Here is a 144179-nt window from a genome sequence, read left to right as displayed (position 1 = left end):
TTAAACTCTGTTGCGATAAGACCAGGTGAAGGCTGAAAGAGAACCCGAGACCTCTTTCTCACCTGGTCATAACAGAAATTTGGGTGCCAGCGTCTGGGATTTTACCAACAGACGAATGAGAAAAGTTGGAAGTGGGAAATCAAATTGTCCCCAATCAAAAAGTGCAAGTTTTCAATACAGGTTTTCTTGTGGTTATGTGAGCTTGAATACAAACATGTCTGCAACTGAAGCGAGTAGCTCCCCAAGCCAGGGTGAAATACTTGGGATAAGTTAAAAGTACTGTCTGTGAAGGAGTTGAGGAAAATGGCTGAGCAGTGTGGGATCACTGTATGTGGCAAGGCTAGGAAGTCTGAACTCTTATGGCTAGTGGCCAACCGTTTTTCCCTTAAATCTGAAGAAGTAGAAACAGGGTTAGAAGCAGACGGTGACAGGGTATTGTTAGCAAAGATACAACTGGAACAGAGAAAACTTGAATTTGAGGAAAGAGAAAGGGAGAAAAAAAGAGCCTTCCAGAAGGACCATGAAGAAAGTCAAAGGCAGGAGAGAGAGAAAGAAAGAATATTCCAGAAAGAATGCGAAGAAAGAGAGTTGAGGCGGCTTTAGTTAACTGGGAGGTGACAGAGTAACCCCCGTGAAAGCATGGTCAATATGGAGGAGCATAATTCAGGGCTGGGTACAAAATTGTTAGAAATAGCTCAACTAACTCCAAAATTCAATGAGGAAGATGTGGAGGCATTGTTTTTGTCCTTTGAGAAACTATCAAGACAGCTAAAATGGCCAGCTGAGATCTGACCTCTGATATTGCAAAGCAAACTAACTGAAAATGCCCATGAGGTCTTCTCCCTGTTGCCAGATGGGAGTTCATCAAATTATGAATGGACCAAAAATGCTATCCTCGTGCCATATGAATTAGTACCCGAAGCCTATCGCCAAAAGTTTAGAACCCTCAAGAAGCAAGCTAATCAAACTTATCTAGAGTTTGAAAGAAGTAAATAGCTGGCTTTTGACCAGTGGCTGAGGGCTCTTAAATTACAGCTCAGCGATGAGAATCTCAGGGAAGTAGTTCTGTAGAGGAATTTAAACACTCTCTCCCACTCTTCATAAAGACTCATGTAGAGGAGCAGCGGGTCCAGAGAGCCTGACAAGTGGCTGTTCTGGCCAATGAGTTTGCTTTGATTTATAAGTCAGTTTCTCAGGGGAGAACCTTTCCTAATCACCCCCATAAATCCGAAAAGGACAAAGGGTGGGAAGGTGATAGGAGCCCAGGCAGTCCTGAGGGAGAAAGAAAAGCAAGAGACACAGGGGGCTCTCCTCCAGCCAAAAAGGAAGGTGTGAGCAAGAGTGAGACCCGGAGATCTATGTGCTTCCATTGTAATAAAGTGGGGCATTTAAAAGCTGACTGCTGGAAACTAAAGGGATAACTGGTAGGGTTATTCAGGGCACACCCACTCAGTGGAAAAGCAAAGCAGAACAAGCTGTGACTTTAACTGCAGTAAGAGTCAGACCCAGGAAGCTTACGGCTGCAAGTGGAGGAAAATTTAATAAGATTCCTGAGTGTTATAAGATTTTGTGTCTAATCTTTCTCTCTAATCTTTGGCCTCCTTGTCTCGAGAGACAATGGGTAAGCGCCTGGAGGTGGTCAGTGGTTTGTGAAGCAGCGCCTGGAGTAGCTATAAAGGCCAATTCTAGAGTGACAGACTCTTCCACAGGTGCTGCAGGTAAAACTGGTTGTCGGGGCTGTTACACAGTTGGCTTTCTCCTTGCGCTTCTGTCTTTTTTCCTGCCAACTGCTAAGTCTCTTCGACTCGCCACTCTTTAGCCCCGCCTTTATGGTTGCCCGCCAGCTCTGGCGATCGCTGGCAACTGACTCCCACGACTTGTGATCAATGTCACAGGACTTCATGTTGCGTTTGCAGACATCTTTAAAGCGGAGATATGGACGGCCGGTGGGTCTGGTACCAGTGACAAGCTCGCTGTACAATGTATCCTTGGAGATCCTGCCATCTTCCATGTGGCTCACATAGCCAAGCCATCTCAGGCACCGCTGGCTCAGTAGGGTGTATATGCTGGGGATGTTGGCCGCCTCGAGGACTTCTGTGTTGGAGATACGGTCCTGCCACCTGATACCAAGGATTCTCCGGAGGCAGCGAAGATGGAATGAATTGAGACATCGCTCTTGGCCGACGTACGTTATCCAGGCCTCGCTGCCGTAGAGCAAGGTACTGAGGACACAGGCTTTATATACTTGGGCATTTGTGTTCTGTGTCAGTGTGCCATTTTCCCACACTCTCTTGGCCAGTCTGGACATAGCAGGGGAAGTCTTTCCCAAGCGCTTGTTTAATTCTGCATCGAGAGACAGGTTACTGGTGATAGTTGAGCCTAGGTAGGTGAACTCTTGAACCACTTCCAGAGTGTGGTCGCCGATACTGATGGATGGGCCATTTCTGACGTCCTGTCCCATGATGTTCGTTTTCTTGAGGCTGATGGTTAGGCCAAATTCATTGCAGGCAGCCGCAATCCTGTCAATGAGTCTCTGCAGACACTCTTCAGTGTGAGATGTTAAAGCAGCATCATAAGGTTTTGTGTCTAAAAGGAAAGTAACCCCATACCCCTCGAGTGGGGCAAGCAAGCCCATAGTAATTCTCAGGGACACAGGGGTCACTGGATCACTTTTACTGGGAAAAGGTCCCCAGAGAGTGCAGTGAACACCAAAATGGTGATGAATGGTATTGGGGGACTGTGTACCGGCACGCCTGGAGTGAGACCTAGTTTTGGGACTGGTGACCGCAGGGATTTTCCCTAGTTTGTCTGTGGACGGGGTTGACCTTCTCCTCGGTAATGATCTGGCTGGGATGAAGGTGGTAGCCCCCCCCCCAGTAGTGAAAGAAAGACCGCAGGAGGTCAGAGAGACAGGGCAGTGGCAGGAGACGGACCCCTGCAGTTTCCCTGAATGTGCAGTGGGTCAGGCCATGATCAAACCAGCTCCCCCAGAGGAGACTGCAATGGCACTGCAGGCAGATGATCATGAGGTCTGCCTGTCTGAGACTTTCTTTGGAAAGTTAAGAGACCCGGGGAATGAAAGAAATGGATTTTCCCTAGCTGAGGCTCAGCGAGCCAACTCAGTATTCTAAGAGTTAGCACAGGTTGTCCAGTCTGAAAGTGAAGCAGAGGGAATCCCTGACTGCTACTACTTAAAGAATGAAGTACTGATGAGGAAATGGAGTACTCCTCATAGACCTGAGAGCATGGAGTGGACAGTAGTTCACCTGTTAGTGGTGCCACATGGTACCGGGGAGAAATATTAAGAAAGACTAAAGTCTGCATAAGACAACAGTTTGACCGGCCAAAACTCCACAAAGATGTGGTGGAGTACTGCAGGAGTTACCACATGTGCCAGGTTGAGGGGAAACCCCAATTTACAGTGAAGCCTGCACCCCTAAGTCCTATACTGTGTTAGGATGACCCTCCAGCAAAGGGCTGGTGAACTGTAAAGGACCCTGCCAAGAACAAAAGAGGACAGGCAGGCACATGGCTGGCAAAAGTTTAGAAATGGAAGGGAAAAAAGTGATAATGAGAGCAGGTTAAAGGAAGTCTGGGAGGAATCTCAAATGAAAACCCTCCTGTCCGGTCAGCCAACCCTGAAAAATGTGAAAAGTTAGATCCCACATCCTCCTACATAAATGCAGACACTAGAAGCATCCCACCAGAGTTGCTAACAGCATTTGCAGGAACCTGCAGAGACAAAGAAAGACCTCTAGGGGGCAGAGAAACCATGATGGTGATACCTCACCTAGTCGAAGTGTTGCAGGGGAGTGCAGTAGAGTTTGCACAAATACCTGCAGGCAAGAGTGTTCCAAAGATCAAAGAGGAGATTAACAAAGATTCCTCCCCCACAGTCAGAGAAAAAGCGAACCACCCATCCCCTGAAATCAAAAGCCTTTGCATGACTCAGCAAAGCACTGAAAGAGAGTTCAGGATAGACCCACCCATACTGACTGTCTTGGAAAAAAATTCCAATTTATGGCAAATTAAATCTAACTCCCCCCCACCCCCCACCCCCGCTTGGCAGACCTCAACAGGAACAAAGACCCTAGCAGTCATGACAATGGGCGAACTAAAGAAAAACTTCCCCAAAGTACCACATATTTACTGGAACAAAAACAAGAAATGCTGGAACTACTCAGCAGGTCCAGCAGCATCTGTGGAGAGAGAAGCAGAGTTAACGTTTCAGGTCAGTGACCCTTCATCAGAACTCATCACATATTTACTGGGATGCCAAAAAGGAGGCAATTAAAGCAGCACTGGCACCAAGAAAAGACAGGCAATTCTAATAAGCTTTAGGATTTATGAATGGGAGAAATGCATGTTTTTTTCTGTATCTTACTTTATCTCAACACTTTTAATGAAATGCAATTTTCTCAAATTTTCTCAAAGAAACCAGCACAAACAGGTCTTCTTAGCTTTAAAGAAGAAAGATTGCAATGTTATTAAGTTTAAATTTAAACTCTGATTCGGTTAACATCTATGGATACATGATGTGCCCACGCCAGCATGCATACGTGATACACACATACAAATAGAGACAGAAAAGAGCAGAAGAAAAATAAAATGGAAAGGTTTGAGGCAATATCTGAAGAGTTATTGTTACGGTTAGATCTTTCTTTTCATTGGGGCCCAATATTCTTCTTAAATCTTGTTCACTGTAGGAGACTTTGTTCTCTTGGGGTTTATGTGTTTTCAGTGGGTTTTGGAGTTCTGTGAGAAAGAGATTGGAGCAAACAGACAGGAGAGGAGGTCTGCTTCAGTCCAGGAGCATTCTGCATTATGCAGATTCTCAGTTCAAACTCTACAATTCAGAAAAAAACCCAGACTGCCAAGCAGGTTAGTCATGTTACTAATTGGTTTGATCACATTTGTTTGTGGATTTGCGGATTGTATTGGAGCAGGGGATAGCTCCTTTGTTCCAAGCACTATCTGTTAAATGCAAAAATGTCTTTCCAGCCAGTGGCCCAGCAATCCCTTATCATCGGCCTTCTCTTCTTCCCAGCAACAATTTGAAATTTAATGTCCATGTGGCAAAATTAATGTGCCTCATTCTTGACAGGTGGGGTTGGGTGGGGCGGGTTGCTGCATGACACCTCCAAGCCCAGGGGAATTAAATGCAATTTGAGAAAATTGCATTTCATTCCCCTGGGTTTGGAGGTGTCATGCAGCAATGCCACCCCCCACCCCCCCCACCCAACCTCACCTGTCAAGAATGAGGCACATTAATTTTGCCACATGGACATTAAATTTCAAATTGTTGCTGGGAAGAAGAGAAGGCCGATGATAAGGGATTGCCGGGCCCCTGGCTGGAAAGACATTTTTGCATTTAACAGATAGTGCTTGGAACAAAGGAGCTATTCCCTGCTCCAATACAATCTGTAAATCCACAAACAAATGTGGTCAAACCAATTAGTAACATGACTAACCTGCTTGGCAGTCTGGGTTTTTTTCTGAATTGTAGAGTTTGAACTGAGAATCTGCATAATGCAGAATGCTCCTGGACTGAAGCAGACCTCCTCTCCTGTCTGTTTGCTCCAATCTCTTTCTCACAGAACTCCAAAACCCACTGAAAACACATAAACCCCAAGAGAAAAAAGTCTCCTACAGTGAACAAGATTTAAGAAGAATATTGGGCCCCAATGAAAAGAAAGATCTAACCGTAACAATAACTCTTCAGATATTGCCTCAAACCTTTCCATTTTATTTTTCTTCTGCTCTTTTCTGTCTCTATTTGCATGTGTGTATCGCGTATGCATGCTGGCGTGGGCACGTCATGTATCCATAGATGTTAACCGAATCAGAGTTTAAGTTTAAATTTAATAAAATTGCAATCTTTCTTCTTTAAACCTAAGAAGACCTGTCTGTGCTGGTTTCTTTGCCTTATAATTGTAAAGCAGTGAACAAGGATTCACCAAGGGAGAGCTAAAACAAAAATTAAACCCTGTTACAGTAAGACCAGGTGAAGGCTGAATGGGTACCCTAGACCTCTTTCTCACCTGGTCATTACAATACCCTTTAAACCTAGAGTTATATATCCCTGGGATCCCACCTGATACACCAACCCATCCATCACTAGCCCCAGAGATACAAATTTATATCTCCCTGAATAAGTTCCGTTGGCATGTTCTTGAGGCATATTCATTCGAAACTTGATTGTGTTCTCCACTCCCCCGTTATAGGTTGTGTAACTACCAGTTCCTGTCTTTCCTCAAGTAAATTAATAAGATCCAATCCTTTCACAGCCTAATGTATGTGTCGGGGGGCCGTACCAAATCTTATATCTTCAATATCTGAAACAACGTTATCCATCAGGTCCCAAGCCAACATGTCACAGGCCCTTCCCTTTGAGATTGCAAACAAATAGGGGCAGATTAGTCCATTCTGCCATGATGTTCACGCCTGTTTTGGATGCCCCTGAGATGCTCCCTCCTTTAGGTAGTTGCACGTGGTGTCTTGGATGCAGGCATGTGGTTCTGCTGATATTTATGGTGGGCACCTCCCATATTGCCACCATTATCAGGAGGGTGATCACCATTATTACTACCCATCGGGCTGCCATTGCTCTAGTGGTTTACAGAATGTCAGTCATGTAGCTTGACTTGGGACCGTTGGGAGTGGTGGCACCTCGTGTGACATTCCTGGAAAGAAAAATACCATTCCCTCACTTTAGGATGTTTCCTTTTACAACCTATCTGTACAGGATATACCTGGACCAAACCTCTGAGCTGACACACAGTGTTGTTGTTTTCATATTTCGTCCAAGATTTACTGTTGTCTGGTTTTTACCGTTTGCTGTTCACAAACAGAAACCACCAAAACCGTGTGTGTGGTTTTATTGTTGTTACGAGAATCTCTTTAAATTTCAGGCAAGAATACCAACTCAAATTCATTTAATTTAATTCATCAAATTTATTTCATTGTAGATGTCTGATCAAATTCTTGAAGCTGTCGGCAATCTTGTTGAGCTTGCATGGGTTAATGCATCCAGATATATCTGACAATTCACAAACTTAGAAGTTTTTACAATGCCCATTATAAATACATTTTGAAAGTTGTATGGTCAGCTTAAACTGCTAGCGGAAAGGGTTAACTTTCAGCTCGTCTGAAAGGGCAAGGGGCGAACGTTCTCAGATGGACTAGTGATGATGTCACCAGTCCTTTTCCTATGAAGACAGAACAAACCACGCACTACCGAATAGTCTAAACAGGTATTTTGCAAACAAATTAGAAATTTGTATTTCAGAATGCTTTCCTCTGACAATGTTCCAAAATTCCAAGCTTTTCTCTGTAGATTCCTGTGTCAAATTCTCTTCCTTTTAACAATTTGTACTAAAAACAGAGAGGGCTGAATTTTACCGGCCCCTTGACGCCGCAGGTTGCGGTGCGGGGAGAGGCCCGCCTCGACCCGCGACATCGAGATGGGCTGGCCGCATTATATGGCGGTGGCGGGACCTCGGTGGGGCCCCCGCCGCACGGCGGCACCACAATTAGCATATGGTAATGCTTACTTACCTATGCTGATTATGCAGCCCACTGCCTCTCCACCGACACTGCTCGATTTTTTGTTGAACTGGCGGCCGTCACGTGCCGTCCCGTTCACGATCTAAAAAGCCAGCGGGTCCTCACTCTGCATTACGGAAGGGAGGAGGGAGGGGGTGATACACAGGGGTCTAATTCTGCATTCTTAAAGGGGGGATACGCAGGGGTCTAACTCTGCATTCTTCAAGGGAGGAGGGGGGATACACAGGGGTCTAAACTCTGCATCCTTAAAGGGAGGGTGGGGGGATACATAAGGGTCTAACTCTGCATTCTGGAAGGGAGGGGGGATATGCTGTATTCTCAGCCGGAATTCTGAAAGGAAGTGGGTCTGGGATTACTGGAGGGAAAGCTGTGCTGGCATGAAGGGAGGTACTGTGTACCATCCCTCCGTTAATCGTGTGTGCTCTGTGTTTGTGAGGGGGAAATGGCACACAAGGCACCCTGTGTGTGGAGAGGGTGCCAGAAAGGGCAGGAGCATTAAGGTGTTATGGATGGTGGGGGCAATCGATTCAGCTGGTAGGATCTCGAAGTGGTCATGTTGTGCCACTGAGTGTTGGCTAAGATGGGCAATGCCATGGCATGCCACATAGTTGATCCAGGAAAGCAGCTGATGTACCTGTCAACACCAATCCCTGACCTGTTAGGAATCTTCGAATACAAGCAGGGTTCAACTTTATTTATCACATGGAAATAGGTGTGGCTCATCCTACATTGTGTGATCCTCTGCATGTGAGGATCCATATGCACCAGAGGCAAAATCAACAGGCAGGTGCGATCCACGTAGAGGCCCCAGTTGTGAGCAGCAGCCCCCAAGGGGAGCCCACCATTACAGTTGTCGTGCGTCTACAGGTCCCAAATGACATGCCATCGGATGTCGGAGTACCTGTGTTAGAGGAGATTACGCATATAGAGAGAGTGGTGACACGTCTCTGTGCCCTGCTCAAGGATGACCTGCCGCCCATGGGCTCCGGTGGACATCCCATACCTTTGCTCCTCATAGTGGCAGTGGTTCTTATGCCTGATGCCTCTGCAGCCTTTTAGGGGCCCACCAGGGACCTTTGTGGGGTAACGCAGTCAGCTGTGCACCACTGCATCAGGGAGGTCACCAATGCACTGCACCAGAGGGCCAGTGAGGATGTCCGCTTCAGGACAGACTCTCTCAGCCAGGCCCAGAGGGCCAGTGATTCTGGCACCATTGCCGGAGAACCATAGGTTATAATGTTCATACACTGCACTCGTGGCCATCAGGCCTACTGCCAGGCTACCACCTGCAGACATCACCATTAAAGGAGCCCTCTCAATCTAGGTGAAGCTGGTATGTGAACAACGCAGATACTTGCAGCAAATGTGTGACCGCTTCTCAGGCAACTGCCATGACACCTGGGTCTTGTGCCAGTCCCTGCTGCCACCGCTGTTCACTGAACTTGCTCAGATGGAGGGGTGGCTTCTTGGAGATAAGGGCTCTTCTTTGCAGACATGGCTCCTGACACCAGTGAGAGAATCCACCACTGCTGCAGAGGAGGGATACAATGCCAGCCACTGAGCTACATGAGCCACCATTGAGCAGGAGACTGGCATGCTGAAAGAGCGCCTCTAATGCCTGGATGGATAGGGTGATGCCCTGTACGATGGACCGAAAAGGCCAGCTCCTTTCTTTGCTGCTCTGCACATCTACGCACCCAATAGGGGCAGGCCTGGCATGATGAGGAGAGACGTCAACAGGATTTCTCCTCGGACTATGAGGACACTGAAGACCTACAATCTGATAGCTGCATGAGGGCAGATGGCACCCAGGCTCTGCATGTAGGGCCAGCAGTGAGCTCGGGATGTACGGCAGTGGCTCATCAGACAAAGGCTGTCTGCTCCATAGGAACCGACGTGAACTCTGCAAGCCACACATCACCCTCACTCACCTCCTGTGCAGCAGTCTACATCTATTGCATCCCTCTGTAACCCATTAGAGGTAGCAGCTGGCTGAGCCAATGTCCATGTCACTGAGTCCGTGGAGACGCTCATGAGTAATAGTGGCATGGCAATGCTGTTATTGCATACGTTGGCTCTCCTGAAGGGCCAACAGTGCAAAGGGATGTGACATTGGCGCTATATGCTGGCACACATCATTCACACCGAGAAAAGGACACACATGTTGGTGAGGGACATTTAGTGAAAGACATGTTTACATTGCTGTGACACCCTTGCATTCCCATTTGTGTCAGTGTGTTCTCTGTAAACCTCTGTAATACCTTTTATGGTCTATTTAAGTCTCGTGTCCTGCAATGTGCAAAATTAAGATGATTCATCCAGGTGCGGCACGCCTACAAGAAGGAATGTTGCACTTCAGTGAGAGGAGAGGATCGCAACTGCACAGGACACAGCAGGGTAAGTATGTGGCAGCAAAGTGGAAAGTGCTGGGGTCGCTCAGCAGGTCAGGCAACATCTGTGGAGAGAGAAGCAGAGTTAACTTTCTGATCTGTGAACTTGGTCAAGTTAACTTGAGCTCGGCGGCAGCTGGCGAATGTGGGCACCCTGCCTAGTAAAATTCAGCCCACAAATTGTTTCAGACCCAAACTATTTTCCAAGTCCCAATTAGGAGTATCCAACATTAAAAATTGCCCTGTTCTCATATACGGATTAAAATTCCTACATGTTTATCAAAATACAGTCGGATTGTGACTCTAGGCCAGAAATCGCAACTCGAATCTTATAACTTTAAACATTTAGTTTGTTTAATTACACTTTCCTTTTAATCCAGCTCATATTCCACATTGTGAAATTCCTTGTTTTTAAATGTGCTGACATTGCGCAACTGCCCTTTAGGGAAGAAAGTACATTAAAACTTATACACATACAATATCCATACAATTTCTGCAACACACATTCAACTTAACAACTTAAGATGAGAGAAAGAAAACAAAGGAAATAAAATGTGTCAGTGGTCTTGGTCCTTCATTCAAATCTGATAAACTTCAAACAGCAGCCTCTCACAGGCATTGGGGGGGCGGGGGGGGGGGGGGTGGGTGGGGTGGGGGTGGTGGTTGGGAAGGAAAGGGTAGTCTTCGAGTTTTTCACCTACAGGAACAATTGAACTGACAGTGCTGAGTGTCATGACCCATCATCCCCCTTAAAGGAACCCTTCTATCTTTTCCCTTGCCAAAACAAAGTGGGTGCTTTATTAGATTCGCATCAATTTTACACAGCTATCAAAATTTTAAAAACATCATGCAGGACCAGGCAACTGAGGCTTAATAAACCTTTAGTTCAGTGGCACAGAGCTAACACAGACAGCCAACAAAAACACAGGACACTAATGTAATACACAAACAGAAACTTAGGCACACACAAGTTTTCTTCCTTTTTTATCTTTTCCAACAGCATTTTAATTTAATATGGTGCTTCCAACTTAATTTCTTAGACAGGAGTCAGAGAAGGGTTCAATGTCTGTTCAGGATAGTGTCATGAAAGTGCTTCTATTTTTTAATATTTTTTGACAACTCGTGGTTGAAGATTGTAAAGAGGGATTCCTTTGGAGGACTGAAGTGATTTCACACATGCTAGACTTTGTTTTTTTTTTAAAAAAGACGTCACCGGAAGGACTTTGGGACTTGAGCTTTCTGTTTAAAAACAACACTTACTGGAAGTCCCATGTCTTCAGCTAAGTAAACAGCAGGTGTCTTCTGACTATGGAAGTTGTTTACAGAGAAGTGACATGTCACGATTTATGGTGATCAAGGGTCAATTTCATTTTGAATACTGTTTTGAGTCAGTTGGGGGTCAGCCTGCTAAGAGAGAAGACATCAGTTCATCTTTTCTCCACCTCTGAGTAACCTTGCAAATCCAATGGAGTGGCTGAAACCTCTGATGCCACATTTTTCCTGGAAAGCCTGCTTAACTAATCCTTAACATTGTCTGAAGAGAACTGCTCCAATAAGATCTCAGTGACAGCCGTTGATGTGTATTTGGAGTATTTGATATCATTCCATATCTTCTCCTTTTCCTTCAAGAATTAACAAGTAGTTGGCTAAAGTATTTTTTGTCCTTTTCTAAAAAGATCTCTGCAGAGGAAACCTCTATTTTTCTTTAACCGGTTTGTATGTGTGTGTGGTGCTAAGGTAGAAGGAAACTTTTATATTTCAATCTGTGTGTTACTGCTTTGCAACTTTACTGAATATGTCTTGTTTTATAATAAATTGATAATTTTGTTGTTTATTAAAGAAACCTGGTTGGTGGATTTTATTCTGAAATAAAAATAGAGTATATAATTGGCCATATCAGTAACTGGGTAAAGATTTAAATATATGTTGTAACCAGTGGAAAAGTGGAACTAGAGAAAGACCACTTCTCCCACCATGGTCATAAACAATAGTTCCCTAAAATTGTAAAACAACCCCAAATTATTTACTGTCAACCGTTTTAGATCCTTTATCTTTCCTCATGACTGCTGTGCACCACATACCCATTTTCTTGGCCTAAAGTGCTCATGACACAGAACTACACCACTTTTCGATTTTTTTGTTTGTTCTTTATCTTAAAAGTAACTTGCTAAATTACACTGGACTTTTTGCATCTTAAAATTATCCCAAATTCAAACAGTGTTCCTGGAGTGATGAGTTTGGTTAATGTTCCATGGATTTCTTCTCAAAAGAAACTTATTTCTCTATATTCATAGAAACCACCTCGACTGCTTTTTTTCCCAGTTTTTCTAAATTTGATTATCCCCTTAAATGTCAAAATACTTCCATCAGGGAACGCAGCATTTTATATTGAACTCCCAACTGTTTCCAAACTTTTAACATTTTTGTAAGAGGGTTTTTTTATACAATCAGGATGACTCAAGTCCAATTCACAGCAATCATTTATAATTCAAAATTGCCAATGTTATATGAGTGAGAGTTATATCTGGAATTAAAGACTCCCTCATACCATGAGATGATAACTTGGAAGTTCATTGAGGTCACAAATGAAATTCCAGTTTTCCAAACTTCACAGGTCAGTTAGCATTAATAATTTAGACGTAATTCTGACCAATGCTTTATTAATTACACAGAACATTTTTTCAAAGAAAATATAAATTATTCATTGTTCATGTTCTTTCTTTAGGAGCCTTTTCAAATGACTGCAATAAAACTAAAAATAACTAAAGAAAAAGTTATTTAACATTCTTACAAAGACTTAACGCCAGCCACATAAACTAACTTTAAAATCTTTCCCACATCTCCTTTATTAATTGTTTCTCTCCCTTAAATACATTTTTAATTCCCGACGCTTGCTACTTGAAAACAATCAGTAAGGAATGTCTTTAATTTAAACTGCAAAAGGTAATAGCAGATTTTAAAGCAAAGTGTTTGAAAACTTCAGATTGGATTTCTGCCAGGTATCTTCAAGTCTTCAAGGCTGAAGCTTATCTCTTACAAAATTGTTCATTGCCTTATCACAGTTGAAAAACCAGCTTTTAAAATAAGAATAAACATTACATCAGCTTCTTTAATTTAAAATGTACTTCTGTTTTTATGTCCCATTTCTGGGTGCACAAACTTGAATTGAAATGAACACACTCAATCACATTCACACGTTTTAATTCCAAGCAATTTAGAAATAAGATTCTGTAATGGGTTATGAATTCAAAGGACTAAAAATTTGCATTAAATTCCCAGTCCCAAGGTCAAGGAACACATGCAGGTACAACTAGGTCACAACTGAAACATGACTCAGGCTTCCCATAAAAATACGTATGTGCAAGAATAGAACAAGTAACACTCAAAGGCCGGAATTTTTAATTGTCCGGGAGGCCCCGTCCACCAGCTGAAAAGTTGGTGGCGAGCCCGCCTCCACTGGTCCTGGGGAGCTAGACTGGGATTTTGCGCTCCCCAGGCCCTTAATTGGTCTTGGGTAGGACTTCCACCTCTGAGGCAGAAAGTCCCACCTCATGGTACTCTTAGTCTCAGCAGCACCACCAGGAGCCAGCCATTTTATCCAGCACTTTGTCCACTTTTTAAAGAAAAGTAAATTTTTATAACTCTTCAGTTTAAGTTCTATATTTGCAATCGCTGTAAATAACACTGGGGATATAATTAGTGAGGCAGGTAATCTGCTGTTATCATCCCCCTTGCATCTACAAATGCCACATTGATGCCCTCAAACATCTTTCTCAGCACTAAATCGAGTTGATAGGTATACCAGTCACTGTAGTAGAGACTGACCTGCTGGGGAAGGACCTTGACATTGGCAGCCTTTATGACAATAAGTCTATTGGACTCCTATCCAACAATCATACAGTTGACCTCCGGATGCTCTGGATGTATGGTTCAACTGGGGGTTCCATTGACCAGAGACATAACTGGATCAGCCATATCAATACTGTGGCTACAAGAGCAGGTCAGAGGCTGGGAATTCTGCAACTAGTAACTTATCACCTGACTCCCCAAAAGCTGTCCACCATCTACAAGGGACAAGTCATGATTGAATAGTTTAGTCTGACTTTAAAAAATTCGCAGCCATCAGTTTCATAGCTGGCAGGTGCTTACAGCAGAGACGGTGGGCTGAGTTTTACCAGCCCCTTGACGCTGCGGGTTGCAGTGGGGGTGGTAAAATTCTGGGGAAAGAGGCCCGCCTCGACTCCCGACGTCGAGAAGGGCCCATCGCATATTACCGACGATGGGGGGATCTCGGTGCAGCCCCCTGCTGCCGCCAGGCCGTTGGCTCTTCATCTGCATATTAAAATGAACTTAAATGACACGCAAATAAACTTATCTGCAGGCAGCAGCTGTCCCACACTGATTTTACGGCTGCTGTTTGTCCATACGGAGTTCCAAGGCGAAAACAAGGTGGGGAGGGGGGAGTAATAAAATTTGCAGGGTGGGAGGGATGGATGGCCAATTTTAATTGGCTGTGGGGATGGTGGGAAGGGGTTAGAGGCCAAATGTTAGAAGGTTGGGGGGGAATGTTCGGGTAGGGAATAAAGTCAGTTTTATCAATAAGGACCAATGAAATGACCATTGGGGGTGTTGAGGAAGGGCCTCCATGTCTTTATTATATGTTAATAAAAAAATCCTTAATACTGCACCTTCAAAATGTAAAATGACTTCTAAGGGCTTAAAGCCCTTTAAAAATGGCGCTGGTGCCTGCCTGGTGGGGCCGGACGCTGTTGCTGGTGACATGGCGGCCACCCCCTCTACATCATCGGGGGCGGCTACTCCGCCACCTCCATTTAAATGAGCCACCCTACGTAATATCGCGGGGGATCCTCGGCAGTACATCCGTGTCAGAAAGCCGCCGAGTTCAAATCACGTCACCATGGAGAACGGCACACTAATAAAATTCAGGTCAGTGCTTCCGAACCTCGGACAAGCTTGTGGTTTTCTGGTGGGTTCTGATTTTTTTTTTTTAAAAAAGCCCGCCAGAAAACAACAAACTTGTCCGAAGTTTGGAAGAGCTGCCTCGACTCTCAGATGGTGATGGCAAACACGAGGGGACATAGCTTTAAGTTGAGGGGTGATAGATATAGGACAGATGTCAGAGGTAGTTTCTTTACTCAGAGAGTAGTAGGGGCGTGGAACGCCCTGCCTGCAGCAGTAGTAGACTCGCCAACTTTAAGGGCATTTAAGTGATCATTGGATAGACATATGGATGAAAATGGAATAGTGTAGGTCAGATGGTTTCACAGGTCGGCGCAACATCGAGGGCCGAAGGGCCTGTACTGCGCTGTAATGTTCTAGTTCTAATTTACCTGTCAGCTGTGAAACTGATGGCTGTGATTCTTTTTAAAAAGATGGATCAACCAGTAACTGCTCTGCCGAGAGTTCCCACACTCTGCAACTGTCAGAGAGACAGAAGGGGGCCAGAGAGAGGATGGAGGTAAAGAGAGAGGGAGGGAGCAGAGAGAGAGATGCGGCAGAGAGTGGGGGGACAGGGGAAGAGAAAGAAAGAGAGAGAGAGAGAGAGAGAGAGAAAGGGAGAGAGAAAGGGGGCAGAGTGAGAGAGAAGGCAGTAAGAGGGCAGGCAGAAATTGGAGAGAGAGAGCAGGGGCAAAAGAGAGAGAGAGCAGGGGCAAAAGAGAGAGAGAGCAGGGGCAAAGAGAGAGAGAGCAGGGGCAAAGAGAGAGAGAGCAGGGGCAAAGAGAGAGAGAGCAGGGGAAAAGAGAGAGAGAGCAGGGGAAAAGAGAGAGAGAGGGGGAAAAGAGAGGGGGCAGACAGAGGAGGAAGAGAGAGAGAGAGAATGAGCAGAAATAGAAAGGGGGCAGAGAGAGAGAGAGAGGGAACAGGGAGAGAGAGAGAGAGAGGGGGGGGCTGAGAGAGAGAGGTAACAGAGAGAGAAAGGGCAGAGAGGGAGAAAGAGAGGAGGGAGATAACAGAGTGGAGACAACACAGAATGGTCGAACACAGAGGGGGACACAGAGGGAGGGGGAGGGAGACACACAGAAAGAGAGACAGAGACAGGCAGACAGACAGAAAGCAGGGAGGGAGAGTGATCAAGATCATTCCTGATGGATGGACATCTATTGGAATACATCGCATTGCTACAGCAAGTGTGTGGGCCAACACTACTTGTGCAAGCAGAAACAATGCCAGGTATCTCACTAAATCAGTGTCCAACGCAGTAACAAGAAAGTAAGTCAATAAATTAGTTTTCTCATTGATAGTGTCTTCACAAAAATGCACATTTGCAGTTGTTTTGATTAAGTAAGATAAATTCTTAATGCACTTTTTTCCCGAGATTGTCCCACAGGCCCCCAATATAGGACAAAAATTTGTAATATGGCCACCCATGCAAAAAGGTTAGACATTCCTGCTCCAAGCCTTTAATCTTGTGTTTTAAAATAACCCAGCAGCTAGGTTATTTTAAAATACAAGTTTAAAGGCTTGTGCTTTGTAAACTTCTTTTAAAATGGCAAAAGTCACTTAGGGAATGTCTTTATTTCTGTGCTCTGGCACAGATTACTTTCACCTGGGATACAAGTGGCATGTTGAAAGTTGCTGGACTTTCACTCCTATACAAATGCCACACTTCTAATGTTATCCATTTGGAATTGCATTGTTCCAGAACTTGTATTGAAGGGAAAACAAGGCAGCAAAAATCCAAGGAATCTCCAGAAGTCAGCACTGTAAGTTCCTCATGAATACAAGAGTACAGTGTAATGGGGTTGAGTGACAGGGGCATAAACAGGAAGTTGCTGACCCATATACAATAGCTAGTAAATGCAATGTAATGGATAGCTTTAATAAACCTTAATCTATGATGAACTGTCTGTGATTCCTCAGGAAAATCTATGCTGCATTTGCAGTTTCGAAAACGGTCAGGGAAGACATAGTAAAAAATTATTATGTTTCAATGACCATGTTAGAAACAGTCATTAACTGATTTTTATTTTTTGCAGTGAATTGGATTATAGACAAGTTGTACAATTATATCAAAGATCAATAACTGCAATGTGCATCATTTACTATCCAGTTTGAGGGCAGATAATCTGAGTGGCCAATGTCGTTTGAAAGTTGTATCATATAATTACATTAATTACAGTGCACCTTTCCTAATAGGTAACAGATTTGGCTTCGACAGATTGGTTAGTTTGGAGTACAATCTTACAGATAGTGACTAAACATTTTGTAACAGAATAGTACATGCAGTAACAATGGCTCAACTTTTTGCAGTAAAGCTTTTTGTTAATAATTATCTTGTCAGAGCTGAATCTGAATAATTGCCAAGATCAAAATTTCTGAGGCCTGAAACTAATGCCCCATTGTTAATCATGCTGAGTCATAATTCTGCAGGTAGCAATTAACAGGTATTAAATAAACATATCATTTAGAACCTCAATACATCAAACTAGAGACACATCTCTCATCCTACTCTGCCTGGACCAAATCAGCTTCACAATGAGGATGGGGCTGGGGGTGGTCAGGGGGGCAAGACAGCAGCCAGGTTAGATAATTGGGACAAGCAGGTCAGTAGAGGTCTTGCAAAACACTCAAGGGAAACAGGCAGTTGAACTCGTGGCCTGGTAAGTATTTGAAGTGGGAGGCATCACATAAGTAAGGAAGCACCTAGATATGTGGCTAAAGAGAAGGGCTAAGAGCATTTTTAAGTTGCATTTTTCAGAGTAGCCAAAGAGCACCCCTACACAAGTTTGGGAACATACTTCCTGCCTATTGGCAGAGACAATAACTCAAAGATAACTGGACAAAAAAAAAAGGGGAGAAAACCTGACCCTCATTTAACAAAGGCAAAACATGGGCTTCCCCACTGGAAATATACATGAGTGCACATCGGGTGAGGGTAAGATTGGAATTGGCTATGACACATTCCTTAGTCAGACAGCCTGCCGGCACTTAATGTCAAGCTTCACATAACACATGATTAACAGTCACTTGGCTGAGGAAGTGGAAAACTGCCTGTTGAACCTTATCTCTGGAAGTAAGCCACCACCTCATAGGAGAAGGTGGGGAGGAGGAGAGAAATTTAGAAAGAGAAAAATTGGACAAAAAGGAGCATAATCTACTGTTATAAAAGAAAGACAAAGGCAAACCATAACGATCATACAATTTGGAATGCAGAAATGGCATACACACAAACCACCATATTTTAACTGATATGAGTTACTTTGAAGCAGCTGTACATTCCCAATACCTTTACATAGCCCATGTTTAGAATCAGCACCAAAAATATCATCTGCAAGAAAAGGAACTGGAGAATGGAGATGGTGGGTTGTTCATCCATTTTGGGGGCTCAAGATTGATTTGTATTTTCAAGCAGTTTGGGCAATACTTGCTGCTTCTTAAATCTGAAAGAAAGAAACAGGAAAAATAGGCACCAAATAAATCTGGGAAGTATTCTGCTTATCTTAACTTCTGTACATTTATTTGTATAATCCTTTTACAGCAGCATGATTACAGGCAAACATTCCAGCAGCAATGAATCCTTGACCATCAGGCTATCACAGAGAAAGCAAATGGAACCCTTGGCTTTAGCACAGAATCACAGAATTGGTACAACAAAGGAGGCCATTCGGCCTATTGTGTCTGCACTGGTTCTCCGAAGGAACAATTTCCCTCGTGCCACAACCCCACCATCTCCCTGTGGCCCTGCTCATTCTTCCATTTGAGATAACAATTCAATTCCCTCTTGATTGCTTTGATTGAAGCTGTCTCCACCTCTACCTCTCAGGCAGTGCATTCCAAATCCTTACCACTCACTACGTGAAAAAGTTTTTCCTCATGTGGCCATTGCTTCTTTTGCTGATTACCTTAAATCTGTGCCCTCTTGTTCTCGATCCTTCTACCAATAGGAACAGTTCTTCATTATCTACATTGTCCAAACCCCTCACGATTTTGAATACCTCTATCAAATCTCCTCTCAACCTTCTCTTCTCCAAGGAAAATATTCTCAACTTCTCTAATCTATCTTCATAACTGAAGTTCCTCATCACTGGAACAATTCTTGTGAATCTTTTCTGCACTCTCTCTAAAGTCTTCACATCTTTCCTAAAGTGTGGCACCCAGAACTGGATGCAGTACTCCAGTTGAGGCCGAACCAGTATTCTATACAAGTTCTATGAATAAAGCCTCAGATGCTTTATTAACCATGCTCTCAACCTGTCCTGCCAGCTTCAATGATATATGCACATATACACCCAGGTCCCTCTGCTCCTGCACCCCTTTTAGAATTGTACCCTTTATTTTATATTGTCGCTCCATGTTCCTCCGACCAAAACTTTACCCTTCTCTGCCTTAACCTTCATCTGCCACTAGTCCGCTCATTCCACCAACCTGTCTATGTCCTTTCGAAGTTCTTCACTATTCCCCTCACAGTTCACAATGCTTCCATGTTTCATATCATCTGCACATTTTGAAATGTTTCCTTGTACACCAAGTTCTAGGTCATTAATACATTTCAGCAAGAGCAAAGGTCCTAACAGGGAACAAAAGAGACTCACGGTTGGTATGTTGCCTCCCAGGTGCCAGGGTTCGTGATGTCTCGGATTGTGTTTTTGGGATCCTTAAGGGGGAGGGGGAGCAGCCCCAAGTCGTGGTCCACAAAGGCACCAACGACATAGGTAGGAAGAGAGATGGGGATTTAAGACAGAAATTCAGGGAGCTAGGGTGGAAGCTTAGAGCGAGAACAAACAGAGTTGTTATCTCTGGGTTGTTGCCCGTGCCACGTGATAGCGAAGCGAGGAATAGGGAGAGAGAGGAGTTGAACACGTGGCTGCAGGGATGGTGCAGGAGGGAGGGTTTTGGTTTCCTGGATAATTGGGGCTCTTTCTGGGGTAGGTGGGACCTCTACAAACAGGATGGTCTTCACCTGAACCAGAGGGGTACCAATATCCTGGGGGGGAGATTTGCTAGTGCTCTTCGGGGGGGTTTAAACTAATTCAGCAGGGGAATGGGAACCTAAATTGTAGTGCCAGTGTACAGGATGTTGAGAGTAGTGAGGTCAGGGATATGGTTACAAGGACGCAAGAGGGCACTGGCAAGCAAGAACCTGGTTTAAAGTGTGTCTACTTCAATGCCAGGAGCATCCGGAATAAGGTGGGTGAGCTTGCAGCATGGGTTGGTACCTGGGATCTCGATGTAGTGGCCATTTCGGAGACATGGGTAGAGCAGGGGCAGGAATGGATGTTGCAGATTCCGGGATTTAGGTGTTTCAGTAAGAACAGAGAAGATGGTAAAAGAGGTGGGGGTGTGGCATTGTTAATCAAGGAGAGTATTACAGCGACAGAAAGGACGTTTGAAGACTCGTCTACTGAGGTAGTATGGGCCGAGGTTAGAAACAGGAGAGGTGAGGTTACCCTGTTGGGAGTCTTTTATAGACCTCCAAATAGTTCCAGAGATGTAGAGGAAAGGATAGCGAAGATGATTCTCAACAGGGGCGAGAGTAACAGGGTAGTTGTTATGGGGGACTTTAACTTTCCAAATATCGACTGGAAATACTATAGTTCGAGTACTTTAGATGGGTCAGTTTTTGTCCAGTGTGTGCAGGAGGGTTTTCTGACACAGTATGTAGACAGGCCAACCAGGGGCGATGCCACATTGGATTTGGTACTGGGAAATGAACCCGGCCAGGTGTTAGATTTAGATGTAGGTGTGCACTTTGGTGATAGTGATCACAATTCGGTTAGGTTTACCTTAGCGATGGGCAGGGACAGGTATATACCGCAGGGCAAGAATTATAGCTGGGGGAAAGGAAATTATGATGCGATTAGGCAAGATTTCGGATGCGTAGGATGGGGAAGGAAACTGCAGGGGATGGGAACAATCGAAATGTGGAGCTTATTCAAGGAGCTGCTACTGCGTGTCCTTGATAAGTATGTACCTGTGAGGCAGGGAGGAAGTTGTCGAGCGAGGGAGCCGTGGTTTACTAAAGAAGTTGAAGTGCTTGTCAAGAGGAAGAAGGCGGCTTATGTTAGGATGAGACGTGAAGGCTCAGTTAGGGCGCTTGAGAGCTACAAGCTAGCCAGGAAGGATCTAAAGGGAGAGCCAAGAAGAGCAAGGAGAGGACACGAGAAGTCATTGGTGAATAGGATCAGGGAAAACCCTAAGGCTTTCTATAGGTATATCAGGAATAAAAGAATGACTAGAGTTAGATTAGGGCCAATCAAGGATAGTAGTGGGAAGTTGTGTGTGGAATCAGAGGAGATAGGGGAAGTGTTAAATGAATATTTTTCGTCAGTATTTACAGTAGAGAAAGAAAATGTTGTTGAGAATACTGAGATTCAGGCTACTAGGCTAGATGGGATTGAGGTTCACAAGGAGGAGGTGTTATCAATTTTGGAAAGTGTGAAAATAGATAAGTCCCCTGGGCCAGATGGGATTTATCCTAGGATTCTCTGGGAAGCTAGGGAGGAGATTGCAGAGCCTTTGTCCTTGATCTTTATGTCGTCATTGTCGACAGGAATAGTGCCAGAAGACTAGAGGATAGCAAATGTTGTCCCCTTGTTCAAGAAGGGGAGTAGAGACAGCCCTGGTAATTATAGACCTGTGAGCCTTACTTCGGTTGTGGGTAAAATGTTGGAAAAGGTTATAAGAGACAGGATTTTTAATCATCTTGAAAAGAATAAGTTCATTAGAGATAGTCAGCACGGTTTTGTGACGGGTAGGTCGTGCCTCACAAACCTTATTGAGTTTTTCGAGAAGGTGACCAAACAGGTGGATGAGGGTAAAGCAGTGGATGTGGTGTATATGGATTTCAGTAAGGCGTTTGATAAGGTTCCCCACGGTAGGCTATTGCAGAAAATATGGAAGTATGGGGTTGAAGGTGATTTAGAGCTTTGGATCAGAAATTGGCTAGCTGAAAGAAGACAGAGGGTGGTGGTTGATGGCAAATGTTCATCCTGGAGTTTAGTTACTAGTGGTGTACTGCAAGGATCTGTTTTGGGGCCACTGCTGTTTGTCATTTTTATAAATGACCTGGAAGAGGGTGTAGAAGGGTGGGTTAGTAAATTTGCAGATGACACTAAGGTCGGTGGAGTTGTGGATAGTGCCGAAGGATGTTGTAGGGTACAGAGGGACATAGATAGGCTGCAGAGCTGGGCTGAGAGATGGCAAATGGAGTTTAATGCGGAAAAGTGTGAGGTGATTCACTTTGGAAGGAGTAACAGGAATGCAGAGTACTGGGCTAATGGGAAGATTCTTGGTAGTGTAGATGAACAGAGAGATCTTGGTGTCCAGGTGCATAAATCCCTGAAGGTTGCTACCCAGGTTAATAGGGCTGTTAAGAAGGCATATGGTGTGTGTTAGCTTTTATTAGTAGGGGGATCGAGTTTCGGAGCCACGAGGTTATGCTGCAGCTGTACAAAACTCTGGTGAGACCGCACCTGGAGTATTGCGTGCAGTTCTGGTCACCGCATTATAGGAAGGATGTGGAAGCTATGGAAAGGGTGCAGAGGAGATTTACTAGGATGTTGCCTGGTATGGAGGGAAGGTCTTACGAGGAAAGGCTGAGGGACTTGAGGTTGTTTTCATTGGAGAGAAGGAGAAGGAGAGGTGACTTAATAGAGACAGAAGATAATCAGAGGGTTAGATTGGGTGGATAGTGAGCGTCTTTTTCCTCGGATGGTGATGGCAAACACGAGGGGACATAGCTTCAAGTTGAGGGGTGATAGATATAGGACAGATGTGAGAGGTAGTTTCTTTACTCAGAGAGTAGTAAGGGCGTGGAACGCCCTGCCTGCAGCAGTAGTAGATTCGCCAACTTTAAGGGCATTTAAGTGGTCATTGGATAGACATTTGGATGAAAGTGGAATGGTGTCGGTCAGATGGTTTCACAGGTCGGCACAACATCGAGGGCCGAAGGGCCTGTACTGCGCTGTAATGTTCTAAAAAAAAATGTTCTAATAGTTCTAATAAGTGACCCCTCGGGAACTCCATTGCAAACCATCCTCCAGTCCAAAAAACATCCATTAACCACTACTCTCTGTTTCCTGTCAGTCAATTTTGTATCCATGTTGCTCTTGTGCCTTGTATTCCATGAGCTATAAATTTGTTCACAAGTCTGTTGTGTGACACATTATCAAATACCTAGAGGCATGGAGTACAAAAGTAAAGCTAATGTTTAACTTTGAATAAAACATTAGTCAAGGTTGAAGTTTTATTTTTTCATGGGATTTGGGCATCATTGGCAAGGCTAGCATTTGTTGCCCATCCCTAATTGCCCTTCACAACTGAGTGGCTTGCGAGGCCATTTCAGAGGACAGTTAAGAGCCAACTACATTACTGTGGTTCTGGTGTTACATGTAGGCCATCCAGGTAAGGATGGCAGATTTCCTTCCCGAAAGGACATCAATGAAATAGATAGGTTTTTACAACAATCAATGATAGTTTCATGGCACCAATACTGAAACTAGATTTCAATTCCATATTTTTTTTATTTTATTAATTAAGTGAACTTAAATTCCACCAACTGCCAGGGTAGGATTTGAAACCATGTGCCCTGGGTCTCTGAATTGCTAGCTCAATAACATTACCACTGCACCACCCTGTCCTGCATTGCTCATATGGCTTCTTGTGGGTGTTTGCTATATGCAAATTGGCTGCTGTGTTTCCTACATTACAACAGAGAATACATTTCAAAAGTACTTCATTGGCTGTAAAGTGCTTTGGAATGTCTTGAGGCCATGAAAGGTGCTATATAAATGTAAGTGTTTCCTTTTTTCTCTCAAACACAGGGAGTCGTCTTCCAGCTAGTTGGTTGGGAATGAGGAATTTAACAGTTCCAATTGTTTGGTGATTTGACGGTCAGGTACATAATCAGTGTGGATGTCCTGGGCGTAGCTTCCTCTGGCATACTTGGGAAAAAGACAAGGAAAAGGCATTGAATTAGTGTTAGTTTGAAAAAACTTTACACACAGCTGCCAGTAGATAGAGTGACATGGTAAAATGCCTCAGTATATAGTTTTTTCACTGGTGATTGGATACAAGAATAGCATGAACAGGACAGATGGCAGAGTGGCTATGATTCTCTGGGCTGGATTTTCTGGAGGAAGTGGGGGTCTTGGCACTGGGCCATTAAGGCGGGGGAAACCCTGTCTCAGCTTTTTGTGCGCCCCCCCCCCCTTGCCCCCAGCACGTTCCTCCATTGTTCCAGAGGTGAAGTTTCCAGCACTGGGATATCCATCCCTTTAAAGACAGGGATTTCACCTCCAAGAGCTGCCAGCAAATCAGAAGGCCGGCAGCTCAGCAGTATCAGCAGCGGTACTGCAGAGGCTTCAGACCCAGGCTCAGTGCTGGAACCCTTGACCTCAGATAAGTGAGGCGGGGTTGCTGGGGCCAGTGCGGAAGGCTCCGGTGAGCGGGGGTGGGGGGATGTGTCTGAAGTCCCGGGGAGGGTCTATGAAGTTGTAGGTTTTGTCAGCGGGGTTGTGGGGGTGGTGGGTACTTCATGGGCTACAGATTGCCCATGAAGGAGGGACCCACCCCTAAGTCCACAGGGAGAGCACCTCACTTTACAAGGTGCCCTCCCTGCATGGCAGAGGCAGCCCCACTGTTGGTGAGATCCCAGCAGCAGTGGGAAGAGGCCCTCAAATGGCCATTTATAGGCCACTTAAGGGCCTCAATTGGCCTCGAGGTGGGAAGGCCTTCGTTGGCCTATCAAACCCCAGGAAAATCGCTTGGCGACAGAGCGGCAATGGGCCGTCCGCTCCCTGCCACCCATTTCGATTCTATGGACCCCCCCCTTCCTCTGACCCCATCTTAGGGGGGGACCATAAAATCCAGCCCTGTGATTCTAACATTCTGTCCAGATTCCCAAAATATTGGGTAAATCTTATGCTACTTCCCCATCCCCAGGGCCCCCTATTACTTCCTCAGCCCTCCTGCCTGATTTGGGGCAGGATAACGGAGGGAAATCCAGGGCAGTTCTTTTACATTATTGCCTCATTCTGATCCCCAAGGGCCACCAACAAACAAAAAGAATCGAATCCACCGACTGGCTAAAAACCAAAAGACAAGATTTCACTTTTATAAATTTTACTTTAACATTCAAACCAAAACCAACATAAATTGAACATGAGCCAACAGTTAAATCACAATCGATGTGTATATCTTAAAGGTTACACACTAATTAGCAGATGTATCATGGAAAGTCATTACAGTCTAATGATCAGTATCACCGCACAACAAAACCAGAATCTTCCTCAGGTAGCTTTCAAGTCCAGTCCTCCAAGATGTGGATATGGAAGTAATGATGTCCTTTTGCTAGCGAGTGATGCAATCTTCTGTTTAACAGTTCAATCTGGTCGCCACTCAAGCCAATGTAGCTTTGCCCACTACCGTCCTGACGGTATGGCTCTGCTGATAACTTTCAAAGGTCAGCTGCCAGGGAACAAGTTCTAGTTCAAAGAACCTGTCCTTTTCAGATCCACAGCTCCAAGCTTTTTCCAGTTCAGCAGCCCTGGGAGACTCTTTGAAAACCAAATATCTAGCTCTGTCCCTGGCTTCTTGAGAGCCACACAGGCTTTATCCTGGCTTAACACAATCTCTGGTGTTTTCTTGAAAAACTCACACAGCTTTTCCTTTGCTGACTTAATGCTGAAGAGCTTCTTGACAAATGAAACTAAAAACTGCCATTCACATGAATATGGCTAGAAAATACTTTGTTTCCTCACTCACAAGAATGTTTGTTAATCTAACCTGGATTTAATTTGGCAATCCGTAGCTTGAAATTAGGAACCATTTCTCGAACACAAACACAAACTATGCAGAACTGAGTTTACACATGAAGACTCCATTATACTGTATAAGACACTAGTTCAACCCCAAATGGAATATATTTCCAATTCTAGGCACCACACCTTAGGAAGAACATGAAAGCTTTGAAGATGATACAAAAGGGATTTACTAGAATGGTTTCAGAGATGACAGTTTTTAGAGTAGAGAAACTGGGGTTGTTCTCCATAGAGCAGAGAAGGCCAAGAGGAGATTTGATAGAGATATGCAAAATCATGAAGGGTTTAGATATAGAAAATAAAGACAAACTGTTTCCAATGGCTGATGGGTCAACAATCAAAGGGCACAAATTTAAGGTAATTGTCAGAAGATCCAGAGGCGATATGATATAAAACATTTTTACTCAACAAAATATTGGAATGCACTGCCTGAAAGGGTAGTGGAGACAGATTCAATAGTAGCCTTCAAAAGGGAATTGGAAAGATACATGAAGGAGAAAAGATTGCAGGGATGTGGCAAAAGAGCAGCAAAGTGGAACTAACTGGATTGCTGTTCGAAAGGTGCAGACTCAACGGGGCCGATTTGCTTCCTTCTGTGTCGCACCGTTTGATGATTTTATGATTCTAAAGCAGTCTATCCAAATTCTAAATAGGTGTAGCTCATGCTGGGAGCATGAATTCAGAAAATGCCCCCTTATATCTCTCAATATCTCCTGTCTCCAGAAACTGTATTTATTTGTACACTTTAATCGCCTTTCCCACCAAATTCATGGATAAGCTCCTCACACTTTCGGTAAAATGCTTTTTCCTGACTTCTCAAATTTTCATGATCAGCATCTAAAATTTGACTCATTTGCCATCCTGAATGACCTTGGATCAATGTTGCATATCTTTTCCTAATTCTCATCTAGATATTGCCTCTTGGCGACATCATCTGAAAGCACAGCATTCGTTTTTACATGTGCGCTGATGACACCCAGCTCTACCTCATTGCCACTTCTCTTGACTCCTCTTCAACTGTTGCTAAATTATCAGGCTGCTCCCAATCTCACTCATCTGCTGCTGAAACCCTCATTCATGCCTTTCTTAACTCTAGACTTGATTATTCCAATGTGCTCTAGGCTGGTCTCCCACATTCCACTCTCCACAAACTTGAGGTCATCCAAAACTCTGCTGCCCATGTCTTAACTCGCACCAAGTTCCATTCATCCATCACCCCCTGTGCTCACTGACCTACTTTGGCTCCCGGTTAAGCAACACCTTGACATTAAAATTCTCATCTTTGTTTTCAAATCCCTCCAGGGCCTTGCCCCTTCCTATCTCTGTAATCATCTCTAGTCCCAGAACTCTCCAAGATAACTGTGACCATCTCATTCTGGCCTTTTGAGCATCCCCGATGTTAATTGCTTCACCATTGGTGGCTATGCCTTCAGCTGCCAAGGCCCTACGCTCTGGAATACCCTCCCTAAACCTTTCCGACTCTACCACACTTTCCTTCTTAATCTTCATCTTTGGCCTCCTTGTCTCGGGAGACAATTGGTAAGCACCTGGAGGTGGTCAGTGGTTTGTGAAGCAGTGCCTGGAGTGGCTATTAAGACCAATTCTAGAGTGACAGACTCTTCCACAGGTGCTGCAGATAAAATTGGTTGTCGGGGCTGTTACACAGTTGACAATCCTTGAAACTTACTTTTTTGAGCAAGCTTTTGACCATCCGCCCTAATATCTCCTTATATGGCTTAGTATCTAATTTTGCTTGATAATGCCCCTGTGAAGTGCCTTGGGACATTTTATTGCTTTCAAGGTGTCATATAAGTATAAATTGTTGCTGTCGTCTTTTCATAATTTTGCAACCTTCAAATCCTAACTGTATAACACTGTTTAGTAATTATTTATATTCTGTTAAACATGATTGAGTTTTGAACCACATACAGCTAATTAGCTCATGATTTAGGAAAGTAATTTTTCTTTAACTTTATATACAGGGGAAATTCTACCATGTCTGTAAACTAGAGGAACTGACACCTGTTTTCCCTGTGCTCTCGTCAGGGGTCATTCCATGATCCAGTGCTTGTAGGGAATAAATCTCAATGAATTGCAGACTGTTTGCCATTTCCAGAGATGTGCTCCATGAATATGATCCACAGAATCATCAATGTTCATGAAAACAATGTTACAGATAATCTAGAGATTGGGAAAACAGGTGGAGTAAGGGAAATGAGAGTGATGGGGGGCTTTACTAAACACGAACAGGCTTGTGGTGGCTAATATGAAAATAACATCACCTATTAGTTAAATATTTAACATTGAGATGCTATAAGACTGCTAAGCTTTTGGGTAAATCTATAACTGTAATATTACAGAAGCTGCACTGAATACGTCTTTTAAAACAATCCAGTACATTTGATGTAATGTTCTCACCACATATTCATTCTTCAAACAGAAAATTTGGGTATAATTTTAACAGACGGACCTGCTCATAGCAGGGTGGCCTGCAGCAGGTCAAGAGTCCAAAATTTAGTGAAGCAGGTTTTTCTGTCACTCTTTAACTCAGCCACAGCACTAGCGTCCTGCTTCTGGGTTTCCCAACCAATCAGAGTGAGCAGGTGTGTTTGTGACCCTCACCTGACTGTTAAAGGGTCACTATTTAAAGAGACCCTGGCATGTATTCCAGTGAACTTTCCTAGTCAGTACATAGCAAGTCCAACAAGAGTTGGGGTGGTCCTTGATTTAGTTTTAGAAAGTGAAGTGGGCCACATGGAAGGGGTATCATTTGGAGAGAAATTTTGTGGTAGCAATCATAATTCAATGTAATTGAGCATAGTTCTGGGAAATGTCAAAGATTGACCAAGGGTAAAAGTTTTCAAGTGGGGAAAGGCCAATTTTACTAGACTGAGATGGATTTGTCAAAAGTGGATTGTAAACAGCTACTTGCAGCTATTTAGGACCGAGATTGGGAGAAATTTCTTTACTCAGAGGGTTGTGACAGGCAGAAAACAGCAAGTAGGAATAAATGAGCTGCTCTCACATTGGCAGGCTGTGACTCATGGGGTACTACAAAGATCAGTACTTGGGCATCAGCTGTTCACAATCTATATCAATGATTTGGCTGTGGGGACCAAATGTCATACTTCCAATGATGACACAAAACTAGATGGGAATGTGTGGTGTGAGGATGATGCAAAGCAACTTCAAGGGGATTTGGAAAGACTTAGTGAGTGGGTAAGAGCATGGCAGATGGAATATAAGTGGAAAAATGTGAGATTAATCAAGGACAGTTGGCATGGATTTGTTAAGTGAAGGTTATGTCTGACTAAAACAAAAGCAGAAAGTGCTGGAAATACTCATCAGGTCAAGCAGCATCTGTGAAGAGTAAAACAGAGTTAAAGTCTAAGGTCTGTGACATTTCATCAGAACTAGTAGAAGTTAGAAATGCGATAGGTTCGAGCATGTGAAAGTCGGGAGGAGGAGAACAACAAAAGGAAAGGTCTTTAATAGGGTGGAGGGCAGGAGAGATTAAATGACAAGTACCATGAAATCACAAGCCAAGGGAACTGGTAATGGGACAAGGAAATAAACAAAAGATGGGCGGGATTTTATGGGCCCCTGGAAGGCGTGGGGAGCTCATAAAATAGCGATGGAAGGCAAGAGTGGAGTGCCCGTCGCCCCACGATTAAACTGGGAGCTGTTGTGTTATTGCTTTATTCAGCAATCAGCAAAATGGTACCAAACAATGAGGCTGAATGGTAGCTGAATAATGGGTTCTTTATTGTGAAGTGACAGATTTACAACACACATGTGGATTGGTGACTAACACAATTCCAACTGCTACATCACATGTTGGTAACATCACTTCATGTGATGTATGAAGTACTCAAACTGTTAAAGTGAGATCACAACAGAAGCATGAAAATTTGAAGACAGCCTTCCTACCCAAAGGCCAATTGAAGCCCCTCAGTGGTCAATTAATAGCCTCTTAAGAGCCTTTTTCTGCCACCACTGGAATTAAACCAGCAGTGGGAGGCCTCCTCTACATGGGCAATCTGTGACCCACCGAGGGCCCCTGGTGGCAAAGGTCACCCCTCCATGAAGAGCCCCCTCGCCCTCTATGACCACCTTCCCCTACCCCCTCGCTGGAGCCTGCTGGACTGGCACTCGCAACCCTGCCACACTTACCTGGGGTCCAGGATTCCAGGGCTGGGCCTGGTCCCGGGCCGCTTGTAGTACCGGCAGTGGCCACCGCTACTGCTGGTGCTTCCGAAACTATTGAGCTTTTGGCCCTCTGATTGGCTGGCAGCTCTTGGAGGTGGCATTCCCATCCTTAAAGGGACAGGGACATCAGTACTGGGCAGTTAGGTGCCCGAGCATTGTTAAATTATGCCAGGGCAGCTCCAAAGGGCCGAGGCTGGGTTGCCCTCTCCTTTTTGGCCCAGCACCGGGACCCCTACTGGCTCCACAAAATTCGGCTTGATGTGTGTAAAGTGTTAATGGCAGGATAGCAGCTGTCTGAACACAAAGTAAAGGCATTAAGAAAGAAACAAGAGTAGGGGAAGAAAACAAACTAGCAGAACAAAAATCACAAAAAAAAATTGGGGCAGAGGTTATGATCCAAGATTATTGAACTCAATCGTGAATCAGGAAGGCTGTAATGTACCCAGTCAAAAGATGAGGTGCTGTTCTTCGAGCTTGCCTTGAACTTCATTGGAACACTGTAGCAGGCCAAGGACAGAAAGGTCAGTGTGGGAGCAAAGTGGAGATTTAAAATGACAAACAGGAACCTCAGTCACACTTGTGGAATGAACAGAAGTGTTCTGCAAAGTGGTCATCCAGTCTACGTTTATTCTCCCCAATATAGAGGAGACCACATTGTGAGCAATGCCTCTAGTGGAGGGAGGGCCAAGAGGCAGCTGTGCCTGTCCACGAAGCTCCACATTAAGAGCCAAAGCAGCCAGCCATGCTAAGAAGGACCCATGTATGCCAGAGAGTGTACTAGACCCAGATCAGCTATCCCCAGATTTCCAAGCGCCATTGTCAGTGAAGACTACAGCTCTCCAGGGAGGCCATCAACTCACCCTGCTATAGGACGAGTTGCGACCTCTGGGATTTGGTGGTCCTGAAAATCAGTGGCACTAAACCTCAGTGCATCTAGATATTTCCAGGGATCCACCGGCGACATGTGTGGGGTCTGTCGGGCAGCAGCCCATCACTGCATTAAGGAGGTGACCAATGGCCTATCTGTGCTACCGAATTGACCCCGAGAGCTAGGCCAAGCAGGCCATCGAATTTGGGGCCATAGCTGGATTTCTCCAGGTGCAAGATGTGATAGATTGCAGGCATGTGAACATCAACGCTCCCACAGACCAGCCATCCGCCTTCATCAACAGGAAGGGTTTCCATCAATCAAATTTCAACTGGTCTGCGACTACTGAAAGCTCGTCCTACAGATGTGTGCCCGCTTTCCGCGAAGCAGCCATGATGCCGATATACTTCAACAGCCCCAGGTGCCACATCTTTTCAGCCCCCCTGTTCACCTTCAGGGATGGATTCTCGGGGACAAGGGGTATTCATTGAAGACTTGGCTTCTGCGCCTGTGAGGAACCCTCTCATTGCAGCAGAGGACAGGTACAATTGCCACGGCTCCATTCCAGTGACCATTGAGCAGGCAATTGGGCTACTGAAAATTAGGACCCGCTACCTCGATCGATCTGATGGAGCCCTGCAATATGCCCCGGTGAGGGTCTCACTTATCGTGGTGGTCTGCTGTGCTCTGCACAATCTAGCACTACAGAGAGGGATTCCTTACATGGTGGAGAAATGCCTGAGCGACACTCATCTACCAATGAGGAGGGAGAGGAGCAAGCAGCACTGGATGGTGAAGATACAGAGCTGGAGGCCAGACTGGTTGAGCGATGCACAAAGGAAGCAAGAGACAACCTCATAATCACCCACTTCCAGCCACCCTGATTTCCACTCACTGAGAATCCAATCCTTCATGTCTATTGCCTCCTTTCCATCTGTGTTTCCTGACTGCCAACCAGCTCTAATGTGGGTAGTGCACATGGGAAAACATTTGTTAATGAGGGCTGTGGTCACATTGGCATTGTACTAAGGGGGAAGGGGGAAGTCAACAGCTTACAATTAATGCATAATGGAACATGGATTTCAGACAATGATCACCAATTAATTACTTAAAAGAATGTTTAATTAAATCAATACATTACATATTTCCTTTTGCCATGAGTCCCCAAGTGTGGCTAGGTGGTCTTCTTAATAGGTTTACGAATGCTCCTACATAGTGTGAGCCCAGTCAACAGCAGCTGTGCTGGAGGCAGGTTGCTGATCAGGCTGCCCTTGGCCTGAGATGACTTTCGTGGGTGTCCTTTGGCCTCCTGAGGCCTGGAAGGCCCCAGCTGCCCGAGGGTGTCCTGTACTGGTGTTGGACTCTGCTCGGGTGCCACAGCTGCTGAAGCTGGGCTCACTGGCGGAGGGGCTGAGGAGCTGGTGTCCACAGAGCACCCTGAGGGGAGCCCCAAATGTGGAGGGCAGTCTCTCTTCCTCCCTTTGTACGCTTACTTGATGACCCCCTTCCCCCCCACCACCCAATTCACCATCAAAGGACGAGGAGTGGGAGAAGTCTCCAGGCTCCTGTTCCTTCTGCAGCTGTGGAATCTGGCTCTCCATGAGGGTCGCCGACCTCTCGATGGAGGAAACCATGCACTCATGCTTGAGACATGGCAGCACTCATGTTATAGAGTCAGAGTCGTCCAACGTAGAAACGGGCCCTTCAGCCCACCACGTCCATGTCGACCATAATGTCTATCTATACTAACCCCACCTGCCTGCATTAATTCCACATCCCTCTATGCCTTTCTCATTCAAGTACCTGTCCAGATGCCTCTTAAATGTCGCTACTGTTCCTGCCTCCACCACCTCCTCAGGCAGCTCATTCCAGATACCCACCATTCTTTGTGAAAAATTTACCCCTTTGATCCCCTTTAAACCTCCTCCCTCTCACTTTAAATCTATGCCTTCTAGTTTTAGTCACCCCTACCATGGGAAACAGACTCTGGCTATCTACCCTATCTATGCCTCTCAATTTTATATACCTCTATCATGTCCCCTCAGCCTCCTTCGCTCCAGGGAAAACAGACCCACCCTATCCAATCTCTCTACATAACTTAAGCCCACCAAACCAGTCAACATCCTTATGAATCTTTTATGCACCCTCTCTAGTTTTAAATCACATCTTTCCTGTAGTACGGCGACCAGAACTGCACACAGCACTCCAAATGCGGCCTAACCGACGTCATGTACAACTGTAACATGACGTCCCAACTCTTGTACTCAATGCCTTGGCCGATGAAGGCAAGCCATATGCCTTCTTCATCACCCTGTCTACCTGTGTTGCCACTTTCAGGGAACTATGTACTTGCACCCCAAGGTCTCTCTGCTCTAGAACACTCCCCAGGGCCCTGCCATTCACTGTATATGTCCTGTCCTAGATTAACTTCCCAAAATGCAACACTTCATACTTGTCTGCGTTAAATTCCATTTGCCACTCCCTTGCCCACTTTCCCAGTTGATCTATATCCTGTTGTAACCTTAGACAACCTTCTTCACTGTCCACAATACCACCAATTTTGGTGTCATCTGCAAACTTACTAACCATGCCCCTTACATTCACATCCAAGTCATTAGTACATATGACAAACCAGAGGGCCCAGCACCGATCCTGTGACACACCACTGGTCACTGGCCTCCAATCTGAAAAACAACCCTCCACTACCACCCTCTGCCTCCAATCACCATGCCAATTTTGTATCCAATTTGCTAGCTTACCCTGGATCCCATGTGTTCGAACCTTCTGGACCAGCCTACCATGCGGGACCTTGTCAAAGGCCTTGCTAAAGTCCACGTAGACAACGTCCATTGCCCTGCCCTCATCAATCCTCTTGGTCACCTCCTCGAAAAACTCAAATTTGAGAGACATGATTTCCCACGCACAAAGCCATGCTGACTATCCCTAATCAGACCTTGCCTTTCCAGATGCATATAAATCCTGTCTCTCAGAATCCCTTCCAATAACTTTCCCACCACTGATGTAAGGCTCACCAGCCTTTAGTTTCCTGGCTTATCCCTGCTGCCCTTCGTAAATAAAGGCACAACATTAGCTATCCTCCAGTCTTCCGGTACCTCACCCGTGGCTAACGATGACACAGAAATCTCTGCCAGGGTCCCAGCAATCTCTTCCCTTGCTTGCCAGAGCATCCTAGGATACACCTGGTCAGGCCCTGGGGATTTATCCACCTTAATGCGCATCAAGACCTCCAACACCTCCTCCTTTGTAATGTTGATATGCTCCAGGATCTCGGTGTTCCCTCCCTTGAACTCACTAGCTTCCATGACCTTCCACACGATAAATACAGACGGGAATTATTAATTTAAGACCTCGCCCATTTCCTGTGGTTCCACACAGATTGCCACACTGCTCTTTAAGGGGACCTACTCTCTCCCTAGCTACCCTTTTACTCTTAATAGAATTTTTTAGGATTCTCTTTTATCTTATCTGCCAGGGAAATCTCATGGCCCCTTTTCCCCATCCTAATTTCCTTCTCAAGTGTACTCCTGCATCCCCTATACTCCGAGGGACTCACTTGATCCCAGCTGCCTATACCTGACATATGCCTCCTTCTTTGTCCTGACCAGACCCTCAATATAACCTCGTCAACCAAGGTTCCCTAAATTTGCCAGCCTTGCCCTTCCATTTAACAGGAACATGCCGGCCCTGAACTCTTCCCATCTCACTTTTAAAAGTCTCCCACTTGCCAGATGTCCCTTTGCCTGTAAACAGCCTCTCCCATTCAACTTTTGAGAGTTCCTGTCTGATGCCATCAAAATTAGCCTTCCCCCAACTTAGGACTTCAACCTGAGGACCATTCCTATCCTTTTCCATCCATGTTATGGATGGACTACATCGTCTGCTCATGGCTGTGCATTGCCTCTAGCAGCTCCACCAGATGGTGCCTTATCTCTCTCTGCAACTCCAGCATGCCTTGTGCTATTGACAGAGGGCTCAATCTGGACCTGGCCACCCACAGTCCTCCGGAGGCCTCAGCTGTCTCAGCCTCAGGCAGCTTCTCGGACCTTTGCGTATTTATTTTATTCCTTCATGGGATGTGGGCGTCACTGGCTAGGCCAGCATTTATTGCCTATCCTTAATTGCCCTCAAGAAGGTGGTGGTGAGCTGCCTTCTTGAACCACTGCAGTTCATGGGGTAGGTACACCCACAGTGCTCTTACGAAGGGAGTTGCAGGATTTTGACCCAGCGATAGTAAAGGAACAGCGATGTCGTTCCAAGCCATGTGTGGCTTGGAGGGGAACTTGCAGATGGTGGTGTTCCCATGTATCTACTGCCCTTGTTCTTCTAGGTGGTAGAGGTCACAGGTTTGGAAGGTGCTGTCTAAGGAGCCTTGGTGCGTTGCTGCATTGCATCTTACATATGGTACACACTGCTGCCACTGCTAGTCGGTGGTGGAGTGAGTGAATATTTGTGACTGGGATGCCAATCAAGCAGGCTGCTTTGTCCTGGATGGGTCAAGCTTCTTGAGTGTTATTGGAGCTGCATCCATCCAGGCAAGTGGAGAGTATTCCATCACACTCCTGACTTGTGTGTTGTAGATAGTGGATAGGCTTTGGGGAGTCAGGTGGTGAGTTACTCACAGAATTCCTAGCCTCTGACCTGCTCTTGTAGCCACAACATTTATATGGCTATTGCAGTTCAATTCTGATCAATAGTAACCCCCAGGATGTTGATAGTGGGGGATTCAGCAATTGTAATGCCATTGTATATGGTCTCAAATTTGAACCCTCATCTGAAAATTTGAGAGGTGATGTTGCTGGAAGAGTTTAAAAATAGGATCCCAAGTAGCATATGAACCCACATCAAAGAACAAAGGGTCACAAGAGTGAGGGAAGCTGCAAAAATGGCTGACAGCTATGAATTAATGCATAAATACCTATCTCGGAATAAAATTGGGTCTGGTAACTCGTATAAGCTAGGCACTCTAATTCCCCCAGCTTAATCAACCTCTTTGTTCTCCTTTGCTGAATTCTATACTGCTCCCAATTCTCAGACTTGCTGCTTTTTCTGGCAATTTTATATGCCTCCTCTTTGGATCTAATACTAGCCCTAATTTAGATTGTAAGCCATGGTTGAGCCACCTTTCAAGTTTTATTTTTGCACCAGACAGGAATGAATAATTGTTGTAATTCATGCACATGTTCTTTAAATATTATCCATTGCCTATTCACCGTCAACCTTTTTAGTAAAGTTCCCCAAACTACCATAGCCAACTTGCGCCTCATACCTTCATAGTTTCCTTTATTTAGATTCAGGGCCCCAGTTGCGGTTTGAACTACTTCACTTTCCATCTTAATGAAGAATTCTATCATGTTGTGGTCGCTCCCCCTCAAGGGACCCTGCACAACAAGATTGTTAATTAATCCTTTCTCATTGCACTATACCCAGTCTAGGATAGCCTGTTCTCTAGTTGATTCCTCAATGTATTGGTCTAAAAACTGTCACATACATGCTCCAGGAAATGCTCCTCCACAGTATTATTGCTAATTTGGTTTGACCAATCTATATGCAGATTAAACTCACCCATGATTACAGTTGTACCCTTATTAAATGTGTCTCTAATTTCCTGTTTAATGTCATCCTCTACATCTCCACTGCTGTTTGGGGGCCTATAGACAACCCCCACCAATGTTTTATGCCCCGTGGTGTTTCTTAGCTCCACCCATACAGATTCCACATCATGATTTTCCAAGCCAATATCCTTCCTCACTACGTCATTGATTTTCTCCTTTACTAACAATGCTACCCCACCTCCTTTCCCTTTTTGCCTGTCCTTCCTAAATATTGAATACCTCTGGATCTTCAGTTCCCATCCTTGGTCATCTTGCAGCCATGTCTCCGTAATCACAACTATATCATGACTGCTTATATCTATTTGCACTGTCAATTCATCTACCTTATTGCAAATGCTCTGCACATTAAGATACAATGCCTTTAGACTTGTCTTTTTAACATTGTTAGCCATCTTAGCTTCATTTTGAACTATGGTCCCATTTGTTTCTTGCCCTTGTTTTCTCTGCCTTCCACTTTTGCTTCTTACCTTTCTGTCTTTCATTTCTATCCTTGTTTCCCCCTCCTCTGTCTCCCTGCTCAGATTCCCATCTCCCTGCCATTCTAGTTTAAACCGTCCCTGACAGCACTAGCAAACACCTCCCCGCCACCCCGAGGAAAGTGGTCCTGGTCCTGCCCAGATGCAACCCGTTCAGCTTGTACTGGCCCCACCTTCCCCAGAACGGGTCCCAATATCCCAGGAATCTGAATCCCTCCCCACTATACCATTTCTCCAGCCACATATTCATCGGATATATCCTGCTATTTGTGCTCTCGCTAGCACGTGGCTAATCCTGAGATTACTACCTTTAAGGTCCTACTTTTTAATTTACATCCTAACTTCATATATTCAGCTTGTAGGACCTCATCCTTTTTTTAAACCTATGTCGTTGGTACCGATATGTACCACGACAACTGGCTGCTCACCCTTCCCGCTCAGAATTCACTGCAGCCACTCAGACATCCTTGGCCCTAGCACCAGGGAGGCAGCATACCATCCTGGAGTCTCTTTTGCAGCTGCAGAAAGGCCTGTCTGTTCCCCTTACGACTGAATCCCCTATCACTATAGCCCTGCCACTCTTCTTCCTCCTTTCCTGTGCAGCAGAGGTGCCATGAACTTGGCTTTTGCTGCTTTCCCCTGAGCCATCTCCCCCAACAGTATCGAAAGCGGTATATCAGTTAGAAAGGGGGATGGCCACAGGGGACTCCTGCCCTACCTGCCTTCCTCTACTCTGCCTGGTGGTCACCCATTCCCTTTCTGCCTTTGCAGCATTTGCCTGCGGTGTGACCACCTGGCTAAATGTGCTATCCATGATGATCTCAGCATTACAGATGCTCCACAGTGAATCCACCCACAGCTCCAGCTCCGTAATGCAGGTAGACAGTAGCTGTAGATGGATACACTTCCTGTACACATGGTCGTCAGGGACATGGGAAGCATCCTTGATTTCCCACAAGCATATCACGGGTGCAAGATCTCCTGCTATGACTTACCTTTAGATTACTTAGTTACTCCCTTTAATTAAAAAATACTAATTACGCTAGGGGCCTTGTTCTACTCCAAACACTACCCACTACAATCTAAAGTCCTTACCTTTAATTTTGAAGCTAATGGACTGCATACCTCAAAGCTCTCCTGATTTTTTCTGAAACCTCCACCTTAATAAATGCTCTTCGCCCTGCGTGCATGACCTTCAAATGTTCTGCAAAAACTGAACTAATTGCAGTCCCCTCTAAAGCCGGGGGATGATCCCACATTACTGAAGGTATTTTCGCATTCCTGCCATAAACTAATTGATAGGGGCTGTAGCCCCCAACCATTTGAAGCGTGATTATTGCATGTACTGCCCACGCCAGAGCGGTAGTCAATTTACAATTTAGCTGGTCGGCCAAAGAGTCACGGAGTATTTTGTCAATCACGAAATGATTTCTCACAAATCCCATTACTAAAAGGACTTTCTGCTGTCGTGTGCATTGCTACAATATTCATATTTTCATGCATACTCCTGAACTCATTCGCAAATTCTCCTCCATTGTCACTTAGAAACCTAGCCAGTGCTCCCAGACTCGTTCCAATACACCTTTCCATTATCTTGTCCACTATTACTTTTTTGTCTTTACTATAAATTACTGATTATTGACTGAATCGAGTCGCTATGTCTATAAAGTGTAGAAGAAAAATGTTTTTGTCTTTATCCCATACCTTCAAGTCCATTGCTACAGCTTCATTATAGTCCCTTGCTAATGGGAGACTCACTGGATCGCAATGGCATCTTCCTGTATTGTTTACAGATATCACATTTTTTCACTGACATCCTTGATAAGTTTAGTGTAGTCATCATCCATTACCCCTGCATCATTTAACAGAATCTTCAACCTATGACAAGATGAATATGCAAACTGTCGATGTAGTTTTGAAATATTTTGCCTTTTCTCCTTTAAATCCCTACCCTGGATGCCATTAATATTTCTTCAACGATCCTGCTTAGAGATGTTAGATCATGCTAAAGGAATACAATAATGCCCCAACAATGTAAATCACAAAGCTACAGATTTCCCAAAGACAATCGCCTTATCACGTTCCATATCCAATTTCATCAGAGCCTTTTTCATAGATGGTTTGCTTAACAGCAAAGGTATTTCACCAGATACTACATCCGTACAAATAAAATGGCTTACCCCTGCTATTTTGCACGGAATTACCACTCTTTCGTGATTTCAATGTGTTGTTAGCCACAAACCAGAAACAGGTAGAACTGTCATATTCTTTGACCTTATTTCAGTCTTTCTTCCTTACATGTAACACCTTAACCAGTCCACTCCAGACTGTGGATGTACACCCACTGTCTAGTACTGCACAATTTAACAAATCTGTGCCTAGGACACTCATTACCCAACTGAAGCTTCTCATGACCAGTACAATTCCTTCTGATTCATCAGTAGAGTCATCTCCACCTTCCAAACCTTCCATATCAGGTGCCATCTCAGAAACCCTGTTATTCCTTTTTGGACAATGCAATGCATAATGATACTTTGAGTCACATTGGAAACACCTGTTGGTTATTCCTGGGGTTCATCCTTCTGCCATAATTGCCCCATTTTGCTGCCTCAAAAGGGTCTCTAACCTCATTCGTAGTGTATGATTCTACTTTCGTACCGATATTTGGGTACCATATTTGAATGGCCTTGAAGTGCTGCGAGCATTGCATCCTCCACCTTTGGTGTCACCACTGAGGAGCCCATCTATGCCAATGAAAGCAGCTGGAAAGGGATGTTTTCCCAAAAACTTTTTTAGGGCAACTTTAGGTCAAGACATCTGATCAAAAAGCATATCTCTTCCTTTGAATCTAACTCCAGTTAATAACAAGAGCCTATCTATGTTCATATCCTAGCACAATCCAACAATTTGAAGGCAAGTAAGAAATGCTGGAAATAATCAGCAGGTCTGGCAGCATCTGTGGAGAGAGAAGCAGAGTTAACATTTCAGATCAGTGACCCTTCATCAGAATTGGCAGATATTAAACATGTAAAAGGACACCTATCAACACTTCTTTTGTTATCTCTTGCCCCACTCCTGCTTTATTTGCTTTCCTTTCTTGTTTGTGTTTCAGATTTCCAGAATCTGCAGTATTTTGCTTTTAATTTGAAGGCAAATACTGATCTAGGAATTTCCAAGCAGAATTGCTGCAACCTTGCCTATTGTCAGTTATATATTATGGAGTTTTCTTCCATAGAAGAACCAGCCATTTTTCTAAATTTATCAAAGTCTGACCACACCCCATAGGCACTCAATAAGTCATCTTTCATATAAATTTTATCCATAAATTTCAAGAGATTGTCCAAACCTTCCTTGTTGTCCAAGTGTTGAGCCTCGAGCTCCAAGAATACATTGCTCCTGATCGAGCTTCTGGCAGAAAGTGAAAGAGGTAAAGACGTAACCCATCTCCATAGATCAACTTCATTCTTCCATTGATCATAAGGTTTGGCGTCACATAACAGCAGTGGAAAATCATATCCCAACACCTTACACCTGGTTTCAGTCACCTTTCTTCAAAACAAAAACCCAATTACAGCTTTCTCAAAAAAAACTACAATTCTAATCACCTGTCTGAAAACAAATCTTAGTCTCCAATATTGACTTTCAGGCAACCATTCTCTGCTACCAATGTTCAAGAAACTTCCAAACCTGTTTGTGAAGAAGACACTAAGACTAGGATGCTTTGGTGGAGATTGTTTATTGCTTGCCACAGAACTTACATCTGCACTCTTAACAACAACCAGTGCTGGCTGGCTTTTCTTTATCTATACACATTTGAATACACTTAAATAATTAACACCCAACACCTGTTCACCCTATTATCTTGAACTACCAGGTAGATTTCATCCATTAACAAAACTTCAGACCCTAACAGAGTGTCCCAGTGCATGAATTGCAAAAGGTTAGTATGCAAGTACAGCAAGAAATTAGGAAAGCTAAGAGAATGTTATCATTTACTGCGAGGGGAATTGAATACAAAAGTGGGGAGGATATGCTTCAGTTACACAGGGCATTGATGAGACCACAGCTGGAGAACTGTGTACAGTATTTAGGGGGAAGGCAGTGGTGTAGTGGTAATGTTACTGGACTAGAAACCCAGAGAACCAAGCTATTGCTCTGGTGACATGGGTTTGAATCCCACCATGGCAGATGGTGAAATTTGAATTCAATTAATCTGGGAATTAAAAAGCTGGTCTAATGGTGATCATGAAACCATTATCGATTGGTTTACTAATATTCTTTAGGGAAGGAAATCTGCCATCCTTACCTGGTCTGGCCTACATGTGACTCCAGACCCACAGCAATATGATTGACTCTTAAAGTGCCCGCTGAAATGGCCTAGCAAGCCACTCCGTTCAAGGACAAAAGGGATGGGCAACAAATGTTTGCCAGCGACACCTGCATCCCACAAAAAATGCACTGGTCTCCTTATTTAAGGAAGGATGTAAATGCATTGGAAGCAGTTCAGAGAAGGTTTACTAGACTAATACCTGCAATGGGTGGGTTATCCTATGAGGAAAGGTTGGACAGGCGAGGCTTGTATTTGCTGGAGTTTAGAAGAGTGAGAGGCAACTTGGTTCGAAACATATAGAATCCTGAGGGGTCTTGACAGGGTGGATATGGAAAGGATGTTTCCTCTTGTGGGAGAATCCAGAAGTAGGGGTCACTGTTTAATAATAAGGGGTCACCCATTTAAGACAGAGATGAGGAGAAATTTTTTCTCTCAGAGGGTCGTGAATGTTTGGAACTCTCTTCCTTAAAAGGCGGTGGAAGCAGAGTCTTTGAATATTTTTAAGGCAGAGCTAGATAGATTCTTGATAAGCAAAGGGGTGGAAGGTTATCAGGGGTAGGTGGGAATGTGGAGTTGAGGTTATAATCAGATCAGCCATGATCTTGTGGAACAACAGAGCAGCCCCGAGGGGCCAAGTTGCCTACTTCTGCTCCTAATTTGTAGGTTCGTATGTATGTTCGTAAAGTTGGTGGGGTGAAATAGGTTTAACATGTGGCTGCCAGAGAGGTGCACCAGTGCAACCTAACTGAATCTTGCCATTATCAGGGAAACCTGGTAATCCCAGGCAGCAATGTGCACTGCTGCAAGTGCTCTGACTGAATGGCATTACTCATTCTGGTTTTCCTCCTCCTCTGAAGAAGATCTGTTGTCTTTGCACTTGCTCCTGCTGAAGGTCCAAACCTTGCTGCTGTGCAATGTTGTGCAGAGTGCAGCATACCACAACCATTCTGGAGACCCTGGCTGGTGCGTATCGATGGGCGCCTCTAGATCTTTTGAGACACCTAAAATACCTCTTCAGCATTTCGATTCTTTGCTCAATGACACATCTCATTGCCATATCCATTTCATTGTAGTGCTCCTAGGCCTCATTGTTTGGGTTCCTCATGGGTGTCAGCAATCATGTTTTAATTCTCCAAACAATCAGCAGGAATGTCTGCTTCAAGATGTGGAGAGATGAGGGAAGATATAAGCATCATGCCTGCTGCCTGGGAATCATGCACACATCTGCATAAAAAACTCTTTTTGTGTTTTAACACCAGCTTTACATTGATGGATTTGAAGGCCTAATGATTCACAAACACTCCTGGGTGATCAGGGAAGGGCAGGAGGTCCTTGGTGCCACATGTATGCAGTTAATGATGCCCTACATCTGTGAGAAGCCAAACAGAGCCACTAACCCTAGTGCCTGCTCATTATGTCTGGCATCATCGGTGGCATAGGGTACACAATTCCCTTCCCAGGCAACCAGTCAATTGTGTGATGCATTTTTGGGTGGATAACTGAGAAATCTTGAAAATGTCGTCAGCTTTATCCCTGGAAGGAGCCTGAAGCAAAGAGGTTGAGGGTGGTGGTGACTTTGACAGTTACTGGTAAAGCATGGCCACCAGTTCCACTTGGTATCAGGTCCTTTTCCAGCAAACTGCAAATGTCTGCCATGACTTGGCGCATGACCCGGAGCTTCATGTGACACTGGAATTCAGGCATGTCCAGGAAGCTGATCCTCCGTCTGTACACTCTGTGTTGTGGATATTACCTCCTGTGAACTGCACCTCCCTGCTCATCCCCTCTCTCATATGAAGCAGCAGGTTTGTGAGGAGAGGGCTGCTGCTGCTGCTGCTGCTGCAGCAGCAGGTGATGCTGCTGCTGCTGGTCCCCCTACTTTTGCTGGTGCAGTTGATGCTGTTGGTCATCTTACTCCTCACCTGAGATATAAGCTAAAATAACATAAGCAGCACCCATGCTAATCTGGTACATTACAAATGCAAAATGGAGATTAGATGCACAAATATCCCAAGCAGTGAAACTTGTTTTATTTATTCATCCAGGGGATGTGTGCATCGCTGGCAAAGCCAGCATTTGTTGCCCACCCTAAACTGCCCTTGAAAAGGTTGTAATGTGCCACCTTCTTGAATTGCTGCATTTCTTGTGATGTAGGTCCACCCACTGTGCTGGAATGTAGTTAGTTCCAGGATTTTAATGCAGCGACAATGAAGGAATAGCAAAATATTTCCAATTCAGGATGGTGTGTGATTTGGAGGAGCATTTGCAGCTGGTGGTATTCCCATGTGCCTGCTGTTGTTGTTGCTCTAAGTGAAAGAGGTCGCGGGTTTGGAAGTCACCTCCCAAGTCATGAAAGTGACCACCCACGTAGGGAAAGTCAATTCCAAAGTAGTGCAATGACTCCAAAGCGGTAGAAACAACTGGTAAAGGAGTAAAAGTAAACTCTCAGAATAAGTACTGCAGGAAAAAAGATCTTTCACACAATTAGGTAAAGAAACAGCTGTGACATTTCAGTCGTTATGGGAATTTTGCCTCTCATTTCTTCAGCCCCTTCAATTGCCGCTGTGCTCCAACCACACTTTACTAGCAAGTTCCGTGATGTCTGGGAAAACCGTGCACCCACAGTTAAATCCCAAATCCCCTGTTAAGATATCTCTTAATGAGCTATTAACATATGTAACTAGTCAACCTGCCTTTCCTATGGAGTTTCCTGCATGCAACCTAACTCACTCCAGTTAAATGTGCAAGTCAGTGGTTTGAGCCAGTTTCCCAAAGCTCTGTCATATTTCAGAGGTTTTAGCCTCCTACCCACTCCCTCTTGGAAATTAAAACTCCCTTCATGATATCTATGTTTAAAAATTCACATCAGTTCTCATCAGCTACACAAGCCAAAGAGTTCCAATGGCATTATTTAAATTTTGAGTCACATTATGAATAAAACCTGGTAATACAGCATTTATCTCTTTTCAGAAGGACACACATATGAAAGAAACACATCAATTTCATTCTTTATAATGACTTGCTTGGGGTGTATATCATGTGGCAAGTAATGTGCCAATGTCATTTCCCAGGCATCCGCAAATGCCACGTTAATGCCTGTAAACATCTTTCTCATCACTAAATCAAACTGATAGGAGTACCAGTCACTGTGGTAGAGACTATAATGCTGTGTAAGAGCCCGGACATTGGCAGTCTTTATTACAACCACTGTATCTGGATTCCTGCCAAGCAACTGTACAATTGACCTCCGGATGTTCTGTAGTCTCCGGATATACACTTCTACTGAATAGGTGGTTACATGGGCCCATAAGGTGATACCTATAACTGTGTCTTTTCCTCCTTTAATTTCATCCAGTGCATTTGAAATGTACTTCAGGTGCTGACTCGAAAGAACGTTCAACTGGACTGGAGGGCCATGAGCATGATATTCCACCAAGATGTTATTTTCCAAATCCACAGCAAGGTGAGGGCCCGTATTTGAAGGATTTCCAAGATTAAACATTTTGGGCCCTAGAACAGAAATGTTAACATTATTTAACATACTAAGCCACAATATTGCTGATGTTAACAGATATGAAATTGGGAGGGTATATCATTGCAAACTGCAGAACACTAAAATGAAGCCACAGATTTTCCAGCGTGCTAATGTAATTGCTGAGCTAAGAGACATAAATCATACAGTGGAATCTTGCGGTAAGTACAGACTGACAAACTGGCAAATAAGAGTATATATTTTATAGCATATTAGTTTGCTTCCATATATGTAAATTATTTATTTTCCTTTTTTAAGTTTCTTCACTTAAACTGATGCATCATGATACAATACAAAGCTAGGTGGGAATATAAACTGTGAGGAGGACACAAAGAGCCTGCAAAGAGTTAGACAGGTTAAGTGAATGTGCAACAAAGGGGCAGTTGGAGTATAATGTGCGGAGGTGTGAGATTATTTACTTTGGCAATAAGGATAGAAAAGCAGAATATTTTTAAATGGTGTGAAACTTTTAAATGTTGATTTTCAGAAAGACTTGGGTGTACTCGTAAAAAGCATAGAAAGTTAGCATGCAGGTACAGCAAGCAATTAAGAAGACAAGTGGCATGTTAGCCTTTATTACAAAGAGACTGGAGAACAAGAAGGTCTGGTGAGACCACACCTGGAGTTAGGTGCCAGCAACATGTCCATACATGGACAGCAGTGTCTGTGGTAAAAGCTTTGACGACTGTGTCTGGTAATTTCAGGGATGAGAAAGACAAGACCGACTTTAAAAAATTCACAGCCGTCATTTTCAAAGCTGACAAGAGCAGGAACAACAGCTTCCAAACTCCGGAGAAATTCGGGGTTTTCCAGTGAGCCCCAATGGTTTTTTGTAAAAAAGCTCGCCGAAACCCCGAACTTGTTCTGAGTTTGGAAGCTGCTGTTCCTGCTATTGTCAGCTGTGAAACTGACAGCTGTGATTTTTTTTTAAGAAACTGACCAATCACAAATCAGCTCTAGGGAGCTATCCACTCTCTGCAATTGTCAGGGAGGGACAGAGAGAGAGAGTGGGGGAGAGAGAGGAGGGGGAGAGAGAAAGATGTAGAGAGAGAGGGGGAGAGTGGGTGAGAGAGGGGGAGAGGGAGAGGGTGGAGAGAGGAAGAGAGAGGGGGAGGGAGAGGGAGTTGTAATGACGAGTTGCCACCATGTAATGAGTTCTTTTCATGTTGTCTGATGCAACTCAAAGGGTTGTGAATCTTTGGAATTCTCTACCCCAGAGGGTTGTGGATGCTCCATCATTGAATACATTTATGGCTAGGATAGACAGATGTTTTGGTCTCACAGGCAATCAATGGATATGGGGAGTGGGCAGGAAAGTGGAATTGAAGCCCAAGGTAAGCCATGATCATATTGAATGGTGTAGCGGGCTTGATGGGCCATATGGTCTACCTCTGCTCCTATTTCATGTGTTCTTGTGTTCATGCAACATAAGTCCAATGTGTGGAGTCCAGTTGGTTGAAGATCTCAAATAGGTTTATCAACAGCTAATTATTATATACAGTACAAAGCTAACTATTTCCAGAACCTTCCTCCAGGTTTTACAGTTACTGGCATCGAATCACATGAATCATGCATTCTGGTACTTAGCTCATTCGCATACTAAGATCTTAAAGGGACATCACTCTTAAAGGTAATCATACAACAGGGGGAGAGAGGGGAAATGGGGGGGGGGAGAGAGAGGGAGAGGAGGAGAGAGAATGGGGAGAGAGGAAATGGGAGAGAGAGCAGGCGAGGGGGAGAGGAGAGATAGAGGGAGGGGAGAAAGGGAGAGAGAGGAGACAGGGAGAAGGATGGACACAGAGAAGGGGGGAGAGAGAGGAGGGAGAGAGAGAGAGGGGGAGAGAGAGAGTAGCGAGAGAGGGGAGATGGATAGATAGAGCAAGGGGGAGGGAGAGAGAGAGAGAGGAGAGAGAGATGAACACAGAGAAGGAGAGAGAGAGGAAGAGATGAGAGAGATCAAGATCACACCTAACTGATGGACATCTGTCCGAATTCTCCACATCACTACATCAAGTGTGTGCGCAGACGTTGACTACTTGTGCAAGCAAAAACAATGCCAGGTACTCACTAAATAGGGAGAAATGTGTTTTAAATTGGGCTGTGTTTTGTTGGCATTAGATTGTCTCTAAATCTTATATATAAATTAATTGCCCTCATCTTCGTGGCTGAGTCAATAATTTTTTCAAATGTCCCTGGTGCAACATGTTGGTGCCTATTCCTGCCTGGAGTACTGTGCGCAGTTTTGATCTTTTATCTAAAGAAGGATATACTTGCCTAGGAGGCGGTACAGCAAATGTTCACTAGATTTATTCCTGGAATTAGATGATTGTCCTATAATGAGGGGCTGAGTAAATTGAACCGAAGCGTTCTGGAGTTTAGAAGAATAAGAGGTAATCTCATTTAAATATGTAAGATTCTGAAGGGGCTGGACACTGAGAAATTGTTTCCCCTGGCTGGAGAATATAGAGCACTCAAAAGATGTTCTCACAAAATTTCTATTTTGGATGAGTTAAATCCAAGATATGCGAGAGGCAAGTTGTTCTTGAAGTTGGTTGCAAAACATGGATACTGATCAGTCCACCTTTCTGAAGATTGACAGGAACTAACAACTTTCAGAACACCATTTGGAAGATGTTGCTTTTTATGCTTACCATTTGGTTTGACAGGATGTCAAAACCTGTTCTAACAGCATATGGATCATGTTACTAAAAATGTTCCTGGACGTTTTTGCATAACAGATGACATAGCAGTCATGGGAAGTACAAAAGAAGAGCATGACAAGAATCTTTCATTGAAACAGCCAGAAGAAAAGGTCTCATGCTTAACAGCAAAAAATGTGCTGCTAATGTGAGCCACATCAACTTTTTCGGCTCCATCTACTCCAATATGGGGATAAGACCTAATCCCAGAAGGTTGAGGGCTGTTTGTGATATTTGTTTCAAAAATTTAGTTACATGTAGGGGACATTATTAATGAAGTTTGCAGATGATATGAAAATTTGGCATCTGGTTGATAGTGGGTGAGAAATGAGGGAGACGGTGGCGTATTGGTAATGTTACTGGACTAGCAATCCAGAGGCCCAGGCTAATACATTGGGGACACAGGTTCAATTCCCACCACACCAGCTGGTGGAATATAAATTCAATTAATTCATAAATATCTAGAATTGAAAGCTAGTCTCAGTAATGGTGTCATGAAACTATCATGGATTCTGAAAGAACCCATCTGGTTCAGTTAAGGAAAAGAAATCTGCCATCTGTACCTGGTCTGGCCTACATGTACGACAGATCAACAGTAATGTGGTTGACTCTTAATTGTCTTGTGAAATGGCCGAGCAAGCCATTCAGTTGTCAAGGTCAATTAAGGATGGGCAATAAATGCTGGCTTCACCAACAGTGCCCACATCCCATGAAAGAATCCCATGATAACAAGAGGACACAGATTTAAAGTAATAGGTAACAGAAGCAATAGCGATATGAGTAAAAACTTTTTAACACAGCGAGCAGTTAAGGTCTGGAATGTGCTCCCTGAGAGTATGATGGAGGCAGGTTTAATTGAAGCATTTAAAATGGAATTAGACTGTTGTATGAAAAGGAAGACTGTGCAGGGTTATTGGGAGAAGGCGGGGGAATGGCACTAGGTGAATTGCTCATTTGGAGAGACAGTGCAGACACGATGGGCCAAATGGCCTTCTTCTGTGCTGGAACAATTCTATAATTCTGTGAAAAGCTGTAGACTGCAGGAAGATATTAGTGAACTGGTCAAGTGGGCAGAAAAGTGGCAAATGGAATTAAATCCAGGTCAGTGTGAACCAATGCATTTAGGGAGGGTAAACAAGGCAAGGGATTACACAATAAATGATAGAATTCTGAAAAGTGTTAAGAAACAGAGGGCATAAAAAAAGAAAGGGCTTAAGACATAGAGATAAGGCACTCCACCGCCAGTCTTGGCACACTCTTTCTGAAGGTGGGCTGTCTTCTCCTGCAGACACAATGATGTACAAAGTTTGTCTCCTAGTAGAGACAAGACCAAGTGCTCTGATGGTGATATTCCAGCGGTCCATGAGGGCACACATATGCCTCCCTCTCGAGCTCTTCTCATCAAGATGCAGCTAAGCCCCAGGGAGCATGTCCTGCTTCCCTTCCTCAATGCACATGACTGAGTGGTCACTCCCTTTCCACCAAACGCTCCCTCTCGCTCTGCCACATATAATGCCCAAAGGGTCAAAAGTGTTTGCAGTTCTTACTTTACCAGCCTGGAGTGGTCATTAACCAACTTCCTGCACTGGATCCGAAGAAGGGTCACTAACCTGAAACATTACTTCTGCTTCTCTTTCCACAGATACTGCCAGACCTGCTGAGTGGTTCCAGCATTTTTTGTTTTTATTTCAGATTTCCAGCATCTGCAGTATTTTGCTTTTATTCCTGCACTGGATCCATGTCCTGGTGGTGACCCCATGGCTGCAGATCTCCTCCGCAATCTCCATCCAGTCTTGCTTGGTCAGGCGGGCATGTTTCCTCCTCCATCATTGGGGAAGAGGACCTCCAGCTTCGCCCTTGCAACTTGGAGGAGAACCTGCAGGGAAGCATCGTTAAAGTGCGTCGCCACCCAGTGGCTTCCTTCAGATATGGTTGCCACAAACTCGTGTTCAGTTCCTTGCCTGTCAGAGAGCAGAGATTGTAGAAGGCTTCTTGGGAGTGCAGTGGCAGCAGAATGGTTCTTGGGGGCATTCAGGAAGGCAGTCCATTAAACCAGGCAGCAGTGAAAGCAGGGAAGCCCTGGAAATGCAGGGGTCATTCAGAGGGCCATTGATGGATCAAAACATATTTCTAGTTATTTTCCCAGCTCTTTCTATCCAGGGAAATTGCCATTCCCTTGGGTCAAAGAGCAGAAAATATACTATAATAAAAACAAGAAATGCTGGAACCACTCAGCAGGTCTGGCAGCATCTGTGGAAAGAGAAGCAGAGTTAACGTTTTGGGTCAGTGACCCTTCTTCGGAACCGAACGGTTAACTCTGCTTCTCTTTCCACAGATGCTGCCAGACCTGCTGAGTGGTTCCAGCATTTCTTGTTTTTATTTCAGATTTCCAGCATCCACAGTATTTTGCTTTTACATTAGAAAATCTACCATGTTACTTTCAAACTCAGATAAGACCTTCAGATTAAAGCATTAATAAAGATATTCAAAGACAGAAGAAACTACAATAGTTGAGTTTAAAATGTATTTTGTAAGATGTATTTTCTATATTTAAATTTTATTTTTGAGCCCTTAGTCGGCAGACCAAAGGGGTAAAGATGGCAAAGCAAAACAATTTCAATGAGTATTTTGATATATTTGATTGGTTCACCTTCGTCTCTCCTTTATTGGTAGATGAGTCATTTATGATTGATTATATTTGTAAACTATGGGGTGTTTCTCATCAGGAATTTTCTAACTTGCAGGTGCAGCAAGCAATTAGGAAGGCTAATGCTATGTTAGCCTTTATTGCAAGAGGATTTGAGTACAGCAGTAGCGAAGTCTTGCTTCAGTTGTATAGATCCTTAGTTAGACTGCACCTGGAGTACTGTGTGTAGTTTTGGTCCCCTGACTTTAGGAAGGATATTATTGCCATAAAGGGAGTGCAATAAAGATTCACCAGACCTGTTCCCGGGATGGCGAGTCTGTTCTATGAAGAGAGATTGGGAAATTGGGCCTGTATTCTCTAGAGCTTTAAAGAATGAGAAGTGATCTCACTGAAACATACAAAATACTTAAAAGGGAAAGACAGGGTAGATGTTTTCCCTGGTTGGGGGAGTCCAGAACCAGGGGACACAATTTCAAAATGAGGGGAAGCCACTTAGAACTGAGATGAGGAGAAATTTCTTTACTCAGATGGTTGTGGATCTTTGTAATTCTCTACCCCAGAGGGCTGTGGAAGCTCAGTCATTGAGTATGTTTAAAGCAGAGACTGACAGACTTCTAAATATCAATGACCTAAAGGGATATGGGGATAGTGTGTGAAAAGGCATTGAAGTGGATGATCAGCCATGATGGTACTGAATGTTGAAGCAGGCTCGATGGGCTGAATGGCCTCCTCCTGCTCCTATGTTCCGAACGAGTTTCCTTGGTTCAAGTTCTTACTTGTGCCAATTATAAAAGCATAAATGACCAATTTCAAGTGTTAAATATGCAGTTAATGTATGATCCATGCTACATGCAAGCTGATAAAGATAGATACATACAAACATACATGCATACGATTTAAACAAATATAGAGAAATAGACAGACAAAACAAACCAACCTGGCACAAAGTTAGACAAATATGCGAACCATTGACGTATAGTGGAATCTCCAAACAGATAAATTTTTTTTTGCCGAAGACAATCTGTAATTTTTGCAGGAGTGTCAAAGCGCCGAATATTGCAGGTCTTTGACATCCACTGGTCCTTATAATAAAAGCCAGATGGTGATACCAAAGGCTTTCCCCGGATACATTCTCCAAGAACTGCAGCTGAAAATAAACAGAAACAAGATAGAGGAATCGTGATGCATTATACCTTAGGTCATCAATACATTTTTAATTGGTTAATCCAAGTTTCCATGGAAATGACAAATCCGAGCAGGACCATTAGCTGTTGCCATTGAAAGTACACATACACAATCAGAAAAATGATCCAAGCAGTTTTCAGTGGTTAAATGCAGCACCTAGTGAGGGGGTCCCATTTTTAATCGTTGGACTATGCTGGGTTAGCTGGTCTCAGCTCGATTGTAGTGGTGCTGTTACATAGGGCTTTACATGGAACATGTCGTCATGTCCCATTAAGTGAATAAATGTCAGTCAACCAGACTGTTTAACTTTCTCCAGAAAAGATGAAGGAAATGAGTAAATAAAAGCAACACCTCACCCCTGATTCCTAACTGCTGGCTTCTTTAGAATAGTTTCCAGTCCAAGCTCCTTGCACTGCCCCTGAGAATAGAGACCAGGCAAGATGCTGCATACCTGATATCCTTACTACAGTATATAGAGAATAGAAACTATTTCTGCAATATCTCACAGATGATTATGTATTCACTCCAAAACCCAGGAATGACTATTTTGCATCTATTTTGAGTAACCACAACTGTCTTTTAGAGCCAAAGTTGTGTTCTGCATTCTGAATGCACCTAGTCATATCTGATTAGAAACAGCAGCAACGGATTCCAAGTGCTCAGCAAAATACCCAACTGAAGTTGCAGTACATTTTTCTCTGCCGTGTAGCTCCCTTCCACAGCTACAGTGGGACTGTTGGCAGTAACCTGGGTGTTGTCCTGCTGATGTCCCGCATTCTCGCTCCCTAGGAACAGTCTCCTTGGGGATGATTTTCACTTTCAGCAGTGGTTGAAAACAGGTGGAAGTGGATCAACCACCCATTACACACCATTGGTTTATAAACTGGATGTATTTAACAAGGGTGGGGCAGAGGAATTGAGCAAAGTATGAGAGCAACACTGTTGCTTTTTCTTCATCGAACAGAAAGATTCCTGATTTTGTTTCAAAGGACACACACTGGAAGCAGATATACAGACAAGACATGAATTATAGCAAATGCTGCATTGGTGTCCTTGAAATGCTTTTTTATCCAGAGGTTGGCACCAAGTTTATCAATCAGCAACACCAATCCTCTATTTACTGCAGCAGGATTTCAGCAGATGCACAAGGCGATTGTCCTCAATGTAGCCAATAGAATTATATATTTGTGAAACTTGTCATTATGAATAATAAGAGGATGTAGATGTTCATCTTGTCAAATTACTTCATTCCTGCGAAGATCCCCACCTGAACTTTCAATTTTGGCAGGAGTGTAAAAGGCCGGTAGTGGATTGGCCACCAGTTATATTCCCTGTCCAATTTTCCTTTCTATTGCAGTCAGCAATTGGAATTCATTGCTGCTGTTTCTATAGAGATCTGCTAAGGTGAATTCAATGGAAGGGAAGCTCAGGCTGGTTGTATAATGGAAAGCTGATCTGTTACCACTCATTTTACATACCTACTGATGTTGGAGCAAAAGTTCAGTTGTTCCAAATCTAAACACACAGAGTGAAATGTCATATCTCAGAATGTATTGAGGAAAAAGGGGATTCTGTTTTAATTAATATTTTCAAACCACAATAAAATAGTTAAAATGCACCATTAGAACCAAGGCTCCAGTATGATGCAAGATATAGAAAGGCTTGTACAGTAGTAAATGTTTTATGTATAAACTTTTGGATCTGAATTTACCAAAACAAGATGTTCTGGCTGGACAAGTCCTATTTGCTCTAAATAAGCTCATACCCAAAATGTTAATTTAATTTAGGAAATACCTACACGGGGCATTAAATTATACTTTATGTGAAAAAGTCACAGATTCCTGCGTATTTGCAACGAGGAATTACTCCGCCATTCTGTTTACTCATACTCCCTCTAACATAATAAACATTCAATTTGCTACTCACAGATATACAATTATCTTACCTGCTCGAGGTGAAGGTTCCACCATTATATAACCTGTGCCACTGGGTAATATGGGCTTCTTGATGTTGACTCCACTGTAAATGTAAATAATCATAGATTATGTCATCATATCAAGATAACAAGTGAATGATACATATAAGACATAGCCCAGAAATATTTTTAGATATCATATTCCTCAAACCTACACAACAACAACTTGGATTTATGTAGCCCCTTTAACTTTGGCTTCAGAGGTCACCTTACTGACAATATGCGAGAGGTGACTTAACAAACACAGTTTAATCTGAATCATCCCACACTAATGAATTACATTTCTACTGATATTAATTTACTTCTCTCAAATTATCATACTCTATAGCTAACAACTACAACTTAACAGAAGAACATCAGAAATAGGAGCAAGAGTAGGCCATATGACCCTCGAACCTGCTGCACCATTCTATAAGATCATGGCTGATTTTTGACCTTAACTCCACTTTGCTGCCCAATCTCCATATCACTTGATTCCCCTAGAGTCCAAAAAATCTACCTCAATCTTGAACGTATTCAATGGCTGGGATTTCCGAGCCCTCTGGGGTAGAGAATACCAAAGATCCACAATCTTCTGAATGAAGAAATTCCTTCTCATCTCATCATTAAATGATTGACTCCTTGTCCTGTGACTATTCCCCATTTCTAGATTCTCCAGCCATGGGAAACAACCTTAACATCTACCTCGTCAAGCCTCCTCAGATTCCGAAGAAGGGTCACTGACCCGAAACGTTAACTCTGCTTCTCTTTCCACAGATGCTGCCAGACCTGCTGAGTGATTCCAGCATTTCTTGTTTTTGTTTCTCCTCAGATTCTTACCTGTTTCAATAAGACCCCCTCTCATTCTTCTAAACTCCGGAGAATTTAGGCCCATTCTACTCAATCTCTCATCATAAGACAACCCTCTCATCCGAGGAATCAATCTAGTGAATCATTGTTGCATGGCCTCCAAGGCAAGTATATCATTCCTTAGATTTGGAGACCAAACTTGTGCACAGTTCTCCAGGTGTGATCTCACCAAAGAGCTGCACAATTGCAGAAAGACTTCCTTACTCATGTTCTTCAACTCCCTTGCAATAAAGGCTAACATGTTATTTGCCTTCCTAATTGCTTGTTGTACCTGCATGCTAACATTCTGTGTTTCTTGTACAATGACACCCAAACCTCTCTGAACACCAACATTTAAAAGTTTCTCAGCATTAAAATAATTCTGATTTTTATATTCTTCCTATCAAAGTGAATAATCTCATATTTTCCCACTTTATACTCCATCTGCCACCATATTGTCTATTCACCTAAACTGTTTATATTCCTTTGGAGGCACTTTGTGTCCTTCCCACAGCTTACTGTCCCATCTAGTCTTGTATCATCAGCTATCTTGAATACATTATTCTCTGTCCCTTCATCTAAGTTATTAATATTGGTTGTAAATAGCTGAGGCCCAAGCACTGATCCTTGCGACACCTCACTAGTTACTGCCTGCCAACTTGAAAATACCTGAGTACAGATAGGGTGTTAATGAATTGAAAACTGAACAGCCACAAACACAAACATGAAAATCAAACAGTTGGTAGGCACAGTAGAAACAAACTGAACAAACTAAAATAAAATAACCACAAAAAATAATTAAAAATAAAAAATAATTTAAAATAAAAGTTAAATGGAGGACCCGTCATGCTCTGAAATTATTGAACTCAATGTTCAGTCCAGCAGGCTGCAGCATACCTAATCGTTAATTTTTTCTTTTTTCTTTTTTGTGTTTATTTTATTTTAGTTTGTTCAGTTTGTTTCTACTGTGCCTACCGACTGTTTTTTTTCACGTGTGTTTGTGGCTGTTCAGTTTTCAGTTCATTAACACCCTAACTGTATGAATGCTGTGTCTTTCAGCACACCATTAACATATTGTTTGCCTTTGCTCCATGACCCTCTGCTCAGCTATTCTGTGGCCTTGTCCTATCAACACCGTTTTTGTTATCTCTTGCTCCACCCCTGCTTTACTTGCTTAAAATCTTTTACATTTCTTATATCTGCCAGTTCTGAAGAAGGATCACTGACCTGAAACAGTAACTCTGCTTCTCTCTCCACAGATGCTGTCAGACCTGCTGAGTATTTCCAGCATTTCTGGTTTTTATTTCAGATTTCCAGCTGTCGCAGTATTTTGCTTTTATTGAAAATGCCTTGTTTATCATTACTCTGTTTTCTGTCCATTAACTAAGCCTCTATCCATGGGCTGAATTTTCATAGCACTCAAAAAGTGTGCAGCACACATCTCAAAGCCACCGCAATATTTTGTGCGGTAGCTCATTTGCATGGAAGGGCAGAGTGCTTGCCCATGATGATGTAGAGAGGGCGGGCCCACCATCCCCAGCAACGCCATCCGGTGCCACCACGCAGGCGCCGGTGCTATTTTTAAGGGGCCCTTCAGTTACATTTAAATTTTTAAAGTCACAAAATGTTTAAAAAATAAAATTAAACATTTATTAACATTTTCAATCCCTATCCCACACCCCCAATGACTATTCAATTCATTAAATGCCCTTTCCACCCCTGCAAAAAACTTTTATTCTGATCACGACCTTTCTTCCCCAATCTTTATTAATTTTAACCTTCAAACCCTTCCCACCATTCCCCCCACCAATCGGGAGAATTTACTCTGCTGTCCCCCTCCCCCCCCCCACCGCACTGAAAATTTCACTCCTGCCCCCTCCCCACCAGTAGTTCGCCTCGAATCTCCGACAAGAAGGCGCGGGAATTCAGACAACCGGCTGGAATATCGAAGTGGGACAGCTGTCCCTACAAGCTAAGTCGTTATTCATTAATTCCCATTTATTTTAATATTTAAATTAGGTCTCAGTCGCCATGCGGCGGGTGTGTCACCACGAGGCTTCCATAACACCGTTAAAATGGAGCGGAGCCTTCCTGATGCCGAGGCCCATGGCGGGCCTCTGCCGGAAGTATTTTCCGGGCCCCCCCACCATGACCCCTGACATCAGGGGGCTGGTAAAATTCAGCCCCATATTTCTATATTACCCCCCCACTCCATCAGCCGTTATATTGTTTAATAATCTTTTACGTGGCACCTTACAAAGCATTTTGGAAATGCAAATATACTACATCCATCCCTTTACATTTGCCTCAAACATACTAAAATATCCAATGCACTTGCCAGAAGTGTTATAAGATGAAACTTGACACCATGTTATAGAAGGAGATATTAGGCCAAGTGACCAAAAGCTTAGTTAAAGGTTCTAGGTGCATGTTAAAGCAGCAGAGAGAGCGATAGAGAGGTGCAGATGTTTAGAAAGGGAATTCTAAAACTTGAAGGAGAATAATCAGAACTTCTCCTCTCCAGCCTCTCCAGGTAACTCAACTGTCTCATTCATAGTTCCATTCTAGTAAATCTTCTCTGCACCCACTTCAAGGCCTTGATATCCTTTTGAAAGTGTTGTGTCCAGAATTTGACAAAATACTCCAGCTGAGGCCTAACCCCAGTGATGTATAAAGGTTTAGCAGAGTGTCTTTGCTAATGTGCTCTCTGTCTTTGTTTATAAAGGCAAAGATCTTACAGGCTTTTTTAACAGCCCTTCTCAACTTGTCCTGCCACCTTCAAAGATTTCTGTACACAAGCCTGCAGGTCTCTCTGCTCCTGCACCCTTTTTAAAATTACACCATTTAGTTTACATTGCCTCTTCTCATTCTTCTTTCTAAAATGCATCACCTCACACTTCTCTGCATAAAATCTTATCCGGCATGTGTCTGCTTATTTCACCAGACTGTCTCTGCCCCCTGAAGGGTGCTACTTTCAAATTCATATTTACTACCTTTCTGGATCTCATGTCATCTTAAAACTTTGAAATTGTGCCCCATATACCTAAGCCCAGGTGATCAATATCTATCAAAAATAGCAGTGGTCTGAATACCAACAGTCTGTAAAACAACTGTTCACAACTACACTCTGCTTGCTGTCCCTTAGACAATTTTGGGTTGACTCTGTCAATGTCTCTTTAATCCCATAGGCTTCAATTTTGCTAACATGTTTATTATGTAGTACTTTATCAAATGCCTTTTGGAAATCCATATACAAAACATCAACTGCACTACCTACATCAACTCTCTGTTACTTCATCACAGAACTCAATCAAGTTAGTCAAACATGATTTCCTTTAACACATCCATGCTGACTATCATTGATTAATTCATGACTTAACTTTATCCCAAATTATTGAGTCTAAAAGTTTCCTATCACCAATGTTAGGCTGACTGGCCCGGAATGTCCCCTTCCCATTTTTCGTACAGAATATAGCACTTGCAACCCACCAGTCATCTGGTACCCCTTTCATATCTGAGGAAATTGGAGGATTGTAGACATCTTTAATTCCCTAAGGTATATCCAGTCAGAACCGGGTGATTTTTCTATTTTGAGAACTGCCAACCTTTATAAATGTTTTAGACCATAGAATACAGAGTAGAATTTCAAAATTTGCCAATGACACCAAACTTGGAGGTCCGGAAAACAGTCAGGATGATATGAACTACCTGCAACAAGAAATAAGTAGGCTAGTGGAATCGCAGACTGTTGGAAGATGGAATTTAATGCTGATAAGTGTGAGGTGATGCATTTTGACAGAAGGGGGGGAAGAGGCAATATATATTTAATGACACAGTTTTAAAGAGTGTGCAGCTACAGAGGGATCTAGCGGTGAATGTGCATCGATCTTTGAAGGTGGCAGGACATATTGAGAGAGTGGTTAGTAATGCATATGGGATTTTGGGCTTCATAAATAGAGGCGTTGAATACAAAAGCAGGGAAGTTATGCTGAACCATTATAAAGCTCTGGCTCGGCCCCAACTAGAGTAATGGGTCCAATTCTGTTCGCCACACTACAGGAAGGATGTGAGGGTCCTAGAGAAGGTACAGAGGAGATTTACCCGAATGGTTCTGGGGATGGAGAATTTTAGTTACAAGGTTAGGTTGGAAATGCTGGGTTTGTTCTCCTTAGAACAAGGGAGATTGAGGGAAGATTGAATAGAAGTGCACAAGATTATAGCAGGCTTAGAAAAGTTAGACTAGGAAAATTATTCCCATTAACAAATGGTACAAGGACTAGCGGACACAGATTGAAAGTTTTGTGCAAAAGATGCAGGAGGAATATGAGGAAGCACTGTTTTTTACACAGCAGTTGGCAATGACCTGGAACTCGCTGCCACATGGCTGATCTGATTGTAACCTCAACTCCACATTCTCACCTATCCCCAATAACCTTTTACCCTGTTGCTTATCAAGAATCTATCTAGCTCTGCCTTCAAAATATTCAAAGACTCTGCTTCCACCGCCCTTTAAGGAAGAGAGTTCCAAAGATTCACGACCCTCTGAGAGAAAATAATTCTCCTCATTTCTGTCTTAAATGGGCAACCCCTTATTTTTAAACAGTGACCCCTAGTTCCAGACTTTGCCACAAAAGGAAACATCCTTTCCACAGCCACCCTGTCAAGACCTCTCAGAATCTTATATGTTTCAATCAAGTCACCTCTTACTCTTCTAAACTCCAGCGGATAAAAGCCTAGCCTGTCCAACCTTTCCTCATAAGACAACCTGCCCATTCCAGGTATTAGTCCAGTAAACCTTCTCTGAACTTCTTTCATTGCATTTAAATCCTTACTTAAACAAGGAGACCAGTGCTGTGCACAGTACTCCAGAAGTGGTCTCACCAATGCCCTATATAACTGAAGCATAACCTCCCTACTTTTGTATTCAATTCCCCTCGCAATAAATGAGAAAATTCTATTAGCTTTCCTAATTACTTGGTATACCTGCATACTAACCTTTTGCGATTCATGCACTAGAACATCCAGATCCCTTGGCATCTCAGAGCTCTGCAATCTCTCACCATTTAGATAATATACTTCTTTTTTATTCTTCCGGCCAAAATAGACAATTACACATTTTCCCACATTATACTCCATTTGCCAGATCTTTGTCCACTCAGTTAACCTATCTATATCCCTTTGTAGCCTCCTTTTGTCCTCTTCACAACTTACTTTCCTACCTATCTTTGTGTCAGTAGCAGATTTAGCAACCATACCTTTATCCCTTCATCCAAGTCATTTATATAAATTGTAAAAAGTTGGGGCCCCAGCACAGATCCCTAAGGCACACCACCCATTAAATCTCGCCAACTAGAAAATGACCCATTTATGCCTACTCTCTGTTTCCTGTTAGCTAGCCAATCTTCTGATTTTTCTGATGCTCACCAGAAGGATCCATCAAAGCTGTGGGTAACATTAGAAATTCAGTTTAGGATTAAAGTTAATTTCAGAGTACACTGCCTGGAACTCATGCAGTATAGACAGAAAGCCAACGAGAGCTTGGATGACTTTGTTAACCGGTACAGGCAGAAAGCAAGAGAATCCGACTTCTCTGATGCTGAATGTTTGGAATAAATTATAGAGTTTGTTATTGCCTCAACACCCATTGAGGCGTTCAAGAAAGACTCACTGGAAAAGCCAAAGGGACACTGCATGAAGTATATGCTACATGACGGATGCAGATCCGAGGTAATTATTGCAGAGGGACAGTGCTTGCAAGCCTTAGGGTCCAAAACACCTGTCAGTACAATATCCAAGGCACTCAGACAGGACAAGGTGTGCAGTAACTGCGGGCTTTCCCACCAACCATGTAGATGCCCAGCATATGCAGACACATGCAAGGCACGAGGGCTTAGACTGCACTGGGCCAAACTTTGCGAAAGGTCCAGCAGCAGGAATGCAGGGAGAAGCCAGAGTGGGCAGTACTCAAACCACAGAAGCTCCTCACCCAGAGGCGAAGGAAGGCGAGACACTTCCATGCAGTGCTAAAAGCATAGACGCATCCAGGAAATGGGGAAACAGATGACCAAAATGGACGAGGTGGATCGAGGTGAACAACTGTTTCATATGATCACCTTAACAGAACAGGCTCATTCTGTGAACAAAAGGAAGCTTTTGCAACATTCCAGATTGTCTTCCTCAATAAGGCTGGACAACATTGACTGACAGTGAAGATTGACACAGGTGCATGTGCCAACACGCTACCTTTTTGCATCCTCAAGCATGAGGCATGGAAGTCTATGGTCCAAACCACAAGCATGAAGCTTACGGCATACAATGGCTCGATAATTAACTGCCTAGGTTCCCTAGATGTGGAATGCAAGTACAAAGAGTCTACATAGTCTAGTCAGGTATTCTACATAGTGGATGTGTCAGGACCAGCAGTAGCAGGGCTCTCTGCATGCAGTGAACTTAACATGGTCACCATCCATGAGCTGACCCAGTCAGAAGACCACAGCAGTCAAAACAGGTGCACACCCATTAGATCATTACAAGACCAACAAAAGTTGTAAGCGGACCAGGCGAAAATGCAGCATGCATGTTCGAGAAAAGTTGAAGATGGAATTGGATTGAATGGAAAAGCAAGGCATCATTCAACAGTGCAACATTACACAGACTAGTGCAGTTCTATCACTATCACCATCAAGAAAGATGGTTCAATTCGACTATGTTTAGACCCAAGGACGCTAAATAAAGCCTTAAAGATACGTCCTCATAAGATACCAACACTAGAAGTGTAAAACCCAACATTTGCTGGAACAAAACATTTTTCCAAAGCAGATGAAAAAAACTGACAAGAGGGTCGCAAGAGCTAATAACATTCAGAACTCTCTTTGGCAGGTACTGTTTCCTCCGTTTACCATTTGGGCTGACGTCAGCGAAGATATATTTCAACAGTATATGGATCGGATAACAGAATGAGTTGTGTGTGTATTGTGGATGACATCACCATATTAGGATGTGTGGAAGAAGAGCATGACAGAAACTTACAATTATTAATGGAGACCGCCAGACACGAAGGCTTGGTTTTCAACACCAAAAGGTGTTCCATTAAGGCTGTTCGCACACATTTCTTCAGTGCCATTTACTCAAGTTCAGGTATCCGCCCGGATCCTGGGAAGATCAAAGACATTCAGTCAATGCCAACACTACAGGACAAGGACAACCTCCAAATGTGTCCAGGTCTATTCAAATTTCTTACTGCAGACAGCTTCTCAGAGAAGGCTTCTCCACTGCGAGAATTGCTGAAGAACGGCACACCATTCCTATGGCAGGACAATCACCAGCATGCATTCAGTACATTGAAACAAGCACTGTCAACCAAGTCATGTCTTCAATGACCCTCAGAAGGCAAAACCATTAGAAGTGGAGGCATCGCAGAAAGGTCTCAGTGCATGTCTCCTTCTAGATGGCTAACCTGTCACATTTAGTTCAAAAAGTCTGTCACCAGCACAAGCAAATTACTCCAATATCAAATGAGAAACTCTCACTCTTGTCTTTGGGATCACCAGGTTCCACACAAATTTATTTGGAAAAGAGTTCACAGTCAAGACAGATCATAAGCCACTGGAGATGATATGGAAAAAAACATTCATGAGTGCACTGCCTTGACTCCAGAAGTTACTCATTAAGATTCAGGGCTACAACTGTGATGTCAGATACAAACCCAGTAGTCAAATGATCCTATGGAACATCCTAAGTAGACTTCCCGACCCTGGGAAGGCGTGAGAAATGTTATTTGACTTCCAGGCGGACGGATTCTGTACAAGTTTGGAGGATGTCTACAACATAAATGTCATGTGCTTCGGTCAAAACAAGTGAGGAACTCCAAAGGAAGACCTCTCAAAACCCCAAACTCCAAGCTCTATGGCAAATTGTTATAGAGGGTTAGTCTCAGATCATTCAGGAGATCCCTACGGATCTAAGAACATATTGGCCATAGAGAGACATAATCGGTGCATCCAATGGAGTATTATTCAAAGGACGCCAAGTACACCTACCAGCAACACTGCAGTCTAACATTTTTGGACAGCTCCACCAAGGGAATAGAAAGAATGAGACAATTTGCCTGGGAGTCAGCATTCTGGCCCAGCATCAGCAAGGACCAGATGGTGAGATCTTGTGATGTGTGTCATGAACACCAGGCTTGACAACAAAAAGAGCCTCTCCGACTGCATGTCATACCATCATCATCATGGATAAAATTAACAACAGATCTGTGTTCTGTGACCAGAGAAGACTATCTGCTAGTGATTAACATTCATTCCAAATTTCCTATTGCGCAGAAGCTTCGAAACATATCAAGTACACCAGTGGCCAACACTGTTAGTGCCATCTTTAGTCTTTTTGGTGCCCCAGCGTAAGCGGTGTTTGACAACGGTCCACAATACATCGAAAACCGTTCCAGGATATGTGTGAACGATGGTCCATCAACCATGTCACATCACCCAGATACCCTTGTTCAAATGGGACGGATGAACGTATGGTCAGGACAATCAAATTGCTAATCAACAAGTGTTCAGAACTGAGCAAGATGTCCAATTTGCCTTACTGCATCTTCACACAATGCCATTAAGACTCTGGATTGCCATCACATGCTGAGATTATGTTTGATTAACCGGTGAGAACCACATGACCAAGTTATCATCTCACCAAGTCGTCCTTGATCACAGATCGGTTACATCAGAAACAAAATAAGATGAAACACGTACATGATGCACATGCAAATGCAGTATTACCACCACTATATGATAGCCAGAAGGTGTTGATCCTTCATCCGTGTCACACACACAAGAATTGTGATGATACAAATTATGGACTAAATCTGAAAAGTTATAAACACTGAATATGTCTTTTAAAAATGAAGATTTCTTTTAAAAAGTGAACAATACTCCAAAATGGCCGCTGAAGAGAAAGGCTTGACCTTTGTGTATTCAAACTGTCTGACAGGGCCAAAGGAAAGTCCTCAAAGCTAAGAGGTGTCAATTGAACCCATCCTAAAAGTGAAGTGTCATGAAGACCTCACCTTCCAAGAATGAGGCATATTAATTTCATCATGTGATTAATTTTAAACTGTTGCTGGACTGAAAAGATGACTTGTTTAAAGGGATAACAGCAGTGACTGGGAATATTTGCATGCTAAGAGACAGTTGCCTGGAGAGACAATGCAACTGCTCCCTGATCCAATTAACCCAAATGGATTTCGATCACCAGATATTAAATGGGTAACAAGCCAGCATTCCACTTTCCCACCACCCACCCACTGTGGGTATCTGCTAAGATGAAAGGAATCCACAAAAACGTGGGAGAGTTTGTTAAAGAAAAACTAGTCACATGACTAACGTGCTGTCCCAGGGTTTTTGAATTATGTTCACAGTACAGTTTGAAGACAGAGACTGCAATTTGAAGAAAAAAGAGAAGGAAGATCTCTCCCTGGCTCGCTCTCTCACGAATTTCCAGATTCACTGAAGCCCCTCAACTCAAAACTCTTCAAGTCCCTACTAATGTTTTTCCCTGATTATTGTTTCTCAAACCTGTTGTAACAGTGTGTTTTTTTGTATGTTAAATATAATCATTTAAATATATGTTTGTGCTAATATGTATGTCATTACGGGAAGTGATGCAACATCATGAATCAGTTCTCCTGCACAGTTAATTAGTTAGCCCATGTATGCTGAAGCAACAGCAGTCTCCATTAAAGCTATGCATTCTAAACATTTATGACTACCCTTCAGCTTCATTTGTACCAGTCTAGAAAGAAATAATACAACAAAATCTTTCCCACCGCTGATGTTAAACTAACTGGCCTGTAGTTGCTAGGACAGTCCTTGCACACGTTCTTGAATAAGGGTGTAATGTTTGCCACACAAGAGGTGCCTCTAGCACCTCTCCCATATCCAGGGAAGATTGGAAGATTATGGAAAGCCCTGCCATTATCTCCACCCCCACTTCCTTTAGCAACCTGGGATGTGAGCCATCTGGACTAGGTGACTTATCTACCCTAAGCATAGCCAGCTCAATTTTTACTCTATCCATTGCCTCTACCCTCTCCACTTCAACCAATATTTTGTCAGATTCCTCTTCCTTAGTAAACACGGATACAAACTACTCATTAAAAGTTCTAGCCTTGCCCTTTGCCTTAAGCATATATTTGTCCCTCTTTGTCCCTAATAGGCCCAATCCATCTCTCACTACTGACTTACTATTTACATGCTGTTAAAAGATCTTTGGATTCTCTTTTAAGTTGACTGCCATTCTATTCTCATGTTGTCTCTTTACCAGCCTTATTTTCCTATTTGTCTCCTCTCTCAACATATTGTGTTTGGCCTGGTTCTCACTTGAGGAATTCACCTGACATGCATCATACACCCACTTTTATGTTTTATCATAATTTCTATCGTCCTTGTCATTCAAGGAGACCTGATTTTAGTTCCTATACCTTTGCCCATGTTGGAATGTACTTAGCTTGGACCTGAAGCATCTCTCCCTAAGATGACCCCTTGTTCCATTACAGTTTTGCCTCTCAGTCTTTGGTTCCATTTTATCCTGACTAATTCCCTTCTCATCACATTGAAGTTAGCCTTCTTCCAATCTTGCTTTTCTGCAATACAAGTCTGTACCTTATGATACGATGATCACTCTTACCTAAGTGCTCCCCCACAGACACATGGTCCACTTGGCCCACCTCATTTCCTACCATTAGATCCATCAATGCCACCTTTCTAGTTGGGCCAGGAACATACCATGCGGAACTCACAATGATGGTTACAGAAATGCCTGTCTGTCCCTATCACGCCATGCAAAGTGTAATGATTAAAAATACAAAAATTCAAACTGAAGAGTTATAAAAAAGGACTTTTCTTTTAAAAAGTGGACAATGTGATGGAAAAAATTATCTTGTTTATTCAATCTGTCTTACTGTCAGTTACGAACAAAAGGATCCATTCTAAGCTAATTTCAGCACCCTGAACCCATCAAGCGACATTTTTTGGATTTAATAGGTTCTTCTGAAATAAAGAAGGTGTGAACTAGCCACATCCTGGGCCATTGTCAGTCACCACATTGAGGACGATCTATGTCTTCCAACAGAGGTGAAATATGAGACCATTTTGACCTTAAATGTAACCTTCTGAAGAGCAAGAGACCCTGGTCAAACATCACCAAAGCCTGTCAGTTGAGAGTTGGGAGAAAATCCAGCAACCAAAACGAAGGTTCTCTGCTGTGAGTTCTACAGTTCAACTTGTGCAGCAAAGAACTGAATGTGATCCCCTGTCTTCAGACTGAAATTTCAACCCACACTAGAAATCTAAAAAAACCCAAGCCTGCAACTTTAAAGAAGAATTTTACCTCCAAGGGGATTCAAAAGCATACCATGAACCTCGAACACCGACCTCACTTCAAAGCACATACCCCTTTTCCTTTTTATCTGTCTCTTGTGCGCGTGCGCGAATAAATATGGGTGTGGGTGCAGTTGAGACAATTTCGGGATAATGAATATTGCTCAATAAATAATTAAACTTCTGTTTACACCTACACGAAAACCTGTCCCTGTCTGTTTATTTGACAAACAAAAACAAAGGGGTAAAATTCACTTGCTGCGGTCAGTTGGGAGTTGAACAGTGTGGTCATCGCAGAAAAGGTGAGGATATTCTGCAGAGGGAAGGGAGTGAACCAGAAGTTGTAGTACATATTGGTGCCAATTACATTGCAAGGTCAGGTACTGTGGTCCTACTGTCAGATTTTCGGGAGCTAGGGAGGAAGTTGAAGAATAAGACCTCGAAGGCAGTAACCTCTGTATTATTCCCAGTGCCACGTGCTAGCAAGAGTAGAAATAAGAAGATGGGGGGATCAATGCGTGGCTTGAAGCATGGTGCAGGAGGGAGGGCTTCAGACTCTTGGATCATTGGGTAAAAGCCACCTATTCAAAAGTGGGCACCGCCCACACCTCTCAGACAATAAGACAGATTGAATAAACAAGGCTATTTTTTCCAGCACATTGTCCACTTTTTAAAAGTAAAGTCCAAGTAGCTGTAACAGTCCCCCTGACGATGGAATCTCCAATAACAACTGGATTTCTACATTTTTCTGCTCCCTCCAATACAGTCCCTTGCCCATTGGTGCCGTGGTCTTGACTGCAATCCTTTTGGATATCGTCGGGGTATAGGCCAGTAATGCTATTTTTGGACTTGTTATGATCCTGTAGTTTTTTTGGGTGGAAGAATGCTGTCTGCTTTTAAGTCTGGGAAAAGGAGCCATACTGCTTTAAGGCAGCAGGCTGCAGAAGCTGAGTCAAAGAATGCATTCTCGTTGCCTTTGGTACAGCCATTCGGAGACTGTGATTCAAAGGGTACATTCTCTTTGCCTTCGATACAGCCACTCGGACTGAGCATCGAGAGATACATTGTTACAACTTATTTTGAATTGGCTTATAGTGCAAAAAGCCTGTTCTAAAAGAGGAAACAGACAGACAGCTGTGTGTTAGTACCTAAAAAGAGGGATCTCAGTGCATTTAAACTGAAGGAAGAGAATTTCGTCTGTTAATTTATTATTCTCTCTCAAAATTCTAAAATGTTAAGCCAAAATAGAGATCTCTGATAATTTAAACTGGAGGAAGGGGAATTAGACTGTGACAATCTTTTATCCTTCAAAAATTCTAAAGCCAACTTGATTAATTAAATGGTGTTTGCAAGTTGTTAATTGTAGAAATTTATCGCTGGAGAAGGAAAGCAACAATTTCGACTTTTGGATTAGACTACGGACTGTTCTACCATTGAAGAACTTTTTTTTCCCCATCGGATGGCTGTGAGGACTTCAAGCAACCTTGGACTGTTTCACATCCGGCAGTAGCGTAAATTTGCAAGGACTCTAATTTTTTCTATTTTAAACTATTTTTAACTATCTTCGTAGTGTTTAAAGAATTTAGTTTTTCTAATTAAACAGTTAATTTGCTACTTTAAAGCCTCATTCGGGGGTTAATAGATGGTACAATCTGGCTGAGTCTTTCTTTAATTTGGAAAGTTTCAAATAATATGTTCGGCAATCTGTGGAGGGACGGGATTGAATTAACAGTGTGTTTCTCCCACCACAATCAGAATCATATATTTTGATTGGGGGCTTTGACTGGAGTGATCAGTCATAAGATATTAATTGGGTTTCTCGTCTAGGATTTGAATCATATCTTAATTAGGGGCTCGCTTGCAGTTGAATCATATTTAATTTGGTGGCTCATGTCTGGGATTAGAATCAGACTAATTTGGAGGGCTTGCATTTGGAATCATATTAATTACACGTTTCTGAGATAACTTATTTAAATTGGGGTCTTGCGTTTGGCATCATATTAATTGCTCTTGAGTCTGGGATCATATCAATTGGAAACTCGATTGTTGGGATCTAAATCTGTTGTATAATAAGGTATAGTCTATACCATTATAATGGCATTAGTCATTGTAGCAGAGTTTTTGGGAAAGCAGAATGTTTCCCTGAGTGACTTGATAGCTTTAACTAAGAACAAATTAAAATAATTGGCAGCAAAATTGGGGTTGGAATTGAAATCAGGTGCCAAAAAAGCAGGGATAATTGGCATGATTGCCAAACATCTGGAATTAGTAGAAGATGATGATGATACGGATGAAAGGGAATACGAGAGACATGAAGGTGGTAGGTCCGAGAGTGATGCAGTGGCTGGGATTCAGCTAGAAAGGAAAAGACTTGAGGCAGAAAAAGAATTAAGAAAACTTGAATTGGAAAAAGAGGAAAGGGAGTAAGAGAGAGCATTTTGGAGATAAAGTGAAAGAGAAGAGAGGGAATTTAAGTTAAAAGAGATGGAACTAAGACAAAAAGGTAGTCTTAAATCCAGGGAAATTTCAGGTCAGGAAGAATCTGAATTTAGATCAGGACACAGCAAGAAGTTATTTAAATTTATACATGCTCTTCCTAAGTTCGAGGAAAGGGACGTAGAGGCATTTTTCATATCTTTTGAAAAAGTAGCCAAACAGATGAAATGGCCGAAAGAAAGCTGAACACTGCTTATGCAGGGCAGGCTGGTAGGCAGGGTTCATGAAGCTTATGCCGCGCTTCCTGAAGAGGCTTCTGCAGATTGTGAGATGGCAAAAAAGGCTATTCTGCTGCGTATGAGTTAGTCCCTGAAGTTTACCGTCGGAAGTTTAGGAATTTATGGAGATTGGCTGGGCAGACATATTTAGAATTTGAGAGGGTGAAGCAAATGAATTTTAACTGTTAGATCCGGGCATTAAAGATAGAAACCACATATGAGAACCTTTGAGAATTGATTCTCTTAAAAGAGTTTAAAAACTCCATTCCTTCAGAAGGGAGAACTCACATAGATAACCTGAAAGTTTTGAAAGCTAGGCAAGCAGCAGAGATTGCTGATAATTTTGAGCTTGTGAATAAGCCAACCTATTTAGTCCATCACCTCCATAAACCCGAGAAGGCTAGAAAGTAGGAGAGTGAAAGGAAGGCAAGTAGCAGGGGACAAGAAGGAACAGTTGGGAATGCCCCAGGATCACCTCCTTAGGTCAGAAAAGAAGGTGCTGAGGGTAGAAGTGAAGTTCGCAAGCCAAAGTGTTATCAATGCAACAAAACGGGTCATCTTTGTTCAGAGTGCTGAAAATTGTAAGGTAAATCCATAGGACTTGTTGGGAGACGCAAAGTTAGTGCAGAGGAAAAGACTTTGACTGAGAGTAAAGCAGACCAGGCTATAGCTTTAACAACAACTGTGAATGTGAAACCAGATACTAAAACTAAAAGGAGTGTAGAGGTTAAGAATAAAATACCTGAGGGTTATAATGAATTTCTGTCAAAGGGGAGACTAACTCCGTATCCTGTAAGTGAGGCAGGAAAACCTCTCATTATATTCAGGGACACAGGAGCAACCCAAACTCTCTTGCTGGGGAAAGATATGAGGTTTCCACCAGACAGCATCTTGAATGCTGAAGTTTTAGTAAATGGAATTGGCGGGGTGTGTATACCCGTCCCTTTGTATAAAGTAAGCCTAGAGAGTGATTTAATATCTGGGATAGTAACTGCAGGTGTTGTCTTGTGTTGATCTTCTCATAGGAAATGATTTGGCTGGATCAAAAGTATCAATTTCTCCTATAGTTATAGTGGGATCAATTGAAATTAAGGAAACAGAGCAATTACAGGAGCAGGTTCCGGGAATATTTCCTGGGCGTGTAGTTACCTGAGCAATGGCTAAACAGGATCCATTGTCAGAGGTAAAAGGGGCCTCGCAAATAGATAGCCAGGCATCTGAAACCTTATATGAGGATTTAGATAATCCAAATGAGATATTTAACAGATCGTCTATCATTGCAGCACAGCAAGCTGATCCAGAGATATACAAAGTAGCATAGATGGTTCTGTCAGATGCTATTATATGGCAAACGGGGTTTTGAGGAGGAAATGGAGACTGCCTCATAGACCTGCTGATGAAGACTGGACAGTTGTTGAACAGATAGTTGTATCACCTAAATATCAACCAGGATTATTAAGGTTAGTACACGACATTCCTTTTGCAGGTCATAGGGGAATTTGGAAGACCAAATCACACATTAGCAAACATTATTACTGGCCAGGTCTTATAAAGGATGTGAGACAATTTTGAAGAACACGCTACACCTGTCAAATGGTGGGAAAACCACAATCTAGCATAAAGCCAGGGGATGAGGTATTAGTGCTGTTACCGTCACAGGGAGAACCATTAAAAGCACAGTTCAGTGGCCCATATCGAGTGATCAAAAGAGTGGGTAAGGTAGATTACTGGGTTGACAGCCCCAATCGCTGGAAGAAGAACCGGTCGTGTCATATTAATATGCTCAAACCATATTACTGCAGGGAGGAAAAACCAGTGCAGGTATGTCAGGTAATCGGGACAGTTGAGAAGGAAAAGGACAGTGGGGATGAGGCAGAATGAACCTCTAACTGTCCAATTAGCGAATACAAAATGGCGAGGAAAATTAAAAAATAGGCTTTTACACTTAGAGGAAAAATAGCGTGAATTATAACCAGGGTTTTCACAACGTTTCAAAAAGTTTGTAGGGATAAGCTAGGATGTACAAAATTCTTTCTTTTGGGCCTCCTTATCTCGAGAGACAATGGATACGCGCCAGGAGGTGGTCAGTGGTTTGTGAAGCAGCGCCTGGAGTGGCTATAAAGGCCAATTCTGGAGTGACAGGCTCTTCCACAGGTGCTGCAGAGAAATTTGTTTGTTGGGGCTGTTGCACAGTTGGCTCTCCCCTTGCGCCTCTGTCTTTTTTCCTGCCAACTACTAAGTCTCTTCGACTCGCCACAATTTAGCCCTGTCTTTATGGCTGCCCGCCAGCTCTGGCGAATGCTGGCAACTGACTCCCACGACTTGTGATCAATGTCACACGATTTCATGTCGCGTTTGCAGACGTCTTTATAACGGAGACATGGACGGCCGGTGGGTCTGATACCAGTGGCGAGCTCGCTGTACAATGTGTCTTTGGGGATCCTGCCATCTTCCATGCGGCTCACATGGCCAAGCCATCTCAAGCGCCGCTGACTCAGTAGTGTGTATAAGCTGGGGGTGTTGGCCGCTTCAAGGACTTCTGTGTTGGAGATATAGTCCTGCCACCTGATGCCAAGTATTCTCCGAAGGCAGCGAAGATGGAATGAATTGAGACGTCGCTCTTGGCTGGCATACGTTGTCCAGGCCTCGCTGCCGTAGAGCAAGGTACTGAGGACACAGGCCTGATACACTCGGACTTTTGTGTTCCGTGTCAGTGCGCCATTTTCCCACACTCTCTTGGCCAGTCTGGACATAGCAGTGGAAGCCTTACCCATGCGCTTGTTGATTTCTGCATCTAGAGACAGGTTACTGGTGATAGTTGAGCCTAGGTAGGTGAACTCTTGAACCACTTCCAGAGCGTGGTCGCCAATATTGATGGATGGAGCATTTCTGACATCCTGCCCCATGATGTTCGTTTTCTTGAGGCTGATGGTTAGGCCAAATTCATTGCAGGCAGACGCAAACCTGTCGATGAGACTCTGCAGGCATTCTTCAGTGTGAGATGTTAAAGCAGCATCGTCAGCAAAGAGGAGTTCTCTGATGAGGACTTTCCGTACTTTGGACTTCGCTCTTAGACGGGCAAGGTTGAACAACCTGCCCCCTGATCTTGTGTGGAGGAAAATTCCTTCTTCAGAGGATTTGAACGCATGTGAAAGCAGCAGGGAGAAGAAAATCCCAAAAAGTGTGGGTGCGCGAACACAGCCCTGTTTCACACCACTCAGGATAGGAAAGGGCTCTGATGAGGAGCCACCATGTTGAATTGTGCCTTTCATATTGTCATGGAATGAGGTGATGATACTTAGTAGCTTTGGTGGACATCCGATCAAAATTAGCCACCCATGATGTGGGTATGGGGGAAGCAGTCCTTTAAAACAACATCTTTGCCACTTAGGTCCAGACAGACAGGCCCAAGTGGAAGCAGAGGTACAATGCATGTTGAAGGGCAGCTTAGTTGAACCTAGTCAGGACAGCTGGAATTTGCAGATGGTCTTGATGAATAAACCTGGTGGGACGGCTCAAACATGCAAAAACTCTAGAAAAGTCACTGTGGTAAAAAAGGCAGGCTCCGACCCAAATTCTCATTCAAGGACTGTATAGACAGAGTGGGCAACACAATGTGTCTTAAAGAGACAGATATGTTGGAGGGATACTGTCAAATTCCATTGACACCCCAGGGTAAGAAAAAAATCAGCTTCTGTTGCAGCAGACAGAGTTTTCCAGTGTCAAGTAATGCCACATAGGTGAAGGTGTACTCGGGAAACTTCTCAGAGAATAGTAAACCCAGTTGTGGTCAGTGCTCCTCGCAGTTCACCTGGCTGAGATGATGAAAAATAGGGTCACTTGAAGGGAAAACACAAAACAATTTGAAGACTATGCTTGTAAATTTGAAATGGGTTAATTGGGACAACCTTTTGAAAATTTAAAGCCGAAATGTTCTGGTGGAACTTGTTGCTGTAGTCTGAACATTTTAGAAAAGTGCATGCCTGTAAATGCGAAAAAAAATGTTAGCTTTTTCTTCAATTTGTATTTTTTTACCCATTGTAATGAAACACATTTCAGGAATGGTGTTTCATTCCGCCAGGGGCAGAGGTGTTATGATCCTGTAGTTTTTATTTGGGAAGAATGTTGTGAGCATCGAGAGATACATTGTTACAATTTAATTTTGAACTGGCTTATAGTGCAAAAAGCCTGTTCTATCAGAGGAAACAGACAGACAGCTGTGTGTTAACACCTGAAACCAGGGCTCTCAGAGCATTTAAACTGAAGGAAAAGAATTTAGTCTGTTTATTTATTATTCTCTCTCAAAATTCTAAAATGTTAAGCCAAAACAGAGATCTCTGATAATTTAAATTGAACGAAGGTACAATTTGGCTGGGTCTTTCTTTAATTTGGAAAGTTTAAAATGATATGTTAGGTGATCTGTGGAGGGATGGGATTGACCTAACAGTGCGTTTCTCCCACTACAATCAGAATCGTATATTTTTGACTGGAGCGGTTGGTCTTAACACACTATAGATCTGTATGGACCTTTCCCAAAGAGTGCAACTTTTAAGTCATTGGTCCTGCGCGTGTTGGTGCATGCTCAATTGTTTTGTGTTATCATTGGTGCTCAGAAGTTCACTCCAAGTATAAACCAGGACAGATTCTAGAGCATCAGCTGCGCTAGCACATTATTTGTTACCTCTACTAAATGATAACTATAAACTTATCATAATGTACAGATAGCCAATAATATCATTGGAAATTCAATGGAAACACTGTACAATATACCTCAGATCTGCCTGCCAGAAAACAAAATATAAGTAAAGCAATGTTAATTGACATACCTTTGAAAATAACGACTCTCTTCTCCATTTAAGAGGACGTTCTCATATCTTTGATGAGCATGGCTGATACGAGCAGTGCAGGGAAGCTTCTTTGGTTTGTAACAGAACCAGGGATCCCCTGTCTTGGAATCAGTAAAGTTACAGAGTGAACCAGATTGAGGAAAACAGAGAGAACAAACTGTGGTCTCTGAAGTACCCCCATACTTGAAGGCACTTTTAAAATACACTCTCTGTACATGTTCCTCACGTAGTCTTTCAAGTACTTGGACCCCTTCACTGGGATGAACCAAGGAAACAGACACTTCAACTTTCCCTGGCCAAGATAAATTAAAATTTATCAAGTAAGATCCATTTTGGTTATCTATAACTGTTCCTGCTGAACCAGCTTTTAAAGCTGGGGTGTGGATCCGGGCTTGGAGATAGTCACCCCCATATTGCTTAGGGTGGCCTTCAAAATCATTCATTTGCAGCATCACTTGTAACTGATCTCCAACATAGAAAGTCTTTGCAGAATTTAAAATAACAAAGTGAGCATGTGATGGGTCGCTGCTTTTCAGGAAGGGCACAGCAGATTTGGATGCTTTTGGCCATTCGATCATTTTCAGAAGGAATGTTCCCTCTGACCTTTCTTCAGGAGTAAAGCTGTGATTCTGGTAACCACATTTCACCAATTTGTATGTCCAAGGGAGCTTCTTTGCTTCCACTTTCTGCCTCATTGCAGGATAAATCTTTGGAGTTGGATATCTCCTCCATTTGGATTCTGATCCAGAATTTGAAGATTCATCATACTATGTAAAGGAACAACATTTTTCATGAATATATTTTGCATTGCCATCACATACATGTCATTTCTCAACACACATCAACCTCCAATCAAAACAGTTAAGAAATTTAGTTTAGATCACAGAATTTTTGGAATTGCTACATCATGATTAAAAGGTTGTATATTTCAATGAAGCAGTGTGTATTTAGTACTTTATATTCTCAGACTGCCTATCAGATCAGGAGAGAAAATATGTTTGTAGAAAATCTGACTATTGACTCCCAAATAGTTCAGTGACTTTATCCAGTCAGTTCCAAAAACTTATCAGACCAGGAAACTTCCAGTTTTAATTTCCACTGTGTGCAGAGTTAGTCTCAGCATTGCTGAGTTAGTGAGGGGAATATATATGATTAGTCTGTGCTTCCACTCCTGATCACTGTCCAATGACTCCTGTTGGAAGATCTTTTGTGATAAAGACTGAGAACAGGGTTTGGCTTCACTGCAATAAAAAAAGAAAATGGTGGAAATATTCAGTAGGTCTGGGAGCATCTTTGGAACTGTGGAAATCACTGCCTGAAAGGCTGGTAGAAGCAGAAACCCTCAGCATATTTAAAAAGTACTTGAAGTGCTGTAAACTGCACAACTTGAGACCAAGAGCTGGAAAGAGGGTTTAGGCTGGATTTCTCTTTACTAGCTAGCACAGACATGATTGGCTGAATGGCAAGGATAGCTATAGCACAGCTAGGATTCAGATTCCCATATCTATCTATTTTTTTCTTGAATGGAGGAACAGCCAGCCCCGTCCACCACCATCCTCCTCCACCTGACTGAACTTGTTCTCTCATTGAACAACTTCTCCTTTAAATCCATTAAATTCTTCCAAATATGGGAACTTGTATGGGTTCTAGTTATGCCTGTCTTTTCATAGAATATGTTGACCATACTTTATTCCAGTTCTACTCATATCTCCTCCTCATCTCATTTTCTGGTACATTGATGACTGTATCAGTGCTATTTCCTGTTTTGCCCTGAACTGGAAAATGTCATCAACTTTGCTTCCAATTTACATCCTTCCCTCGCCTTCACATGGTCCACCTCCAACCCTTCCCTTCCTCAACTTCTCTGCCTCCATTTTTGGGGAAACGTTATCGACCAATATCCACTATAAGCCCACTGACTCCCAGTTACCTCAACTATACTTCCTCACACCACACTTCCTGTAAGAATTCTATTCCAGTCACCCAGTTTCCATCTCCATCTTTTTTGTTCTGATGATGCAAGCTGTCATACTAATACGTCCAATATGTCTTTTGTTTTCCTCAACTAAGTATTTCCCCCCACCGTGGCCGACAGGGCCCATGACCATGTATGTTTCATTTCTCATGCTTCTGCTCTCACCCCTACCCCACCCTCTCAGGACCATTATAGGATTCCTGTTGTTCTCACCTTCTACTCCACCAGCCTACACATTCAACGCATTACACTCTGTCATTTCTGACACTTCCAGTGTGATGCCACACACCTTTCCTCCCCTTTCAGCATTCCAAAGGGACCATTCCCTCCTCGACACCCAGATCCATTCCTCTAATATCCCAACACTCCGTCCCCTTCCCATGACACCTTCCCGTGCATGTGCAGGAGATACAACAACTACTCTTTTACATCCTCTCTTCTCACCGTCAAGTGCCCCAAACTCTTCTTCCAGGTGAAACAGCAATGTAATGAAAGGAGATGGGATGACTGCTTTCTGGAACACCTCCATTCAGTCCACAAACATGACCCGAGCTTAGTCGTCTGTCATTTTAATTCTCCATTCCACTCATAATCTGACCTCTCTGTCCTCAGCCTCCTACACTGTCCCAATGAAGCTGAACATAATCTCGTGGAACATCTTTCTATTAGGCACTTGACAACATCTGGAATCAACATTGAGTTTAATAATTTCAAATCATAACCACTTCTCCTATTTGTTGTGTTTTTTTGTGTTTGTCCATTTTTGGCAGCGGTTGTTTGTAATGATTCTGCTTTTCCCATTTACACCTCCTCTAGACGCATCATTTCTTTATTTACTTGTCCCTTTACCATCCCTTTTTGCCTTGTACCATCATCTATTTTGTTATTTAATCTCATCTGCCTTCGACCTGTTGTAGGGTATTCCCAAGCGCAGAGGCACCTGAAGTAAATATCATACAGTTTAAATATTATTTGAGTAGCCAGTAACATATAATATTAGTGAACAGTGAGGAGGTTGCAAAGCACCATGGGGCTCAGTGAACTTGACCACATTCCACAGGAGCTGAGTAATCCAATCTCAAACAAAAGGCTAATTAAAATGAAAAGCAGACACCCTTGTGGAATGCTGACAAAGGTGCTAGCCTGAAAGAGGTGAAAACATCATGAGTAGTCCCCTATCTGTGTATGGGCCGGTAACGAGGTGAAGATAAGGGGGTATGGTAAACATCATGAGTAATCCCCTATCTGTGTATGGGCCGGTCATGCAGCCCCTCTATGCCTAGTAACCGCTTCTATTGGCTCTAATAATCAATGTATATAATCGATAATCATTGTGATTGGACCATGTCCAGCCGGGATGGGCTGAGTAACTGTTTGAAAATGTATAAGTATGGATGATTTTCCTTTGTTCAGTGGAGAGGCATCTGGACAGCCCAGTGACCTGCTCCCCGCTGGCGTAACTAAATAAACTGTTTGACATTGGAGCAGACCTGAGTGTCGAGTGATTCTTCTAGATTCATTCCCGCTAACAATTGGCGTAGTCGGCAGGATCAGGTGTAAGTCAACTCTTCTGCGACCCTGATATCCCAATCACCCAGTCTGAGCCGGAAATTAAGAGGACTGAGTCCCATGTTAAGGCCAGGAATTAAGTGGGCGAAGGGAACGTAAAGGGGCAAGGGGGAGTTGGCTGAAGCCTGATCCCGAACTTGAGAACAGGATTCGGCGGTCGTTAATGCCATCAGAAATACCGGGTGAGTATCTTTAAAGCTACTTTAAAGAAGTAGAAAGAGGAGGCAGAGGGGGATAACAGTGAACAGAGAGGTGCCTACTCTGCATGACAAGGTGCATGACCCTTTTGCCACCCTCTAGGAAGAGGACCTCCCTCCTCCACTTCATGGCGTCCAGCATCAGATGAAATGAGAGGCCTCCAGCTCCCCTGTGACATCTCACTTCCCTCTGGTGTTGTGGAGGCGGATCTTTCTCTCAGAACAACCAGCAGCATCAGTGATGGCTGCTGTGGGAGACGATGTGAGTCTCACATTTGATCTGAGTCACTTCCATTCCTGGACCCCAGCTTCAAGTGGACAGGAAATCCGTCTCCATACCAATTAAGGGCTCACCCATTTGAAAATCTGAATCTGAATCAGTTTCCTCCAGGAGGTGGGTTTCTGACCCAAAACCAGACCCAGTTCCTGTTTCCCCCCACTGTAATAAAAAAAAGCCCGTTAACTCTGGTTTCCCTCTGCAAGTATTTCCAGCATTTTCTGTTTAATTTCATATTTCCAGCATTCGCAGTAATTTGCTTTTGCATTGGGTTTCAATATGATGCTCTCCTGCAGATCATGTGACCCAGTAACACTCACTGCCGATGCTAAATAGTGATAAAACCTTGGTCAAAGCTGGAAAGCACTGGCTGTCTATAAAACTGTATCACAGCAAGATTAGTTTTCATAACTCCATTCATAATCTTGAGAGCTTTAATTATTTCAGTTCTCATTACATCAGCATCCTTAACAATTTGACAAATTTTCAGTAAATAATGTTCAACAAGCACCAAGACCTTTGCTATCAGTGAATAACAAGTTTACTTGTACAATAAACTGAATACAGTCAGGCAAACCGAAGATTTGTGAACTCCAACAGATTCTTAAATGATACGGGGGTCAAGGGTTATGGGAAACAGGCAGGAAAGTGGAGTTGAGACCAAGATCACATCAGCCATGCTTACTGAATGGCGGAACAGGCTCGAGGGGCCCAGTGGCCTACTCCTGCTGCTATTTCTTATGTTCTGATGTTCAATCAGTTGGATCACCTCACCTCTTTAATATAATGCACATCTGCCATGCTGCTTACATATTACTAACGAGGAAGTCAGAAACAACACTGATAATTTAAAAGGTTTAAAATTAAATAAAGTTACACCATTAAAATTAGGTCACTTGTTATTTAACGGTAACACTAAAGAACATCAGTGACAATGAACTGAAACTTCCTATTGATGCTTCAGCACTCAGTGGGAAGATATAAATTCAATACCCCTATACCACTCAGATCCGATGTGACTCTGCAGCTGAAGCTGCAATGTCTACATGCAGAGGGGTGATGGGGAAGGGGAGGAGAGAAAAAGGACAAATTGTCCTCAGCAGACTACTGTTGTACACCTTCTTGCAGGTGGTCAAAGAGAGCATTGGCAGAGGTCTGAAACACAATGCTCACCATATAATGGGAATATATAACCCAGCAGGACCCAAACTGGGAGAAAACTCAGTCCCTGTTTAAACAGAGACAACAACAGATATATAATCATATTAATTCTTTCAATTTGAAACATGTGGTCCACCAGAAACAAACCATCACATTTTTAAATACTGCTACTTTGAACTTTGGTGAACATCATTAGTTTACTCGAAGCATGTTGGCTATTCCACTCTACATACCTTTATATTATACACGTTCAGAATCAGCAACAGCAGTGTTATCAGCACCAGGAACGTAAAAAGGGACCGATAGATGTAGGAGGAAAGAGCAGTTATTTTTGTGGCTTTTTCATCCATACTGGAAGGTCACTGTGCGCTAGTACACCATCAGTCTGTTTAGCACTTCTGCTTTGTAACTGCAACAAAAAAACTAAATAAATTTAATATCAAGAAATCACTGGGACCTGATAGTTTCCATTTGAGGATTCTGAGGGAAGCCTGTGACTAGAGTTTCACAAAATGTCTTGGAAAGTAAATTTTGCCACTGAACTGGAGGGTGGGAAATCTGGCATCCCTCAGAAAAAGGAGACAGGGATAAGCTAAGTAATTATAGACCAGTTGGTCTTACTTCAGGTGTTGGGAAACTAAAAACCTCTATCAACTAGGCACTTAGAGAAACATAAATAAACAGGGCCAGTAAACACTGATTAGAGGAGTCAAACAATAGTTTGACATAGTCATACTCACTGAATCATACCTTACAGCCAATGTCCCAAACTCCACCATCACCATCCTTGGGTATGACCTGTCCCACTGGCAGGATAGACCCACCAGAGATGCCGACAAAGTGGTATACAGTCAAGAGGGAGTCACTCTGGGAGTTCTCAATGTTGTCTCCAGACCATATGAAGTCTCATGGCATCAAGTCAAATATGGACAAGGAAAACTCCTGCTGATTGCTACCTACTACCCTCTCGCAATTGATGAATCAGGACACCTCCATGTTGAATACAACTTGGAAGAAGTACTGCGGGTAGGTAGCAAAGGCACAGAATGTACTTTCGGTGGAAGGCTTCAATCTCCATCACCGAGAGTGGCTTGGTGCACTAATACTGACTGAGCTGGCCTAATCCTGAAACACATATCTGTCAGAATGGGCCTGCAGCAGGTGGTGAGTGAACCGATGTGAGTGAAAAAACTACTTGGCTACGTCCTCGCCAATCTACCTGTTGCAGTTGCATCTGTCCATGATAGTACTGGTAGGAGTGACCACCACACCGTCCCTGTGGCGACAAAGTGCTGTCTTCACACTGAAGACATCTTTTGTCACATTATCACCATGCAAAATGGGATAGATTCAGAACAGATCTAGCAGCTCAAAATTGGGCATCCATGAGATGATGTGGATTATCATCAGTAGCAGAATTGTATACAAATGAATCTGTAACTTTCTGGCCTGGCATATCCCCCCGTTTACCATTACCATCAGGTCATAGGACCAACCCTGGTTTCATGAAGACTGTGGGAGAGCAAGCCAGGAGCAGCACCAGGCATACCCAAAATGAAGTACCAGTCTAGTGAAGCTACATCACAGGACTACATGCATGCTAAATAGTGGAAGCAGCATACTACAGACAGAGGTAAGTGACCTCGACAAACAACGGATCAGATCAAAGTCCTGCGGCATCCTCTTGAAAATGGTGGTAGACAATTAAACAATGAATGGAAGGAGGCGGTTCCACAAACGTCTCCATCCTCAAAGGTGGAGGAGCCCAGCACATGAGTGCAAAAAAGTAAGGCTGAAGCATTTGCAACCATCTTCTGCCAGAAGTGCTAACTGGATGATCCATCTCAGTCTCCTCCTGAGGTTGTTGCCATCACAGAAGCCAGTCTTCAGCCAATTTAATTAATTCCACTTAATATTAAGAAATGTCTGAAGGCACTGGATACAGTAAAATCTAAGGGCCCCAATAATGTCATGACGTAGTGCTGAAGACTTATGCTCCAGACTAACTGCACCTCCAGCCAAGTTTTCCAGTACAGATACAACACTGGCATCTACCCAACAATGTGAAAAATTGCTCAGGGTGTGCTGTCCACAAAAAGCAGAACAAATCTCAACCAGCCAATTACCGCTCAATCAGACCCCTCTCGATCATCGGCAAAGTGATGGAAACTGTCATCGATATTGCTATCAAGCAACAGTTACTCAACAATAACCTGCTCACCAATGCTCATTTTGTGTTCTTCCAGGACCACTTGGCTCTCAACTTCCTTATAGCCTTGATACAAACATGGAAAAGGTAACTGAATCCCAGAGGTGAGGTGAGGCACCTGGCATTTAAGGCAGCATTTGACCGAGTGCAGCATCAAGGAGTCCTAGCAAAACTGAAGTCAATGGGAATAAGGGAAAAGTCTCTTCTGGCTGGAGTCATACCTAGCACAAAGGAAGACGGCTGTGGTTGTTGATAGTCAAGTATCTCAGCCACAGGACATCGCTATGGAATTTGCTCAGGGCAATGTCCTAGGCTCAACTATCCTCAGCTGCTTCATCAATGGCCTACCCTGCATCATAAGGTCAGAAGTGGGGATGTTCACTGATGATCACACAAACTTCAGTTCTATTCACAACTCCTCAATTAACAATGCAATGTGTACCCGCATGCAGCAAGACCGAGAAAACGTTCAGGCTTGGGCTTGAGCCACACATGTGCCAGGAAATGACCATCTCTAACCAGAGAGAATCTAATCATTTCCTCCCTTGACGGTCAATGGCATTACCATTACTGAATCCCTCACCATCAACATTCTGGGGGCAATGTTCCCTCCAAGGTGCACATGTGTGTGGCTGCGAAACAATCTGGAAAGTACCACGCATCGTAATAATCAGGATGCTCACAACAATGAGCTCAAACGAGAAGCAGGTCTGAGCATCAAACCCAATGGTAAAAACAGCAGCAGCTGGAGATATAGCAGGAATGATTGGAGGAGCAGTGAGTGTGGGGGAGAGGGTATCTGTGATTGGAGGAGAGGTGAGTGCAGGAGAGAAAGAGTCTGTGTTTGAAGGAGCAGTGATTGCAGGAGAAGGGGAAGTTGTGATTGGAGGAGCAGCAAGTTTAAACAGGGGGATGGAGGTGGGGGGAGACGGGGCAGCGGTGGGAGGTACTTGTGTGTCCGGAAGAGAGCAGTGCTTGATGAGAAGGGCAGAAGGCAAGGAGCCAGTCAAGAACTCAGAGCCCCTGAAAAGACTGAACTTCAGAAGCTGAGAGTGCTCCAAATTCATTAGTCAATGGTTGTAGGTGAGGGAGAGACTTGGAAAAATTCCCTGATGGCTCATCGCCTATAAGGGGAGGAGAGAGGCTGAGCTGGATGAAAATGATGGGATAGGGAACATCTGGTTGCCAGTACTGGAGTAAAGCCAGACTTGGGAGTGCTCCCCATTCAGCAGCTCTTAATGGTCCACGATTCAATCAGGAGCCAAATGGCCAGGATGGCCCACAACAACTAGAGGCCACACACCTATTTGACATGGCCCATCAGGGCAAGATAAACACACACTGTCTGGGATGAAGTTTATCAATGGATTTAGCCTACATGAACACCTAATTCTTTCTGACAGGCAAGTTTCTAATGCAGATTGGGTTATTGATCATACATATTGATGGTGACCAATGAACCGTTAGCATTTACTGAGCCGCATGTGCCAGCCTAGAAACCACAGGTTAAATTAAAACTGTATTCATAAGTGATAATGGATAAGAGATGAGATTATGTGAGTTTCATTTCACTGTTTGGTGGGACGAATGGATTTTTAGTGTTGTTTGTGATCTAAACCCAGATTTTCAGGCTATGTGCATCCTCCTAGCTCCTTGCACATTTAATCTAATCTCCTTAAAGTACAAGCTCTTGTGTCAGGAAAAGGGAGCTAACAGAAACAGGTGTAGGATGTGTGAGGAGAAGTAGAATGGGATGTGTGAGGAGAGGGAGAACGCAACCAGTGAACTCACTGTTAGGAGTTAGAATGGGACATGTGAGAGTAGAGGTAGAAAGGGATGTGTGAACTGAGGTAGATTGTTCTGTGTCAGGGTAGGCAGAATAGGACATGTGAGAAGAGGTAGTTTGGGATGTATGAGAAGGGGACTAGGATGTGTGAGGAAAGAGATATTGGGATGTAAGAGGAAAGGGAGAATGGAACACGTATGAGCAGAGGGAGAATGTGATGTGCAAGGAGTGGTAGAATGGAATGCATGTAAGGAGATGGAGAATGGGACATGTGAGGAGAGGTAGAACAAGACACGCAAGAGAAATGGTAAATGTTCTATTAGAGAAAACCAGTTGGTGAAGGATAGAAGTGAAGCCAATCTTTAAACATTTTTATATTTACTTACAGAGTTGCACATTACAGTGCAAGCATACACTTGCTAAGTCAACAACCACAGTTTTAGTCTATGTCTTTTTATAGCAGCTCAAGTGAATCCCCGGTTAATGCCCACCACCTTGAAGGGGTTAAGTAGAAACAAGTTGAGTTTTAGAAAAGCATCTCAGCAGAATTTAACAGTCAGGTTGAGAAAATAAACAAATATGCTGCTAGGGTAAAGGACAAGATTAGGGAGCGAAGGTTGGAGCCGGGAATTCGAGGCCATTATTTCCATGGAAGATTAGTGTAATGGGAAACAAAGAGATAATAAGCTCAGTATGGAGCCATCTGGTATGTGTATTGATAAGGCTGAGGATATGTGTTCATTGAAATGTGTAATCAATCACCATTGTTTTATGATCAATCTTATCAATCATCCGTTGTTTGAACACATTGTATGATAAAAACGGTGTATAAGTTTGTGCTCCTGAATGTAAAGTTAGAGTATTACCTCGGAATACCCGAGGTGGTGTCTCTCCCTGCGTACGCTTGAATAAATCGATTGAACCTGTACCTGAGTCCCCTTGTGTGATGGTCGAGTTGTCCCACAACAACCTATATACAATTGATATAAAATTAATGGATTCGCTTCTCTGCCTTTAAATGAAAATTAGAGTTAACATGTACAACCAAAATGTTAAATCAAATTCAATCAAAAATGTACATATCTGTACAATTAATTACATTGAGAGACATCTCTCCTCTAGGACCCCTAAAACATCCTTTATAATGCATTTCTTTTTGTAAAGCAGTCAGACAGTTGATGATTTGCATCCAGACATTTTATTTTAGAGATTTCCTTTCCTTTCAGCATTTGTTTCAAGCCAGTAAGGTCAATCCATAACCTTTTTCTCGCTCACACTTTTCGTACAGTGTACATTATCCCACAGTGAAGGATTATCTACATAATATTCAATGTACTTAGGATCCTCTATACAGAACCTCACTTCAAATATTTGACAACAGAATCCCTTATTCACTACCTCCACAAAAGCTAGTATTTTATCAGCCAAAGTGCTTTTAACAAACTTTTTTTTATTTTCTTAGCTTCTCAAGCTCATGGACAACATTTCTCATTTTCACCCAGAAGAACTATTATCAAATCAACTGCACTAGAATAGCGATCAGGAAGATTAGTATGTGAAGCGCTGCTAAAAATGACTAGTTTCATGTTATTTGGGTCATCTAAGGATGGTAACCTAAGTATGTATTTCTCCAGATTTAGGTTTTTTAAAATATTTTATTTGCCCTTCAAACATTCTTGAGTTTAGGGTGTTTCATCATAGTACTTAACTCCAACACATCAAAGCTAACAGCTGGTCTAGCATGATCACCTAAACAGTTCAACTGACCAATTAAGCTTCACAATTGCTCTGCCTGTTCTTTAGGTAGGACATTATCTTTCTGTGATGACCTAGTACAATTACTCTAAATAGAATTTTTGATTTAAAGTTATTCCAGACCTACTCAGCTTAATATCTAAACCAATATGTTTAAAAGCCCCACAGCCGACTCCCAATTTTAAATTAAGAAATCATTAACATGCCTCATGAAGATGCCAGAAGGTTTTCTTTTATGATACCAATAAACATTGTAGGATCTGCGTTCAGTTTAATACAACCTATTTTCAGCATCTCACCGAAAAATACCATACACTGGAAGCATCAGTTTTAAATTCATTTTTTGTGGGATGTGGTGTTGCTGGCTTTGCCAGCATTTAATGCCCATCCCTACTTCCCCTTGAACTGAATGGTTTGCTAGGCCATTTCAGAAGGCATTTTAAGAGTCAACCACATTGCTGTGGGTCTGGAGTCACATGTAGGCCAGACCAGGTAAGGACGGCAGATTTCCTTCCCTGAGGGCATTAGTGAACCAGATGGGGTTTTACAACAATTGACAATGATTTCATGGCCACATTAGACAAGTATTGAATTCCAGATGTATTAATTGAATTTAAATTTCACCATCTGTTGTGGTGGGATTCGACCATTAGCTTGGGCTCTGAATTACTAATCTAGTGACACTACCACTGCGCCATCGCCTACCCTGTAGGGTCATAGATGCATTTGTTTAGTTTCCATAGTTTTTCTTCTGCATTTGTTACCTCTTTGGGTGGTTTTTTAACAATTCCCTCTGAAAAGTATCACCCTGCAGAAACACGAACTTTATGCTGATTGATCTGTGTTCCCATGAATATGTGGCCAAACATCTGTATCACCCAGTTGCTCTTCAAAGCCCCTTAGCAACTAGCCTCACTTTAGCCTTCTAAGTCCCATCTTCAAGGACTTTATTTTATTACAAATCCACCTATGTGACAAAGCTGTTTGCCCCTTTTCTGGTGCCTCTGAATAAACTCCAAACTCACTCCAACTATCTAATTCCCTTTGCTTTGCCTCTCTTAGTAGTTTATCCTCAAGTTTATTGGCAGCCATAAAACTTCGTCATCATGAAGACTTCTGCTTCCACTTTTGTTCCGAGACTCTTCTGCATTTCATTGTGTAATATATTCAACCTCTACTTGTACTTTTATGTCTTTCGGGACTACTACTGCAAGATTGTCTTCTTGCCCTTTCTCCGGTACATGATTGTTTTTCTCATGCAAGAGTCACATTTGGACTCACCATTAATACTTGCATTATGTTTGCTTCCCCTCCACTCTTTCACCCCATTCTGCCAGTCTATGGGCTTCGCTTCTTGGCCGTCATCCTCAACATTCAACCAATATTTAAACTTGCCAGTAGCTTTTCCTGCACGTCTCAGAATTGCCATCTCTCTCTATTCACTAGACCCCTCAGGAATATATTTCACCCAAGAACCTAGTCTGGGCAAATGGCCATTTTTTGTGATAACTCCGTCCTGTGTGTCACGATAACTCACATTACTACTATCTTGCCCTTGATCTACCGTCAAGACCCTCATCACAGAACACACGAGCACTTGAAGTACAAGGTTCCTTGTTTATTTCAATCAGAATCTGAGAATTTGTAATTAATTCCATTAAATCATGAGGAATGAACCTTAACAGTTTGATTGCCAATGTTGATCAGTACTGTTCTACCATCATAACCTATCACCTTACCATGGTCGATGACCCTATTCTTTATAATACACCGATTCCCCAGCATTAAATTCTGTCTCAGATGGTCTTATACAAGGCCTTGGTGCTTTCTGAATTTTCTCAGACTCAGTCTTGATTGAAGACCGCCTTCATGTAAAATATTCAAGTGTGCAGAAAAAAATGGAACCTTCTGTCATGCATGGAAGGAACCGTGATGAAATAAACAATGAAATAGAAGAAATATGAATTTAAAAAGTTAACTGTGTTACGGCCAGATGAGAAATGTGTCTAAGGGTCTTTTGCCATCTTTACCTGATCTTATTGTAACAGGATTTAATTTTAAACACACTGTATTTTGAGATGCCCCTGTGAATTCTTGTTCACAGCTTTCCAATTATAAGGCAAAGAAATGAGCACAAACAGGCTTTCTTTGGTTTAAAGAAGAAAAGTGAAATTTATTAAACTTACTTAAACTCTAATATGGTTCACGCCGACTGATATACAATGCACCCACGCTAGCATGCACACACGATTTACACATGCATTTAGGGACAGAAAAGAGAAGAAAAGATAAAGTGGAACAGGTTGAAGCAATATATTGTTACTATGCTTCGCTCATGGTATAATCCTTTTGTAGGTAATTTTTGCGTTTTGTTGGGCCCAGTATTCTGCTTAAACCTTGTTCGCGTAGAAAACTTTTCTCTCTTTGAGGTTCACGTGTCTTCACAAGATTCAGTTCCCTGAGAAGGAGATGGGATCAGTCAGACAGGAGAGGCTGTAATTCTTGCTTCAATGTGTGCCTCAGTCTTGGCAGGTGAGAGGTTTGCCTGACACCTCCACACCCAGGGGAATTATGTGCGATTTGAAGAAAAACGGCGCATTTCATTACAGAGTTTGAGAGAAATATAAGATACAGAAAGAAAACCATGCATTTCTCTCATTCATTTCCATTCATTCACTAATTTTAAAGCTTATTTAAACTAGTCTGTCCTGGGTAACAGGGCTGCTTTAATTTTCTCTTTTTTTTTTACAGGAGAGTTAGTGGGGGGTGGGGGGGGGGTGGGTCTTTCCTGATTCTGAGTCATGCAAAGACCTTTTACTTCAGAGGATGGGTGGTTCTCTTTTCCTCTGACTGTGGGGGAGGATTCTTTGTTACTCTTCTCTTTGTTCTCTGGGACACTCCTACCTGCAGGTATTTGTGCAGACTTAACTGCGTTCTACTGTGACACTTCAACTATGTGAGGCATCACCCTTACAGTTTCTCTGCCCCTCCTAGAGGTCTCTCTTTGTCCCTGCAGATTCCTGTAAACGCTGTTAGCAACTCTGATGGGGTGCTTCTAGAGTCTACATGTTTGATCTAGCTTTTCACATTTTGCAGGGTTGGTTGACCAGACAGTAGTGGTTTTCATCCAGGAATTTTCCCAGACTTCCTTTAACCTGCCCTTTTGGTCTCTTTTTCAACTTCTCTTTCTAAACTTTTGCCGGCCCTGTGCCTGCCTGCCCCCTTTTGTTCTTTGCAGGGGTCCCTAACAGTTCACCAGCCCTTTGCTGGAGGGTCCTTCTAACACCGGTACAGGACTCAGGGGTGCAGGCTTCACTGTAGATTGGGGCTTCCCCTCAACCTGGCACATGTGGCAACTCCTGCAGTACTCCACCACATCTTTGTGGAGTTTTGGCCGGTCAAACTGCTGTCTTATGCGGGCATTGGTCTTTCGTATACCGGCATGTACTGCTACTGTAGTCTCATGGGCACTTCTTAATATTTCTCCCCGGTACCTCTGCGGCACCACTAACAGGTGAACTACTGTCTACTCCTTGCCCTCAGGTCTGTGAGGAGAACTCCATTCCTCATCAGTACCTCATTCTTTAAATAGTAGCAGTCAGGGACTCCCTCTGCTTCACTTTCAGACTGGGCAGCCTGTGCTAACTCTTGCAAAACTGGATTGGCTCACTGAGCCTTAGCTAAGGAAAATCCATTTAATTCATTCCCTGGGTCTCCTAACGTTCCAAAGAAAGTCTCAGACCGGCAGACCTCATGGTCATTTTCCTGCAGTGCCAATGCAGTCTCCTCTGGGGGAGCTGGTTTGATCATGGCCTGACCCATTACACATTCAGGGAAACTGCAGGAGACTGTCTCCTGCCACCGCCCTGTATTTCTGACCTCCTGTGGTCTTTCTTTCGTTACTGGGGGGGGCTACCACCTTCACCCGTCAGATCATTACCTAGGAACAGGTCAACCCTGTGCACAGGCAAATTGGAGACAATCCCTACAGTCACCGGTCCCGAAAGTAGGCCGTAGGTGCACCCAGTGTACCAGTACAGCCATACACTGCCCTGCAGTACCATTCACCACCATTTTGGTGTCCACTGCACTTTCTGGGGGAAAGGTCAGGCCTTTTCCCAGTAAAAGGAATCGAGTCGCCCCTGTGTCCCTGAGAATTACTATGGGCTTGCCTGCCCCACTCGAGGGATATGGGGTTAATTTCCCTTCAAACACAAAACTCTAATAACCATCAGGAATCCTATTAACTTTTCCTGCATTGGCTGTTGCAAGTTTCCTGAGTTGCTCACTTACTGCAGTTAAAGCCACAGCCTGTTCTGTGTTTTCCATCAGGTCCCCAACGTCACTGAACGGGTGTGCCCTGATTAACCCTATCGGTTTCCTCTTTAGTTTCCAGCAGTCAGCTTTTAAATGCCCTGCCTTATTACACTGGAAGCACACAGGTTTCTGGGTCCCACTCTTGCTCACAGCACCTTCCTTTTTGGCTGGAGGAGGGCCCCCTGTGTCTCCTGCTTTCCTTTCTCTCTCTGGACTGCCTGGGCGGATATCACCTTCCCACCCTTTGTCCTTTTCGGATTTGTGGGGTGATTAGGAAAGGTTTTCCCTGGAAAACCAACTTATAAATTAAAGCAAACTCATTGATCAGAACAGCTGCTTTTTGGAGTCCCTGAACCCGCTGCTCCTCTACATGGGTTTTTATTGAGAATGGAAGAGAACTTTTAAATTCCTCTAACAGAATTACTTCTCTGAGAGTCTCATAGCTGAGCTGTATTTTTAAAGCCCTCAGCCACTGGTCAAAAGCCAGCTGCTTACCTCTTTCAAACTCCAGATAAGTTTGATTGGCTTGCTTCTTGAGGGTTCTAAACTTTTGGCGATAGGCTTCGGGTACTAATTCATGTGCTCCGATGATAGCATTTTTGGTCAGTTCATAATCTGATGAACTCTCATCTGGTGGCAAGGAATAGTTAGTTTCCAGTTAGTTTGCTTTGCAGTAAAAGAGACCAGGTCTCAGCTGGCCATTTTAGCTGCCTTGCCAATTTCTTGAAGGACACGAAAAACACTTCCACATGTTCTTCATTGAATTTTGGAATTAATTGAGTGAGTTTTAGCAATCTTGCACCCAGCCCTGAATTATGCTCCTCCATATTGGCCATGCTTTCACTAGAGTTACTCTGTCGCCCCCTAGTTAACTCAAGCAGCTTCAACTCTCTTTCTTTGCATTCTTTCCAGAATTTTCTTTCCCTCTCTCTCTCCTCTTTCTCTTATTCCTTCTCCTGCCTTTCATTTTCTTCACGTTCCTTTTGGAAGGCTCTTTCTTTTTCCCTGTCCTGCCTCTGTCTCTCTTTTTCTGTTTCCTCAAATTCAAGTTTCCTTTGTTCCAATTGTATCTTTGCTACCAATACCCCATGAGATTCTGTTGGGCCACCAATCTTAGGAGTTCAGACTTCCTAGCCTTGCCAGGAACAGTGATCCCACACTGCTTAGCCATTTTTCTCAACTCCTCCAAGGACAGTGCTTTTAACTTATCCCAAGTTACTTCACCCTGGCTTGGAGAGCTACTCGCTTCAGTTTCAGACATGTTAGTATTCAATCACACACAACCACAAGAAAGCCTGTATTGATATTTTGCTCTTTTTGATTGGGAACAATTTGGCTTCCCACTTACAATTTCATTTGTTCGGCTGTAGGTAAAATTCCAGAGGATAGCACTCAATTTCTGTTATAACCAGGTGAGCAATGTGTCTGGGGGTCTTTTGCTGTCTTTACCTGGTCTTATTGTAACAGGGTTTAATTTTAAACACACTGTGTTTTGAGATCCCGCTTTGTAAATTCTTGTTCACAGTTTTCCAATTATAAAGCAAAGAAATGAGCAGAAACAGGCTTTCTTTGGTTGAAAGAGGAAAAGTGAAATTTATTAAACTTACTTAACCTCTAATACGGTTCATGCCGACGGATACACGACGCGCCCACGCTAGTATGCACATGTGATATACACATACAGATAGGGACAGAAAAGAGAAGAAAAGATAAAGTGGAATAGTTTGAGGCAATACCTTGTTACTGTGCTTCGCTCACGGTATAGTCCTTTTGTAGGTAATTCTTGCGTTTTGTTGGGAATCAGTATTCTACTTAAACCTTGTTCACGTAGGAAACTTTCCTCTTTGAGCTTCACATGTCTTCACAAGATTCAGTTCCCTGAGAAAGAGATGAGATCAGGCAGACAGGAGAGGCTGTAATTTTGGCTTCAGTATCAGGAGCACATGGCGTTCTGAGTTCGAATCCTTTGTTGGAAGTTCAAATCTCAACAGTCATGTGACTAAAACTGGTCTGATCACTTCTTCTGTGTATTGGGGAAGCAACGACTGGCTCCCTTTTGTTCCAACACTGCAAGTACTATGTAAATGTCCTTCCAGTCAGGGGCTTGAAATTTTAAGTTTTAATGTTCATGTGGTGAAATAATGTGTGCCTCAGTCTTGGTAGGTGGGGGGTTTGCCAGACAACTGTTAAACAAAACCACAAGAACATGGACACATGCACCAGAGTTAAAAATGGAATAGTGGTCATGTGACCCCTTATGTACTGGAAATCCAACAAACCTATCTACTAAGATGGAACTCATAAACCTTGTCTGAAATAGCTCTGGGGAGAACCCCGTTGAATCTGAAAGGAGCACTATTGCATATTGACATGTTATTGACATGAATGAACTAACAAAGGGGACAGGTAGACTCACAGCCCACACAAAAATGTACAGGTGTGAACTGGTATAGTGTTAACAGAATGAGCCCAATTAAGACATCAATTGATAGTCATGGTTATCATACCCGGTCATTGTGTGGTCACACCAGGGTAGAGGGCCATTGTCTCCTAACAAAAACTCCAATGTGATGGATTTTTACCTTTAAATGGTAGGCCTCTGGAGAGAGAAGGGAGATCAAGCAAGCGGTCCAGTTAGAGGTTGTGCAAGAGATCCAGCAAAGCAAGAAGAATCCTGCTGAACAACCACTGAAATGTCATTACAGCAGAAACATCACAAAGTGACTTTAGGACTTGCACCCAGCAGGTAGTTGGAATCTGGAATGCACTGCCTGAAGAGGCAGGAACCCTCATATCATTTAATAAATATTTAGATGAGCACTTGAAATGCCACAGCATACAAGGCTATGGGCCAAGTGAAGGAATATGGGATTCGAATAGTTGGGTGCTGGATGATCAGCACAGACACGATGGGCCAAAGACCCTGTTTCTGTGCTGTATAACTGACTCTATGACTCTCCATTTGTAAAGGTAACAACATCCACACCACCAGTTTAGTGCTGAGTTGTACACAACTAGAACTCTACAACACCTCAACAAGTTCAAGACTACAAACAGGTCTCCTTTAAAAAAGACTTTCCACCTAAGAAAATTCAACAGGTTTACTGTAAACACAAGGACTTACTTCACTTTGGGTGTTAAACTACCTACTTCTTTCTCTATATCTATCCATTCTTGTGAATGTGTTGTGAGTGAATAGGTGTATGAGTGAGGTTGTGACCATTTTGGGAAATGTGTAAAAATAAATCGTTTTCCTTTTTTACCCTACAAGAAAAGCTGTCCTTTGTCTTAAAAAAAACAGAAAGTGCAGGAAATACTCAGCAGGTCAGGCAGTATCTGTGTCGAGAGAAGCATAGCTAACATTTCAGGTCTGTGCCCTTTCACCAGAACTGTCATTTGTCTGCTTATTTGACCTTAAAAAACACTCAGGGACTAATCCCCTATTTTTAACAAAACACAATTGCAGTCAGTTGGGACATGAACAGTGGGAACCACCCAAACCCCTTTCTACCTGTCTGTAACACTTCTAAAGCAGGAAGACAATCACAATGCAAAAAGGCAATTTGGGATTTCACCCAGAAACCAATTGATAGGGACTATATCCTCCTATCATCTAGCGTGAATTCTTTCCACAAACAGCCCATGCTAGGACAGTTGTCAACTTGCAGTCTGGTTGATTAGCTAAAATTTATACAGCATTTCATCGATCACTGCATGATTCATTTTACAGAGTCTGTTGCTGAAAGGACTTTCAGCTGCGGTATTAATGACCATGATGTTTATGTTTTCATACTTTGAACTCTTCATTGGAAAATTCCCATCCATTGTCAGTCAGAAACCTCATTGATGTCCCTATCCATTTCTCTATTTTAGCTATAATCACCCTTTTACCCTTACTAAGCATTATCGTAGAAAGACTAACTCTGGTCACCAGGTCCATAAAATGCAGAATGAAATTTAGATCCCAAGCAACCACCTTGTTAAAGTCAAGTAACAATAGAAGGCTGACAACAGGATGTGGTAGCATCCCCCGATTCTTTTTACAGATTTCAGTTCTCGACAATCTCTTCTGTTAGCCTTGTATACTTATATCAACCACACCTGCATCTTTTAGGAGGGTTTTTAACCTTTGACAATTTTCTCACTCTACTTGTCAATGTAAATTTAAGACAATTTGCTTTTATTTCTTCATGATTCTAATCACCTGATGCCATTAATACTTGTCTAACTCTCTGACGGGAAACATCACGTTTTGTTAAGTGGATACAATAATGCCGTTCTGATGAAAGGTCCCAGACCTGAAATGTTAACTTTGTTTGTGGAATTAAGAGGGCTAAAAGGGGTCATGAAATATCTTGAGCAAACAGGGTTAAAGAAAATCCCAAAGCCTTTTATTCATATATAAGGAGCAAGAGGGTAACTAGAGAAAGGATTGGCCCACTCAAGGACAAAGGAGGAAAATTATGTGTGGAGTCAGAGAAAATGGGTGAGATTCTAAACGAGTACTTTGCATCGGTATTCACCGAGGAGAGGGACATGACGGATGTTGAGGTTAGGGACAGATGTTTGATTACTCGAGGTCAAGTCGGCATAAGGAGGGAGGAAGTGTTGGGTATTCTAAAAGGCATTAAGGTGGACAAGTCCGCAGGTCCGGATGGGATCTATCCCAGGTTGCTGAGGGAAGCGAGAGAGGAAATAGCTGGGGCCTTAACAGATATCTTTGCAGCATCCTTAAACACGGGTGAGGTCCCGGAGGACTGGAGAATTGCTAATGTGGTCCCCTTGTTTAAGAAGGGTAGCAGGGATAATCCAGGTAATTATAGACCGGTGGGCCTGACGTCAGTGGTAGGGAAGCTGCTGGAGAAGATACTGAGGGATAGGATCTATTCCCATTTGGAAGAAAATGGGCTTATCAGTGATAGGCAACATGGTTTTGTGCAGGGAAGGTCATGTCTTACCAACTTAATAGAATTCTTTGAGGAAGTGACAAAGTTGATTGATGACGGAAGGGCTGTAAATGTCATATACATGGACTTCAGTAAGGCGTTTGATAAGGTTCCCCATGGTAGGCTGATGGAGAAAGTGAAGTCGCATGGGGTCCAGGGTGTACTAGCTAGATGGATAAAGAACTGGCTGGGCAACAGGAGACAGAGAGTAGCAGTGCAAGGGAGTTTCTCAAAATGGAGACGTGTGACCAGTGGTGTTCCACAGGGATCCGTGCTGGGACCACTGTTGTTTGTGATATACATAAATGATTTGGAGGAAAGTATAGGTGGTCTGATTAGCAAGTTTGCAGACGACACTAAGATTGGTGGAGTAGCAGATAGTGAAGGGGACTGTCAGAGAATACAGCAGAATATAGATAGATTGGAGAGTTGGGCAGAGAAATGGCAGATGGAGTTCAATCCGGGCAAATGCGAGCTGATGCATTTTGGAAGATCCAATTCAAGAGTGAACGATACAATAAATGGAAAAGTCCTGGGGAAAATTGATGTACAGAGAGATTTGGGTGTTCAGGTCCATTGTTCCCTGAAGGTGGCAGCGCAGGTCAATAGAGTGGTCAAGAAGGCATACGGCATGCTTTCCTTCATCGGACGGGGTATTGAGTACAAGAGTTGGCAGGCCATGTTACAGTTGTATAAGACTTTGGTTCGGCCACATTTGGAATACTGCGTGCAGTTCTGGTCACGACATTACCAAAAGGATGTTGATGCTTTGGAGAGGGTGCAGAGGAGGTTCACCAGGATGTTGCCTGGTATGGAGGGCGCTAGCTATGAAGTGAGGTTGAGTAGATTAGGATTATTTTCATTAGAAAGACGGAGGTTGAGGGGGGACCTGATTGAGGTGTACAAAATCATGAGAGGTATAGACAGGGTGGATAGCAAGAAGCTTTTTCCCAGAGTGGGGGATTCAATTACTAGGGGTCACAAGTTCAAAGTGAGAGGGGAAAAGTTTAGGGGGGATATGCGTGGAAAGTTCTTTACGCAGAGGTTGGTGGGTGCCTGGAACGCGTTGCCAGCGGAGGTGGTAGACGCGGGCACGATAGCGTCTTTTAAGATGTATCTAGACAGATACATGAATGGGCAGGAAGCAAAGAGATACAGACCCTTAGAAAATAGGCGACAGGTTTAGATAGAGGATCTGGATCAGCGCAAGCTTGGAGGGCCGAAGGGCCTGTTCCTGTGCTGTAATTTTCTTTGTTCTTTCTTCTTTGTTCTCTCTCCACAGATGCTGCCAGACCTGCTGAGTATTTCCAGCAGTTTCTGTTTTTATTTTACAATAATGTCCTGACTTGGTAATCTGCAGATCCACTGACTTTCCAAAAATAATAGCTTTATGATGTTCCATGTTACATTTCATTTGTGTCTTTTACTCAACAGCATAGGTATCTCACCAGAGACGATATCAGTACTTATGAAATGGCTTATTACAGCTATTTTATATGGAATTACAACTCTCTTTAGTGACCTCAATGTGTTGTCATCACCAAAACTGAAGCCTGTGTGCTTTTATATTCCTTAACCTTGCATGGGTCTTCACTCCTTAGTGAATCAAGGTAACATTTTAACTCATCTATTCCACATACTGTGAAAGTGTGTTAGAATGTTCTTTGTGTCCCATCAAAGTTAATCACATCTTGATGTGATTGTCAGCTAAGTGTTTGTGTTAACATCAGAGGCTAGCAGAAAAAATGGAGTTCTTTGCAGCCAATCAGTCATCATATTATCTACCTGGGATGCCCAAGGCATTTCCAGTCCCTTTGGATTGCCAGACAAGAGCCCTCAGGTTAAAAATGATTAGCAATTAAACTATCAAGATGGCCATTTTGTCAATATACATTCTGGGCATCATGTGATATGACTCACATTAAGGGAAAGTCATAGGCATAAATAACAGGCATTTTTGGGTTAAGCTGAGAGGAGAATCAGAAATTCAACCGACAGAACCCAAGCCTTGGGTCTGCAGGAAACCAAGTTGTATGAGTTTATTGCATAACTGTAATAGTTGTGATACTATTTCTGAGTAATAAACTCATATGTGGACAATATGATCAAGCTTGAACCACGTGGAATCATTTAATTGAGTTTAAGAGGCTCCAGTTTTTGTCTTCTGCAGTAATAGATCTGTTAAAAGGTGCTTCCATCCTCATTCTGTCTGTTTTTAACTCTTCCATTGCATTGATGCCTGCATCCAGTATCTGGACCATTTTGAAATCTTGCAATCATTGAGTCTTCTATTCTTTGTGTCACCGTGAAATGTTCCACTTGTTCCAGGAAGGCTGAAGGAAATTTTTAATGGCAACAGACATTTGATCCAACAGGGTGTTCCTCTCTGAGAACAGAACACCTGTTAGAACCAGGAGCCTATCCATGAGATACCTTAGCACACTACAGCAATTTAAATGCTAGCACTGATCCAGGGATTCCGCAAATAGAATTTTGTCGATCTTTTATACTATTTGCCAAAATCCATTATACATTCCTCCATGGAATGACCATCTGTTTTTATAATCTATGAAACTTTGACCATGCGGTGGCCACTGTCTGTAATGCAAGAGGCCTTGGACACAGTGCTGGATCCCGGATCCAAGGTAAGTGAGACAGTGTCACTGGGACAAGAGCAGGAAGCCCCATCGAGGGGGGATGGGAGGGTGGGCATTTAGTGCAGGGGTAGGATGTTTCAGGGAGCTGCAGAGTTTCCCAGTGCAGCCCTCCATGGGCCACAGAATTCCCACAGAGGAGGCTCCCCCCCAAGCTCACAGGGAAGTTGCCTCCTTTTACTGGGTGACCTCCCTGCATGGTGAAGGCCCTCCTGCTGCTGGTTTAATCTCAGTGGTAGCAGGAAGAGGCCCTTATGTGGCCATTAATAACCAATTAAGAATCTTAATTGGCCTCTGGGCAGGAAGGACTTCTGCAGCCTATCCCATCCCTGACAAAATTGCATTGCGAAGGGGAGGTGATGGGCCCTCCGCCCCACCTTTCATCACAATTCTATGGGCCTCCCCACCTCCAAACACATCTCAGGAAGGTCTATTAAATTCAGCCCTTGAGCTGAAACAGAAATGGAAACGAAAACTGAAACAGAAGCTGGAAAAACAACTTCAGGTTTCTGGGGAAATTGACCCTGGTTAGAAGCAGATAAAAGGAGACACAGTCCTCCCCAGATGAGGCAGACTAGGCAGACGAGGCAGATCAGACAGGAGTGGAGTGCCAGCAAGCAGAAGAAAGTGAAGACTGAATCCAGGAGCTGTTTCTATTACTTAAAGTAGAAGACTAACCAGACCCAGCCATACAGTGCACAGGTTGTCACTGAGGACTCGGATAAAGGAAAGACTGGTAAATCCACGCCATCAAGACTGTCATGAACAGAGCTGAGGAAGCTCTGGGTAGACTGCCTCGTGAAACAATGAGACCCATCTCTGTTGTATCTGATAGTTAAGGCGTAATTTGTAATACATATATTGACCATGATCTGTCTGTTGCTTCATGTTTAATTTATGTTGATTTTGGTCTGAGTGTTAAATTTAAATTTATAAAAGTACAAACTTATCCGTTTGGTTCAGTTTCCTTAATTAGGGACAGTTGGTGGATTTGATTCTTTTGGTTTGTTGGTAGTCTCCACGAGGATCATAACAACATGCATTTAGCAAATCATCTATTTTTTTCCTAAATTTCATCCAAGAACTCTAATTGAATGTCCAAACCTTCATCAATATCTCACTGACAAGCTTCCAGCTCACAAACTACTTTGCTTCTGGGTTTACTTCTAGTTGGAAGCAACAATCCCAAGGCCATACCTCGTTTCCTCCTTGGTAGGGACAGAACCCCTGTCCATGTACCCACTTCATTCTTACACCGGTCATATGGTTCAGACTCTGAGAACATCAGAGTTAATAATATCCTAACAATTTACATTTGCTTTCTGCTAGGACTGTAGTCTTTCTGTCTGATTTATTTCTTCGCTTCCAACCAGTTTTAGTCTGTGTCTATTTATAGATTCCTTAAGTGAATGCCCAGTTAATGCCAACCACCTGCATACAAATAAACTCAATTATTTTATAAATAACAAGTGGGACATAGTATGAGTTAGTATAGGCACAGCAGATTCTTGGATATGATCAGGTTTACAGATGGTCGAAGGTGGAGGACTGACCAGAAGAGCATCAGAATAGTCAAGGCTAGAGATAATTTCACTGGTCAAAACACGTGTTGGGATTCTTACAGTTCCACGTGCTATAAGAATGGCCTTATCGGCAACCTCGTAAATAGGGCCCGAGCCATTTGCTGACCATGCAAGCTTGATGCTGAAATAGGGCAAATCAAAGACATCCTGTGTGACAATGGCTACCCTGATCAGATTATTTCTCGCTGTATATCACGCAAACCTATGAACGGCCCTACGGCCGTCATTTATGGCCCTGAAAACTGCCCAGTCTACCTCAAATTACCCTGGAAGAGTAATTTATCCCAAAAATTTGAGCATCAGGTGAAGCTAGCTGTTGCCCACTGCTTTTATGCAATAGCATCACGTGTGGTGTTCGCCACTAACAATATGCTGCCATCAAGCTAAAAAGATATCCTGCCTATCACAGAAATGAGTAATATGATATATGAATTTCAATGCCAGTGTGATGTTAGGTATATAGGCCGGACATCCCACAGACTGGCGGATCGTATCAAACAACATGTCCCTTCCGCTGTTCACAACGGGCATGGTACAGGCCGTACCCAAATAGCCCGTGCTTGCAAAACTCAAAACACAGTGTCCAACATTAGATGTGATTCTGCAATTGGACAATATTTGCTAAATAATTCTCAGTGCGCTAAGAATTATGCTGACAACCAATTTCAGATTGTCAGTAGGGCTCACAGTGTCGTGCATTTGTGTGTACTGGAAGCGACATATTTAAATACACATGGCCCTATTCTTTGCAGACAAAAAGAACATGTACAAATGTTGTGTCTGTTTCAGCTAAACAAAATAAGAGACAGCCATTCACTGGTTCATTCTTCAGGGCAATGCCTTGACCAGACAGAGTCAAGCTGCCTGGTTAAAATTTCAAACAAAGGTTGGCAGTTAACTGTCAGTCACCATAAACAGGTGCATTCTCCATGGTAACACCTCTATCAATCAGAGTTCACTTGCCAACCAATCAGCACTGTCTTCTCATACAGCATAAAGCTGTTGTTTCCCTTACATTGGTATTCTTGTGGATTGTCCTGATGAGTGCAAGACAAAAAGCTTTGACAACATGTCTCTATTTTCAGCAATATTCAGGTTCTGTACTACCAAATGAATATTTAGATACCAAATACTTGGATGAGGGTTTCAGCAGCAGATGAGCTGAGGCAGGGGGTGAAATGGATGATCTTATGCAGCTGGAATTTGGAGGCCTTGGTAATGGAAAGGGTAGGATCTCTCAAGTTCAGCTCAATTTAAACTTGGACAGTCTGGTTGGGCCTCAGGCAGGGCCAGGGAGGGGGCTCAACCCGGTGGCTAGGGAACTGAGTTTGTGTTGGGGACCAAAGACAATGGATTTATTCTTCCCAATATTTAATTGGAGAACATTTCTGCTTATCCAATACTAAATGTTGGACAAGTAGGGTGATAAATCAGAGTCAGTGGAGGGATCGAGATAGGTGTTGGTGAGGTAGAGACGGGTGTCATCACTGTACATGTGGAACTTAACATTGTGTTTTCAGATGATATCACCAAGGGGTAGCATGTAAATTAGAAATAGAAGGAGACCAAAGATAGAGCCTTAGGGGACACTGGTGGTCAATGTGTGGGAGAGTAATGAGAAGCCAATGCAGACGATTCTCTGACTAGGGCTGGATAGAGAGGAATGGAACAAATCAAGGTCTGGCCTACCAGCTGAAGAAGGGAGGAGAGGCAATGCAGGAGGATGGAGTAGTCAACCATTTTAAAGGGTCTTGGCAGGTTGGAAAGGATAAGCAGAAATAATTTACCATGGTCACAGTCATATAGGATATAAAACAGTAGATGCACATGTAGACCGACAGAAATGTAATCCTACTGGCACTTTTTTTAAAATTTTGCAATATTTGAACAGCGAACCAGGATCAATGCAAACACAGGAAAGAGAAAAGTATCATTATTGGACAATAACCCAATGCCCATGGTTTCTGAAATATTTCCTAGTGATAACAGATCCACATCCTCAGGATAAAATTCCTACTTCAGTATTAGGAATTAAACTATAGTTTTCAACAGCAATGTCTTCATACCAATATAGCTGCATGATGAAATCATCAGTTCAGGAGTCTGTCCCACACATTCATCCTTGGTCCCTGCTCTGCTACATCCACATGCTCCCCTTTGTTGATATCATCATCAGAGATCGTGTCAGCATCCACACACACACACATAGGCACCGACATGTTGCACCATGGACATTTGGCAAAATTATTGACTCAGCCACAGATATGGGACAATTAATCTGTATGTAATAGCCAACCTAATGCCATCAAAACACAGTCCAATTTAAAACACATTTCTCCCTATAAATAAAGTAGCTAGGCATACAAACATCAATGGAGAGCAGCACAACTGTATTAGCTAGCGAGCAAGCAAAATAGTATGTAATACCAATGCAAATTCCTTTTGTTGACAGAATAGCTACAGCATGTCATGAGGTGGTAGATGGACCTTATCAGATGATCTCTGTGGATCCACACTGTATCAGGAGTACAAATTCATCCATAAACTATGAAATTCAAGGAGAGGGTTGTTATTGTGGCCATTGAGGTGAGGCTGTAGAAAAATCAGCAATAGGGAGATTTCTTACATTGTTATTGTCACAACACAATTTAACCTGTGATGGTTAAATGTTTGTGCAACTTCTCCACTTGCTTGTATATCTGAAGACAGGGCAGCCAACAAAGGGGCAGTGACCTCCAAATCGGGAGAATTTTATCGGATGGAGCAGATAGTACTTCAGAAGAGTCATGTAAAACAGAAAAGCAGAGTGCGACAGGAAGGGTCAGAGAGACTAACGGCGGGTAGTCAATACTAGTTTATTTATCTTGACAGACTGTTAAACCTGGTCCTGGATTCTAAAATACAGAAACAACAGCATCTCTCATGGACAAAATGTCATTTACTCACCAAAACTCGTGATAAAATTAGATAAACAGAATTGCAACTGAAGAGTGCCCTTCAGTTCCTCCAATAAAGCGATTCTCTTAAATTCACTTTTGTCTATATCTCAGCCTAACACTGTCAATTCTGATTCAGCTGTGACAAGATAATTATTAACAATAAAGCTTTTCTGCAAAAAGATGAATGGTTGTCACCACATGTATTATTCAGTTAAACAATGCTTAGTTACTATATGTAAGATTGTTCTCCAGACTATCCCATTTATGTCCATGCCAAAGCTCTTTCTTGTTAGCACAGGTGCACTTTTAATGTAATGTGATTATATGACACAGACAACTTTCAAATGACATTGGCCATTCAGTTTATCTGCCCTCAAACTGTATAATGAATGAAGCACATTGCAGTTATTGATCTTTGACATACTTGTAAAACGTGTCCCTTAATCCAATTCACAGCAAAAAAAAATCAGTTAATGACTGCTTCTAACATGGTCGTTGAAACATAATGAAGTTCTACTATGTCTTCCCCAATAGTTTTTAAAACTGCAAATGCAGCATAGGTTTTTGTTTTTACATATTTTGCAAATTGCACTCAACGTTGTATGGGGGTTTGTACTATGAGGTATTTTTATTAATTCTGGTCAAATCACAGAGTTTGTACCAGCGGAGGGTGGGGGGAGGGTGGAATTTTGTGACTTCATAAACAAACAAATCAGAGGTTGAGCCAAAGCCTGTGCTGCGTGCATTTTGTTCTCATAATTCCTGGAGTCCAAGCACTATTGTAAGGGGGAACAGGAACGGAATCCCTTACAGATCTGTCATCACTCGGTCAAGCACCATGTGCGGCACGGCTATAAAGCATTCTGTGTTTCAAGCCTCAAGGAGCGACAGCATTCGTGTTATTAAGTGCCTTCAGAGTTTCCAAAATTAAATCTTTAACTTATTTGTAACTGCTCATTCCTTCCTTAATTTTTCAAACCCACCCCACAGAAGGAGGCCATTGGCCCATCGAGTCCATGTCAGCTCTCCATGGTGCCATCCAGTCAGTCCCAGTCCCCTGCTTGATCCCTGTAGTCCTGCAAGTTCATTTCCTTTAAGTGCCCATTCAATTTCCTTTTGAAGTCATTGATTGCCTTCGCTTCCACCACCCATGTGGGCAGCGAGTTCCAGGTTATCACCACCTGCTGCGTAAAAAGGTTCTTCCTCACATTCCCCCTGCATCTTTTGTCCAAAACCTTCAATCTGTGTCCCCTAGTCCTACTACCACTAGTTAATGGGAACAGATTTCCTTGTCTAATTTATCTAAGCCTGTCATTATCTTGTACACCTTGATTAAATCTCCCCTCAATTTCTTTTGCACCAAGGAGAACAACCCCAGTTTTTCCAACCTAACCTTGTAACTAAAATCCTCCATTCCTGGAACCATTCTGGTTAATCTCCTCTGCATCCTGTCAAGGACCCTCACATCCTTCCTGAAGTGTGGTGACCAGAACTGGACACAATACTCCAGTTGGGGTCTAACCAGAGCTTTTTAAAGGTTCAGCATATGTTCCCTGCTTTTCTACTCAATGCCTTTATTTATGAAACCCTAGATCCCATATGTTTTGTTCACCACTTTCTCGACATCTCCTGCCACCTTCAAAGATCGATGCACATGCACCCCCAAGTCTCTTTGTTCTTGCACACTCTTTAGAACTGTGCCATTAAGTATACATTGTCTCTCCCTATTCATCCTGCCAAAATGCATCACCTCACACTTGTCAGTATTAAATTCCATCTGCCACCAGTCTGCCTATTCTGCTATCATATCTATGACCTGTTTCAGGTGGTATATATCATCCGCACTGTTTGCAACACCTCCAAGTTTGGTGTTGTTGGCAAATTTTGAGATTCTACCCAGTATTCCAAGATCCAAGTCATTTATATATAGCAAAAAAGCAGTGTTCCCAGCTGTAACCCTTGGGGAACATCACTGTCTACCATCCTGAAATACTTCTATTTACTACAACTTGCTGCTTTCTGTCCTTGAGCCAATTTTTTTTATCCAATTGGACACTGAACCAACCTTTTATGTGGTACCTTTGCAAATGCTTTTTTAAAAGCCATACAAATAACATCCACCGCATTCCTGTCAACAACCTTCTCTGATAATTCATCAAAGAATTCAATTAGATTAGTCAAGCATGATCTGCCTTTTACAAATCTGTGCTGGCTATCCTTAATTAACTCAAACCTCTCCAAGTGTCTGTTGATATTCTCCCTGAATATTGTTTCTAAAACCTTACCCACCACTGATGTTAAACTAACTGGCCTGTAGTGATTAGGACTGTCCTTCCATCCTTTTTTGAAAACGTTTCACGTTTTCCATACTTGGCACATAACATGTTGAATTGCTGTAACCACGAACTGAAATGTAAAGATCTGCTCAATGTAGATTTTAAACCCTTTCCCAATGTCAGTTCAAATCAGTCTCCCACTGATCCTTCAAGGGTGACGGAGGAACTGGAGCTAGAGGAGATTGAGGAGTCCTCAGAGGAGGGTGTGCACTCTAAGGAAGCACTATCACAGGACTCATGCACACCCTCTAACAGCACAGAAACACACAGACATCTCGGTGGGGACTTCAATAGAGATAACTAGGTTGTCACATGGTCAGGAGAACATCACATGTGAGCAGGATCAGGTGCTGGAGACAGGGAAAGCGGTAGAGAGTCTCCATCGGGGCCACAGGATACTCTAAGTGCTGCTCAGCTAGACACAGATGCTGAGCCTCGGGGTTCATTCACATGTGACAGCGGAGAAGACAGTTGCTGTTGTTTATGTTGCTCCTGCAGTGGCTGGTGTTGTTGGTGTGGCTGCTCCTCTTGTTCTTCATCATAATCTGACCCACACCAAGTCCTGCACACCCATCACTAGTCTGCTCGCTCACCCACATTGTCTCCCAGTCCACCAAAACGTTGATTTTAAAATTCTCATCCTTGTGTTAAAATTCCTTGATGACCTCACCCCTTCCTATCTCTGAAACCTCCTCTGACCCCACAACCTTCCAAGAATTCTGCATTCCTCCAATTCTGGACTCCCCACTCCTTTTCTCCCACCAATGGCTGTGATATTGGCCAACGAGGCCTTAAACTCTGGAATTCCCTACAGAAACCTCTCCATCTTGCCACCTCTCTATTCCTCTAAGAACCTCCTTAAAACCTACCTTTTTGACCAAGCTTTTAGTCACCTCCCCTAATATCTTCTTCTTTGGTTCAGTTTCAATTTTCCGACATTGAAGTATTTTATAAATGCTAATGATTGTTGTTGTTCATTCTAAACAATTTATTGATGTTACATAAAAAGGCCTAAAATGTCCTGGAGACTTGTACCATTGTAATAGCACATCTCTGTGAGAAGTTCATTTTTATGCTTATGCCATTAACTATATCACACCAAAATATCTCGAACTTTTGCATCAATTCTGCTGTTTGCTTCCCCAGAACAGTGGGAATGCAATCATTTCCTAGCCTCCATTAAAAACAACAGCAATCACAAATTTCAAGAAATAATGCTTCTTTTATCACCACATAGACTAAGATAATAGTGGGCCCTCTAAGAAAGTGTAATACAAAAATCAACGCACAACCTCCCATACAAATTGAAATACACCACTCATCATACATCATTATAAATATACCAGCTGCATGCTTCTTTTGCCTCCATTGTTGTGAAATGGTTGGTTTAAGGGTAATTAAAAGCTCACATAAGTTAAATATCTAAAGGCTTCACTACAACCTACTCCATGATAAAGATAGCCAATAAATAAAAAAAACTGCTTAACATAGACAATGCAGATCAGCAAAGAGAAGTATTACAAAAACATGTATAAAAAGCCGTAACCAATCGAGTTCTTGGAGACACAACATGGACAGATATAAAAGAACAGATTTCATCAAGCCAGTTCTTATATTTGTGCTGTTTTGCAGCTGAGAAAACCTTTTACATGTTATGTAAGAACAATAAAAGAAATACAATTTGAAAATGGGAATGGAACTGCTGATTGAGTCTTCAATGTCACTGCAGTGAAACTTTACCTTCACAGTGACAAATGTCTCAATTGCAATTTCATCTTCAATAAATCAATTCAAGAGTTATAATTTCCCGAGGCTGAATTTTTACCACGGAAGTGGGAAACAAGAGCCAGCTTTCTTTTTGGGTCAAAAACCAGCCTCCAGTGGGAATCTGAATAAAGTTCAGATTTTATGTAGGTGAGCCCTTAATTGATATTGAGACCGGATTCCCGTCCAATTAGAGCCAGTGGGGCTGGAAACAAAGGCGGTTACATCAAGTGAGGGACTGATTTAGCAGCTATCACTGAGACTGCTGGCTGTCTTGAGAGAGATATCTGCAGTTTGTGCTTTGGCTTTCCACTGCACCAGAGGAAAATGAGATATTGCAGGGGAGACAAGGCCTGGCACTAGAGATACTGACCTGAATCTATTGTTGGAGGCTGTGAGGGAGAGGTGGAAAGTCCTCTTCCCAGAGAACACCTCATCGCACCTCTCTCTTCAACATTATCACTCTCCAATTTCTCCTCCTCTCTTCCCTCCTGCTCCTCCCCCAGTGAGCTGTATTCTTTCAGGGCCAGACACCCTCCCCAATGTCCACACCTCTCTGGAGGGATATGGAGAGCGTAGCAAACCACCAGAATTTATTTTTTAAATTCTTTCATGGGATGTGGGAGTCACTAGCAAGGCCAGCATTTGTTGCCTGTCCCTAATTGCCCTGCTAAGCCATTTCAGAGGGCAGTTAAGAGTCTTGCACATTTCGGTGGGCCTGAAGTCACATGTGGGCCAGACCCGGTAAGGACGGCAGATTTCCTTCTCTAAAGGGTGTCAGTGAACCAGATGGGTTTTAATGACTATTAATGGTAATGTCATAGTACCATTACTGATAGTAGCTTTCAAATCCAGAATTGAATTTAAATTCCACCAGCTGCAGTGGATTTGAACCCGTGTCCCCAGGGCATTCGTTTGGGCTTCTGAATTACTAGTTCAGTGACATTAACACTACACCATCGTCACCCCATGACTGAGACCCTTGCAGGACTGGATGGCACTGGAATAGCATCTTCAGAAGCCCGATGGTTTGCTCAATTGTTGTCCTGCTGAGCAGATGGCATTGGTGGTTCTGTGGTTCTCCAGCATGTATTGGAGTTCAGCGTTTACCTGGATCTGTTTCTCTGGACTCAAGAGATAAAGATACTTGTTTTGATCTGTTCATGAGATGTGGGCGTCACTGGCCAGGCCAGCATTTACTGCCTATCGCTAATTGCCCTTGAGAAGATGGTGGTGAATTGCCTTCTTGAACCACTGCAGTCCATGTGCTGTTAGGAAGGGAGTTTCAGGATTTTGACCCAGTGACAGTGAAGGAACAGCGATATAGTTCCAAATCAGGATGTGTGTGGCTTGGAGGGGAACTTGCAGGTGGTGATGTTACCATGCATCTGCTGGTCTTGTCCTTCTAGGTGGCAGAGGTCATGAATTTGGAAGGTGCTGTCTAAAGAGCCTTGGTGTGTTGCTATAGTGCATCTTGTCGATGGTACACACTGCTGCGACTGTGTGTCAGTGGTGGAGGGAGTGAATGTTTGTGGATGGGGTGCCAATCAAGTGACCTGCTTTGTCCTAGATGGTGTCGAACTTCTTGAGTGTTATTGGAGCTGCAACCATCCAGGCAAGTGTCTTATAGACAGTGGACAGGCTTTGGGGAGAGAGGAGGGGAATTACTTGCCACAAGATTCCTAGCCTCTGACCTGCTCTTGTAGCCATGGTATATATATATATGGCTACTCCAGTTCAGCTTCTGGTCAATGGTAGCCCCCAGGATGTTAGAAGTGGGGGAATCAGCAATCATAATACCATTGAACGTCAAGGGGAAATGGTTAGATTCTCTCTTGTTTGAGATAGTCATTGCCTGGCACTTGTAAATGCCAGTGTTGTAGCTATACCGGAACAGGGTCGCGGCCAGTTCTGGAGCACAAGTCTTCAATACTCAGCACTTCTGGCTGAGAATGTGATAAATGCAGGTTCAACTGAAGCATTCAAAAGTGAATTATACTGTTATATGAAAAGGAAGAATGTGCAGTGTTACGGGGAGAAGGCGAAGGAATGGAACTGAGTGAATTGCTCTTTCAGACAGCCGGTGTAGACATGATGGGCTGAATGGCCTCCTTCTGCACTGTAACAGTTCTGTGATTCTGTGAAGATTGTTGCAAATGCTTCAGCCTTATCTATTGCACTGATGTGTTGGGCTCCCCCATTATTAAGCATGGGAATATTTGTGGAGCCACCTCCTCCAGTTAGTTGTTTAATTATTCACCACCATTTATGACTGGATGTGGAAGGACTGCAGAGCTTAGATCTGATCCGTTGGTTGTGGAATTGCTTAGCTCTGTCTAACACCTGTTGCTTACGCTTTTTGGCATGCAGGTAGTTATAGGGAAGGATTTCCCTACATCCACATCATGTGTGGCTAAGGTTGTACATCCTGACATATCCCTACAGACTGTTTTAAATGCCATGAGTAGCTTTGTTAGGTCTTCTTGTTGTACTGCATCTGAAATATGTAAGCATAGTGTCCTATCTCCTTAACAATTCAGTATTAGCTAACCGGATATAGGAGGTTCTATATAAGAATTGTCTAAGCCTCCTTCTGCTTCATCCTCACTATTCCTTTCATCCTCTCTGTCCCTACTACCTGACATACCTGTGCTTGCTTATCCTCCTCCTGATGATGATATTGTTTTAACATATTGTTATGACACAGCCGATTCTTTTTCTGGCGATCTGGGTTATCAATCAAATAACTCACTTTACGAATTCTCTAGACCACTTCATATTAATTTAAATAATATTATTTAAATAATTCTAGAGTCCATTATCAAAGATTTTACAGCAGAGCACTTAGAGAACAGTGTTGAATCGGGCAGAGTCAGCATGGATTTACAAAAGGGAAATCATGCCTGACAAATCTACTAGAAATCTTCGAGGATGTAACTAGTAGAGTTGATGAAGGGGAGCCAGTGGATGTGGTTTATTTGGACTTTCAGAAGGCTTTCAACAAAGTCCCACATAAGAAGCATGTAAAACTAAAGCACATGGGATTGGGGGTCGTGTATTGCGATGGATAGAAAATTGGTTGGCAGACAGGAAACATAGAGTAGGAATAAACGGGCCTTTTTCCAAAAGGCAGGCAGTAACTAGTGGGGTACCGCAGGGATCGGTGTTAGGACCCCAGCTATTCACAGTATATATGAATGATTTAGATGAGGGAACTAAATGTAATCTCTCCAAATTTGCAGATGACACAAAACTGGGTGGGAGGGTGAGTTGTGAAGAAAATGCAGAGAGGCTTCAGGGTGATTTGGACAAGTTGAGTGAGTGGGAAAATGCATGGCAGATGCAGTACAATGTGGATAAATGTGAGGTTATCCACTTTGTTAGCAAAAACAGGAAGGCAGATTATTATCTGAATGGCTATAAACTGAGAGAGGAATATGCAACGCCTGGGGTGGGCGGGCCGTTTCTCGACGCTGCCGTCCCACGTAAGTTGACAGTGGAAGTGGGAATAGATCAGGAAGGGCCCCCCCCAGCTTCCCACTCCAGAAGAGAACGATAAAACACCATGTCTGGACAAGACGTGAATACTACAGGGGGCCAAGAAGGCTATGGGAAGGGATGATTTACATAATGCAGAGACCCAAAATAAAGCTCAGCCACTCCAAAAGTTCCACACAGTGCCAGTGCTGTAGGAGGCTGTGCCTTTCCAGGCAGAGAGTCTTGGAACTTTGTGCTCTGATCCACAATGACCTGAGGCTTTGCGGCCCCCATGGCAGTCCCCTACCTGCAGCCGTCAAGGTCACCATCGCTCTGCATTTCATCCACCATTCCAATAATGCGGGGAGTGGGAGGAGCACATTCGGGCAGACAAGGGAAGAGCATGACTATGAATCTTCCATTCCCTATGGAGTCTGTGAAGGTAACATTACCTTTAGTCATGTTGGGGAATTGAGAGAGGAGGGGTGAGGCTAAACTTCTATGCAACTAGATCATTCCAGGGATCAGCTGAGGACCTATGTGGCATCTGGTTGGCAGCTCATCATGCCATCAGGCAGGTCACAAATGACATATTTCATGAGGGCGGGGGCTACATCCACTTTGACACAGATGGGCCTGCACAGACACAAAGGGTATTGGGTTTTACCTTCATCCCTGGATTTCCCCAGGTGCAGAGCATCATTGATTGCACAACTGTGGCTATCAAGGCACCCAGTGATCAGCCAGGGAGATCTATCAACAGTTCTGCGACCACAGAAAAAGCTTCCTCCATGACTCCATCATCCACCAGTCTAGGCTGGCTCGGGTCTTCACTCCATCTCCAAAGGTGAGTGAATGGATCCAAGGGGACAAGGGAAATCCCTTGAAGCAATGGCTACTGACCCCTTGACAGGACCCCCAGAGTAACAGAGGCGATACAGCCAATGCCACCTGCTCAGCAGGACACCCATTGAGCTTCTGAAGTTGCAATTCCGATACCTGGACTGGAGAGGCATCTAGACAGCCCAGTGACCTGCTCCCCTTTGGCGTATCACAATAAACTGTTTGACACTGGAGCAGACCTGAGTGTCGAGTGATTCTTCTAGATTCATTCCCGCTAACATAGTCACTGTTGCAATGTAGGAAACACAACAGCCAATTCAGCACAGGAAATTCCCACAGATAATCTGTTTGAAGTGTTGGTAAGGGATAAATGCCAGCCAGGACACCCCTGCTCCTGCTCTTCTTCAAATGGGATTTTTAATGTCCAGCTGAGAGAATGGACAACACCTTGGCTTAACTTCTCATCTGAAACACATCAACTCTGACAGTGTAGCAATCCCTCATTGCGACACTGCACTGCCACACCTGGATTATGCATTCAAATCTCTGGAGTGGAACCTAAACCATAATCTTCTGATTCAGCAGCAAGAGTGCTCCTGACAGAGCCACAAAATATATATTTTTTTGCACAAGTAATTATTATGACATGGACTGTCCTAGCAGGAAAAAACTTGTAGAAACTTTCGCCTGAATTTTGGGCTCCACTTTGGAGCTCTGATCTATCACGGGTATCAATTCAGAACTCAGATGAAGGCCAGGATAACCAGCAGCAGGAGAAGCACCAGCAGGAGCAGGAGCAGCAGCAGCAGTACCAGCTTGATCCTCAGAGACCCTGCAGCTGCACAGGAGACAGGGAATCAGCAGGGAGGTAGAGCTCAAAGGAGTTTATACCCATCACACAAGGTAGACAACAGAGATAAGCTTCCTCAGTATTTCAGAACATGACTGTCTCAGGAGGCTCAGAGTCTCACACAGGTCGTGGTAGACATTCACAGTCTACTAGAACAAGACCTATTGTGAACTGGGCCTGGAGGCTGCGCCTTACCATTGACTGTCAGTCACCACCACCCTCAACTTCTTTGCCTCTGGATCCTGCCAGGGCTCTGCAGGATTTCCCAGTCAGTGACTCACAAATGCCGACGAATGTTGGATTATTTGCCAAGGCAGCAAATATTTCAACTTTGGCAGCAATGATATCAGTCAGAGTGAGTGGACACTCAAGTTTGAAGCTCTGACTGGCTTCCCACAGGTGCAGGGCATCATTGACTGCACCCATGTGGCAATTAATGCCCCCAGATAACCCAGGAGTGTTCATCAATCACAACGGCTTTCAACTTCATCAACATGCAGCTACTGTGCAACCAGAAAAAGATTGTTATTCAGTGGTGTGGAAGATTTCTGGGCAACTGCCATGATGTTTTCATCCTGTAGCAGTCCACCCTCCCTCATCTCTTTGCAACTCGAAGCAGAGATGAAGGAGACCCGTTTAACAAGTGGCTGATGACACCCGTGAGGAACCCAAATAGTAAGGCCAAGGAGTGATGCAATGAAAGGTATAAAACAACCATATGTGTCATTTTGCAAGGAATCAACATGCTGAAGATGTGCTTTGGGCTTCTGGACACATCTGGAAGTGCCCGTCAGTACATATCAACAAGGATCTCCAGAATGGTCATGCTGTACTGCACTCTGCACAACATTACCCAGCAGTGAGGTTTAGACCTGTAGGAAGAACAAGGCACAGAACTCAGAGCCTTTTCAGACGATTCCAAGGAGGAGGAGACAGAATGTGATGTGGCCAATGCACCAGCGGCGACACACACTGCTACCCAGGATGCCCTCATTATTGTGAAGTTGACTTGCATTCTGCCATTCCACCCAGCTGACAGCCACATGCTAAAGGTACTTCCCCCATTCCCCCAACACAAAGCGGTCCTGCAAACAACCAAGCCTCCCTTTCACAGCCCCCCATTGCTCAGCATCAATTCATGTCTTACCATTCGACACAAGCGAAAAGACCACTTTCTCGACAGCAACCAAAAATGGGCAAGACGGGAAAGAGGTGAAAAAGGTAATATTTAAATGGTTTGAAGAAAACCCAGAAATTTATCAATCTAACACTGTGCCAGCTGCTCAGATTCCTGCTCCGACTGCTGTGATGCTCCTGGCCAATGTCCTCTGGGTTTTGGCATCTGTGAGAACCCCACCATAGACTGCTCCACCTGCACCTGTGTAGAGGCAAACTTGGCCATTGGGATACAAGGCAGCATGTGGGGTACTGGCTGAGGTGGGGGCAATGGGTAAGAAGTGGAAGTACTTTGAGCTGAGTCCCCACTTCCATGTTCCCTTTCACCATTATCCCTTTCATGACCCACCCACACTTCCCTGCTGGCAATAAGCTGGAGAACACTTTGCAATGAATGTCCAAGGTGAGGGTATCATGCATCCTATATAAGGTGACATTCATAGTGTACAAGCCATTGATGAAGGTCTGCACCTGTTCACTTGCCATGTTTGATTCTCCACGCAGGCAGCCACTCCCCATGGATGAAAACATCATCACAAAGGCCTGTGACATTATGTTACTCATGCTTGAGATGGACTGCTCCAATCTCTCTGCAAACGTATACAGTGAGACTGGAATATGTGCCATTACATTGTACATTCTTTGCAGCTGCTCCAGAAGTATCCTCTTCATCAACAGCTCCCTAAATTCACCATCTATGTCCAGCTGAGCAGAGATTTGAGTGCTCTGCACCCTCCCAGGTAGATCTCCACTATCTGCTCTTGCTCACTTGTCATGGAAGTCACCAGGTGAAAACCCAACTATCTGCCTTCCTGGTCTCACCCAATCTCAGGGATGCATGGTCTGTATGAATACTATGATGTTGCACCTTTAGAGTGAGTGACCTCCTCTGAGGAATCATGGTTGTGCTCCTGGATCACCTCCTGCGAGACGCTTGAAGATCACTTGGGAGATTAAAGACATGAAATAGAACTGTAAAGCTAAGAATGTTTTAAGTGATCATTATGCACATGGTCATATTTCATTGATTGCTGACACCAATTCAGCATGAGTGAATGTTCTATGTCAGGTGCCTGCATGATATTTAATTCAGAAACCAGCTGGCTGGGAGGCCTCCATCTCCGATTTCCAGGCATGCTGAGACTCCACTGATGTCCAGCACTTCCTCCTCTGCAACAGCAGTTGCGAGATTACTGGAGGGCCATGTCTGGTTCTGTCTCTCCCTCATGCTTTGTGTTCATTTCTTCTGCAAGGAGGGAAAGAAGTGTCAGTGGTGCATGGACAGATGGGAATGTGAGCAAGTGCATAGACAGAGAGGGATGGGTGTACCTCCAAGGTAACCTAGTGTGAGGAGTGATGTGAGAAAGCAGAGTGAGGGGGTTGGGATAATACACACATCAGGATGTAGTTGAATGTGCCACTTTACTCACCTTTCCTGCCCTGCTTAGGTCATGAAACCGCATTTGGCATTGAATCTATGAGCCTGGCACCACACTCCTGCTGCTGACCTCATGCACAACCTCCAGCCATGAATTTTCTGTTTCACTGACAGGCTTCTTCCTCCCATCAATAGGGAAGAGTATCTCCCTGCAGCCCCTCACAGGCCCTAGTATCACATCTAGGGAGGCATCACTAAAACAAGGCATGGCCTTTGAATGTCTGGTCTCTATTCTGTCAATCCCTTGTGCTCCCAACTCGAAAAGCCATCAAATTACAAGTTTGCAGTGTCTCTTTAAATACAGAAGTTGTGATACACTCATGTGGGTCATCAGCATGTTCACTCACACCACCTCGACAGGCAACCTGAAAATCATATTGTTACACAGAGACTGGGTTAAAAAGTCACTGACAGATGCACTGCACCTACACTGGGGTTTCCCACACGTGACCGGACACCATCTCTCCACCACTCTGCTCCCAGTGCATCATGAACTTAAAATCCATCCTTTTGTTCTAAACTCACTCATAGGAAGAACAATTTGTAGCATTCATGTTAGCTAAAGCATTTCATAAAATGGATAGCTGGCTGTGTTACAAGACAGAAATTCAAATTAGGTCAAGGCATCAGTGCTCCATTTAGCACTGGGAGTCCTCAACATTGATTCTGCACCCCTTGAAGTCTCATAGCATCAGGGGGAAGGAAACCTCCTGTTGAATACCACCTATGGCCCTCCCTCAGCTGATGAATCAGTATCCCCCCCCATGTTGAACACCACTTGAAAGAAGCACTGAGGGTGGCTAGGGCATAGAGTGTACTCTGGGTAGTGGTATAAAGGTGCTTCCATTCGTAATTATTTTGAGGACTCCTGTTTAAAAGATTGTGAAAATTGGTTCATTTGAAAGCGCGAGGAGATGGCTGGATTTGTTTATTTTTTTAGAGGGTTACTGGAAGTACACTTTGGATTTTCTTTTAAAAAAACACTTCCTGGAGGAGACAATGAAGTGCTAAAATAAACATAAGGAGCCTTGCTGGCTATTGGAGTTGTTTGCAGAGAAGTCACATGTCCAGGTTTTTGGTTGTCAGGAGTTTGGCTTTTTGATTTGGCTTGGACTGTTTGAATGCTCAATTGGTGTGTAGCCTGCTAAGAAAGAAGCCACCCAACCCAGCCTTTTCCACCAGTTTTGGAAAAGCTTCTGAGAATCCGGTGTGATAGCTGAAACCACTGATGAAGTAATTGCCCCCCAAAAAACTGCAAGACAAGTCCTTGACCTCTCCTGAACAGAACTGCTCCAGAAAGATCCCAGTGCCAGCCGTCTACATGTACCCGGACACCAGACCAAAAGGCCATCTAGAACATTTCATATATTATCCTTTTTCTTCAAGAATTGATAATAACTTGCCAAAGTATTTTTTTTAAGTTAATCTCTGCAGAGCCAGTTTTTTCACTTTTCTTTTTTTTTTCTTTAACTGGTGTGTGTTTGCACGTGTGGTTGTTATTTTGGAAGATATATATTTATACTTTCATATTTGAAACTGTGTGTGACAAAGCTTTGTATCTCTGTTGAATAAGTCTGTTTGATAATAAATCAATAATTTTGTTGCTTATTAAAGAAACATGGTTGGTGGATTTTTAAATTTTGAAACTAAATATAGATAAATTATATGATTGGGCGTATCGGTAACTGGGTAGAACATTTAGACATACGTTGTGACCAATGGAGTAGTCGAACTAGAGAAAAACAGTGCATTCCTCCAACTTTGTTTGTAACAGTGGGGACTTCAATGTCCATCACCAAGAGTGGCTCGGTAGCACCACTATTGAACGAGCTGGCACTGTCCTAAAGGACATATTTGCCAGACTGGGCCTGTGGCAGGTGGTGAGGGGATCAACAAGAGGGAAGAATCTACTAGAAGTTGTCCTCGTCAATCTACCTGTTGCTGGTGCAGCTGTCCGTGACAATATTGGTTGGACTCACCACCGCAAAATCCTTGTGAAAACGAGGTCCCGTCTTCACACAGTGGATAGCCTCCATTGTGTTGCATGGCACTACCACCGTGCTAAATGGGATAGATTCACAACAGATCTAGCAGCTCAAAACTGGACATCATGAGGCGCTGTGGACCAGCAGCAGCAGAATTGTATTCAACCACAATCTGTAACTTCAGACAGGGCATTTCCCCCACTCTACCATTACCATCAAGCCAAGGGATCAATCCTGGTTCAATAAGCGTGCAGGAGAGCATGCAAGGAGCAGCACCAGGCATACCTAAAAATGAGGTGTCAAACTGATGCAGCTACAGCACAGGACTGCTCACATTGTAAACAGTGAAAGCAGCATGTAATAGACAGAGCTAAGTCATCCTACAACCAACGGATCAGATCAAAGCTCTGCAGTCCTGCCACAACCAGTCGTGAATTGTGGTGGACAATTAAACACTGACTGGAGGAGGAGGTTCCACAAATATCCCCATCCTCAATGGTTGGAAGCCCAGCACAAAAAGCAGGACAAATCTAATCCGGGCAATTATGAGAGATCATTAACAAAGCGATGGATGGTGTCATTGACAGTGCTCTCAAGCACTACTTAAACAGTAACAACCTGCTCACTAATGCTCCGTTTGGTTTCTGCCAAAGCCACTCAGCTCCTGGCCTCATTCTCGCCTTGGTCTAAACATGGACAAAAGTGCTGAACTCAAGAGGGTAAGTGAGAGTGATTGCTCTTCATACCAAGGCAGCATTTGACCGAGTGTGGCATCAAGGAGCCCGAGCTAAATTGTAGTCAGTGGGAGTCAGGGGGAAAACTCTCCACTGGTTGGAGTCATACCTAGCACAAAGGAAGATTGTTGTGGTTGTTGGAGACCAGGACAGCTCCAGGACATTGCTGCAGGAGTTCCTCAGGGTAGTGTCCGAGGCTCAGCTATCTTCAGCTGCTCCATCATAAGGTCAGAAGTGGGGATGTTTGCTGATGATTGGTATGATGTTCAGTACCATTCATAACTCCTCAGATATTGAAGCAGTCCGAGTCCATATGCAGCAACACCTGGATAACATTCAGGCTTGGGCTGATCAGTGGGAAGTAAAATTTGCATGACACAAGTGCCAGGCAATGATAATCTCCAACAACAAAGAACGTGACCACCTCCCCATTCACATTCAACAGCATTACCATTGCTGATTCCCCCACTATCAACGTCCTGTGGGTTACCATTGACCAGAAACTGAACTGGACCAGTCACATAAATACTGTGGCTACAAGAGCAGGTCAGAGACTGGGAATTCTGCAGTGAATAACCGACTTCTTGACTCCCCAAAGCCTGTCCACTATCTACAAGGCACGAGTCAGGAGTGTGATGGAATACTCTCCACTTGCCTGGATGGGTGCAGCTCCAACAACGCTCAGGAAGCTTGACATCCTCTAGGACAAAGGACGACAAAGCAGCCCATTTGATTGGCACCCCATAACCATCTTAAAACATTCACTCCCTCCACCACTGATGCACAGTGGCAGTAGTATGTGTCATATACAAGATGCACTGCAACAACTCATCACACCTCCTTCGACAGCACCTTCCAAACCCTCGACCTCTTCCACCTAGAAAGACAAAGACAACAGATGCGTGGGAATATCACCTTCTGCAAGTTCTCCTCCAAGCTAGTCACCATTCTGACTTGGAAATATATCACTGTTCCTTCACTGTCACTGGATTAAAATCCTGGAACTCCCTCCTTACCAGCACTATGGGTGTATCTGCACCAGATGGAATGCAACGGTTCAAGAAGGCCTCTCACCACCTTCTCAAAGGCAATTAGGGATGGGCAACAAATGCTGGCATTGCCAGCGATGCCCACATCCCCTGAAACAAATAATAAAAATAGCTTCTCCCTTTCTTGCTTCCCAGATTGTCCTTCCCCCATTCCCCACACAACCAGGAAAGAAACACATGAGAACTCCAATCATTGCATGCATCAAGGCATTGTTACAACCCTGCACTGTGCCATTGGGCCACCTGTTTAAAAGGTGATACACAGTGAATGAGTTTGTTACATGTTACATCCATATAATAATCAGAACAGTACAACATTGACAAGCAGTTCGCACACTCACATTAAAAATCACATCTTGCATCTAACTGAGCTTGTTAATTTTTGGGGATAACTATAGTTTTCTACAAAGCCACAAGTAACAATCAGGTTGCATCGAATCCGCCTGGGCTCTTGCTCCTCTCCTCTTCAGAACTGAAGAAGGGTCACTGACCTGAAACGTTAACTCTGCTTCTCTCTCCACAGATGCTGCCAGACCTGCTGAGTATTTCCAGCATTTCTTGTTATTATGAATGGTTAGAATCTGTTTTAAGTGTTGGTTGAGGGATGATCGTTAGCCAAAACAGCAGGAAAACCCCACAGCTCTTCATCACATAATATCACAGGATCATTAACATTCATTTGGGAGAGTAGATGGGACATCGGTTTAATTTCTCATCTGAAAGACCTCACCTCTGGCAGTGCAGCACTCCCTCAATACGACATAGTGCCAGCCTAAATTATACGCTCAAGGCTCTGGAGTGGAACTTAAATTCACAATTATCTGATTCAGAGACAAATATACAACTGACTAAGCAACAGCTGACGTCTGTCTTCAACATATTAAATAATAAACATTGTCTGAAATGCATTAAATGATAAACATTGACTGAAATATGTTAAATAATATTCAGATCAATCTGTTCATCCATTGGTTGACTCTCGAGAGCTCAAGTTGAGTTTTTTGCTCGATAGAATTTATTTTCGGAGACTCCGAGTTTAAGTGACCGTCATTGAACATGTTATCTATACACATTAAAAAGTAGTTAAAACTTTACCTTTTTAACATAGAAGCCTGAACAGCGAGTCCCCGGCAGTGTTGAATCATCTGTAATTTACAATCATTTCCCTTTCATCGTTGTCCCAGATCAGTTCAGTTTGAGATGTATCTAGACAGATACATGAATGGGCAGGAAGTAAAGAGATACAGACCCTTAGAAAATAGGCGACAGGTTTAGATAGAGGATTTGGATCGGCGTAGGCTTGGAGGGCCGAAGGGCCTGTTCCTGTGCTGTAATTTTCTTTGTTCTTTGTTCTTTGTTCTTTGAACAATGTCTGAAATAGACAAAGGTTTATGTTCTGAAACGTCTCGCCACTCCCTTGCAGAACAAACATCAAGCAATAACACATACTTCTTATGTCACGTCAGAAAATAAACACATCAGTATTTCTGAACCATAAGGAGCGATGTTTTCAATAATCTGATTGATTGCCAGTAATTAACAATTAGTGAGTGTTATTACTTCACTCACTACAACATGACATTGTTTTTTCAAGCAAATGAAACTAAATTGTGTGGTTTTTATTGACCCAGGAAATTAGTTGAAGCTGCTGCTTTATATCTGAGAGAGAAATGGAGAAGTGATTTTGTGCAAATACTTTAGGCACGAAAGAGATGGGAAAGATGGGTTCTTAATCTGTAACTCCAGTTTAGCCAATGCTCAGTGCAAGACGTTATCTTGGTAAAGGAGTTGGAGCCAGCACTCGGAACAGCTGCTTGGAGGTCATTGACGGGCTGATTGATAATTAAATTGTCTGCTTGTGCTGATTAAAGAGGCTGCACTTCATTTTGCACTTTACAGGAGCCACCAGCTGAAAACAGAATGGACATCTTGCTCAGCGTTCCTCCTGCTCTCCATGACGATTTGGAGAAGGAGGAGATGAGGCCTGGCAGAGCAACTCCAGCTGCTGCAGCAGGAGAGAGGGACAGGAGGATGAGAGGGGCGAGGAAGGCTCTCAGTCAGAGGCCCTATCCACCCAGGGTATTCAGAAAGCAGGATTCCTACAGTCACATGACAGAAGAGCAGTGCATGAGGAGGCTGCACTTTACCAAGGAGACCACTACAGAAATCTGTAGCCTCGTGGAATGAAGACTCAGACATTGCACCAAGGCCAGGAATGCATTGCCTGTGACAGCCAAGATCACAGTTGCATTTAATTTTTATTCGACTGGAAACTTTCAGGTTACCACAGGTGATATCAGTCACATCTCACAATTCTCTGTGTACTCTACAGAAGGAAGGTGTTTGCAATGCTATATTTGTTTATTTGTTGATGGGCTGTGAGCATTGCTGGCAAGGCCAGGATTTATTGACCATCCATAATTGCCTTTGAACTGCTACAGTCCATTTGGTTTAGGTACTCACACAGTAAGCTGGATTTTATCCAGCCAACAGGAGCGGGAGTGGAGGCACGAGGGGCTGAAAAATTGGGGTTGATGTGCTTGCCCAGAAACCCAAGGTCCTGTCACAACACGGCAGTACTGCAATTTGTATTGGTGAACAGCGAATTACAATCCATTTGCATTGAATGAAAGCCATTTTATGGGGGGCATCAGATTTAATCAACAGCGCACAAGGATCACGTGCCTTCAAATCCCCGGCCATTTAAAGGTGGCAGCACCAAGGCAAGGCCTCAGTTACACCATGGGAAGGAAGCCGTGGTGAGCAGTGGAGAAGGGAAGACTGGGGAGTCGAGGCAATGTCAATCTGCGGTGCTGGGCTCTCAGCATGAGTGGGCACTGATGGGCATTAGTGCGTATTTAGAGGGGATTAGATCACATCGTTGGCACCAGCTGGACCTCATCATCACAAGGCGAGCCTTTATAAACAGTGTCCAAATCACACACAGCTTCCACAGTGCAGACTGCGACACCGACTCAAACCAAAGAAGCTACGTCACTCCAAGCAGAAGGGCCACTCGTGCATCAACAGTAACAGAATTTCTTATCTACAGCTGTAACATAAGTTTCGAAATTCACTTGAAAAAGCCCTTCAAAACACTCCTACAGGGGATGCAGAGACCAAGTGGGCCCACATCAGAGACGCCATCTATGACTCAGCAATGACACTTATGGCAAACGTGAGAAGCAGAATGCAGACTCAGTTTGAAGAGCTGGAACCTGTCATAGCCACTGAGCACATTGCACTGTTGAACTACAAGAAAGCCCCCAGCGAGTTGACATCCGAAGCACGTAAAGTAGCCAGAAGCGCTGCACAAAGAACAGCCAGGCGCTATGCAAATGACTACTGACAATACCTATGCAGTCGTACTCAGCTGGCCTCCAACACCGGAAACATCAGAGGAACGTATGATGGCATTGAGCTTTTGGGTCAACCATCAAGAGGATCGTCCCCCTTAAGTCTAAATCATCACTGGACATGATCACTGACCAACACAAGCAAATGTACCGCTGGGTGGCGCACTACCTAGAACTGTACTCCAGGGAAAATGTTGTCACTGAGACCGCCCTCAATGCAGCTCAGTCTCTGCCAGTCATGGATGAGCTGGACGTACAGCCAACAAAATCGGAACTCAGTGATGCCACTGATTTTCTAGCAGCTGAACAGCTCCTGGGAAGGATGGCATTACCCCTGATATAATCAAGAATGCCAAGCCTGCTATACTCTCAGCACTCCATGAACTGCTTTGCCTCTGCTGGGATGAGGGAGCAGTACCAGAGGACATGCGCGATGCCAATATCATCACCCTCTTTAAGAACAAGGGTGACCGCAGTGACTGCAACAACTACCGTGGAATCTCCCTGCTCAGCATATTGGAGAAAGTCTTCGCTCGAGTTGTTTTAAACAGGCTCCAGAAGCTGGCTGAGCATGTCTACCCTGAGGCACAGTGTGGCTTTCGAGCAGAGAGATCCACCATTGACATGCTGTTCTCCCTTCGCCAGCTAAGGGAGAAATGCCGCGAACAACAGATGCCCCTCTACGTTGCCTTCATAGATCTCACCAAAGCCTTTGACCTTGTCAGAAGACATGGTCTCTTCAGACTTTTAGCAAAGATCGGATGTCCACCAAAGCTACTAAGTATCATCACCTCATTCCATGTCAATAGGAAAGGCACAATTCACCATAGCAGTGCCTCATCAGACCCTTTTCCTATCCTGAGTGGTGTGAAACAGGTCTGTGTTCTCGCGCCTACACTGTTTGGGATCTTCTTCTCCCTGCTGCTCTCACATGCGTTCAAGTCTTCAGAAGAAGGAATTTTCCTCCACACAAGATCAGATGGCAGGTTGTTCAATCTTGCCTGTATAAGAGTGAAGACCAAAGTACGGAAGGTCCTCATCAGGAACTCCTCTTTGCTGCCGATGCTGCTTTAACATCCCACACTGAAGAGTGTCTGCAGAGACTCATCGACAGGATTGCAGCTGCCTGCAACGAATTTGGCCTCACCATCAGCCTCAAGAAAACAAACATCATGGGGCAGGACGACAGAAATGCTCCATTCATCAATATCGGTGACCACGCTCTGGAAGTGGTTCAAGAGTTCACCTACCAAGGCTCAACTATCACCAAAAGCCGATCTCTCGATGCAGAAATCAACAAGTGCATGGGAAAGGCGTCCACTGCTATGTCCAGACTGGCCAAGAGGGTGTGGGAAAATGACACACTGACACGGAACACAAAAGTCCGAGTGTATCAAGACTGTGTCCTCAGTACCTTGCTCTACGGCAGCGAAGCCTGGACAACGTATGTCAGCCAAGAGCGACATCTCAACTCATTCCATCTTCGCTGCCTCTGGAGAATCCTTGGCATCAGGTGGCAGGACCATATCTCCAATGCAGAAGTCCTCGAGGCAGCCAACATCCCCAGCATATACACCCTATTGAGCCAGCGGCGCTTGAGATGGCTTGGTCATGTGAACTGCATGGAAGATGGCAGGATCCCCAAGGACACATTGCACAGCGAGCTCATCACTGGTATCAGACCCACCGGCCGTCCATGTCTCTGCTTTAAAGACGTCTGCAAACGCAACATGAAGTCCTGCGACATTGACCACAAGTTGTGGGAGTCTGTTGCCAGTGATCGCCAGAGCTGGCGGACAGCCATAAAGGCAGGGCTAAAGAGTGGCCAGTCGAAGAGACTTAGCTGTTGGCAGGAAAAAAGACAGAAGTGTGTAACAGTCCTGACAACCAATTTTATCTGCAGTGCCTGTGGAAGAGACTGTCACTCGAGAATTGGCCTTTATAGCCACTCCAGGCGCTGCTTCACAAATCACTGACCACCTCTAGGCGCTTACCTATTGTCTCTTGAGACAAGGAGGCCAAAGAAGAAGAAGAAGAGAGGAGTAGCAATGAGGAGGTCCCAAACTAAGTTTCTCTCTTTGAGCACAGGGCACGGGAGGGGTAAAAATCAGCTGGTATGGGTCTCATACATCCCCGTCTTTGTGTATGACTGTGCCTCGCAACAGCAGCTCCTCGGGAGGGAGGCCAGGATGCGGCTGAGCCCACCCATGAAGGTCGAAAGGGGTGTGGCAGCAACCAGCCATGCCAAGAAGGGCCTATCCATGCGAGAGAGTGTTCCGGGCTTGCTTTAACAGCTTCCAAATGTCCAAGCGGTAGTGTCAGCGAAGACTATGAGTCTCCAGGGAGGCCATCTTCAACTTAAGCATCATGTTGTAGGACGAGCTGTGATGCATGGGCTTTGGTGGACACCCAATGCCCTTGGCCCTGAAGATCACCATGGCACTCAACCTCTACATGCCTGTCTCTTTCTAGAGATCCACTGGAGACATGTATGGTGTCTCCGAGGCAGCAGTCCACCACTGCATCAAGGACATGACTAAAGCCATATTCAAGAGGGCCAGTGACTATGTGCAGTACCGGACCGATGCTGACAGGCAGGCATCGAGGACCATTGGCTTCAGAAACGTTGCTGGATTCCCCCAGCTGTAAGGCTTGGTTTTACAATAAACATATAATTTTGTTGCTTATTAAAGATACCTGGTTGGTGTGCTTTATTCTGGAGACAAATAGAGTATTTAAATGGCTGTTTTGGTAAGTAAGAAAATGTATTGATGTATTGTGACCTGTGGAGAAGTGGGACTGAATTGACAGTTCACTCCTTCCGCCTCGGTAGTAACAGATTAATTGGGGGCTCTTGTTGGGATCAAGCCCAATGCCGGTAACATTTAATTGTAAGTGGAGTAATAATAATTGAAAAAGGAGAATAAAAGAACCAAGTTTCTTGTGTAATAAGGTAATGTATACACCACTGGAATGTCTTTAGCAGTTGTTGAAACTTTTCTGGGGAAGGAGAATGTATCCCTCAGCGACTTACATAGCTTAACCAAGGTTAAACTAATAGTATTGGCAACACAATTGGGGTTGGAATTGAAATCAGGTGCTAAAAGGCAGAAATAATTGAAGTAATATCCCAACATTTGAAATTGGAAGAAGAAGAAGAAGACAGTGAATCAAAGGGTAGTGTGGTGGAATTAGCTAAAATTCAATTACAAATGAAAAAAAAACTTGTGCAGGAACAAGAAATTGAAAACTTAGGCTTCCACAGGAAACAGAAAAAGAAATAGCAATAAGAAAACCTGAACAGGAAAAAGAAATAGAAAAACGAAAATGAGTTTGAAAAAGAAATGACAATGAAAAAATGAGTTTGAGGACAAGGAGAAAGAAAGAGCAAGAGAAGGAGAGGAATTGGAATTCAAATTAAGAGAGAGGGAACTAAGGCAACAGAGTGGTCTTGACTCCAGAGAAAACTATAGCCAGAAAGAATCTGAATCCAGCCCAGGACCCAGTGAAAAGCTGTTTAAATTTATACAAGCTCTCCCTAAGTTTGAGGAAAGGGACGTAGAGGCATTTTCATTTCTTTTGAAAAGATAGCCAGAAAAATGAAATGGCCAAAGGAAAGCTGGACACTGAATATGCAAAGCAGGTTGATGGGCAGAGCTCATGTAATTTATGCCATGCTTTCTGAAGAGGCTTCTGCAGATTATGAGATGGCAAAAAAGGCTATTCGCGCCATGTATGAGTTAGTCCCTGAAGCGTAGAGACAGAAGTTTCAGAACCTACAGATATTGGATGGGCAGACTTCTGCAGAGTTTGAGAGAGTAAAACAAATCAAAGAACAAAGAACAAAGAAAATTACAGCACAGGAACAGGCCCTTCGGCCCTCCAAGCCTGTGCCGATCCAGATCCTCTATCTAAACATGTCGCCTATTTTCTAAGGGTCTGTATCTCTTTGCTTCCTGCCCATTCATGTATCTGTCTGGATACATCTTAAAAGACGCAATCGTGCCCGCGTCTACCACCTCCGCTGGCAACACGTTCCAGGCACCCACCACCCTCTGTGTAAAGAACTTTTCACGCATAGCCCCCGTAAACTTTTCCCCTCTCACTTTGAACTCGTGACCCCTAGTAATTGAATCCCCCACTCTGGGAGAAAGCTTCTTGCTATCCACCCTGTCTATACCTCTCATGATTTTGTACACCTCAATCAGGTCCCCCCTCAACCTCCGTCTTTCTAATGAAAATAATCCTAATCTACTCAACCTCTCATCATAGCTAGCGCCCTCCATACCAGGCAACATCCTGGTGAACCTCCTCTGCACCCTCTCCAAAGCATCAACATCCTTTTGGTAATGTGGCGACCAGAACTGCATGCAGTATTCCAAATGTGGCCTAACCAAAGTCTTATACAACTGTAACATGACCTGCCAACTCTTGTACTCAATACCCCGTCCGATGAAGGAAAGCATGCCGTATGCCTTCATGACCACTCTATTGACCTGCGTTGCCACCTTCAGGGAACAATGGACCTGAACACCCAAATCTCTCTGTACATCAATTTTCCCCAGGACTTTTCCATTTATTGTATAGTTCACTCTTGAATTGGATCTTCCAAAATGCATCACCTCGCATTTGCCCGGATTGAATTCCATCTGCCATTTCTCTGCCCAAATCTCCAATCTATCTATATTCTGCTGTATTCTCTGACAGTCCCCTTCACTATCTGCTACTCCACCAATCTTAGTGTCATCTGCAAACTTGCTAATCAGACCTCCAAATCATTTATGTATATCACAAACAACAGTGGTCCCAGCACGGATCCCTGTGGAACACCACTGGCCACACGTCTCCATTTTGATAAACTCCCTTCCACTGCTACTCTCTGTCTCCTGTTGCCCAGCCAGTTCTTTATCCATCTTGCTAGTATACCCTGGACCCCATGCGACTTCACTTTCTCCATCAACCTACCATGGGGAACCTTATCAAACGCCTTACTGAAGTCCATGTATATGACATCTACAGCCCTTCCCTCATCAATCAACTTTGTCACTTCCTCAAAGAATTCTATTAAGTTGGTAAGACATAACCCTCCCTGCACAAAACCATGTTACCTATCACTGATAAGCCCATTTTCTTCCAAATGGGAATAGATCCTATCCCTCAGTATCTTCTCCAGCAGCTTCCCAACCACTGACGTCAGGCTCACCGGTCTATAATTACCTGGATTATCCCTGCTACACTTCTTAAACAAGGGGACAACATTAGCAATTCTCCAGTCCTCCGGGACCTCACCTGTGTTTAAGGATGCTGCAAAGATATCTGTTAAGGCCCCAGCTATTTCCTCTCTCACTTCCCTCAGTAACCTGGGATAGATCCCATCCGGACCTGGGGACTTGTCCACCTTAATGCCTTTTAGAATACCCAACACTTCCTCCCTCCTTATGCCGACTTGACCTCGAGTAATCAAGCATCTATCCCCAACCTTAACATCCGTCATGTCCCTCTCCTCGGTGAATACCAATGCAAAGTACTTGTTTAGAATCTCACCCATTTTCTCTGACTCCACGCATAATTTTCCTCCTTTGTCCTTGAGTGGGCTAATCCTTTCTCTAGTTACCCTCTTGCTCCTTATATATGCATAATAGGCTTTGGGATTTTCCTTAACCCTGTTTGCTAAAGATATTTCATGACCCCTTTTAGCCCTCTTAATTTCTCGTTTCAGATTGGTCCTACATTCCCGATATTCTTCCAAAGCTTCGTCTTTCTTCAGCCGCCTAGACCTTATGTATGCTTCCTTTTTCCTCTTAGCTAGTTTCACAATTTCACCTGTCATCCATGGTTCCCTAATCTTGCCATTTCTATCCCTCATTTTCACAGGAACATGTCTCTCCTGCACGCTAATCAACCTCTCTTTAAAAGCCTCCCACATATCAAATGTGGATTTATCTTCAAACAGCTGCTCCAATCCACATTCCCCAGCTCCTGCCGAATTTTGGTATAGTTGGCCTTCCCCCAATTTAGCACTCTTCCTTTCGGACCACTCTCATCTTTGTCCATGAGTATTGTAAAACTTACGGAAATCAATTTTGATTGTAGGATATGGACATTAAAGATGGAAGCCACATGTGAGAATCTCAGCGAATTGATTCTCCTGGAAGAATTTATAAATGCACTCCCTCCAGTAATGAGAACTCATGTAAAAAACCAAAAGGTTTCAAGAGCCAGGCAAGCAGCAGAAATCGCTGATGATTTTGAGCTTGTGTATCAGCCCAAACCCATTGTCTATCATCTCCACAAACCTGAGACGGATAGAAGGTGGGAGAGTGAAAGGAAGGCAAGTAGTCAGGGACAAGAAGGGACAGCTGGAAATGCCTCAGGCCAGAAAGGAAGGTGCTGAGGGTGGAAGTGAGGTCCGCAAGCCAAAGTATTATCATTGTCACAAGGTGGGACATCTTTGTTCAGAATGCTGAAAGTTGTGAGGTAAACCCCTGGGACTTGTTGGGGTATCCAAAGCTAATGCAGAGAAAGGAGCCCTGACTGAGAGTACAGCAGATCAGACTTTACCTTTGATGGCAGCTGTGAAGCCAAATACAAAAACCAATGTAAGTGTAGGGATTGAGACTAAGATACATAAAAGTTATAGGGACTTCTTGTCGAAAGGAAAAGTAACTCCTTATCCCTCAAGTGAGTCAGGCAAACCGATCGTTATACTTAGGGATACAGGAGGAACCCAAACTCTTTTGCTGGGGAAAGGCATAACATTTCCACCAGAGAGCACACTGAATGCTAAATTTTGAGTGAATGGCATTGATGGGGAGTATATACCCGTACCTTTGTACTGAGACACCTAGAATGTGACCTAATGTCTGGGACAGTAATTGTATGAGTTGTCAATCATTCTAGGGAACGATTTGGCCAGAGAAAAAATATTAGTTTTTCCTGTAGTCACAGAGAAAGCAAGTGAAGTTAAAGAAACAGAACATTTACAGGAAAAAGTTCCAGGAATATTTCCTTCGTATGTAGTAACCCGAGCAATAGTTAAACAAATTCCATTGTTGGAGGAAAAATTGGCACCACAGACAGATAGCCGAATATTTGACATTTTCTTTGGGGATTTACAGAATCCAAATGAAATGTTTAATTAATCTTCTCTAATCACAGCTCAACAAGCTGATCCAGAGTTAAATAAAGTGGCACTATCAGCTTTGATGAAACTGAGGCAAAAGGAGTTCCAGAAGGCTATTATGTTAAAGATGGTATTCTGATGAGTAAATGGAGACCGCCTCATAGACCTGTGGATGAAGAATGGACAGAAGGTCGACAGGTATTGGTACAACCTAAGTATCGCTGAGAATTATTAAGATTAGCGCATGAAATTCCCATAGAAGGACAGACGGAGATCCGGAAGTCCAAATCACGTATAAGTCAACATTATTGCACGCCAGGTCTTACAAAGGACGTGATGCAGATTTGTAAAACATGCCATACAGGCCAGATTGTGGGTAAATCGCAGCCTGCCATAAAAACAGCACCTCCAATTCCCATACCGGTTATTGGATAACCATTTAGTCGGGTGTTGGTAGATTGTGTAGGACCTTTGCCAAAAACAAAAGCAGAACACCAATATATACTCACTATCATGGATCTTTCTTTTGGGCCTCCTTATCTCGAGAGACAATGGATACGCGCCTGGAGGTGGTCAGTGGTTTGTGAAGCAGCGCCTGGAGTGGCTATAAAGGCCAATTCTGGAGTGACAGGCTCTTCCACAGGTGCTGCAGAGAAATTTGTTTGTCGGGGCTGTTGCACAGTTGGCTCTCCCCTTGCGCCTCTGTCTTTTTTCCTGCCAACTACTAAGTCTCTTCGACTCGCCACAATTTAGCCCTGTTTTTATGGCTGCCCGCCAGCTCTGGCGAATGCTGGCAACTGACTCCCACGACTTGTGATCAATGTCACACGATTTCATGTCGCGTTTGCAGACGTCTTTATAACGGAGACATGGACGGCCGGTGGGTCTGATACCAGTGGCGAGCTCGCTGTACAATGTGTCTTTGGGGATCCTGCCATCTTCCATGCGGCTCACATGGCCAAGCCATCTCAAGCGCCGCTGACTCAGTAGTGTGTATAAGCTGGGGATGTTGGCCGCTTCAAGGACTTCTGTGTTGGAGATATAGTCCTGCCACCTGATGCCAAGTATTCTCCGAAGGCAGCGAAGATGGAATGAATTGAGACGTCGCTCTTGGCTGGCATACGTTGTCCAGGCCTCGCTGCCGTAGAGCAAGGTACTGAGGACACAGGCCTGATACACTCGGACTTTTGTGTTCCGTGTCAGTGCGCCATTTTCCCACACTCTCTTGGCCAGTCTGAACATAGCAGTGGAAGCCTTACCCATGCGCTTGTTGATTTCTGCATCTAGAGACAGGTTACTGGTGATAGTTGAGCCTAGGTAGGTGAACTCTTGAACCACTTCCAGAGCGTGGTCGCCAATATTGATGGATGGAGCATTTCTGACATCCTGCCCCATGATGTTCGTTTTCTTGAGGCTGATGGTTAGGCCAAATTCATTGCAGGCAGACGCAAACCTGTCGATGAGACTCTGCAGGCATTCTTCAGTGTGAGATGTTAAAGCAGCATCGTCAGCAAAGAGGAGTTCTCTGATGAGGACTTTCCGTACTTTGGACTTCGCTCTTAGACGGGCAAGGTTGAACAACCTGCCCCCTGATCTTGTGTGGAGGAAAATTCCTTCTTCAGAGGATTTGAACGCATGTGAAAGCAGCAGGGAGAAGAAAATCCCAAAAAGTGTGGGTGCGAGAACACAGCCCTGTTTCACACCACTCAGGATAGGAAAGGGCTCTGATGAGGAGCCACCATGTTGAATTGTGCCTTTCATATTGTCATGGAATGAGGTGATGATACTTAGTAGCTTTGGTGGACATCCGATCTTTTCTAGTAGTCTGAAGAGACCACGTCTGCTGACGAGGTCAAAGGCTTTGGTGAGATCAATGAAAGCAATGTAGAGGGGCATCTGTTGTTCACGGCATTTCTCCTGTATCTGACGAAGGGAGAACAGCATGTCAATAGTCGATCTCTCTGCACGAAAGCCACACTGTGCCTCAGGGTAGACGCGCTCGGCCAGCTTCTGGAGCCTGTTCAGAGCGACTCGAGCAAAGACTTTCCCCACTATGCTGAGCAGGGAGATTCCACGGTAGTTGTTGCAGTCACCGCGGTCACCTTTGTTTTTATAGAGGGTGATGATGTTGGCATCGCGCATGTCCTGGGGTACTGCTCCCTCGTCCCAGCACAGGCATAGCAGTTCATGTAGTGCTGAGAGTATAGCAGGCTTGGCACTCTTGATTATTTCAGGGGTAATGCTGTCCTTCCCAGGGGCTTTTCCGCTGGCTAGGGAATCAATGGCATCACTGAGTTCCGATTTGGTTGGCTGTATGTCCAGCTCATCCATGACTGGTAGAGGCTGGGCTGCATTGAGGGCAGTCTCAGTGACAGCATTCTCCCTGGAGTACAGTTCTAGGTAGTGCTCAACCCAGCGGTCCATCTGTTTGCGTTGGTCAGTGATTATGTCCCCCGATTTAGATTTGAGGGGGGTGATCTTCTTGATGGTTGGCCCAAGAGCTCTCTTCATGCCATCATACATTCCTCTGATGTTTCCGGTGTCTGAGGCCAGCTGAATATGGCTGCATAGGTGTTGCCAGTAGTCGTTTGCGCAACGCCTAGCTGTTCTTTGTGCAGTACTTCTGGCTGCTTTAAGTGCTGCGGATGTTAAATCGCTGGGGGCTTTCTTGTAGTTCAAAAGTGCAATGCGCTTAGCGGCTATGACAGGTTCCAGCTCTTCATTATGAGATTGAAACCAGTCTGCATTTCTCTTCGCACTTTTGCCGTAGGTGGTCAAAGCTGACTCATAGATGGCGTCTCTGATGTGGGCCCACTTGGTCTCAGCATCCCCTGTGGGAGTGTTTTGAAGGGCTGTTACAAGTGAATTTAGAAATTTTTGTAACAGCTGTGGGTGAGAAATTCTGCTCGTGTTGATGCGCGGGTGGCCCTTCTGCTTGGAATGATGCAACTTCTTTGGTCTGAGTCTAACCTTGCTGCACACCAGGGAGTGGTCGGTGTCGCAGTCCGCACTGTGGAAGCTGCGTGTGATTTGAACACTGTTTAAGGCGGCTCGCCTTGTGACAATGAGGTCTAGCTGGTGCCAACGACGTGATCTTGGGTGCCTCCATGAAACCTGGTGACAGGGTTTAGTGTGAAAGAACGAGTTGGTGATGCAGAGGTTATGATAGGTACACAACTCAAGCAGTCTCTGCCCGTTCTCATTCATCCTTCCAACGCCATAGCGCCCAAGGCAGGGGGGCCATGAGTCATGGTCGGCCCCAACCCTGGCATTAAAGTCCCCCAGCAGGAATAGGTGTTCGGTGTTGGGGATGCTGCTAATGATGTTATGGAGTTGTTCATAGAACTGGTCTTTAGCTCCAGGTGCGGAACAGAGTGTTGGAGCATAGATGCTGAGTAGGTGTACTGGACCAGAGGTGGTGAGCAGTCGGATGGACAGTATGCGTTCCGAGCCATTTGAGGGAGGCTCTATCATGCTGAGCAAGGAGTTTCTGATGGCGAAGCCCACTCCATGCTGTCTTGGTTCTTCAGGATCCCTGCCCTGCCAGAAGAAGGTGTAGTCTTGCTCTGCTAGAGAGCCACTCGCGGGGAGGCGAGTCTCCTGAAGTGCTGCAATGTCCACATTGAGTCTACTGAGCTCGTTGTTAATGATGGCGGTCTTCCGAGAATCGTTGATTTGTGTAAGGTCTTCCGACAGGCCAGGACACATAGTTCTGACGTTCCAGCTTGCAAAGCGAAGGGCTGGTACCTTCTTTCCTTTTTTCATGTTGTTTGGTGCAGTGTATCAGTCCACCTTTCGGGCAATGACCCTGAGCTCCAAGCACCCATTGAAGCAGGCAGACTGTGGCGGGACAGAACCTTATTGACCGGGGGCTGCCCGGTTTGAGGCGGGCGGTAGCTGTCCAGTGAGGTGCAATGACCTCTCCCACCGACAAAGGCAACCCGTGGCGCCCAGTTTCTACGCCAATTTATCTGGACTTATAACCCGTAACTGCTGCCTTCCGTGTTGTTTCAGTCGCTGTGAGGCAACTATGGAGTGACCTCTCCATGGCGCATGCCTGGGCAAATTTATGGAGGTTGAGAGTTGCCCAGTCGTCAAAACCCCCCTCTCGGCCTTTCTGGTGGGGTCCAAAGGAGTGCAGGACACGACGTTTGGCACCAGTATGGCTGCAGGAACTGCCGGAAACATGCCAAAGGTGACACATGACCGCCTACGGGGTTCCGCTCCGGATTTTCTGTTAGGGTTTACTCCCTTAGCCTTGGTCTCTCCCGAGACGCCCACAAGGCAGTGGGGTTGTTGGGGCCCCTACACAGGTGTAGGATGGTGCCGGTGGGAGGAGGGGTTGCAAGGGGGAGGGGTAGAGGGAGGGGGTGGGGGGGGGGGGTGCAGGGGAAGTGGGTGCGGGGTGAAGATGGTGTGAGGGGGGCGCGGGCTGGGACGGGGTTGTGAGGGGGTGAGCTGAGAGGGTGGAGCAGGGAAGGGGACGGGGGTGGGGGGGGGTGGAAGGGGGGTAAAGGGGGGGGGGAGGGGGGTGGAATCTGGTGCAGGTAATAAGCCATTTCCTCAGTGCCCACCATCGACGTCCGGAAAGCTCATCCACGTCCTTCGGGAGGTGAAGCATCATTTGGCAGACTTAGAGGTGATTACATTTGCTAAGGGTTTTTTTTTTGCAGTGGTTTAAATAAAGGCATGCAGCATTTCCGACAGTGCGCTGCAGATGCTCTCCGAGCCATCTCCCGCGGGCGCTTTGAAGTTGCGGCCGGGGGGGCCGTTCGTGGATGTTTTGGGTGTTCGGGGCACCTTTTCACAGGACTTCTCTCGGGTCCCGCAGCTCCTTCTTCACCTCAATGGACTTACCGCATGCCGTGGCTGCAGACACTCTGGACTGTGAAGACAGCAGGATCGGAGATTGAAGTATCGGCAGCTGTGCTCGTCATGGATATGGCTACTCAATTCCCATAGGCCATTTCCTTGAGGACAATTACTGCTCAGGTGGTAGTAGAGAAGTTAACGCAATACTTTATGAGATATGGATTACCAATTGAAGTTCTGTCGGATCAATGATCCAATTTTATGTCGAAAATATTTCAAGAAGTTATTGGTAATTTGGGTATTTCACAGTTGGTCTTCAGCATACCACCCACATACACAGGGAGTTTTAGAAAGGTACCATCAGACTCTCAAATTAATGATTAGAGCACACTGTCATGAATAACCCCAATAAAGGGTTGGACTTTCTTTTATTTGCTACCAGAGATTCACCGAATGAGTCTACACGTTTTAGTCCTTTTGAATTAGTTTACAGAAATGAGATAAGGGGTTCTCTATAACTCAATCAAAATTTTTAGAACAGACGGATGAAACTTCCACACAAGATTATGTATCTGTGTTCTGGGAAAGGCTGACGAAAGCTTGCAATGTGGCTCAGGAACACCTTAAAGCATTCCAAACCACTGTGAAAAAATGGGTAGACAAGCACGTAAAGACCCGAATATTTCAACCAGGGGATGAAGTATTAGTGTTATTACCTTTGCAGGGTAAACCATTAAAAGCACAGTTTAGTGGTTCAAATAAAGTGATCAAAAGAATTGGTAAGGTAAATCATTTGATTGACACCCCAGATTGCTGGAAAAAGGGTCGATTGTGTCATATCAATATGTGTATGCAATATTATCACAGGGAGGAGGATAAGCAAGCACAGGTATGTAAGGTAGTAGGGACAATAAAGGATGAAAGGGATAGTGAGGATGAGGCCGAAGGAGGCCTAGACAATTCTCAAATTGAACCTCCTACTATCCGCTTGGCTAATACTGAAGTGTCAGGGAGAATGCTTTCATATTTAGATGCGGAACAATGGGAAGATCTAACAAGGCTACTCTTCGCATTTAAAAGAGTCTGTAAGGATAAGACAGCATGTACAAACTTAGCTACACATGATGTGGGTGTAGGGGAATCCGTACCTATAAAACAGCACCCTTGTCGCTTAAGTCCAGACAAACAGGCCCAAGTAAAAGCAGAAATCCAATACATGCTGGAAAACAACTTAATTGAACCTAGTCAAAGCAGCTGGAGTTCACCAATAGTATTATTGCCTAAACCCAATGGGACAACCAGACTTTGCTTAGACTTCAGAAAGGTTAATGCAGTAACAAAGGCAGACTCCTCATCAATTCATAGCTTGGAAGATTGTATTGACAGAGTGGACAGTGCCACGTTTCTTACAAAGATAGATTTAAGTTCCTTTAACAACCCAAGCTGAAGAAATATCAGCTTTTGTCACACCAGATGGTCTTTACCAGTGCCGTATAATTCCACTTGGGCTAAAAAATGTCCCGACAGCCTTTCAGAGACTAATGAATCAAGTGGTAGCCAGTGTTCCTAACTGTGTAGTTTACCTTGATGATGTGCTGGTATACAGTAACACTTGGAAGGAACAATTGAAACTGCTAGAAACTCTGTTTTAAAAATTACAAGAAGCTGATTTAGTGGTAATCCTGGCAAAAACATGAATTTGCAAAAGTGAGAGTGACCTACCTCAGGCATATAGTGGGACAAGGACAAGTGTTGCCAAGAATGGCAAAAGTAGAAGCCTTGGTGGAGTTCCCTACCCCTAAGATGAAATGTGATATCATGATGTTTTTGGTGATGTGTACTTTCTACAGAAAGTTTATACCAAATTGCAGTACTGTAGCTGCTCCATTAAGAGATTTGCGACAGAGAAAGAAAATCAAGGTAGTGTGATCAGGGGAGTGCCAGCCATCTTTTGAAAAGTTGAAGGCCATTTTGACTATTGAACAGGTGTTCCCTGCTCCAAATTTCACTAAGCCCTTCAAGGAAGCGACGAATGCTAGTGACCTGGGGATTGGTGCAGTCCTATTACAAGATGATGAATCAGGCATAGAAAGACCGGTGGGATACTTTTCAAAAAAGAAAGTCACCATGACAAATGGTATTGTACTGTTGAATAAGGAACAGTCGGTCTATTATTGGCTTTTAAACATTTTGAAGTATATATCTGCTACAACTACAGAGAAACACTGATTATATAATAGCCATAACCTATTAACCTTTGTGGAAAAATGTAAAACTCAGAATGCCAGAGTATTCTGATGGAGTTTACTGTTGCAGCCCTATCTCTTAAAGATTTTCCACATTTCGAGAAAAAATACTGTTATCGCAGATGCTTTTTTGCGAATCCAGCTATGTTTGAATATATGAGTTAAGATGGTACAAAGCAAAATTGTATGAACTACAAGTAGAGTGAATGGGGAGGGGTGGGGGGGCATGAGTGTGTTAAATGTGTTTTAAAATATTTTCAACTTCTGCTTTTATTACATTGTAGTGAAACACATTCAAAAATGGTGTCTCATTTTGCCAAGGGCGGATGTGTTGGGATATTTTCCATTTTTGTATTAAAACTTGAGAATCTATACTTTTTAAAATAAAACTGAAAAGGATTTCAGTTACATTGAAACATCTGGAGGTCAACAGAAGGTTGGATTGTAAACATTTTTTTTTACTGGAAGGTACCTGTTTGCAAGGAACACAGCAGGGGGGCTGTGCGCTGACCTCAAGAGCTGGTTGCTGAATGACAGACCACGATTTATGGCTATTGGGACTGAAGGGGTTAAGTAGAAACAAGTTGAGTTTTAGAAAGGCATCTCAGCAGAATTTAACAGTCAAGTTGAGAAAAGAAACAAACATGCTGCTTGGGTAAAGGACGAGATTAGGAAGTGAAGGTTGGTGCCGAGACCTTGAGGCCACAATTTCCGTGGAAGGTTGGTGTAATGGGAAACAAAGAGATAAAAGACAAACTTTTGACAACAGTTTGGAGCCATCTGGTATTGATAAGGCTGAGAAAGTGTGCTCATTGGAATGCATAATCAATCACCATTGTTTTAATTAAAGTTTATGGTCAATCATATCAATCATCTGTTGGTTGAACACACTGTATGATAAAAACAGTATAAATGGCTGTGCTCCTGAATGTAAAGTTAGAGTATTACCTCAGAATGCCCGAGGTGGTGTCTCTCCCTGCTTATGCTTGAATAACTCAATTGAACCTGTACCTGAGTCTCCGCGTGTGGTGCCTGTCTCACAAACGTTTGGTGTAGTCGGCAGGATACTCACACTGGACCATCGGAAACGGCACTGCAATCGGGTGAGTATATCACCGTAAGGTATACCGAACGTAGAGCTGCGCTGTTCAGGAGAGTTAGAAGGAGATAGGGGACCGCACTGAGTGAAGTCAGGAAGCTAGCAAAATGTAAGATAAGAAGTTGAGTCATGAAATTTTTACGACTGTGGCCCACATGCCAGAGCAACATAAAAAGACTATGTTTTTAATGAAATTTCAAGTGAGTAAAATCAAGTCATTGTGTTTTTGTTCAAGCCTGCATGAATGTGTACTGTGGAGCTGAGTTGTTAACTCTTTGTTGCCCAGCTTTAATGCTGAAAGCATGAGTCTGTTACTTGTTCTATTTTTATATGTATATTTTTGTGGGAATCTTGAGTCATGTTTTGGGTGTGAACTAGTTGACCCTAGTGTGTGTTCATTTTAATTGGCACAGGGAATTTGACACAGATTTTGGTAGTTTGAATTCATAACCGATTCCAGGAATCAATTTTCTATGTTGTTTGAACTTGAATGAATGTGAAAAGTGATTGCTGAGTGTGTCCATTTCAATTTGAGATTGTGTACCCAGGAATGGGATATAAATTGAATTATATTTTAAGTTAAAGTTTTATTTTGATTTTAAAGATCGGTTTTGTAGCTGTGAAAAGGCAATGAACAATCTTCTAGGAGATAAGTTTCAGCCTTGAAGGTCTGAAAATGTCTGGCAGAAATCCAATTTGAAGTTTAAAACACTGCTTTAATTGGACCAAAGTTTAAAATCTGTTCTTGTTTTTTGCAGTTTAAATTTAGGACATGTCTTATTGATTGTTTTTAAGTAGTAAATGTCAGGAATTGGAAATTGCTTTAAGGGAGAGAAGGACAGACAAAGGAGATATGGGAAAGATCGAAATGTTTAAAGTTTGTGTAAGAAGCTCATGTTAAATCTTCTGTTTTAAGAATGGTAAATACTTTTTTTTTCAGTTTTTGTGTTTTATTACAGTCATTTGAAAAGAAGCCTGAAGAAAAAAATTGACGTAATGTACCTTTTCTTGAAAAAAAAGCACACGCTATTCTGTTAGATTAAGTTTATGCTATTAAGGTTAACTAACCTGTTAAGTTGTGCTGGCCACAATGAACTTTTAGGTTTATTTTGTCAACTTGAGGGAGTCTTTAATTACAAACAATGCAAAACGTTTGGAAAAAATTGGAGTTTAGTCTAAAATGCTGTCTTCCCTAATGGAGATGCTTTCCTTTGAAGTTGATAATGTTACTAAAAATGTTGTTGTTTTAAACCCAAAGGATACCAAAAGAATTGGAAAAGAAAACAGTTTAAACTGGAGTTTTGTTCTTTTTCAATCAAGAACATTTGTTCTAAATGTTACATAAAGTGACACATCTGAGAATGTTTGGTTCCGCACCCTTGGAGACAAGCAAAGAAATTAACCCTGCTGCAGCTTGGACATTATTACATTTTAAATTTCTAAACTGACATATAATTGGACAAATTAACCCATTGGGCTCAGGGGCAGAGCCACAATGGATTCTTTGTGCTTTTTAAGCAATTTCTAAGGCCACATGAGAACAGCAAGAGATATAGCAGCTTTACGAATTTGAGAACATAACTGCAGACAACAAATGTCACAGCACCTTTATCTTTGAGACGAAGTGCTTGAGAAGGAAAGATAGTTGCAAGCACTTCTGTCTTTAATGTAAAAAAAACATGCAGTACCATCAGGTCTGGGCATAAGAAATTGGAATTGATAAACACAATTAAATTGACATGAGTGGTTATTTAAAGCACTCAAAGGGAAATTTAACTGACATTTAAGAGGGCAATCAAAGTTTGAGAAAACAAAAAAAACAGTCTAGGTGGTTCCTAAGTATAAAACACAAAGATTCTTTTGGGAGATATTAAATGGAACATTAATAAAACTTGTCACTCCAGCAACACTGTTATTTAAATTTGGAATAATTTGAGATGTCGAAAATCCAGTGTAATTTAGCAAGCTACTTTTAAGAAATTAAAATGTCATCTAAGATAGAGGAAAAAACAAACAAACAAAATATGGTAATGCCTGAAATCAAATGGGAATGTTTGATTTCTTTTTTAAAGAATTTTGACTGCACAGTTTCTCCAGGGCTCACAAATGAAATAGAATTATAATTAATGGGAATTGGCAATTAGATCTGGCTGAAGCAGGAACTAATTAGAAGTCAAACCATTTAGCCTAGAACTTTCCAGTGGAAGTCAGGAAAGTGTAGATGAGACTGGTATTTTGATAGTTTTCTCTCGGAGATATTTGTATCCTTGCCTATGAGTTTTTAAAGAGAGCTACATTTGAAAGTCTGGCCATGACCCGAGACATCAGGACCCTGCAGGGGGAGGCAACTGAAACAGCTCAGACAGACACCACCAGCTCCCCCGAAATTTAGATCTTTTGATAAGATCACCTGAGAGTTGAGAAAGTGTTGCATGATATTGTGATATCGGTGTAAGTATTCAGATGCGATTTGTTACATGTAGAGCAACTGAATTAATGACAGGAAGGGTGATGAGATTGTCAAGGTATGTCGTAGCAGGTAGTGAGGAAGTAGGATCCGTGAGAGGCAGGGTTAAAAGATTTGTGAAGGAGCTGTGCAGACAACAGCTGAGGCAGGAGATTATATAGAAATCGACATGAAAGAGAAACAGGCAAAGGTGCTTGTTGTGGGAGACAAAGTAAAGGTAAAAGTAAGGATTTGCACCTAGGTGGATAGGACCCTGCGAGATAATAATGACCAGCGATACCTGTGCCTGTGTGGACATCGGAGGGAAAGGATCCTGGAAACACTGGACGCAGCTGAAACGTGTAACTAACTGATTTTGTTTTGCAGAATTTAATCACGGCTGACCGGTAACGACTGGAAGGTTCATTATATCTTACAGAATGCTGAAATTGTCTCACTGGTCCCCTATGTAAGACAAAAATTGTATTGTGCCACCCCCCACCCCCCCACACACAAAAAGTTGGACACCCCTGCTCTGAGCGTTTAACCTTGAGTTTTAAAATAAATTAGCAGCTAGGTTATTTTAAAACACAAGTTCAAAAGTTTGCGTTATGTAAACTCATTTAAAATGGAAAAAGTCACTTAGGAAATGTTTCACTTTTTATGCTCTGGCACATATCACTTGCACCTGGGACAGAAGCTCAGTGACGTATTGAGAGTTACTGAACTTTTATTTCTATATAAATGCCACAATTCCAATGCTATCCATTTGGAATCACATTGTTCCAGAACTTGTATTGAGGAAAACACAGGCAAGAAAATCCAAGGAATCTCCATACGTCAGTGCTGTTAGTTCCTCATGAATACAAGAGTACGGTGTATTGGGGCTGAGTGATATCGGTGAAAACAGTATGCTGCTGACCCATATACGATAGTTACTAAATACAATGTAGTGGATAGCTTCAATAAACCTTAACAAAATCCATGCTGCATTTTGAGTTTTAAAAACTGTCATGACAGACAGATTAAAAATGTATTATGTTTCAATGATCATGTTAGAAACAGTCATTAACTGATTTGTTTGCTCCGAATTGGATTAAAGGACAAGTTTTACAAGTATGCCAAAGATCATTAACTGCAATGTGCTTCATATACAAACCAATTTGAGGGCAGATAACCTAAGTGGCTAATGTCATTTGAAAGTTGACTGTATCCTATTACATTATAAGAGCACCTTTGCTAACAGGTCAGAAATTTGGCTTGGACATTAACTGGTTAGTCTGGAGTACAATCTTACTCGTAGTGACTAAATATTTCATAATTGAATTTAAAAAATGTAGTAACAATGGCTCAACATTTTGTGGAAAGGCGTTTTGTTAATAATTACCTTGTTAGAGCTGAATAAGAATCGACAGTGATAGACTGAGATATAGACATAAGTTAATTTAAAAGAATCACTTTATTGGAGGAACTGAAGGGTGATCTTTATTTGTAATTATGTTTGTCTAATCTTGTCAGTTTGGTGAGCAAATGACATTTTGTCCATGAGAGATTCTGTTGTTTCTGTACTTTTGAATCCAGGATCTAATTTAACAGCCTGTCAAGATCTAATCTAATCTTGGCTACCTACTATAAATCTATTTGCCCCTTCTTGTCCCTTCCTATCCCACTTTGCTTTTTTGTTTTACATGACTCTTCTGAAGTACTATCAGCTCCATCCTATAAAATTCTCCTGATTTGGAGATCACTGCCCTTTTGTTGGCTGCCCTGTCTTCAGACATATGTTACAAGAAGGTGGAGAAGTGGCACAAACATTGAGCATGGGTTCCTATTGCTGATTTTTCAACTGCCTCACCTCAATAACTACAATAACAATCCTCTCCTTGAGTTTTATGGTTTTTTGGATACATCTGCACTCCTGACACAATGTGAATCCACAGAGGTCATCCAACAAGGTCCATCTACCACGCTGTGACATTGTGTAGTTGGCTCTATTCTGTCAAGAAAAGTAATTTGCATTGGAATTGCATATAATTTGCTTGCTAGCTAACTAATATGGTTGTGCTGCTCTCCATTGATGTTTGTATGTTTACCTACTTTATTTATAGGGAGAAATGTGTTTTAAATCGGACTGTGTTTTGATGGCATTAGATTGGCAATAGACTTTATATGCAGGTTCACTTCCCCCATATTCATGACTGAGACAATAATTTTGTTAAATGTCCATGGTGCAACATGTCGGAGTTTATCTCTGCAGGGTGTAAATTTAACAAGAATAACTTGCATTTATATACAGCCTTTAACATAGCGCACCTTTCCCCATTTATTTCTTTGTAGAAGCTATTGCTTAATCATTATGTGTTATGCAATCAAATTGATGGTCATTGTCAATCAATCAGATTATTAAAAGCCTCACTCCTTATGGTTCAGAGACATTGAGGAGTTCATGATGTCCACAGTAGAATAGTGGTTATGTTATTGGACTAGTAACCCAGAGGCCTGGACTTATGATCTGGAGACATGAGTTTAAATCCTACCACAGCAGCTCAGGAATTTAAATTCAATTAATTAAATAAATCTGGAATAAAAAGTTAGTATCTACCAGATTGTTGCAAAAACCCATCTGCTTCACTAGTATCCTTTAGGGCAGGAATTTTGCTGTCCTTACCCAGCCTGTCCTAAATGTAACTCCAGACCCACAGCAATGTGGTTGACACTTAATTGCCCTCTGAAATGGCCCAGCAAGCCACTCAATTATATTCAAGAAGGCAGTTCACCAACATCATCTCAAGGGCAATTAGGGACAATAAATGATAGCATTGCCAGGGACACCCACATCCATTAAATTAATTTTAAAAAATTATGACATGTTAGGAGAAGTACCAGTTAATGTTTGATGATTATCAGGACAGGGAGTCGCGACAGAAGTACCTTCTGTTCTCTTTTAGTTATTGTTAGAATTGAACTGGTGCTGGACAATGATGAAAGGATTGTAAATTAAATATAATTCAACACTGCTGGAAACACACTGTTCATATGTATAGCTAAGAAAGTAAAGTTTTAATAACTTTTGAATGTGTATTCTATCATATCTGATGAAGGACGCTTAAATTTGGGTTCTCCGAAAACAAACATGTTTGAGCAAAATATTTAATCTGAGCTCTCGAGTGTCAACTGATGTTTGAAGAACTGGTTGATCTGAATATTATCTAATCCACCTCAGGCAATATTTATTACTTTATTCTCTTAAAAAGAATTGTCACCTGTGGTTCAGTTGGTAGCAATCCTGCACATTCGAAGGAATGTGAAAAAACTAAGATTCCAGATGTAGGTAAGGCTGACTTCAATGGAATGAGACTGAGACAATTTTCCACCAGGTAAAATGACAGAGGATCAGTGGGAGGTGTTCAAAAACTAGTTTATTACTTGTTTTTACAAATAATTACTTGTTCCTTTGGTGTGTGAACTATTGTAAGATTCACAGACTACAAGTAATATCCAAAGAATACGTGGGATTTTATAACGTAACAGCACATCTACACACATCTTACTCTGTTGGACTGCAACCATCACTCCCTGTTCATGTGTGACATGACATCACTTCCTCTGGTGACCTTCACTTTCAGCCTCTAACGGTGGTCCCACAACATCCCCCATTTTTCCAAAGATAAAAACCTATGTACAATATACAATGATGTTGTAGTTCAGATGAATTATATATGAATGCAACAAAACATCATTTACAAGTGAACACACTGTCTAAAACGTAGAGGAGGTTAGCTTATTCATCCCAATCTTGTTATCATGAACATCTTCCCAGAGCTGAGCTCGCCATGCCGACTCCTCTGACACACTGGTAACTCTGAACTCTGGTGAGCACTTTCTTCCTCTATGCTTGTAGCCTCTGTAAGTTCATCTTCAGACTTTGCCTTTGAACATGTTTGTGATACTACAGGGTTGTTGCACGTAATATTTTCATACAGCTCTCTGAGTTGATTTCAATTCCATCTGTGGGCTGATCGCATATCCGAGAAACCTCTGCAGGATACCAAGTTCCTTAAGTAATAAAAACAAGAAATGCTGGAACCACTCAGCAGGTCTGGCAGCATCTGTGAAAAGAGAAGCAGAGTTAACGTTTCGGGTCAGTGACCCTTCATCGGAACTGACAAATATTAGAAAAGTCACAGATTCTCAGCAAGTGAGGTGGGGGTGGGGCAAGAGATAACAAAGGAGGTCTAGATTGGACCAGGCCACATAGCTGACCAAAAGGTCACGGAGCAAAGGCAAACAATATGTTAATGGTGTGTTGAAAGACAAAGCATTAGTACAGATTAGGTGTTAATACACTGAATATTGAACAGCAGCAAGTGCAAACCTGAAAAAAAAAGTGGGTAAGCAAACTGAACAGACTAAGATGAAATGAAATAAATGCAAAAAAAAGATTGTAAAAAATGTAAAAAAGAATGTAAAAAAAAAGGAAGAAAAAATAACTAAAAATGAAAGTAAAATGGGGGGCTGTCATGCTGTGAAATTATTGAACTCAATGTTCAGTCCGGCAGGCTGTAGTGTGCCTAATCAGTAGATGAGATGCTGTTCCTCGAGCTTGCGTTGATGTTCACTGGAAAACTGCAGCAATCCCAGGACAGAGATGTGAGCATGAGAGCAGGGGGGAGTGTTGAAATGGCAAGCAACCGGAAGCTCAGGGTCCTGCTTGCGGACTGAGCGGAGATGTTCCGCAAAGCGGTCACCCAGTCTGCGCTTGGTCTCCCCAATGTAGAGGAGACCACACTGTGAGCAGCGAATACAGTATACTACATTGAAAGAAGTACAAGTAAATCGCTGCTTCACCTGAAAGGAGTGTTTGGGGCCTGGGATAGTGAGGAGAGAGGAGGTAAATGGGCAGGTATTACACCTCCTGCAATTGCAGGGGAAGGTGCCATGGGACGGGGACGAGGTGGTGGGAGTCATGGAGGAGTGGACCAGGGTGTCGCGGAGGGAACAATCCCTTCGGAATGCTGACAGGGGAAGGGAGGGGAAGATGCGACTGGTAGTGGCATCACGCTGGAGGTGGTGGAAATGGTGGAGGATGATCCTTTGGATATGGAGGCTGATGGGGTGAAAAGTGAGGACAAGGGGAACCCTGTCACGGTTCTGGGAGGGAGGGGAAGGGGTGAGGGTAGAGTGCGGGGAATGGGCCGGACACGGTTGAGGGCCCTGTCAACCACAGTGGGGGGAAATCCTCGGTTGAGGAAAAAGGAGGTCATATCAGGAGCACCGCCATAGAAGGTAGCATCATCAGAGCAGATGCGTCGGAGACGGAGAAACTGGGAGAATGGAATGGAGTCCTTACAGGAGGTAGGGTGTGAAGAAGTGTAGTCGAGGTAGCTGTGGGAGTCGGTGGGCTTATAATGGATATTAGTAGACAACCTATGGAGACAGAGAAGTCGAGGAAGGGAAGGGAAGTGTCAGAGATGGACCATGTAAAGGTGAGAGAAGGGTGGAAATTGGAAGCAAAGTTGATAAAGTTTTCCAGTTCAGGGTGGGAGCAGGAAACGGCACCGATACAGTCATCAATGTGCCGGAAAAAGAGTTGGGGGAGGGGGCCTGAGTAGGACTGGAACAAAGAATGCTCGACATATCCCACAAAAAGACAGGCATAACTAGGACCCATGCGGGTACCCATAGCGACACCTTTTACTTGAAGGAAGTGCGTGGAGTTGAAGGAAAAGTTGTTCAATGTGAGAACAAGTTCAGCCAGGCGGAGGAGGGTGGTGGTGGATGGGGACTGGTTGGGCCTCTGTTCCAGGAAGAAGCAGAGAGCCCTCAAAGCATCCTGGTGGGGGATGGAGGTGTAGAGCGATTGGACGTCCATAGTGAAGAGGAGGTGGTTGGGACCAGGAAACTGGAAATTGTCAAAATGACGTAGGGCGTCAGAAGAGTCACGGATGTAGGTGGGAAGAGACTGGACCAGCGGAGAAAAGATAGAGTCCAGATAGGAAGAAATAACTTCAGTGGGGCAGGAGCAGGCTGACACAATGGGTCTGCCGGGACAGTCCCGTTTGTGGATTTTGGGAAGGAGGTAGAAGCGGGCTGTCCGGGGTTGCGGGACTATGAGGTTGGAAGCTGTAGAGGGAAGATCTCCAGAGGAGATGAGGTCAGTGACAGTCCTTTGGATGGTGGCTTGATGTTCGGTGGTGGGGTCATGGTCCAGAGGGAGGTAGGAAGAAGTGTCCGTGAGTTGGCGTTGAGCTTCTGCAAGGTAGAGGTCGGTACGCCATACGACAACAGCACCACCCTTGTCTGCAGGTTTGATGAGCATGTCAGGGTTAGACCTGAGAGAACGGAGTGCCTCAAGTTCAGAGGGGAACAGGTTAGAGTGAGTGAGGGGGCAGAGAAATTGAGACGACCAATGTCTCGCCGACAGTTTTCAATGAAGAGATCAAGAGCGGGTAAGAGGCCAGGGGGCCAAGTTCCTTATGCATGATTAAGGACTCTGACCTTCTGTCCTACTCACAATTGAGCTAATTCAACTTGAAATCTTGCCCTATCTGCCTACACTTCAAAATTAATGATTTGATGGTGCGCACCATGTTAAGCCATACCGTTGGACTTTAGATAATGTGGCAACAATGTCACGTGACAGACTCCCCAACTGGCACACATGTCTTGGAATGGTCTTCCTGCATATTGTCGCCCATTATTGGAGTTAATTTCTTCCAGCATGCCAAATAGGCTGAACAGAGCATTAACTGTATCAGCAACCACTGCACTTGATGTGTCTCATAGATTAGATTAGAGATACAGCACTGAAACAGGCCCTTCGGCCCACCGAGTCCGCGCCGAACATCAACCACCCACCTATACTAATCCTACACTAATCCCATATTCCTACCAAACATCCCCACCTGTCCCTATATTTCCCTACCACCTACCTATACTAGGGGCAATTTATAATGGCCAATTTACCTATCAACCTGCAAGTCTTTTGGCTTGTGGGAGGAAACCGGAGCACCCGGAGAAA

At 43.5% G+C, this 144179-nt stretch overlaps 1 protein-coding gene across 6 annotated transcripts; it reads right to left on the bottom strand.

The window, feature by feature from the left end:
* Nucleotides 1-40655: 40655 nt before the first annotated feature.
* On the bottom strand, nt 40656-134783 carry LOC137374584 (NXPE family member 3-like). Of its 6 annotated transcripts, none has more exons than XM_068040910.1 (9): nt 134562-134783; nt 117172-117448; nt 90039-90180; nt 83097-83200; nt 78469-78644; nt 73036-73823; nt 53263-53336; nt 51070-51279; nt 40656-44764 (listed from the first exon to the last, which is right to left on the bottom strand). In XM_068040910.1, exons 5-9 carry the CDS (start codon nt 78583-78585, stop codon nt 44211-44213), a joined length of 1743 nt encoding a protein of 580 aa, XP_067897011.1. In that variant the 5' UTR covers nt 78586-78644; nt 83097-83200; nt 90039-90180; nt 117172-117448; nt 134562-134783; the 3' UTR covers nt 40656-44210. The 6 variants fall into 6 exon arrangements, with proteins under 6 accessions (XP_067897011.1, XP_067897012.1, XP_067897015.1 ...); XM_068040911.1 differs by having other exon boundaries at nt 134625-134783; XM_068040914.1 differs by lacking the exon at nt 83097-83200.
* Between the last annotated feature and the right edge of the window lie 9396 nt (nt 134784-144179).

Source organism: Heterodontus francisci, chromosome 10 (genome assembly GCF_036365525.1).
Source record: "Heterodontus francisci isolate sHetFra1 chromosome 10, sHetFra1.hap1, whole genome shotgun sequence".
In the NCBI taxonomy this organism is placed as follows: domain Eukaryota; kingdom Metazoa; phylum Chordata; class Chondrichthyes; order Heterodontiformes; family Heterodontidae; genus Heterodontus; species Heterodontus francisci.
Note: the sequence above shows the minus strand (reverse complement) of the source record. Positions and strands in the feature narration are given on the sequence as shown.

Bases quoted from the DNA above. Each gene is read 5' to 3' on its own strand.
- LOC137374584 (XM_068040910.1), bottom strand. From the start codon at position 78,585: ATGGATGAAAAAGCCACAAAAATAACTGCTCTTTCCTCCTACATCTAT. The intron at 51,280-53,262 runs GTAAGATAATTG...GTTTATTTTCAG, and splicing joins GGAACCTTCACCTCGAGCAG to CTGCAGTTCTTGGAGAATGT. The intron at 44,765-51,069 runs GTTGGTTTGTTT...TTTCTGTTCTAG, and splicing joins TTTGTCTAACTTTGTGCCAG to GGCCCAAAATGTTTAATCTT.